A 120,847-nucleotide genomic window follows, 5' to 3' on the forward strand; every position below is an offset into this window, starting at 1 on the left:
AGGTTGGTTGAAATGCGGTTCTTTGAAAGCCCGGTAATTTCGCCCGGATCGCATTCAATCAGAATCCGTATCAAAAATACGGAAAAAAGGAAAGTAAAAAAGATTCGTGAGCGAAATGCAGAGGTAAAGATGTTAAATGTGGCGCCACGTTTTTACTTCTTGTGTTTCTGCAGTTTAGCGAAAATTGCTGTTTCGTGAAATATGTGAGAGGGTTTTTTATTTTGTTTGCAGAGAGAAAGGGAATTCCAGAGTGGATATGGGTTCTGCATGTGGATCGTTGACGAAATCGGACAGCTTCTTTATTCAACCATTTTTCTTGCGGGGAAGTTGCTCTCAGTGCGGCTTAGTAAAAAAAGAAAATCTATTTTTCTTCAGTTGACTTTTATGTAAGATGGATGACACAATAATGTAAATTGAATATAATCGGAAAAAAAGGTTCAAAACAAAGAACCTGGATTCGAACCCACAATCACGGACGAAATAGCAATTGTGGTTGCCAAGCACTACTGCTAAATAACGCACGGTGTAGTTTAATGCAGTGTAAATCCGACAGTGTAGTTTTGAATCGGGCGCGGTAGCCCAGGCCGATAAGATACTCGCCTGAAAGTACCAAAGGATGTCTAGAGGTGTCGCGAGTTCGATACCCGGTTCGTCCTCGTCAGAAAACTTTCCTGACACAGGGGTACAACAAAAACGGCGACGTGACCGCAGAAAAAATTGCTACCTCTGGGAGTCCCCAATCGTGGGGTTAGCGCACCAACGTCTCAATGAGTATAAAAAACAATCCTGCCATTCGGAATCGGCAAGGTAGGTCCCGGTCTAATTAGTTCTCGTGTACAGAAAATGACCGTGATTTGACAAAAATGATCAAATGAGTGTAATTTTGAAGAGATTCCACTCCTATAATATTTTAAGGAGTATTTTTTTTTATCAGTGAGAAATGACTATTTCTCACTGATAAAAAATACTCCGTCTGACTAAAAAAAATTACCTAAAATTTGAAGGATTATTTTCACTCCTCTCAATGAAATTTCGAGGATTAAAATTGAATTTTTTGGTGCGTGAGTCGCGCAGCTAGATACGTATTAGTGAACACTGTTCCAGTGCAGTATAAGCAAACCTGTCAGAAAATAGAGAAATAATATTCTCTCGGGGTAAAATTCCTCGCATTCCACAATAACAATAAACTGGAATATAATATAAATGCTCTACGCTATTACGCCATTTAAATAATTTCATCTTAATAGAAAAAGTTGTAATCATCCAGGGATGATTGAGCACGCTATCACACTGGAATGGGAACACGCTGAGTGTTAATATCTTCCCGTACAAGAGAGAGGTATCTCGGGAAGAAAGAAATACAGGGCGGACGAAAAGTCCGTGACGCATTTTAAAAATTTATAAAGAAAAACCTATCAATTGACATAAAAGAGTGGGATTTTTGCAGAAATAGAGTGCACGCCGCTTAATGTTAACACATCGGGACTCGAAGTTTCTGATAATAATGACCAAATTTGAAATAAACCAACCAGGGAGAAAAATTGCACGTTCGCCCAGTGGCTCTTAAGGGCTGGAGACCGCAGCTTGGGATTTCAAAACGAGTGGGGAGAGGGCTTGCGGGGCAAGTAAGAAGATGAAGTTGGCATGTTGAGGTGAAAGATTCGAATGATATAAATACACAATACATACAAAATATATACAACGACTCCACTATGACGGGAAACGAGGAAACAAAGACTTCGTCCACAGTGCCAACACCTTTTAGAGTAGAACCTTCTGCTTTAGAAGGTGTTGACAGTGCTGAGCTGTTTTTGCTTCCCTTTCTTTTTTTACAGAATATGCAATATACACACACACAGATGAAAATACACAGAGCCTCAACTGCGCCGAGAATAATCAAACAGAGCCTCCGTTCACAGTGCTGGGCATTCACATTTGAATTACTCAAATATATTATTTACATAGCATATGTTTCCCTTTTTTATATAAATAGGAATGCACATAAAACATTACTATAAATACAATACACACTGTGAGCAAATATCATTATGTACTCGTACAAATATTCATGTGGTTACAAAATTATAATCATGCTATTACAAAACATTTGTATTATTCTCCCGGTTGTTTACGACAGGGTCGATGAGTGTGTTGTTTTTAAAATAGGATGTGTGAGGACCATGGCCCCCACAAAGGAAGGGGGGCTGACAGGGCCCGGGACAGTTCTCATCATTTTTTTGCTTTTCCACGCTATAAATTAACTATAGAAAGGGCCCGTGAAAAGTCTGACAGGAGGGCCCGCAAAAGATCTCAGCCTAGAGGGGCCCCAGGATGTGGGGGCCATGGTCAGGACATTAATTCTTGCTTTCAAAAATTGCTCTTACACAGCTGTCCTTGATTCCAGATGATTGATGTATTATGGTATTGGGGCCTAAGTTGGCTCATTTAACTGGAGTCTGCTTTTATTTCAGATTCTACTTCCGAATCACTAGTAGTTTGTTCACTGCTTCCAGTTATTATCAAAACAGTTTCTTTATTATTCACCAGATAGTCCAAGACTTGTTCTAGTTTCCTCGTTGCAGATCTTTGTAAAATAATTTTCCGTTTCCATAAGACTTCTCGTCCGTTTGGTGGTGCTTCTAAATTGTATCCCTTTGTGTACTCGCACTGTGTCGCACAGTGTTGATGTTTTGTGGCCTCTTTTCCGAATTTATCCGCCATTTCATTCCCTTCAATGCCTACATGAGCTTTCACTCAACGTATTGTAGTCTTCCTGTTGTCGATCAGTATTTTTCTGATTACGCAGTGGTGGTCGGCTGAAGTTGGTTACCTGTGGTTCCCAAGTTCGAGGCGCAAATGTGAGCCGATCTCCCCCATTGAAAAGTCTCGCCCCAGACAGCAACAGGCCTACAACGAAACAATTATCCAATCATTACACTCCACTCATAGGTATAAAAAACTGATGGCAGATGCCAGCACATAACAAACACTACACAGAAACAAACTTCACGTCAGGTTTCACTACACGGACACGCACATTCCCACATGCACCAATTCGTTAGAGGTTCCGCAGAGGAATATGGACGAAGTACATGTTGGTTTAGCAGTAGTATTATTTTTCTAATTACGTTACAATTATTCATTCATTGCACTTCACTCACTACGAGTTGAAAAAACTCAGTTTAAAAAATTGATTGCAGATGGCAGCATTACGCATAACAATCATTACACAGAAACAAACTTCACGGAAGGTTCATTATACGTACACACACATTCCAACATGCACCAATTCGTTAGAAGTTCCGCAGAGGAATATGGACGAGGTGCATGTCTGGTTTAGTATTTAGTAGTGGCAGTAGTAGTATCTTTCTAATATCGTGCACTAAGTCTATGAGGGGATTCGACGTCCCGTATTGCTAGTATACTAGACATGCTGTCGGTCTTTATAGTTGATTTTTGTGCAAATTTTTTTGCATAAGTGACTGCCATCCAGATTGCGTATAACTCTGCTTGGAATACAGTGTTGTTATAAATCGGCAGTTCCATTTGTGCGTTAGTTCAACCATGTAGATACTGATGCAGGCTGCTCCTACACCATCCACAGTCTTGGAACTATCAGTGAAAATAATTCGATTTGTTGATTCTTCTCTGCATTGTCAAATTGTAGGTAGGCCGCATCGCGCGTGTCACTCCTGTGTATAAGCCGCACCGGTAAAATGAGAGAGAGCCGAAAACTCGCTCATCTGTACACGCTATAAGTAATATGGCAAACACTGGCTATTTAGTCGCTATTCTTTTTCACTATAAATTGAATTCCGTTTTACATTAACATATTCATTGTTAAGACGACCGGTGCTGAAACTTGAAAGTTAAATTAAAGATTCCCCGTCCTTAGATTTATTACTCAGACGCGTTTAGTATTAATTTTACTTGATTCTCGATACATGAGAAACTCTCAGCGTTGAAAAAAGTAATTCGGTTAATCATCTAAAATACTTGGAAGCCGCCGCAATTACTTGGATAAACACTTCAGATGATATTTCGTACATTTATAGGATAGACATAGAAAAATTCTTTAAAAAATGCTCAATATATGATAATAACTGAATTTATGCCCGTGTCTTCCATTAAAAGCTTGTCGTAATCTCTGGGAATTATGGGGAAATATGACTCAGTTGAGCTCACCTCAAAATTTAATCATTATTTTTCAAAGGCAGTGCAATTTGATTATCTCGTAAATTGAGTTACCTGCAAGGAGCTCTTGACACGTGTGATCAGAAAATAAAAATGCCCGTCAGAGTGCTCCCATTATACTCCATTAGGAAAATGACTGTAAAATAACAAATTCATCCCCAGAAGAAGAAAAGAAACTATAACGGGCCGGAATATAATCATAATATTTATTGTAGAAAACATTCGAGTATGTGCATTATTCAAAAGAGATATTCCGAAGTATTTTAATTAATTTTACGCTGCTTGTTACACGATCAATCTAGAAACTGTGCTCCTAATTTTTTCACGCTTCAATCACTCTCCTCGAAATGCGTACCCTCTTGGGAATCAGGTAAGACAACCATAAGCATTCTTTATGGGCATTGTATAACATTTATTTCACAATGTATATATACTGTTTTTGGGTTTTTGTAATTGCCTTTTTATTAGGGTTGCTGTAATTTTGAAGTATATGACATCCATGTTTGTTACGGGCAACTTTTTCTCAGCCACCTCGTTGGGCATTATGCCTGTTGTGGAGGTACGAATAGGTAGTCTTGCGTACCGTCTAGAAATGGGGGTTTCATATCCATTAAAACGCAAAGGAAGCATCATTCGTCGCCTTTTATAACAAAATTGAATTTTATGTTCAGCCCCTAAATTAAAAATTATAATATATATATATACTAAAAACAGAATAAATTCGAAAAAAGCAAATTTATTTGTACGCTACAAACGTCATTATTACATCCTGGAAGTTCAGGCAAAATGTCATAAATGTCTTTTGTTGCCTATTTTCAAACTTTTTTGCTAAAAATGCCCTTTTTAAAAATTTTCGTGCCATAAATGCGTGCCTATTTTAACATAGTTTTAAGTTTATTAGTGAATTTCAGAGGCCATAATCTGTAAAACTTAGATATTTTGAGAATTGAGAACTTCAAAAGAAATGCTCTTTTTACAATTTTCCAACTCTCAGTATTAATTATCATCAGAAAGCACGACCCCCCCTCCCCCCACCTTCCTATCCGTTAAAGACCCATTTAGATGCAAACAAGTGATCTGAAAGATTGGTGTTGTCATGCATTAACTTTGCTTTCAGATGGCATTAGAACGTGAATGAATATGTTTCACATGAAAGCAGCTCTTGTTAGAAAACCAGAGGAAAATTAGAAATTTTTGTTTCTCCACGTGCTTCACATAATGTCTCGCTCAGACATTGGACTGCTTATAGTGGACCGATGATTGCCCTTAGACATTATGAATTAACGTTATGACTCACACAAGGCGAGGTAGGAGCAGATAGGGCTCTGTGCCCCCCCCATGTTGTTTTGACCTTGTTTTGCGCACCATAAATGCACTGCAAACAGCCCTGGCTATTTATTAAACATACATATGCAGTTTTCGATTAAATTGACCAGAGTCGCCCTCAGGGGGTGTGTGACAGATGCGGCCACACAGGGCCCACGCTTGAAGGAGTCTCGCATATGTGGTAATATAGAAGTTAAATTTCCTTACAGAAATACAAGATGGCCTTTTGTTTCAACTATAGCAATGATAACGATTATTTCAAATAATGCAACAAATAAACCAGAATTATGCGCAACTCGAGGAAGCCCCACAAATCATTTGAATGCACCTGGAATTGGCCTAACCCTGAGAGTCTACTAACATTTTATTCTGTGCTCCAGATCAATCTAACTTGGATAATAATGCAGTTATTATAAAGTATAATTAAAACAATAGACGGATTAAATGGAACCAAGTTTTTAAGCTAGTTTTTGGACCCGAATATCTTTGCTTTTAGTTACTTTTCTTCCTTCCATAAATACTTTTTTTAGCACCTTTTTAGGCATTTTTAGTACCTAAACGTCCGGGCTCTAGTCATTATATATATATACAGTCGAATCCCGTTTTAACGAATACCGTTATAGCGATAAAATCTCGTTTTAACGAACACTTTTCTAATATCCCTAGATAAGTTTACATTATATGCAAAGACCTGGAACTCCTTCATAACGAAATTTCGTTTTAACGAAGGGATTTCTCCGGTCTCTTGGAGTTCGTTATAACGCGATTCGACTATGTATATATTATTTCTACAGCTTTGACCCGACGATGTTTTGTGCAGATGAATAAAAAAATATATATATATGGAAAGTAATACAGAGGAAGCACCGCTGACAGCATCATACATTGGGGTAAACAGGAAATTTTCAGTCAAGCAGACTTTCAAAACTGGTTAAAATTTTTTCGCAACACATAGCGCTGCAAAATCTTGAAGAAACTCAAATACGATGTTTTCTGAATGTCGACCATCTGCAGCAACAACATGACGTAGTCTTGGAACAAAATTCGTGAAATTCCTGAGGAAACTTCGTGCAAATTTCTCAGTCAGTTGGCCTCATATTTAGCAGAGATATACTGTTTCAGAGTTCCGTAGATGTCTGTGGAATGTAGCAGTATCGCCTGCAACGTCATCCTGTTGACGAGTTTCGCAACAAACTTTTAAATTCAGTCCGAATTCTATCCAGGCATATCTCGGCTGAGACGTTTGCATGAGTTTCGGCGAATTTTGTTCTGACATGCTGTTCCTGCAAATGGTAGATGTTTAAAAGTATCGTATATAAATTTTTTTCAGACTGCAGCGCTATCTCTTACCGAACTTTGCAACTGATGTTGAAATTCTGTCTGGTAAGGGTTTACTTTTTTCCCAAGCACAAAAGTGCAACAAACAGAAGGCCTATGCAGTGTTTGCCATGAACGTTATTCAGATTACCTAGCAAATTTGCCACATTTTGAAACACAGCATCCTATTTCTTCTCATTTTGGCCTAGAACCTTCCTGATTGGCTCATAAATACTGCATAGTGATTGGATATGGGGCATAGAAATCGCCAATTCTGAGCCCGATCATTTCTTTTCCGCGCAACGATGATACAGGCAGGGATTTTTTTTCCCTGAATATTCAATTCTGAGGGAAAATGGACTACTTACTGACGTCACAAGCAGACTGCGGAGGGCTCGCTGAGCAAACGATGCATTTCTATCGCTTCCTATTTTTTAAAAAAATAAATAAATTTGAAATTGTTATTTTTGGACACGTATTTATTATTGTGCGGAGGTGGGCCACCCACCGCACTGATCTGTAAATGTGCTGCGAGCTGAATATATCATCATGGTCTATAGGTTATCATATTTATATAAAATATTTTTCATTCACACAACACCATAAATGTCGCCAATCATCCTCTCTGACCTACTTCATATTCAATATCGAAAAGAGAAAAACAATTCCGATTATTACGTCAATTGCATAATGTTTCGGTGAAAACAATGGGTTTTTTTAAACTTTGAGATGATAATCTAATATAACAATTTTGTTTTTAGTCATCGCATAAAAATAAGAGAATAGCTATTATAATAACCAAAACAAGTTTCTATAAGAATAACACCCTGTCACAAAATGTCGCATACATGCAATTTTTCGATCACGTTGCCAAAAAACAAAACCGAAATTAATGCTTTCGGAAAAATCTGCCAAAAACACATGTTATTTTGGAAATCTTTCCATCGAACAGAAAAAAATACAGACATTTTTTTAGTGCCAAATTATATTCTGCGTAATTTTCGTTTTCACGGTGGGAAATGAGATGTGCGTGGGAAGTGGCAACTAAATTATGGAGTGATTGTAAACACACTTGAAATAAAATTAACCTTGTTTTTGCATGGGTTCACTTTCTCTGTATCGGAGAAGAATAACCGCCTTCAATTAAATGACACGCCAATTAAAATAATATTTCGAGAGAGTCTCTTCGACCTTAACAATGCTTCAATTAGCCGTCCGAGAAATAACGCTAAACTATCGATTCTACCGCTAGAGGGCCTCAAATTACCCCGGCTGCGAAGAATTATTTTATCGTTATAAAAGATTGAAAATCCATTATAGTTACTTAATGGTAGTTCGTCAAACTAATAATATAATAATAATAATAAAAAAACCTATATTGCAAGATGACTTTTGCACGTTTCGAACTAAAATACGATGAGAGCAATCGAAAAACTATAAGAAATTTGGCAGCTATTGGAGAATTTGCTATTATTAAACCTGCCGCATTATAAATTATATTATAATATTTATATTAATAATTTATATTATTATTAAACCTGAAATATAGTAGATATACAGTCGAGTTTCTTATAATTAGAGAACAGATTATATGCATATGCAATTGCGTATTTTAGCACTTTTTAGTAGTTAGTGCATATATAAATGAATAAAATCACTAAAATTTTAAAATGATTGCACATTTTTAGCATTTTTCTATTAATCACATTGTGGTTTTCAAGATTATTTGTAACTTTTTATTCCGTGAATGTCATCAAATGTCTCATTTTTAGATAAAATAGAAAATATTTCACTATTATTGTTAATTTTAGGGCATGTTTTTAGACACTTTTAAATGCACGTTTTCTTCGTTTCTTTGCGCATATTTTTTAATCTTCAACGCATATTTTTCTTTTGTGTTAACAGAAAACTTCGGTGCTTTCAATGGAGATTTTTTTTTCCTTCTCATTTTTGCGTATATTTTTAATTTTTATGAAAACTTCAGTATTTTAAAATCATGTATACATTTTTTTTCACTTCACGTACATTTTTTCAGTATGCTTTACATGCCCTTTGACATATTGATGATTTTTTACGGCATATTTTTCATTTTATGCATGTTTCGATGTTTTTGAATGGATATGTTCACAATTTTCATGAATTTTTTTTTCTTCATCTTTTGGCACTTGCAAATGCATATATTTTTTTTTTCATTTTTGCGTATACTTTTCATTTTTAGTGCCATACTTTGGCATATGATGGATCTGTTTTAATTTTTCCCACATATTTTTTATTACATGGTATATCTCGGCATTTTTCAGTGCCTATGTCATAGCTGCCAAGTCTCCCGAATTTTCCGGGAATCTCCCGAATTTTAGGTTCATCCCTCGACCTCCCGAAAAGTTCCTAAATCTCCCGAATTTTTACGAAAATCACAAAAAAAATCCCTAATTGTCCCTAAAAGTTCTGTACTTCATTTAAAGAAGTCCCCGCTTATGAAAACAATCCCTAAGGAATTTCTTGTGGGGCATGAAGCCTCTTTTTTTCTCCTTTCGAAATGACGTCAAACGTCGTAAATGGGGAAATTCCCTATTTTACAAACCCTCTGATTTTTGAATTTTCTTTCATCAAACGTTCCAGAAAAGAGCCGACTATTCCTTTTTTGTACAAGTTGTGTTACGGATATAAACATCGGTCATGGAAAGACTGCCATCATCACTCATGTGAAATGAAAAAAAAAAAAAAAACATCAAGCAAGTGTCACAAAACGTCAGTGTTCTTCAAAAATTGACGCTTTTTTTTCCCCCTTTATCTTCCGATGATTTTGGGGTCATTCGTGCAGAATGTTTGTTCACAGCGTTTCTAATTGAACACAATATTTATTTTTTTAGATCACCATTTTGATGTTTGGTCTTCAATTTCACTTGTTTCTGCGTAGGGATTTTATTCCCTATTCTTTAACTTTTATGTGCTGGAAATCCCTATTTTATTTGGAAAAATCTCTTGTATACATGAGGGAGTGGTTTTAGCATAAAATACGGGTTCGCGCGAAAATCTCCCGAATTTTCATTTTCAAAAGTTGGCAGCTATGCTATGTCAGCGTTTGTTTAGTGTATATTTGAGCTTTTTTTAGTGCATATTTTTCCACTTTTAGTACATATTTTTCCACTTTTAGTACATATTTTTCCACTTTTAGTACATATTTTGTCACTTTTTAGTGCATATTTTGCCAGTTTTTAAGTGCATATAATCGGGTCCACTTATAACATACCCCACCCCTTGGGGATTCGAAAAGTATATGTTATAACTGACGTGTATGTTATAAGCAAGGTATTGAAATTAATCTATTTAGCAATGGTATATATATGTATAAAGTTAATTATTATTAAGGGAGCCCTTGGGATCGGCATTTATATGCTCCATACATATTTTTTTAAGGGGTAAGGGGGTGTACGCGACGCTGTTTCTATTACGTACTCTAATGGGAACGCAAGTCTCCTACACATTTCAAGGATAAACTTCACCCTATACATGTGTAGGATTGAATAAGCTGCCTACACATTTCTAATTCTGATCATATCTAGGAATGAACATCTACCCTTCATTCTTAGAGAGACGCATGATTCCTATGCATTTTAAACGGATATGCACACATTATACATATTTCTTCTGGTGTGCATGTCTTCACGAATGTGTAGAAATGTACCAGATATCTACGCATTTAGATTTGTTAGCAAGCCTCCTATGTATTTATAGGTAATCCACGCCATTTTCGTATGGTTAGGGTACATTAGGCTTGCCTCCGTCACGCGTTTCTAAGGGTACACAAAGCCTCCTACGCATTTCCAAGAAGTAACGAAAGAATGGCGCTCCCTTTGTCACATGATCGTAAATTTACATAATATACCGTATGCATCTACATATAAACTCACAAAATCACGGAACTCACGCACACACACACAGGCAAACGCACAGTAGATATGTATATATTTGATAGATATGCATGTATGTGATTACATACGATTTTCGAGGACATGTGGTCGATGTGATTTTCTTGCAAACCCGTTTTACACGGCTATGACAAATATCCATTCCACAATATTTCCTCTCGAAGAAACGAAATACGATATAAATACTTTTATTACAAGTTCCGGGAAAGAAATACGAATTTTCAGAATTTCTCTGTATTCAATTTTTTTGAGTGATATCCATAGTATTTCATATGATTTTGACTCATTTATGGGTTATACGTGAAGAGAAATGAATGGCAGAGAGAATGCTACTTTCTGTATTTATTAGTATTTGGGAGAAATATTTCCGAGGAAAAATGAACGATATATATTCGCCTTGAATGTGGATGGAATGTTGCTGACACAATGACGGCGTTCCTTGAAATGTTTTCCTGGAATATAGCGAAAAGTTTCGAAAATATGAAATGAAAACTGTTTTCCACAATGACTAGAAGAAATATGGACTTGAGAAAAAATGTATTATCTATAATAAAAGTGTCTTGGCCCAAGAAAATCTGGCATGATATCTGTGTGTCCAGGACTTCACATTGAAACAGATATTATAGGGAATTATTATTCCTACTATTAGGCTCCCAGGGTGACTATGCAGAGTTCCTGCCGGTGTGCAGTTGAATATTCTAAAGCCTACTTCTCGTCAACTTTTGCCGCTCTGGCACCTGCAAAAATGTGGCATATGTCTGAATACGGTCATTCTTCTACCAGTGTTCTTCAACCTGTTTACCGATGGTAAAACAGTTTCAAAATTTTGTGGATCGACGAAAATGACAGGAAAAAAATTGCGGACTGGCAAAAATAAATACGGAAAAATAATTTGTGACCGCAAAAATGAATACGTAAATAGGAGAGAAAAAATAATTTTCGGGCCGAAAAAATTAATAAATAGGAGTTAGGAATAATAGGTGGGCAATAAGAAGGTGTGTGTGTGTACCCTTTGAAGATTGTGCTACCTCAAGAGGGGTCTCTAACTTTTTCCGAGTACTGAGCACCGTTTATGATCAGCTATGGAAGAAGAGTCCATATGTCAACTGACAAATACCTAAAATTAGTGTAATCCTTAAATGAAATGTTTAATTTTCAGTGACGATCTAACCTCACCAGTTCGAAATCAAGCATTTTTCGAGTGAGAACCCTGGAGTACTCACGAGCAACAGGGTAGAGATGCCGGGTCGAAATCAGTGATTTTGCATTTTTTCTTGACCGTTGCACATTGAATGGGAGTTTAGACAATTGGAAATATTTTTTTTTTGGAGTTTGCAGGTTCAGAAGTGATTAAATGATGCAAAGATTTTCTACCAAACGCGTAAGAATAAGAACCCACTCCCATCGGCACACTTCCCATCGGATTATGCTGTATTAGCCTGAAATTCGTCACAATTGGATAAATGAGAATTTACTGGAAAATGAGAAACTGACTATTTTATTTTACATCGTGTTCACAACCAAGTCTGATTAAGATTCTTGGGTGATCTCTTTGGTGATCTGATCAGATTATTTTTGTGTCATGATGGAAAAGCTAATTTCTTACGATATCAGAATCGTAGAATGTTTAGTCATGCATTGAAAGAATGTTCATGTCTAGGCTGTTATTTTTTCAACCGGATTTTTATTTACATTTTATATTTTTTGCTTTAAAAAAATTGTCATTAATGTTTGAAACATTGTTTTAATTCTCGTGGGGTTTCCTCGAAACTGTATTTGAACGGAAACTATAAATTATTTTAAACTAATTAACAGAGCCCCATGGTAATCAATAATTTTACAGCAAGAGTGGATCGGTCCTGATATCACTATTGTTTCCTAGTTTGAAAAGTTGGACATCCGTTCCGGTTTGAAGGGCTTAGAAATAATTCAGCCAAATTTAATTTTGTCCAAGCCCTTCAAACCATAACGAAAGCGGCTGTCCAAGCTCTTGAAACGAAAACGGCTTTCAACTTAGAGACCGAGACTCTTGTTGCAAAGGATTGGTTACCGTGGGGCTCGGTTTCTTGGACAAAATTAAAACTGGCTGAACTATTTTTTCCAAGAAACCGAGCCCCACGGTAACCAATCATTTGCAACAAGAGTGCAACAGTCCCGGCATCTAAGTTGAAAGGCTTGGACAGCCGCTTTCGTTCTAGTTGGAAGGGCTTGGACAGCCGCTTTCGTTCCACTTTGAAGGGCATGGACAGCCAATTCCATTCGGGTGATCGCTTTCGTTCTGGTTTGACCAGCCGCTTTCTTTACTGTTAACTTTTACCTGCACCGCCACGTAAATCAATATACGTGCCTGGGCGGAAAATGCTTTCGTTCTTGCGGGGCAGGGGTGCCACTTTCGTTGTGGCACCTTGAAAGTGACGGGCATTCACTTCAATATGTACTTCGTTCGAGCAAGTCTGACATCTACAACTAGAGTCGCTAAGCGCTATTTCATACGCTTTTGCACTCCTTTCTATTGACACTCCGCCCCATATCTAGTTTCGAAGTTCGTATCACCATCTATTCAGATTCTTGTCTCTCCCCCACCCCTCCCCCATTTTAGCTGCCGAGAAGCCGTTCAGACGGATCTTTTTGACACGGATTCCGGTCTATCATAACCCAATTCGGTTTGTAGGTGTCCTCTTAGTGATCTGGTCAGATTGTCTTTTACGATAGAAAATAATTTCTTAGAACGCTAGAATCTTGAAATATTTAGTCATGCATTAAAAGAACACTGAAAAAGTTCGTCTAGGTTTCTATGCTTATTTTTTTTTGCTTAAAAAAGTAATGCATTGTTCAAATTCTCGTAGGGTTGCCAGAAACTGCATTTGAATGAACGAGAATTACTTTAATCATTTTCACGAGTGACAGAGCCCCACGGTAACCAATGAGTTGCCGCAAGAACGGAGCAGTCTCCGACTGACTACTGTTTCCTGGCTTGAAATGCTTAGACAGCTGCTTTCGTCACTGCACCAGAGTTCTCGTTCGAAGGGCCGCTTTCCGCCTAGTTTGCAGAAATCCGGCAGCCTTTTTCATTAGCATTTTCGTTCTTGTTTGAAGGGCTCGGCCAGCTATTCGATTACCTACACAGCCACTAAAGCCCGTATGCGTACCTGGCGGAAGCAACAACTGTTCTTGTTTGCGGGGCAGGAGTGCAACTTTCGTTGTGGTTCGCGGAGGTGGCAGACACAATCCGACCATTGGAAGTGATGGGCTTACACTTGAAGTACGCACTTCGTTATAGCAAGGCTATCGACAATTTCGGGTCGCTCAGTGGTATTCCATGCGCACTCTTAACACTCCTTTCAATTGCCACTCCGCCCCTTACTAGTTTCGAAGTTCGTATCAACATCTATTCGGGTTGTCTGTCTCTCCTCCACCACCCCCTTTTTAGTTGACGAGATTCCGGTCTTTTTCCTTCAGATGCATTTTCATTTTCATACCGATTCCGGACTTTTTCCGAAGTTCCTCATGGCCCTTCTATTATGAACATCTCGTGATAGATGGGATACGGTTCCCGTGGTCCTTGTAATATGTATCTCACGATAGATAGGGTATGGCCCTTCTAATTTAAACACCTCGCGATGGAGTATGGCTCCCGTGGTCCTTCTAATGTATACATCTCGTAATAAATAGAATATGGTTCCCGTGGTCTTTCTAATATGTACATCTCGCGATACAGTAAGGTTCACGTGGTCCTTCTGCTATGAACAGCTCACGATAGAGTTTGATTTCCGTGGTCCTTCTAATATGTAAATCTCGCGATAAAATTGCCCGTAGTCCCATTATGAATACCCCGCGATAGATAGAGAATGGTTCCCGTGGTACTTATAATGTATACATTTCGTGATAAATAGAATATGGTTCCCGTGGTCCTTCTTGTACGTACATCTCGTGATAGAGTATGGTTCCTGCTATGAACAGTTCGCGATAGAGTTTGGTTTCCGTGGCCATTCTAATATGTAGGAGCCGTAGAATACGGTTCCTGTGGTTCTTTTGTTATGAACATCTCGCGATATAGTTTTTTCCGTGGTCCCACTAATATTTGGATCTCTGTATAAAAAGTGAGTTCCCGTGGTCCTTCTGCTATAAAAATCTCGCGATAGATAGAGTATGGTTCACGTGGTCCTTCTAATATGTACATCTCTTGATAAATAGGATAGGATTCACGTGGTCGTTCTACTGTGCATATCTCGCGATAAATAGAGTTTTGTTTCCGTGGTCTTCTCGATAGAGTAAGGTTCACGTGGTCCCTCTAATATATGGATCTTTCGATAGAGTATGATTCCCATGTTCTTTCGGCTATGAACATCTCCCAATAGATAGGATATGGTTCCCGTGGCCCTTCTAATATGTATATCTCGTGATGGTATGGCCCTTCTGATTTATAAACTTCGTGATAGAGTATGGTCCTTGTGGCCCTTCTGCTATGAACTTCTCGCGATAGTTTACGGTTCCTGTGGTCCTTCTGCTATGAACATCTCGCGATAGATAACGTTTGTGGTTCGTGGTCATTCTATTATGTAAATCTCGCGATAAAGTTTCCTGTAGTCCTATTATGAACATCTCGCGATAAAGTTTCCTGTAGTCCTATTATGAACATCTCGCGATAGAGTATGGTTCCCGTGGTCTTTCTGCTGCAAACAACTCGCAATAGTGTTTGGTTTCAGTGGTCTTTCTGCTATGCAAATCTCGTAGTAGGGGGGGGGGCAACGTTTTACCAAGTGTTTAACGGCTGACTAAGCAATTCGAAACAAGTACCAGAAAAATATCGTTGTAGAGGGATTTATCGTTATATCGGGTATCGACGTATCGAGGTTTCACTGTAGTTACAGACAAAGCTCGTTAATGGATCACTCTTAGGAGAGCAAAATTATGACCGACCCGTATATCGAATGACCTCCCTTTGATAAACGGGGTGTGTGTGTGTGTGAGCCATACCTTGCTACTTCCTTCTCCCCAATGATGTGCACATGACCAACTTTTCGTCATTCAAATATGTTCGGTCTGGGAAGTTTATAATTCAAGTTAAATTACAATTATTCAAGTTTAATCATTAATCATTGATCATTTTTGTCGCACCACGGCCATTTTCTGTACACGAGGGCTAATTAGTCCGGGACCTATAATGTATTGCTGATTCCGAACGGCAGGCTTGTTTTTTATCGAGAGGTTGGTGCGCTAATCCCTGTTGTCATCCAGAAATATAAAATCTGCCTTACAATTTCAGCGCTCACAGCGAACAATTTCTAGAGTTTTAAGTTCTACAAGTAACATCAAATTCATGAAAATCAAGAAAGAACCCTCCATTAACTTTGAAACACAAACAGGATCATTTGACTCTCGCAAAGCGCACGAAGAAAGTGGTAGCTTCTCCCTTGTGCGATCAGAAGAACTGGAGGAACTCTGTGGGGGATGGAATGGGGTCTCAGAGGATGTCTGCAGTAGAGGGTACAGGTGAAAAACTGGGTTTAGCGTTTCCTGGGCCGCCAGGTAGTACAAGGGCCCGAACCCTGTCTAGCCAACGGGGAGGCTGCCCTATCAACTGGTGTATAATCCCGCTCGTCCTGTATTTCCAGGTGGCACCTGGGTGGGGTAATGCTCGACGATGCGGGGGGCTCTCCCGAGGCCACTATTGCATGAAGGAATCTGGGGTCAGCTCTAGGAAATCTCCCTCTGAGGAAACCCAGGGATACTGGTCGCACAATCTCTCTACAAACTGACCATGAATTTGGAAAATAAGGAAAAAAGAGAAAAAAACGCTGGATGCCAATCCCCAAAGCATCTAACCCCTGCACCAGGAGGAGAGGTGGAAGCGAGAGTGAAAACGAGAGCCGAAGCACGTGCGGAAGCATCAGCGGAAGCACGTGTGGAAACACCCGTGGAAGCACAAGCGGAAGCCAGGAACCCTGCTCTAGAGGGAAATCAACTTCTCTCGGCCAACGAGAAGAAGAAAACCAAAAAGAAACGCCAAAGAGAAAGGCGTAACCTGGAGAAAGCTCTGGCAAATGTGACCTTGGCAGAGGATGATGCAAGGAATGAGAAGGCCATCACGCCTGGACCCTCAGGAATTGCATCGGGCACTGCCGAGGCCTCACAGACAAAAGGGGCCATTCCTCGCAAGCGTGGAAGAGTCCCTGGCGACACGCCAGAATCAAATTTCAAGAAGCCTTGCAAGGACTCTTCCTACAGCAAGGCTACAAAGAAAGGCATCACCCTCAGGGTCCAGGCTAAGGATCCAGAAAGGAAACTGACTCCAGCTGATGTGTCCCACATTACCAACTCGGTGGAGGACCAGATTCTGGAGGACACTGGGGGTATTTACCCTCACGTTGATCGAACCATCTTTGGGGAGGAAGGTCTTCGCATTATATGCAGAGACCAGACCACCCTGGGGTGGTTGAAAACAGTAATCAACGGTTTACCACCTCCACCAAACGTTGATGGTCATACCGGGTACCTTGCCCTAGGACCTGGTGATAGACCACCAATGAAAAAATTCTTTGTCTGGATTCCTGGAGATAGGGATCCTAACAAATCCCTTAAACTGCTCAGTAAATGCAATGAAGACCTGGTGTCTGGCCAACTTCACCTGCGAGCTGTCATCCCGGGAAATGGGGGTAATACCTTGGTGATCGGGGTGGAGCAAGCGATGGTGGAGTGGCTTTCCACTAGATCTTTCACTGTGCATTGTGGCTTGAGTGCTGTCACATTCAGGGAGCCATCTCGACAGCACAGGCCAACAATTTCTACTCAACGGCCTGAGAAGCCAACACCTCCCCAGGCAGAAGAACGGTCAGCACCCGCTGATGAAACGGGGTCTACATCCAGACCCTTAGATGCAAATAAGGACAATGACCCAGAGATGGAAATGGAAGTGGCGTTCGACCTGGAGTATAACACCGGGTCCGACTCTGATCTATCCTAGGACATCTCTGCAACCTCCTCGGTTAAACCTATACACCGAGTGGTATTATTTTACCCACTGGTAAGTAATTTTGTAACATACCTTGCCAATGTTATTTAGGCAGATAAATTTACAACATAGCAAGGCTGCATCCTACAACCTTGCAGCTTCTTTTCGCAACCATAATCATTTTGTAGCTCTGATTCAAGAACCATGGGTCAGAAACGGGATGATTATGGGCCGTCTACCCAACTCCCAACTCTTCGTTAAGAAAGGAACGGGGTTTCATCCAAGAGCATGTGTATACCTTGCCAAAAGTATCCATGCCTGGGCACTGCCACAATTCACATCAGAAGACGTTGTTGCAGTTCTGATTAAGGGCAAGGGACTAAACAAGAATCGCCTTATTATGATCTGCTCAGTCTATATGGCCTATGATCTCAAAATTCCGCAAATGTTCTGTGAACTGGTGGAATACTGCGAACATCACAATATAAGTATGATATTTGGATGTGATGCCAATGCTCACCACACAGCGTGGGGCAGCTCAGACATAAATCAAAGAGGAGAAACATTACTGGAGCTCCTCATGAAAACCAATCTGGTTTGGGCTAACCAGGGGCACACACCGACTTTCCGTACATGTAATCGGGAAGAAGTTATTGATCTGACCCTGGTCTCAATAGATATTGCAAACACGATCAAGAGATGGAGGGTCAGTGATGAACCCTCCTTATCTGATCATATGTTCATAAACTTCTACTACGAAGCAACATTTACTCCCACTTTTTTTCGGAATTTTAAGAACACAAACTGGGATCTTTTTAATAGAAACCTGGAAAGCCAGCTCAACACTCTCGCCAACCCCTGTGACGAGATCTTAACAGTAGATGACTTGGATCACCATGCTGCCATTCTGACAGAGGTGATCAGGAACTCAGCGAATCAGGCGTGTCCACTCAAGCCTGACAAATCTAAGGTCTACTCAAAAAATTGGTGGACTAAAGATCTTGAACTCCTCCGTAAAGAAACGAGGAAGGCACACAGGAAGGCTGTTAGGACTAAACTTGAATCAAATTGGACTTACTATAAGGAAGTCCAACGAAAGTTCAAGAAAGAAATCAGAAAAGTGAAAAATAGTTCTTGGAAGAAGTTCTGTACAGAGATGAATTCACTGTCAGAAACTGCCAAGGTTACCAAATTGATCAAAAACAATTCCTATGATAAAATTAATGTTATAGAACGACCAGATGGTAACTATACTGCCAGCCCAGTGGAGACGCTGGAATGTCTTCTGGACTATCACCTAGGTGGACCAACGGAACCAGACTGTGGTGTACAGGCTACGCCCATCCTGGAACCAGTAGACACCTCAATAGCCAACATGATAGTTGAATATGACAAATGTACCGAAGCCTTGAGGGGATTTTCTCCCTTCAAGTCACCAGGCACAGATGGAATATATCCTATCTTTTTACAAAAAGGATGGAAAGTTATAGGCATTGAGCTGATTCGCCTCTTCAAAGCCAGCCTAGTTTTGGGATATATACCAAAAGTATGGAAGAGCTCCAGAGGTGTCTTCCTACCAAAACCAGGAAAAGACACCTATTATAAATCATCATCCTTCAGAATGATTACATTATCTTCTTTCCAGTTAAAGTTACTGGAAAAACTGATACTCTGGCATCTTCAAGAGATTCCTCTCTTAATGGGTAAGATTAATGTGAACCAGCATGGTTTTAATACAGGGTTTTCCACTGACTCTGCTCTTCATCAACTGATTTGGAGAATTGAAAACACAATTATCAATGGACAATTTGCTGTTGGTATTTTTCTGGACATCGTTGGAGCCTTTGACAACGTTACTTTTGACTCTGTATGTAAGGCACTAATAGATTTTAACATTCCACCTATGTTAACTAGATGGATTGATCATATGCTCAGGAACCGAACAATCACTGCTCATGTTCTTGATGCCCAAGCTGAAAGAGCTATCAGAAGAGGATGTCCGCAAGGAGGAATCCTTTCTCCCTTTCTATGGAACATGGTCTTCAGCTCCCTGATCTCTGATCTAATGAAAGGACCAGGGTATACACAGGCATATGCAGACGACTTAGTCGTGCTCATTCAAGGGCATGATTTATCCACAATGAGGATTCTTGCTCAACAAATTTTAAACTCTGTCAGCAGATGGGGTGACAAACACCAACTAACATTTTCCACGGAAAAAACCAGAATTGTGATTTTCACATGGAACAGAAAATGGGAAATTGGAAACTTAACCCTCAAGGGACAAGAATTAACCATATGTGACAGAGTGAAATACCTTGGATGTCACTTGGATTCTAAGCTCTCCTGGAAATCCCATATTCATGAACGAGCTAAACGGGCCACTAATATACTTATGCTGTGCAAAAGAATTATTGGTAAAGCCTGGGGTTTAAACCCTAAAACCACTCAGTGGATTTATACTGCCATAGCACGCCCAATGCTGAGCTATGGTTGTGTGGTATGGCACCAGGTGTTATCAAAGACCTCTTATGAAACTGTCTTGCAAAAAGTGCAAAGACTAGCTTGCATTCTTATCACGGGAGCCTTACCCAGCTCTCCCTCCATCGCCCTTGAAACTACTCTTAAGATACCACCTCTGAGATGGTACCTACAAGGAGAAGCGTTTAAAACTATGTATAGGATGGAAAGAAATGGTACATGGTGCAATCGACCATATATGGGATACAAACCTTCTTTCAAGAATCATCTTGACAGCTGTCTACTGGGAAAAGCGGAGATACCCTCTCTACTAATGCCAAAAGACTCCTGTTCCAAAACAAAAAATTTTACTAAATGCTTCACTATCCACATACTCAGGAGAAATGAAGTTGCCCACATAATTGATAGCATCTCAACAGGAGTTATTGAATGTTACACCGATGGCTCTAGGATTACTGATACTGGGGCTGGAGCAATTTTCCGCATCTTTGGAGTGGATCACGACTACCATAAGATACATTTGTATCTAGGCAAAACGTCGACGGTCTTTCAAGCTGAAGTATTAGCAATAGCCATACTGGCTGAAAGTCTGATTACCAAAGGGTATCATGGAAAACAAATTGTTATCTTCTCTGACAGCCAAGCAGCACTATTGGCTCTTGACAACTTCCTCAAGTTTCAACTGTGTGTAAAATACTGCACTGACATGCTGAATAACTTGGCCGCATTGAGCAACAACATCAACCTTTACTGGGTTCCTGGTCACGTAAATTTCCAGGGAAATGAACTCGCAGACCAGATAGCCAAAGAGGCAGCGAACATGAAGCTATCTGGTCCTGAACCTTTCTATCCTGTTTCGATGTCAACCATCAAAGGAGATGTCAAACAATGGATAGAAGACAAACACATGCGGCAATGGAACTCAAGGCAGGACTGCAGACAGGCCAAGCTGGCCTTGGGAACCCATCCGAATATTGCCAAAAAACTTATCTCATTGAACAGGAAACAAATTCGACAGGTTATACAGATCATCACTGGTCATGCTAACCTAGCGAAACACCTACACAACTGTAGTTATACAGATTCACCTATTTGTCCTGCGTGTGGAGAAGAAGACGAAACTCCGCTCCACTATGTGGGACGATGTCCCGCCTTCTCCATCCCGAGAAGGAACTACTTCGGTGATCATCAGGTGACTCTAAGTGAAGTTGTGAATGCTCCCAGCATTTACAACTTGGTAAATTTTCTAAATTACACTAAACACCTAAATTCATGGTGAGTTTCAATTCTGCTTTAACTTGAACTTTCATGCATTACTATTTAATAACCTCATGTTGAGTTCTCAGCCATATCCCTGAGACCTTCTCTGCTCCTTTTCTAAAAGGGCACCGCAGACAGGAGCAGCCTCAATTTCTCTGACATGGCTTTACTGGTTGCGGTTCTCCTTAATGTCCCATACAGAGACCCAATACAATGTGGTAATAGACACCATAACTCTCGTCCCCGGAGCAGTCACCAAACTCTGGGTATTTCCACAGAATAATATCTTTCTTCATTCTTACATGACCTACAACCCATGTTGAACCACTTGGTGCTAGAGCAATGGGCAAAATTTGCCTAAGCTCTTCCCCTATGGGACGCCAAATGATGATGATGATGATGATGATGATGGTCCTTGTGGCCCTTCTGCTATGAACTTCTCGCGATAGTTTACGGTTCCTGTGGTCCTTCTGCTATGAACATCTCGCGATAGATAACGTTTGTGGTTCGTGGTCATTCTATTATGTAAATCTCGCGATAAAGTTTCCTGTAGTCCTATTATGAACATCTCGCGATAAAGTTTCCTGTAGTCCTATTATGAACATCTCGCGATAGAGTATGGTTCCCGTGGTCTTTCTGCTGCAAACAACTCGCAATAGTGTTTGGTTTCAGTGGTCTTTCTGCTATGCAAATCTCGTAGTAGGGGGGGGGGCAACGTTTTACCAAGTGTTTAACGGCTGACTAAGCAATTCGAAACAAGTACCAGAAAAATATCGTTGTAGAGGGATTTATCGTTATATCGGGTATCGACGTATCGAGGTTTCACTGTAGTTACAGACAAAGCTCGTTAATGGATCACTCTTAGGAGAGCAAAATTATGACCGACCCGTATATCGAATGACCTCCCTTTGATAAACGGGGTGTGTGTGTGTGTGAGCCATACCTTGCTACTTCCTTCTCCCCAATGATGTGCACATGACCAACTTTTCGTCATTCAAATATGTTCGGTCTGGGAAGTTTATAATTCAAGTTAAATTACAATTATTCAAGTTTAATCATTAATCATTGATCATTTTTGTCGCACCACGGCCATTTTCTGTACACGAGGGCTAATTAGTCCGGGACCTATAATGTATTGCTGATTCCGAACGGCAGGCTTGTTTTTTATCGAGAGGTTGGTGCGCTAATCCCTGTTGTCATCCAGAAATATAAAATCTGCCTTACAATTTCAGCGCTCACAGCGAACAATTTCTAGAGTTTTAAGTTCTACAAGTAACATCAAATTCATGAAAATCAAGAAAGAACCCTCCATTAACTTTGAAACACAAACAGGATCATTTGACTCTCGCAAAGCGCACCATGCCTTGAAATTATCAGTGGAATTCTGTTCTGTTCTCCGATGGAAAAAGAACCAATCTTGATGGTCCAAATGGTTTCCATTCATATTGGCATGTTTTGAGGTCTATAACGCTGCAATTAATGAGCCGTCAAATGGGTGGGGTTCAGTGATGGTTTGGGGAGCATTTTCTGCCCAAAGAAAGGCTGATGTGGTTTTTCTACTCTCGATGAATTCAAAAAGGTAAGTAGAACTTTTGCAACTTGGTATGTATAAAGAAGTTCTTCGTGGTGAATATTGCGTACTCCAAAAATATAATGCGCCAAATTCATGTGCCAGGTCACACACAGCAGTGGTTAAGCAAGAAAACATCAATGTTCTTTGATGACCGGCTCATTCCCTTGACCTCAACCCAATGGAAAACTTGTGGGGCATCATTTGCAGATAAATATACGCGGGTAGGAAGCAACTTTCTTCCATCAACAGTTCTGGGCGGGAGCGGTCATCAATCAATCAATCCATCGAACATCTAAAAGACGCCATATCACAGGACTGGAATGCTGTCTCTCGTAACACTCTCATTGATTTGGTTGAATCCGTGCCAAATTTGATTTTTGCTTTGATTAGCAACAGAAGTGGTTGTACGAAATACTAATTGTGATTTCGGTAAATTTATATATAATTCGTTTGAATTTTATTTTACTTTTCCCTCAAAAATCAATAGGTGTCTTATAATTCTGTCCATACTACATTTTCTGTTTTTCCCATAAAATAACGTGAAAAATGTTTCTTAAATTTCCAATATTTGGTATAAAGTTATTTTTTGCCGTCATAAAAGAGCTTGAAATTTTTGTTACTTTTTACTTTGCTCTTTCTTGTGATTTCACTAAAATTTAAGAATATCTTATAATTATGTCTCGCACTGTAGACGTAACTTCGATTATAACTGTTATGTAAATAAAACAAGGCCTGGTAAAAAGGAATTACAAAAAAAAAAAGCTTTTATAAAAGAATTTAAAAAGAAAAATCTATATTTTCGTCCAAAATGACGTTTTCAACGTAAATACCTTTCAACGTATACCTCAAGATATCGAGACCATACAATAAAACCGTATTAAACCGAAAAAGCTTTTCACCTTAAAGTAAAATGTTTCGATACGAGAAATAAAATCAACAAAAATACGACTTCTTACAACGCCAAAACGTCTTAAGCGGGGGGAATCGACTGCAATATTCAAACAGCAAATTCAAAAGACGTTAAGTATACCAGAAATTTGAATACCCAGTGACGCAAAGCATGACGTCTTTGTATGTTTATTCTTTTTTTCTCTAGTATTTATTGTTATCTTGAATCTCTTACCTGATTCTATTCACTGGAATCTCACTCATGATTATCTGTGTACTTCTTTTTTATTCCGTTCAAAATCTTTACAATCGTATGTATCTTTGAGATTAGGACGTAGGTGGTAATGTAAACCGAGTCAGAATACGGTATATGCTCCCCCTGATTAATATTTTACAAGGATACCAGAACTGACGTCATTATTCCTTGTAAAATATATAAAAAATTATTTTCCGAGCGAAATTGTTCATTCGAGATTTCAATGCACATGAGAATCACGTAGATGTAATTAAAATGAGTAGGGCTACACTTTATAGCATTGAAACAAAATTTCTGAATTTTTTTTTAAAATTATAATACTTTCTTATTGCCATATGAAAACAAAATTGTGAAATCTATGGAAGATTGTACTTGGATGATGCGTGTCTTCATCTGTGGGAACTCCGTGGCAGCGGTTTAAAAGATGTAGGGGGGGGGGGTTCCTGACTGATTAAATTGATTCTAGGATGAAAACCAATCCTGTCTGAATTTTTATGCTTTTAATGTGTCTCTTATATTTTAACATGGGGGAAAAACTTCACTCTAATAGGAATATCATTAGAAACACTATTTACCCATTGTTTTTTTTTTAGATTTTTTGCACATGTTCTTGATTGTATGCGCTATACTATGAAAGTATAAAGACTCATATATTTCACATGTCTCTAGTACACTTCATTTTTTGTAAATTTTCAACAAAAAAACAATAGATTGTGCGCATGATAAAATACCATGACATCAATATAAGTGAATAAAAATCAATTCAGAATAATGGAAACTGTTCAGTTCATGAAATGAAGCAGGAGTTTAAACTTTTGCTTCATATCATGAACTGAACATTTTCTTTATATATACTTGAACTGATTTTTACTCAATTACATCGATGTCGTGGCATTTTATCATGAGCGCAATCTGTTGCTTTCAATGCATTTTTTGAAAATTTACAAAAAATTAAGTATCAGAGAAGTGAAATTTTACACTAGCGCATATAATCAAGAACATGGATAAAAAATCAGAAATGAACCAGTGGCTAAATAGTATTTTTAATGATATTTCTATTAGAGCAATTTTTCCACCATGTTGAAAGGTATGAGACCCCTTTACCACTTTACAATCAAAGGTCGTAATATTACGTCCAAACGACAGTGGAATGAATTCAAACAAGTTCACTCTGTTTTCTTTCCTCTCTCCTAATCATGCCGAAGCTTTGTTGCAACCTTACAATTGTATTTTCCTTTTGGTTCTTTGTATACCCTGATAGGTTACACATCACTCACTTAACTTCTGAAATATAGATGGCGGCACTGAAAAATCAAGCACAATACTACATACGCACTCAGAATGTAAGGTACACACACAGTTACACTTCCGGCATAACTAAGTAATAAAGCGCCCATAGATGGTGATAGACCTGAGTTGTGCTCGGTTTGAAAGAAAGATCAAGTTTCACGAGTTATCTCGGGATTGCCGCTGAAAGGGTTAAGATATCGACCTCACTCTTCTTTTACCGACGAACTTTTTTGATCGGCCGATATCCGCGAAAGACGGATTTCGCAGCATACACAAATGCGTACAAAAAATAAGTTGATATAATATGGCAAATTTGCTATATTATATATCAATATGCCAAATCCTAAATTCCATCAGGGTCTCTTCACTAGTTAGTTTTTAAATTACCGGAGAAAAGTCAAGCAAAATAATTTCAAGTGCCGTACATGTGAACAATGGAGACAGGCGACCTTCATGGGGAGAGGGCCCTTTCTGCCGACGTTTTCTGTTAACTTCTCTCTACATTCCCAGATTATTTTAGTCATCTGCAAAATAATTATGGATCACTTGAGTGATGCACAGCACAGTTCCAGAGCATTTAACCCACCCACGATAAATTTTAAGAGCACTTGAGAGACCAGGATACATTTCCAGATCATCTAAAGGATCAGCGAGTCATTTAGAGATAACTGAAGTGGCTCCATAGAGGACTTATCAATAGGAAGAACGTCAGTTACGGCACACACAAACTAGCGAAATGTTTTTCTCGTTTTTTTCACGGATTCAACAGAAATAAAGCTTCATTAAAAAGGATACTAACCCGAGTACAACATAATTCCGGCAAGCCTTACATAAAACCGACACTTATTATTTATTATTCTCTTAATGATTGCCTTCAACCTGAAATCATGTGTCGTAATGTAAAAATTCATTTACTTTTCTTATGGGTCTTACAGGGAAAACAAAAACAATTACCGCGTGTTCTTGAAGGGGGTAAACTGCTTTTCCGGAAAACGTCTGGGGAAGAGATAAATGAAGTAAAATCCACGAAAACATCCGTATTGTTTTTCCGGAATCCCCCCCCCCTCCCCGTCAGTGATTCTGGTAAATGACCCCGGACAGGCATTTAAACTGAATCCGCGATAATCCCAAGAACTATCAAAAGTCCGCGAGAATTTTCCGTTCACTCTCATCTTCTCTCAACTCATCGGTTCCCGATACCCCCCCCCCCTCTTCTCATCTTCTCAATCGTTTCCATGGGAACCGGCGGAGGTCCACATCTGGGAAATCCTCTTCACAAAAAACACGCACCTTTATAATCTGGAAAGGCACTTATTACTGGGAAAGCACGCGCGGAGTGATACAAGAAATCGTGTGGCTACTTACTTACTTACTTACACACTCATATATATAAGCACAGTATATACGGAGCACGTTATCAAATTCGAGATAGTTTTGCGTCCGTCAACACGTGAATCCAGGAGACAGAGAGTGAATCGCGTCCTCATCCATATCCGACTTGTAATAGGGGGAAAAAAATTTTTTTTTACAAATTGTTGAAAAATTTTAAAAAAAAATTGAATTTTTTAAAAAAATTTATGTGCTATGGGATTTGTGTCTGGAACTCAAGGATAGCGAGGAACCTAATTTCATTAAGGTAATGATTTATTTTATTTTTTTACTATTTTACATTCGGAATTATTTGAAATAAATTTCCTGATCAGTTTTCATGAATTTTAATATAACCTAGCAATTTCATACTTTCATTTATCGATATCTATTAATTACGAGGGAGAGTTTTCAATCATTCATGTTATCATTATATACTTGATTGCAATGGAAAATAAATAACATTTATATCATATAAATTAAAGATTAGAATTTATGTTTATAAGCATTTTTCTCATCGCATACGCAACTGCGTTACATAAAGTTGAAAATTAATTTCTAATATTTGAAATACGCTCTTTTCTTCTAATATTTATATTTAACTATTTTCATCAAATGTTTGAAATAAACTTTTTTGTCTCATATTTGAAATAAATCTTTTCTTCAAATATATTTGAAATTACCTTTTTCTTCTTCTAACGCTGGACATAAATTTTACTTCTAATGTTAGAAATAATTGATTTTCTTCTCAATACACTGAAAATATTTTTGTACCTTTAAATAATTTTGTTCCTCTAATGTTGGTAATAAATTTCCCCTTTCGATATTGAATAATCACTTTTTTCATCAATGTGGGAAATAAGTTTTTTTATTCCAATGTTGGATACATAAATTATCTGTAAATTATCCATAAAAATGAATTATTTCTTAAAATGTTTATAATAACTTCCTTAAAACCGCATCTTTTTTCGTCTATGTTAAAAATAAATTAGTACGCGCAACGATAAGCACAAAAAATTTCCATCAAGTTTAAAATAGAAAAATCTCTCAATATTAGATGTTGAAGAATGAGGTAAGAATTACTTTTTTGGATGATTTGTAGTGAATTTTTAAAGATTTAATTTAATTCAATATTCATCAATTTTTATAACGTCGGATTATTTTAATTTCATTCGTATTATCAATATATATTTTATGCTAAATTTTTTATAAGTATTTGGATTTAAAATGATGAATGTTTTTCCTCAACGTATACATAAATGCGTAGTACTGCATAAATTTGAAATGTAATTCCCAATATTTGAAATAAATTTTTCATTGAAGTTTTTGAAATTAAATTTTTTGGCTCTAATTTTCGAATAATTTTTCTTTTGTAATACTGGAAATATTTTTTTTAATATTACCATAGCATTCATTTTTTAAAAAATTCGAATTGCTTTTTTACTTTTAGTATTGAAAATAAGGGTTATAATTAATGTTGAAAAGAAACTAAATTTCTTTAAAACGAAAGAGAAATAAATTTCTTTTTCATATATTAAAAATAATTTTTTTAGGAGTGTTGGAAATAGTTCTTTCTCTTCCAAATATTCGAAAAATGAATTCATCAATGTTGAATTAATTTTTTTTCTTTCAATGCCAGAAATAATGCTTTTCGGTGTTGAATGAGTAACTTTCAACAACGAAAAATAAATGAAACAAATGTTTCCATCTATGTTGAAAATAAATTATTTCGTTCAATGATAGTATAAAATTTTTCATCAATATCGAAAATAATATTTTCTTCCCAATAGTGGAAATAAATATCTATCTTGAAAATCAAACTTTTGGAAATAATTTTCTCAATTAGATAAATAATTGTTTTCGTCTTTTCGTCTAACTTGAATATAAATTATTACGTTCAGTGTTAAATATAAAATTTTTAATCAATACTGGAAATAATTTTTTTCCCAATGTTGGGAAGAATTTTTTTTTTAATTTAAAAATAAAATTGATCACATATCGAAAGGAAATATTTATTACAATATTTAAAATAGTTCTTCCATCATTTATACCCGTTAATACACATATATTTAAGATGCAATCAATTTTCCGGGTTCCATTTTGCAGCTCCATAAACTTACGTTATCATGATTTCCATATAGATGACAAAATGATATGAATGTTGACAGTAGACATTATAAAAACATTTAAAAAATTCTTAAATTATCATATTTATGAGAAAATATTCTGAGACATTGTAATATTAATTTAGGTAATACATAGTCATTGCCGCTGTAATTTTCGAGCCTATTTTATGCGAACTAAATTTTCTCATGATTTTATAGATTTTTAAAAAAATAAATTTATATTACATTGGCATACTTTATTTATTACAATCTCAATTTACTACGGTAGTTTACACATAAATTATCTCTTTTTTTCTGTATTAATTTCGTTTCCTTGATTCTCGTTAATGTACCCTTATGAAGATAATCGTTTATTCAAAGGCTATAAAAAGTGAATTCCTTTACAATTTTAATAATTTTTAACATAATTCAAGTGTTTCTACACTTTATGGAAGAGTGCCTCTAGGCTGGAGACGTTTGCGAATCCCCAAAAAAGTAATTTTCGCGGGCCTTATAATAGTATTATAAAATATTTTTATATTACCACACCCATAAACATATATCACTTCGAAATCCACCAATTTACGAGTTATGATTTTTTTTACAAAAATAATTATTGTGCGTATACTGTGTGATATCCTCCAATATAAACCAAACGTTTATGATACGTTTCGGTCGTTTGTTATTACGCATGAAATATCTTTCCATTGATTTTCTTCTAACCAATTTTCGTATCCGATTTAATGATAACGTTTTTTTTTTCATTTATATCTTATTTTCAAATCTCATCCAGAAAAATCCAATTTCTTTACTCCCTTCAATATCTAAAGGAATGTTGTTTTCCCCGTTGAAATATTTTCTCGTGAAATGAATGGAGACAATTGCGCCCTGCAGCGGAGTAAACAAATAAGAAAGCGAGTAAAAAAAAAAATGCAGTGGAACCTCTCCTAACGGACAATCCCCGTTAGCGGACAACTCCCGTTGACGGACACTTTTCTGATCCCCCGGTCCCTTGAAATATGGGCTTTAATGTACTCCCCGTTAGCGGACAGTAAAATCAGGCAAACTCAAATTTTTTTTTCGGAACTCTAATTTGTGCATTTATGTTCATAAATCGAGAACTTATCATCTTCAACGGGTGATTATATATGCAATCTCTTATTAGTGAACATAATAATACATCAATCAATTACATGATCAACAGGACGTAGCCGCCTGGCAGTCGAGTGGTTAGGGAGCTAGCCTCTCGCTGTGCAGGTCTGGGTTCGGGCATGAATGTCTGCTAACAAATTCCCTGGACGGATCATGCTGATCCCTTGGGAATACGTGAGGATCACGTTATAAAAAAAATTAACTATGCTCCAGGATTCTGAATGGTAATATTGGTTTTGGAAAGTAATTTTTATACTATCATTGAACGAAATAATTCATTTTCAACATTAATTATAAACCTTATTTTCAATGCTAAAAGAAAAAAAACAATTCGAAATTTAAAAATTTAAAAATTTTTCTACACTTATCACATGTTGATAAGTGGGGAAAAAGCCAACATAACTGATAGTGTTGTTATAAATGCTTTTATCTTCTTCACACTTTTATTCAATATAATTTTTATTGCAAAATATACGTAGTGCACGTATCATGTACGGGTAAAAATAATTAATTGGTGTAGTGAAGAGAAGAAAGGTGTTACAAATTTTTCCATATTTATCAGACTTTATTTGGGAATTATGCATAATCGCCGGTAAAAGTGATAAATGTAGTGAAATTTAATCAAACTTTCTTCATCGAGACGACTGATGATTATGCATAACCACCGGAGTATAACATTCACATGCAGTAACACATAGGAACCAACTGCCAAACGTCGTATAAATATGAAAGTCGTATAAGCGAGGTTCTGCTGTGAATATCGTACCTCCCCAATAGCAGACATTCCCCGTTAGCGAAGAAAAGTTTTGGTTTCATGGGTGTCCGTTATCAAGAGGTTCTATTACTACTATTACACCATAGTTATTCATCGTGATCCTCTTTAAGCCATTTTGCTAAAGAAAACAGCAGGTTCAAAATATAAAACATACACGTATTCAAAGCAAACATCCACTTCTCTGCCAATTGGAAAGTTAGAGGGCAGTAGTATTTAAATGCATACACGACACAAGGCATGTTTGGGGTGAAATATTATTTTTTAGACGGTATAGGGTGGCTAGATTCCAGGTTGTTTACTATTTTTCGCCCTGTCCCGAAAAGGGTTTTGTTTGACGTCTGTTTGTCCCGATTTTTGCTTGCGCAATGGAATAGAGTTATTTTCAATATTTTTTCCAATTTAACTTTTTTAGCTACGTTTCATACTATGTTAGGAATTTGTTATTTCACTGTTATATTTTTGCCATGTTAATATATTGCTGATAGCTCTTATTGATATGGCAGCGAGTGGCATACAGAAATATGAATTCAGTTTTAAAGGAATTGTGGCCAGATTGCTTCACAGGAAGAGATTTCAAGAACTTTGAAACATGATATTATAGATGGTACAGTAGAATCTCTTGTAATGGACGACCCCTCTTTTTACGGACGAATTTTTTTGTCCCGCTGGTGTCCACAAAAGAGAGGTTATACTGTGTTAAAGAAACTAGACATAGCCCTTTTGCTCCCATATGGGATATATCTCGTAAAGGTTGGGATTGTCTATTTCACGGAAAAGCGTTTTCAGTGTTAATGTAATGATTTCAATCGGTTTTACGTTATGAAATTGAGCACAAAGCACTGCTGTGAAAGTTCACATTAAAAATATTCGAAGTCCTTGGAACGAGAATTAATGAATTTTACATTTGATTCTTACGGGGGGGGGAACTATTTTGATTTCTGAACAATTCAGTTTACAAACGGACTTCCAGAACGAATTGCACGTAGTAAGGTCGTAAACCGAGGGTCAACTGCTCATAGAAGCATAGATATGACACTAAACGTACTGAAGTCCCCCCACAGTAATTTATTAGTGTATAATGTAACACGCATCTCTCTCACCCTTCATGGCATAAGTGCTTCAATCACATACATACGGGACGTCTGACAGTCATGGCTCCCATATTGACATTTTACACGTTTTTGCGTCTCTGTGTAGAAGTATTGCGATAATATTTTCGTAATACATTGATGGTTTGCAATTTTACACTGCAATCCTCACCAAATGAGAGTTTTGAAAATGTCCTAATTTTGTCCCAGTTATTATTCATGGATGTCCCGGATTTTAAGAACGATTTCCGGGATTTATCCCGGTTATGCAGGCACGTGATCTGGCCACCCTAGGATGGTAGTTACTTGCTAGAGGCTTCAAGGAGAAATAGCGACGAATTAGAAATAGAAACGATGCACTCATAGAAAAATATGTTTTTTATAATAAGCAGGGCCTTTGATGAAATTTGTATTTTTCTGGGTCTTTTTCCACTGTTTAGGGTATTTTTTGTTTTAGTTTTGGAGAACTTTTTTGGCATTTTCAGGATATTTTCTTCACTTTTAAGTTTTTTTTGGTAATCAAAAGGATTGCAAAAAAAAATTATATGGCTATTGATTGCATTGAAAACATATGCTTGAATTTCTTGGAAAATAAAACATACAAATGGATTTTTTTTACATTCCCAGCCATAGGCGTGAGCAGGGTATTTTTAAGGGGGGAGGGGTTTGTTTTTAACTGCTTAAACCCCCCCCCCAGTAAGCCAGTCAAGGGCCACAGATCTAGCAACACGGCCCCTCTAGCTAGATTTTTCCCGTGCCTCTCAATAGTGAATTTCTTGTTAAAATACAAAAAAAAAAAAAATGATAAGAATCGTCTCAGGCACCCGGACCGGAGCCCTGCCAGACTCCCAATTTTGTGGGAGCCATAACGCCAGTGTTCCTAACCGATTCATGAATTTTCACTCTTTTAATAGAAAAATTGTTATTTTTGATGAAATCTAATGTTGAGAAAAATTCTGTGGTGTTTGGTCAGAACATGACATCTCGATCTGAAAGAAAGTCTCGCTAATTATAACTAATTAGAAGTGGGGGAAAATGCGCAAATACGGCTAAACAACATGCTGATGTATAATATTTTCATTTGTATTTGTGCGTATGCTTCATTTTTGATTTTAAATGGCAATGGAAATTCTCATATCTCAAAAATGTGATTTTGGAGTTGTCATATGTTCTGGCCAAACACCACAGAATTTATACATGATTTGGATGCTGTCAAATTTTCCTCTTTCGAACATGACCGGTTATGGTATTTTTTTTCAAGAAATTTATTATTTTGATGACATTTTTTTTTAATTTAAGGTCATTTTTTTAAATTTTTTTTCCAATTTTTCGCATAATTTTTCAAGTTTTCAGGGCATTTCTTAGTGATTTCCTTAAGATTTTTTAAGGCAACAACATCCGGGCCCTGGCAATAAGACAGGAATGCAGAAATAAGATACATTAAAAACATTTATAATGCTTCAGTGAATGATTCGAAGGAATTAAATTAATATAATGAAACTGTGTGTGTGTGTGTGTGTGAGACGAATGAAAACAATATTTCCAAATTAGGCTTAAAATTTAAAAAAAAAATTATACATTCGGTTTATTTCAAAATAACGATGATGAATAAAAATCTTACGCTGAAGAGAAGTTTCTCGATCCCTTAACGATCATGGACGCGACATATAGCCCAAACGCAAATGAAAGAAATTCTCATTCCTGTTCTCCCTGTTTCTTTCAGCTCTCTTCTCATCGTCACGGAGCTTGGTTGTAACTCTGTGAACGGATGTCCCCCCCCCAACCCCCATTTACCATACTCCTGTTTAGTGACTTCCCCCCACATATAATGTAGCTTCCTACCATATATTTATTTGGGGGGGGGAGAGATAGAGAGTGAGAACGGAAAGGAAATATACTGCCACTCATCTTTTTCCTCCCAACCCTTCCTATTTCTGTCATGCAAACTAAGAAACCAGTTGTATCGCCGATACTTCAAATACAGATCACTCCAATTTGTTGCCAAAAGCCTGTATAAAGGGATTAAATGAGTTTGGAAGAAAACGGATCTGATTTTTTTTTTCTTCAAACAAGTAGGAAAGTTAAGCCTAACATAAGTAACTGAATGAAATGTTGCAAGTTTAGCCTGAACATGAAGTAATTAGACATGATCGCTAGCCGCACGTGAAAGAGTTAAGAAAACACAAATGGAACATGCAGGTTGTTGAGTGCAAGGAAAAATATTGAGCTTTACACAAGGTGTGAAGTCATACCTTTATACGATGTTTTAGATCTTGGTCAAGGATGCGTTACCACTGTGGTGGCCGAGTGGTCACGAGGACCCCGGGTTAAAAGTTCGTTTTCTGTGGTTCCCAACTTCAAGGCACGAATTCGAGCCGATCTCCCCGTTAAAAAAAAAAGTCTCGCCAAAGAGAGCAACAGGCCTACAACGTTACAATTATTCATTCATTACACTTCACTCACTGTGAGTTGAGAAAAAACTCATAGTTTAAAAAAATTGATGGCAGCACTACATATAACACGCATTACACAGAAGCAAGCTTCAGTTCAGGCACAGGACACATACACTGACATTTCCCAGCATGACCCAGGTCTTCTTTGAAAACCTGCTAAAACTTGTTCATTGAGACTGAGCGGTTAGCCATGATGTAGTTAGGAAGAGGAAGGTTAAGGATACTTGGTGTATATCGTCTATATATATATATAATGCTTTATTCAACCATCAAAAATGTGCCATTTTCAAACCAAAATTTTCACCAAAAAGTTTGATGTATTCCATCAAAAATGAGCCTTTTTGAATTTTTTTCGATAAATTGTTGTATAGCCATTTAGGGCACATTGATAAATTTTAGGACATATTTTTCTCTTTATACATACTTCGGTATTTTTAAATGCATATTTTCACAATTTTTCCATGAATTTCTTTTCATTTTTTGACACCTGCAAATGCATATTTTTCTTTCATTTTTGCGTATACTTTTCATTTTTAGTGCCATACTTTAGCATTTAATATTAGATGGATTTGTTTAAATTTTTCGCACTTTTATTTTATTTCATGGTATATCTCAGCATTTTTCATTGCATACTTCAGCGTTTTTCAGAGCATATGTCAGCGTTTGTTTAGTGTATCTTTGAGCTTTTTTTAGTTTTATATTTCAACCTTCGCTGCAAATTTTGCCATTTTTTAAGTGTATATATAATTCGGGCTCTACTGTTCACTAATGTTATTCTTTTTTCTTGGAAGTGTTGGTTGAATATTATGGCATAAAAACAATGGAAAATAGTATCATTTCTGTAGTTTATAAAAAGAAAAACTGTTAAATTGATTATTATTATTATTGTTTATCTCTGTGTACTGTACTTGGATACATTGCTATGAATCTGGAGGTTATTCATTATGGCCCATGGAAGGATTATTCCTTTGGGCCAAATATAGTGTTTGTTTTTACAACTGTCTTTTTGTCTTGTTCCGTTTTGTGTTCTTTTGTCTGGCCTTGCCTAATAAATATAAAAATTATAAATACACTGGGATACGTTTTCTAATTGAAAGTATGTTTCTATCACCAACGGTTCAAATTATAAAGAGTGTATACTTTACACCCTGTATATCAAAGAGACGAATCAATTAGAATGAGTCTAGTTCAAGAAACTTGATAACCAAGATCCACAGTTGTTGATAGAAGTCTGGACAGTCAAGGCATCCGACTACGTTGAAAACGTCATTTTGGAAGAAAATATCGATTTTTTCGTTTTTTATGAAAGCCCTATTCTTTGTAATTCCAAAACAGGCCTTGTTTTGTTCGTAGGATGCTAGAATCGAAGTTACGTCTACTTTAGCGTTGCATTTTCACATACAAATAATACGCGGATGAAAATTTTAAACGCGTATAACGAAGAATATTTTTGATATTTCACTGCGTTTCAAACATGATTTCTTGAAATATATTCATTGTGTGTTTACGAAATTTCAATATGATATTCTTCTATATATTGCCGAGGTGAATTGAAATCTAAGGTATATCGTATATATTCGTCTAATTACAGTGTTTTATAGACAACATGTAGAATGCAATTTCCAAAAATTCAGACGCACGGATTTGAGTGTAACTTATGAGCATATCATATAATACAAAGGTTTTTCACAGCTGGCTGATGCGAAGATATATTTTGATGATATATATGCGAAGAAAATTCAATTTCCCTGGGGGAATCGAACCCACGTCCTTTCACTTTCCGGGTGAACGCACTAGACCACAGAGGCAACGAATATACTCACCAGATGGCAATACAAATGCTAATATTTCATTCACTTTTCAGCTTCTCTTTCCATTGAAATATATTTTTTTGCATGAAGTTTTTTTAATGTTTGGCAATTCTGATGTTTGTGAAGCTTCAAATGGTTGGTTGTCTCTGTGTGAGTAACGAAATTGCATTTAAGAAATTGCGTGGTCAATATGCTGATGTCAATGATGTGCGGGGAATGAGGTAAAAAATTGCCAAAAAAATTATCGAGAGATATTCAGCCAATGATATGTACCAGGGGATGGTCAACAGTTGGCCCCCGGGACGCATGTAGGCAATGTGTTAGAAGAAGTTAGAATAATCAGCAATACCCACCAAATATGGTTGATCAGTTTTTCCAAAAGATGTAAATTCAGTATATAGACTTTGTGTAATATTTATTTTGTAATTTTAATTTGGTATCTCTGCAATAATTATGTACTTTCATGTTTAAACGCTTTTTATATTGTCAGAATTCCATACATTTGCAAACAAAGAACCATTTTAGTTATTACCAATAGTGTATTTTGTGGTTTAAACAGGAACTCCCCCCCACCCCCGATGCGGCCACCCCTCTTTTACGGCCGGATTTTTTTGTCCGGCGAGTGTCCGCAAAAGAGCGGTTTTACTAGCACCTCGAGGAAACACTAATCACTCTACTCCATACTGAACCTTGCAGAATCTCCCGCTTCGATACACTGTTCAATATTTCCTTTCGAATGAACTAATTCAATATCTAATTAAGGGAACTAATAGCCTTGTGATGCAGCAGCAGGTGACACCTTTGTGACAGTTTTGGAAGCCAGCCATCTTTATCAGGAAATGAAGCAATTGATATTGATGGGTATGTGAAATGGGATTTCATTTCGGTACAGTTGGAATGACTCCGTCCATTTATGGATGATTCTCAATGGAGAATATGACGCGGGAAAGTTATGTCATCAGCGTAATTGGTGTGATGTTGTCCATCAGAAAGGAGCGAATGCTGGACATGATCTGAGAACGTACTTGATTATAATGACATACGTGTTGTGTCATCTATTCGTTATCAACAATTACGTGTTGTTATGTACAGCTTCACATTCAGTTCTCTGATACACGTTTACTTAAACTTCAATATATTCTGTACTATCTTTGTACCACCAATCTCTGATTTATGAAAAGGGTCTGTTTCGAGGATTTTACGTAAGTCTAAATCTCCCCAATAATACTGTATAAGAGAAACATAAATGTATGAGAGAGGTCTGATTAAGACATTTTGCTAAATATATTCATCACTTGTAAGTCGAAAATTGGTGAGTTGGGAGAAGCGGTTGTTCAAAATTAGTTACAAATTTTGAAACAGATAACCCTAAAAACTTGAAGTATGATATTTTCAAAATACATTAAAACCTTAACGGACATCCCTCAGATGCGGCTACCCCCCTCTTTTACGGTCAAATAATAATTTCCCCTTGTTTAAAAAACGCATGCATTTCAAATCCCTGATTAGAAGTTACCCCTCTTTTACGGGCGAATTTTTTTGTAACGTGGATGTCTGCAAAAGAGAGGTTTTATGGTGTCCGCAATTTGCATCAACTACACATGGTACACTTTCAGAACAAAATTTCACAGAAACCCGCACAATTGTCTCGGGTGGGATTTTGAAAATAACGTACGGTATTCAAGTTTCTCAGACTATTTGACCGCATATGCACCTCGTAAACATTCCTCTGGGGTGATTCGAGATTTTAAGGCTGCAGCGCCATCAGTTGGAAAACTTCGAAAAACTTTGTTAAGAAATTAATTCCGAGATTCAGATTGAATTCAATTTCAGGCCATCCCGGTTGAGCCGTTTATACGGGTGTCCTGTGAATTTTGTTCAGACACCAAATCAATGTTGATAAAAAAAAATACCGTATTTTTATTATACAGACTTCAGCGTCACCTGCTGCAAAAAATTTGTAGCTAATTTTGAAATTCTGTCTGAATGAATTTTTTTAAAGCACAATACAGTAGGAAATAAATTTCTAACGCTTCCGTTTTTATATAATTCATTTTTGAAACTTGCCCATCAATTTTGGGACATTCTGTACTTAATGATAACTGAATTTGTGGTGCTGACACATTGAGAGAACGCTGCGAAATGCTGTTAATTTCGAATAAGCTGATGAAATTTGATGTGGATTGCAATTTTAAACCTGTTTCTTTTCTTTTACAGCTGAAATCAAAGATGGATTAAGTTCCTTTGCAAGTTTCACATCGCTAGTGGGAACTAAGACTTGCATCAGACCCAAGATTTTCTGAAACATATCTGCGAAAAGTGTGTATCGAGATCACTGATAAGAAAAGAGACAGTTTACTCTGAACATATTTCACACACACACACACAGACTTCTGGGATTTGCAGCCACCAATCTCGATGTGAACAAGACTTGAGTGGGTGCTGGACTTTTCCCTGATGCAATCCAAAACCGAAGCATTTATGTGAATTTGGTGCTCTCACTTTGACAGAGTTTGAATTAAAACCCTGCTGAGAGACGTCACAGTGATTATGGTATTTGACATGACACAGGCATCAGCGGATAAGGCTTTCAGCAACTGTCGAATAGTCGCCAAGAGTGTGCCTGATCTGACTCTGAACGCTTTCGCTAATGTGGAGCTTCCAGGGCGGATGGGGCAAAGTCCCCGGGAGACGCCGACTCCGAGCCCCGCCAAAATCCGCAGCATGCGGAGCACCAGGATGTCCAGGCACCGTAGATCCCGCAACAGCAGCCGCGGATCCAGCATGGAAGCCCTGGGATATCGTTTCCCGAGTCGGACTGACACGCCGATGTCCATGGAAGAACCGTACGCGGCGGTGGCGGCAGCTGCACCGTACAGGCGGAGGGTGTACACGATGCCCAGCAGTAGCAGAGCCACCGTCGTGGACCCGAACGCAGAATGTTATCGCATAAGGAGCTTCAGCGTGACGTCCAGAGGCGGAGTCGTCAACCTCGGCGACCTGATGTGCTTCAGGTCCAGATCGGACGTCAACGTCACATCGGAGGGATCCGTCGTATCCGAAATGGACTTCAGGGACAGGACTTCGTCGACTGGTTCGACGAGCCGGTCAACTGCCCAGCGCTACAAAGTGCTCATCATCGGCGAAGAGAACGTCGGGAAATCTTCGATCATCGCCCAGTTCATGACATCCGAGTATCTGACAGTGAGGAATGCTTACTGTTCTGACAACCAAGGTAAAAGTTCAGTTTCAAATTTTGTGTTGTCATATCCAACAAATCATTCATTAGACAAGGGGTGCACAACTCTGCACCAGCGGGCTAAATGCGACCTGCCACGAAGTTACCTGCAGCCCGTGAAAAATGTTCAGGTAGAAAAAGTATAAAAACACACAACACGATAAACGTCACCAAATTTTTTTTCAAATGCAAGTAGAGTTGCCAATTACTGCTAAAACAATTTCAAAAGCAAGTAGCCACCTCCAAAAAATTGTCGAAAGCAAGTAAAATTACCAATTAAAGCCAAAACACTCTACTTATAGAAGTTTCTGGCCAGCAGGCTGAAAAGGGGTTGTGCAACCCCCCCCCCCCATTAGAGACTAAATACATTAAAGTCTTCAATAATGGGTAAGTTAATAGAAGGAAAACACAATAGGAATCAGCTATACTTGTAAATGGGTAGTAATAATGGGTAATAAATGGGTTTATAAGATTTTCAAACTTCCTAGAATACTCAAAACTTTCAGACCGCCGGTGTCACCAGTGCATACTGCCAGTTTACCGCACACCAGCTCCAGTCATATCGCTTTGAAGCAATTTACTACCTACTGAGTTGGGTCAGAAGTCGTTCTCTCTAGAGAAAGTCATAATGTGCTTCTGTCCTCGTCTGAGAGAACTTCCAGCGAGAGCCTGTTGAGACGTCATCTATCGGCGGTCGCTTGGGGTTTGAGAGGGGAAGAACTTGTCACGTCCTTCTCCGGGATCCAACCCGCGGACCTGACGGTAGCCTTCATGGTGTTAGACGAGCAAATTAACACTGCGCCATTCGCACCACCAGGTCATACTGGGGTATCTAGAATTATGAAATAGTGTCTAGATTCACAAGAGCTTACTTAATGTAATGTACATTAGTGTCTTATAACATACGGGCTAACGGGTTCGGAAATGGCTGGTTCATTGGCTTGATTCCGGGGTCCTTTTCTTTCATTAATTATCGATTTCAATTGGTTCTGAGATAAATTTCTTTTACCTATTTTGGGAAAAGTTTTTGATGAATTATTTCTATTATCAATTAATCGTGAATGATTTTGAAATTGCTTTTATTTTGGTAATTCTGGGGAATTATTTCTTTCAATATATTTATGGAAATTATTTCCAAACATAATTTTGAAATTATTTCTGAATTATTTTATCCATGTATATGCAAAGTTTGGCGACGATGGATCTAAAATTGTAGATTTGTAGGGAACATACACACACACAAACACAGAAAATCAATTTTATATACAGTATATACTAGATTGAATACACTGTGTGAACATCCCCAAAACACTCTATAATCACATATTAAGCTGAAATTGAAATTGAAAAATAATGATAAAATGTTTAATTTATCTGAAAATAACGAGCACAATATTCGTGCCATAAAAACGCGTGGGAGCTAGTTAAAACGTATAGAAAATTTTCAAACATCTACATTAAAATTACGAGTAAAATTGCTTTTTTTGCCTCTCACATATTAAACTGTCACAAAAATAACGAATGATCAAGTTCAAGCCACGATGAGTGACAAATTGAAATCGGGGGAAGAGCTGCGAAGAAGACATGCCAATACAAGGAAAATGCAAATAAAGCTGTTTTTGCAACGTGAAAATTACTAATTTATTATTATCATTACTGCGGGGGGTAGTTTATCCATGATTTCAGGACGAGGCTTCTTTGCTTTTTCTTACTTGTTGCTATTTAATATGCATGACTTGAATATGACTTTTCCATGAATAATTAACGCAACATGCCGAAATGTTTTTTGGTGATTTTTTTGTTTCTTTTTAAGAAGATACGTTTAGGAGTACTAAGAAGAAAAACATTATTTTCCAGTTGAAAATTCGTATATATTCCATTCGTATGTTTTTTCATTATCATAAGAAGATAGGATTTTGTAGGATTTTAGTGGCAAATATAGGATCTATATTTGCCACTTTTAACATTAAATTGTTTCATTCTTAACAAAAACGTCATGGTATTTTTATAGCCAGCTTTATGGATACTTTCGTATATCATGTTGTTGTTACGGAATAAAACAATAAAAAGTTTTTCAAATGTGATTCAAGTTGCACGGTCGGGGCTTCCCATGATTTCCTATGAAAAAAATAACCCGTCTTTAAGTAATATTTAATATTTTTTTTATTTACTTTAAGCCATACATGCATAACCTATGACCCGCGGGCCAAACGTGACACTCGGAGCCATCTAATGTGGCCCGCGACCTCAAACCTGATTTTGTAAAAGTGAACCAAGCAGCACACCACTAGATCCTTAAGTGACCGGAGGCACATTCTCAGACCACTTAAGTGATCTGCGGCTCATTTACAGACCACTTAAGAGATATAGAACAGCGCCCCAGTTCACTTGAGTGGCTCGTGACACATTCTTACTTCACTTAAGTGACCCGCGCCACATTTACAGAACACTTAAGTGACCCGCGCCACATTTACAGAACACTTAAGTGACCCGCGCCACATTTACAGAACACTTAAGTGACCTGGGGCACACTTCCAGCTCACTTGAGGGGTTGCGGCGCATTTAAACATCACTCAAGTCATCTAAAGTCGGGTATTCCTAGGAGCAGGTTTCTACAGCATTTGCAGCGTAAAAACGCTGATTGGTAAAAAAAACCTGAATTTCAGATTTTTAACCAATCTGTACATAACTGGCTGTACATTTTCACGCTGCACACATTGCAGAAATTCTACTCCTAGAAAAACCCGGCGTAGGGTACTGTTTCAGATCACTTATGTGGCCCACGACACGTTTTCAAACCAATGAAGTGGCCCGCATTTTTCAAAAAATTGAGCCCAATTGTTTTAGTCTCTTTGTTATTTTTCTTTCTAGAGTCTAATATATATTAACACGGTCAAAAGATGAACAGAAAGTTTCCTTAAAAATATTATTCAACCAATTATTTATTTGAAATTTTTTCTGCTATCTTTGGCTGTACAATTTGTCCCATAGATTCGTAAACAGTTTAAAAATTCATAAAAATTGGAGGAATTGCTACATTTCAATGCAGTTTGTGAAACTGAAACTGAAAACCATAATTGGTGATACCGGGGTTCCAATGGGTAGCAATAGCCCATCAAATCCCTTCATCATTACTCTGCCAATTCAGTAGCAATAGTGCGCCTTTCCATGACATTTTGTATTCATTAAGAGGGCGAATCCATGGATTCACATGGATCTGACACCCAAGAGGATTCGTTTGCCAGGAATAACTTTAATCATACATAGGCCTGACCCATGGATTTGAACTTCCCGGGGGGGGGGGGGGGAGGTGCATGTAATGTACGAGTGCAAAAATATAAATGCGATTAAACTGAGAATAAATGCGATTAAATTATGAGAATAAATGCGATTAAATTATGAGAATAAATGCGATTAAATTATGAGAATAAATGCGATTAAATTATGAGAATAAATGCGATTAAATTATGAGAATAAATGCGATTAAATTATGAGAATAAATGCGATTAAATTATGAGAATAAATGCGATTAAATTATGAGAATAAATGCGATTGAATTATGAGAATAAATGCGATTAAATTACGAGAATAAATGCGATTAAATTACGAGAATAAATGCGATTAAATTATGAGAATAAATGCGATTAAATTATGAGAATAAATGCGATTAAATTATGAGAATAAATGCGATTAAATGTGTGTAGATGCGACTAAATGTGCGATATTTTATTTACACGTACCGCAAAACCGCATTCAAATACACATCCCCTTCAACTATTATGAATTTTTATTCCATTCACAAATTTATAGGACACCCTGTATATGCTATGCCACCCAATATAATGTGTTTCTCATATCTCTTTTTTTTATATTCTTCTTTTTTATTTTTCTAACATGAAGAGATAAAAATTCATTATAAACAACTTAAATGCATAGTAAAATAGCTTGACGTAAATGTAATTGAATAAAACATTAATTAAAAATATATAATAAAGAAAACTGCTTAGTTCATAGAACGAGACAAAAGATTGAGATTTCATTGACTCAATATTTATTAAAATTAAATTAAAAATTCGAATTTTTAAGTAGTTATGAATTCGTTTCATATATTTTGCCTGATTTTATAAACTGAACAGTGTCTTCTTTAGTTTGAATGCAAATTAAATAAGTATCAGAGATGTGTAGAAAATTGCATTTCCAGAGCGCAACTCATAAAATCAAAAATGTATTTAAAAAAATTGAAATAAATCAATGGTTAAATAATTTGTTTTAAATATTTCTACTAGAGCACAGTTTTTGATGCTCTTGACCATATTACATAGCTGCCAAGTCTCCCGGATTTTCCGGGAGGTTCTCGAATTTCTACCGAACTCCCGAAAAATTCTTTTATCTCCCGAATTTCGTCCGTGATCGTAACAAATCCCTATGTTTAGGGAAAAAAATTTCCCCAAGAATTTACCCGAAAAACAAAAACGAAACAAAAACAAAAGCCTGCTGCTTCATAAGCGTTGCGAATATTGTCGTTATTTCGCCAAATCACAAAAAAATGTTACATTTTCGGGGGAAAAACATAAAATTCGCCAATCAGCAAGCGTCAATCCATCCTTTCGAAATCCAAAATTGGCCCGATCGCGTGTATCTGTTTATCCATGTCCCGTTTCGGGCCCAATGGAGATTGTTTTGACTTGCGAGATTAGATTTTTGAGAGGTAATTTAACCAACCGAAGGACTTTAACCTACTGATGGCCATAATTGGCGATGTCTTGCGCAGTGTCAAGGTTTTTGCAAAGGGAAAATATCCCTAAAATTTCTCTTTTACTACTGAAAAATCCCTAAAATGTTTTAAAAGATCCCTTTTACATTTATTTTTCTATGGAATTTGGATGCGCGCGAAAATCTCCTGAATTCTCTTTCTCCAAAGTTGGCAACTATGATATTAAATGACATGTGATTTCTTAAACTTTGTGGATACGTTAGTTAAAACTTACTTGAACGTTATGATGTTATGGGCATCTTTTTCTCAGCCACCTTGTTGGGCATTTTGCCTGTTGTGGCGTTGTATTTGTATTTCAGATCTTAATTTTTAAAATTACTTTGTTTTAACAATATGTAGCTTTTCCAAAATCATCAAAATTGTACCCATATTTTATGTCATAAAATTTTTAAAAATAATTTTAATAAGAAATGGTATCATTCATCAAGTATATAACTTTACAGTGTCGAGAAAGATAACAAAGATTATAAAAGATTTTAACACAAGAGAATCAACATAAGAATTAACACAAACGATTTTTCGAGACATTTGAACGAGTAATAATTGAGAAAACGTTCCTTATTTGAGAAAAAACATACAGCATTTTAATGGAAAACGTTATCATTGTTAATTCTTACAAGCACTTTAATATAAAGTGCTTGTAAGTAAAATAAGTGCTTTTAATATAAATACATCAAAAATATTTTTTTGTTTAGGCAAAACAATAATCCGATAGAAGTTGGACATCAAAAATGAAACTATTTAAAAATTGAAAAAAATTAAAAATTCGTGATTTGCATACGGTATTTCAAAGTATAATTGTGCGTGCGAATGGAAAGGTGACAAGGATTAATAAAAAAAAATCTATTCAATTATAAGAATAATTGAATTTTATGAATAATCAATAATTGAATTTTATGATCAATAATTAATTTAAAATATTAAAAATATAAATTATATATACTATTTGATTTATGTATTCTCTTAAATCAATTGCCCTAAACACCAACGTAATTCTGGTTCACAAAAAACTATTACAAACATCGGAAAAGTTACATAAAGAGGGTGTAAATCACGTTACGAAACTACATAAACCAAAAAATCAAATTACGAAAGAAATATTCTTCCAAAATCTCCATAAGAAAAGAAATTTAACGTAAAAAATTGCCATAAAAGAAAGGAAAAGTTCTAAGAATATGATTTTTTTTGTCCACGAGAGAGAGAGAGAGAAAATATTTTATGAATTGTTTACTCTCTGGGTCCGTATAAACCAACATCAAGGGCTGTTGTTTTCCCACGGATAGTTCTCACAGGGCAAGAGAAAACTTTCATCCACGAAATTATTCAGAATAAGCTGTAAAAGAAAAATTTGACTTCCAGCAACTTTCATAAATTTCCCATCAAGAGGGAAAAGAAAAGGGTAGAAATCCTTTGTGGATTCAACTCATCATTTACAATACAAAGGCCCGGCTAAGAAGACAGTTTATTGCTTCTTATCCAATGGACGGTTCTTCTTCAGTGAATCATCAGTTTCTGTGTATCCTCGAGAGAAACATCGAAAAAATCATTGCGAATATATTTCTTGCCATAATATAAAAAAAATACCTTTTTCTTTTGATTATTTCCCTACATAACGAATAGAAATGTCTCTTTAGATACTTGGATGCATAATTTTTCTCAAATGTATCCCTGTTGAAACTGCTCTTCTTTGAAGTACGGATCCGAGAAATGATGGAGTGAAATAAATGTAACAAAAGCTTTTTAATTGAAGCGAAAATTCCAGAAAATATAATGCTTTGAAATAAAAAAAAAGTCCTGTCTATAATATTGACTATTTCGTATGTGTCAAGGACGCATCAACCATTTTCAGTTTCGATATTTTACTTTACTTATCTGTGACAATGTCGATACTCGGCCATTCTTAATGCCACGTGGATTTGAGAAAGATGTGAAAGTATATTTGAAACTTTCTGATAAGTCACTTTTGAATTATATGTCTCTCTGCTCCGTAACAAAAAGTGTTTTCCGTTATCTTCAGTCGCAGCGCTGGTAATCCTTGATACTTTCTGTTCCTCTTCTTCTATTAATTATTTATTTCTGATGCATTTGGAGATCATTTTTCTTGATCCTTTCCACTCTTTTTCCGCGTAGAAGACGCCGTTTCTACTATTTGTGCCTTATGGAAAAAGATTTAAAGATTTTCGAAAAACTTTAAAAGGCGAGACGTTTTTTTGCTTTCTAGAAACAGCAGCAGTAATAACCGTCAAAATGTCTGTATTTCCACCAGTGAAATCACCAGCATAATCCTCACAATAATGTGCGTGGATACGACATGGATGTAGGCGACATGGTAGATAATGTTCCCATTTTTTTGTCGGTAAAGTGATTATAAAAGCTAGTTTGGCGACTGCGCATCAACTCTTTCTCGTTTGGCGTTCTCTCAGCGCTATTTTAGGATCTTATAGAATGGGTTTCTCAAACTGGGAACGCGCTGTGGAAATTATTCAATTAAAAAACCGATTTGATCCAAGCCCGCGTACCAGCAACTCGAGCGCTGTAGCCCAGGTCGATAAGATAGACCGTATATCATAGATGGATTCGACAGTGTAATTTGGAAGTGCAATTTCAATTCTCGCCAAAATTTTAAGGGATATTTTTGTGAAAAAGAAGGACAATTTTTTATTAGTGAGAAATGGCTCTATTAATTTTGACGCTCTACGATTTTGACTTCTCATACTTTCCTATGGGAAAAATCTCCTTCCTTTAAGGAACATTTTAAAATTTTCTATTCACTACAGATACTCAGTTGTTTTCTCTCAAATGCTATGGATATTTTTATACAATTTAAAGCGAGAATTTAGGATTTTAATTGTTGGTTATGTTTTTTCTTTAATTTTAATTTTAACAACATGCAACCTTTTCAAAAATCACCAAAATTTATCCATATTTTGTGCCATAAATTTTTTTTACATAATTTTAGTAAAAAAATCTCTCATGTTAACGTAAGTAACACCGTAGTGTTGAGAGATATGCGAAGTTTCAAGACATTTGAATGAGTGATATTCGAAAAAGTGTTCCTTATCTAACAAAAAACTAAGTTTTGAGAAAAGAGCATTTTAGCGGAAAACAGTAGTATATATAATGTCTGCCAGCAGTTTATATTAAAATATTTCTAGTTCAGATAGGACAAAAACTTGAACACAGTTAAACGCAAAAAATTTCATAGTATTTGAAAATTGAAAACTTTGGAAAGGTGTTTGTTGGAAAATTTGCATGCACCAACCCCCCAGCACCTTATTAAAATTGCTTTTAAGGATTAACATTCCGATTTCAGTTTGAGTATACATGTCAAAATTGTCTTTGCTGGGTGCTCCTTTTCGTCTTATAATGATGGGTATTGATAATGCTCGCGACTCGAAAGTAATTGAAGACCTCTGTGATAGTAGCTTGCGATAATCCATGGATGCAGCTGCGATAGATCGAGACCATTATAGTTTCCCAATCTGATGAATGACAAAGTCTTGCGCCTAGTGTAAATGTCAAGCGCAATAAATGACATTCCAGCCATTGTAGAAGAGGATGGAATGACCGATTCTTACTCTCACCTTTAGAAAACGCCAATTCGAGCCGCATGCATATCGAATTGATCACCAAGAAAAATAGTCCTGACCTTCTGATCCTGTGATGGTTATAAATCCACGTCCATGGGTAATAAGTTTGTCTATCACTCATTCATGAAAGAATCCGTCAAACCACTCAGAAATGCGTGGGTAATCCCCACTATATATTTCACGTAAATCGTTCGTGCAATTTTATTTCCGAAAGAAACTCAGAGTATATTTGGAATATTTTTCATGCTCAGGAAATGTTAAGAGATATTTGTAATTATCAAGGCATGTGCAACAGAATTAGAGTGGTCATTAGTTTCTTAATTATGAATATCCATGAATAAAATCCATCAGTATTATTGAATTATCTTCGATTAAACACACGTCATGCCTCCTGCGCAATGATTCACTTTTCAGTTGCAATTATTCCGAGTTTCTGAATTTCTCTGTGCACCACACTGTAACGTTGCATGGCATCCCAAATCATCTCTATAAAGGGGGGGGGGGGTGAGGGTTGAGATCTTTCAACTTTGGTGGCCAAGATATCTGACGTTATTAGGAGAACTGTTCCACGGAGTTGATCGGTCGACGCTGGTCACGTCCTTTTTACACTTTGTGTTTTTACAACCACACATTGACGAAAATGAGATTTTTTGCCGAAAAGTTAGCTTTATCTCCTCGCTGCACAGTTAAAATAGTAACCAGGCTCAGTACACGGAATTCTGAAAATTTCTTCTATCTAAAAAAATGTTGTGCCCTCTCTAATGAGCCGTGTTGCAAAACCAAGTTGCAGGTCACTCGTATATATTTTTCCAGCATGGCTCGGGTCTTCTTCGACCACGTGCTTATATCTCTTAGTTGATAAAGAGCGGTTGGTCATGACGTGTTCAGGAGATCACTCATATACACCTGATATTTTCAAAGCTGAAACTGCTCAACGACCTTCCATTTCCGATAACACTTTAGGCACCCACTGGCTGATTCAAATGACGTTGCAATGTTTTTTTCATACACCATACCGAGGCTTTATATAGGAGAGCTGACTCTTCTGTCAAATTGATCCCCAGTTTCTTGCATTGGTATTCATGGCATTTTCATGAAATCTATAGAACGTAGTTTTCATGATTCTATTCCTTTGATTGGTTAATTTCATAGACGAAATCAGGCTGGGACATTTATCATTGGCGACAAAATCACTTCACAATCTCTCGTAATAAGTAATTTATAATCTCTGCGAAAATACTGGTTATTTCCCGCTAAGGCCATAAGAAACAGAACAAGCCAAGCAGCCAGCTCCGGTAACGTGCGTTTCGACCTATCAGAGAACATATATACAGTGGAACTTCGGTTAACGAGTGGCTTGGTTAACGAGCAATTCGCATAAGGAGCAAAAATTTTGAACAAATTTTGACTCGGTTAACGAGCGATGGTTTGCATTACGAGCAAAAATTTTGCGCTTTTTTACATTTATTTTCACATTATCACAACTGAGCTGATGGTTTTTTGCTTTCGCCCGCACACGTGTTATGGAGTTTTATTCTTCCCTATGGTCTCCGGTAAGCGTGGGGGTGCATTTGTGGTGTAGTAGTAGGTAGGGCCTCCAAAAAATGGCTCGGGGATCCATGATGTTCTTAAGCCAGCCACCTCGTTGGGCAGTTTGCCTGTTGTGGCGTTGTATTTGTATTTGTATAAAACTGTGGACTGATTGCTAAAACTGTGGACTGATTGCATTGTTTAACCTAATTTTGAGGGGGACTAGCTCACGAACAAGAGTCACTACTTGTCGAAGAGATTGCGTGCTTGGGGAAGACCATGGACTGAAGGTGCCTGAGAATGACATTCAAGAACTAGTGGTAAAACATTTGTAGAAGTTGACGGCAGAGGAAGTGATGGACCGACCTCTTTTGCACGCACCAGCAAGGGTTCACGGACGGTATCTAGTTTGAGGAAGAGAGAAGTAAAGAGGAGTCCCCTCTCATAAAGTGAGATTATAAACATGTGTAGAATGTCAGAATCTGTGCAAAGCTCTGTAGAAAAGAACCACCCAAATAAAGGTGTAGCAGTGTGCAAGCAATAAATCTGTCCAACGAGAACACTGCAATTTCCCATTTTCCAGAAATCCTAAAACAAAGAGGCAAAAGCAAGTGTTCTTTTCGAAAGTCACGTAAAAAGATTAAGTTAGCAAACAACAGTGATTCTGTAAATCGTCCTAAACGATAATCCTTCTCTCTTTCTCTCGTCGTTTTGAGTAAGTTAATTGTAAACATTATCGTATTGTACGTTTATTTATGACGTTATTTATATTGTGCATGTTTAATTGCATTATGTATAATTATTATTGTGTTTAATTACTGATTGAATGCCGTTTCTATTAGTCATTTTTATGTGAATGAATAATTGTGGAACGAATTATCCGAGTTTCCATTATTTCCTATTGGGAAATTTGATTCGAATAACGAGCACGTTGGCAGAACGAATTAAGCTCGTTAACCGAAGTTCCACTGCAATAGTTTGGCTGTCCATTTGAATAGTAGTTTTCAGAAAATTCATGATCATTTGTCATCATTTATGCCACACCAATGACGTATTTAAACACACGAGAGCTGATTAGACATGACCAACTGTTCATAGCCAGTTCAGAGGACGGCTCCTCTTCTCCATCTTTCGCAGAAAAATTTCGCCAACCACTCGGTTAGGGGAATTCCCAATAGCCAAATGCCTCGTTTTGGCGCCGACTTTCGTCCACAAGTGCAAATAACCAAGCGAGGTCTTTCAAAAAATGAGGTAAAATAATTAATTCAATTAATAGTTTTGAAATTCAAGCTAGAAAAAAATGTGCATTAAAGCAAATTGCGCCACTTAAACTCTTGGAAAGTCACTCTATAAACTACATGAATTTTCACGTCCACGTAAAGTCTCAATCAACAACATGGAAGAGCTGTTATTGTCATTAGTTTCAAAACTCTATTCGGGTGTTTTTCGTTCAAAAAATACTCCTGTAACAAGTTCCAATAATAATTAGGCATATTCTCATTATAACGGGAGAGAAAACGTAACCATTTTTAATTCCTGAGTAAATTTTTAATGAGATTCGTTTGAAAGGAAAACAACGTAACCGTTTTAATTACAGTTTCCACGAGAATCGTTCGTGGTTGCCATTGTCGTGCATTGAGTGGTATCAAATATGTAAATAAGCTCAAAGGCATGTTTATTATTATTATGTATTTCGGAAAATTTCTCCAACACGGGAAAGCGGCAGATGTTGTCGTTCCGCAATGAAATATGTCTCTTATACCGAAAATGAATGCATATTTCCAATTAAAATATTAATTTCTTCTTTCACGTAAATGTCAATTCCTCCATCAGGTGTTTTTTACTGTACTTTTTCTTAAAATTTCTGTTACAAATTTCTACATTTCTATTGCTTTTGCTGAAATCTCGTTTTTCCTTCAACTTGACGCGAGGTTTTCATTTTCATGAAAATGATTCTCGAACAATTTTTTTTTTGTCAAGTACAAGGCTCTGAATAGAATAAATTATTGAATACACGTTGAATTGATAACGATTATTACGATCAATTTTTTTTACGACGTACCAGCTGTGAGTACAGGATAGTTATTAATTTTGTAGCTGTTATATCTAGTTTCAATTCTGGACAGGTTCTTTTTGATCGAATTGCTTCATTTTGTTTATGGCGACTTCTTGGACATCGTACAATTTCGTATACAGTCATCTTTAGACAGTCTCGTAGACCAAACTCGTTAGTTTATACTAGTTTCTAGCCACGATTCGACTAATTGGGAATTGTTTGTTGAAGACTTCCTTTTGGTTCGGAGTGAATTTTGGCATCCATGTTTATCTGCAGATTGTAGGAAGGCCATCTGCGTCCGTTTATCGCATGTTTACTTACGGGCTGCACAAGGTACGGATCGGACCATTATTGGTCATGGTACCAACATGAGGGTTGCGGTCAGGTATATGCGGTGGATTTCTGGGGGGAAGAATGTAGAGAACAGGTTTTTTCTTAACGAACCTGGAGCGACCACCGACAGATAGCGCCTTCATTTCTAGCCCAACTTCATCGATAGTAAATTGCCGCATTTGATGTCTAACTACGAGTGAAGTGCAATGATTGAATTATTGTACCGCTGTAGGCTTGTTGCTGTCTGTGGCGAGACTTTTTAAAGGGAAAACAGAGTAACCTGCTCCATTTTCGCTTCCGACTTCGGAAGTTGGACAACAGCTCGTCTTGAATTGGTGAGTTGCGTGTGTTATGTCTATACAGCAGGTGCTGCCATCTAACTAATAATTTTATCAATCAATGAAAATCTCCGAAGAGAAACCGAAAACTATTCTCGGTTATGGGATTTATAACTGCGATTTATTTATCTCCATCATCATTTTTCTATCATAAATTTTATACTTGCTCACTGGCGATGGGTATAATATGACACCTGATCATGTACATATATATCTTGTTCAAGTTTAATAAATGATTAGGTTCCCCGTAGGTTCGCACTCGGTGTGCTTACATCACCGAGTGCGACAGAGCCTGGGGGTCGTTATCACTATCATCTAACTAATCATCTAAAATGTATTCACTGTTTGTGTATAAAATAAATGTGTAGTCAATTTATTGCTGCAGGTTAGCGGGAATTAACATCCGCTGATTTGCATGGCTAATCGCCCAATCCTGTCGGTGGAAAACAGACTTAAAGTAGTCCGAAATAATAAATTAAATTATACTATAGAGGCTATAATTCTTATGAACTCTTTATTGTACTAGGAAAAAGGTTCTTTTGAGGAAAAATTGCGAATAAAAATTACTTTTAATCTTAGAGAAGATAGATAGAGCTTTTACACACACACACAAGATTATCTCAGATATTCAGCCGATAGTTCGTACTTGGACCGAAGTAAAAACTTCCAATATAATTGTTCCTTTTATGGTTAAATAGTATTAATTTGTAATCTGACTGCACCGGTGATGGCAAGAAATAAATAGATGACAGCACACGAACACATAACATGCCTACTACTACAGCAAATGCCAACTCTGGCCATATCGTTATATTACAATTGACAGTCATTAATGAGATGGGTTGCATATGACTGTGCTGTCTATCGGTGGTCTCCTCAAGCTCATTAGGGGAAAATATCTTATCTATATATCCTCCCTCGGGTTTGAACCTAGGACTGTGACAGCGTCTTATCATCATCCCACTCAGGCGCTACATAAAACATGCCTGACTCTAACAAACATGCATCGTCAGGTGCCAAAAATAGAAAAAATGCAGGTGCAACCATTTCTGCGGGATTTTACTAGCAGTAAATTCTAGTAGCAAATAGCTTTTCTATATGGCGATTAACGGGTGATGGTAAATACTAGTACTACAGTTACTACTCGTCATTTCTTTTAGTAATTTAAGAAATTTGAATGGGTTGTGACCATAATTTTTCATTTGTATTTTATTTCTTGATTTCACTCTTAGCAATATGAATTAATAAAACAAACTGTACCTTTTTTTCAGACGAAAGTGACGAAAGCAACATCGTGTCAATATTACTTGACGGTGAAGAAGCCGAATTAGAATGTGCAGAGATCAAAGATTCAGAGGTAATACCAATTATAATGTAGAGGGTGATTTTTGATTCCATTTTTAATTGGTTTGATTTATTTTAGAAATATATGACATCCATATTTTTTACAGGCATCTTTTTCCTCGGCCGCCTCGTTGGGCGTTTTGCCTGTTGTGGCCTTGTATTTGTATTACTTAATTACCTTTGCCGCATTTTACTGGCGAACCGCTGATCTTAAAAGCATACTTCCAGTTAGAAAAAGTATCCAAATAACGTGTAGAACCAGCACCCCCTAGACATAGAAGGCCTCCTCACGGTTTGCCATAAACGTCATTCAGACTACCTATCAAGTTTGCCACATTTTCAAACACTGCATCCTATTTCGTTTCTTCTTATTTTGGCGTAGGATCTTTCTAATTGGCTCGCAAATATCGCATAGTGATTGGATGTGGGGCATAAAAATCGCCAATTCTGAGCCCGATCATTCCTTTTCCTCACAAGGATGATACCGGCATGCGAGCAGTGGAGTTTGTTTCCATGAATATTGTAAGGGAAAGTGGACTACTTACTGATGTCTACAAGCAGACTGCGGAGAATTCAAACACTTCATTCATGTTGCAAGGGGTTGTATATGTATTGAAATATAAAAATAATCGTTTTATATAACCACCCTGTCCAACCCAATTAAAAAGTTGTCTCTCCTGAGGCAAAAAAAAAAAAAGTTTTTTTCTAAGTGACAGTATATTCACCGAGATACTTGATTTCAAAAATCGAAGAAAATTTGAGTGACAACAGCAAAAAATAACGGACAACGCTTCTTTCCCTTATTTATGCTGTTCTATTTCTCGATTCCCCGATTCAATCTTCTCCGATTTTTGAATTCTATAATATCTTTGCACATAAAACATGGAATTTTTTTTTGGCCTCACGAGAGACAGGAATTGTATAAAACGTCAATGTTTTTACTTGTTATGTGCAGGCCCTATACGATCCCTCAAAAAATTGCATCATTTAAAGAAACCGCATGTCATTGGGAAAACTTTTCGTAGTTGAAAGTACACGTCTAAAGCCCTGCGGACAAACAGTTTGAATCATCCTGTATGGTAAGTGCTGTTTCATTCTTTAAAGTCGCGCATGCCGCCTTGGCTCAGTGGACGTGGTCACGGAGCTGATTTGTGACATCACGGCCCCGATACTTATTTCAACAGACGGTATCAGCATACAAAATGTGCTGTATTGATGTGGCTTATCTTAAATTTTAGTTGCTTAATTTACTGTTTCAAGTGAGAGATTTCTCGTTATACTGTAGTTGTAGTGTCACTGGTATGTGCGTGAGGTATTTTTAATGACCTATTTATGATCTATAAGCTAAGAAATGGATTAAATCCAAGAAATAGTCGGCGTGCCTTTCGATATACATAGTTATAATACCTTTCGATATTAGCATTTAAAATAATAACTTCAAACATTGCATATTAGGATTTTTTTTATATTTGCTTCCCACATTTCTATGTTGCAGTTGTATTGGTAATAACGGTACTCTGCTTCGATATCTCTTTGAGATGTGAAGCTGAGTGTGTCCAGCCTTTCAATGTATTTTTAATAACGGAGTCCAAGGCTTCTGAAGCCTACACCTAAATAGAGTGAAAACAAAAATATAATAAAAAAAAAAGTATTAGAAGTTATAGAAGTATTAGAAGATTATTAAGAAGTATTAGAAGATTATTAAGAAGTATTAGAAAGTATTAGAAGTATTAGAAGAACATTATAGTTGAAAAAGTTAATAAAGTTGAATAATATTCAAAATATAATTGAAATTATCTGTCTCGAATTGACTGTAGCATTGACTGAATTGACATTTGTCTGAATTGACACTGTCTGAATTGACATTTTGACGTAGCCTGTCAAAATGAGCATTGGCAAGCTCCTTGATATAGTCCAAGATTAGTGGTAAGTCAAGATCTTGACTTACCACTAATCTTGGACTATATCAAGGAGCTTGCCAATGCTCATTTTGACAGGCTACGATCTTCTGAACACCCGCATCTTAGAGAAATTGTCTATTATGACCCTAGAATACCCACAGTACACTCTAGGCCAATGGACTTGCTGAGCGTGGATTTGGTGACGAATTGATGTAATTTGCAGAACATTTTCATGATTTTGATTTTTTTTTTTTCAAAACAATTTATCAATCTAATATCAGTTTTGTTTGATATTGCGGATGCTGTGATTGCAATTCAGAGGCATTTATATGTGTGTGTGTGTGTTTTTTTTTTGTTTTTTTTTTTCGCAATTAATTTTTCTCATTTATTCATAAATTGAGCTTGCATAAAATGGTGCATTGGGTTCGTGTCGTGTTGAAACTGATGTTATTGCAATACAGAGATGGTATGTGTCATGTCTTCATTATAACTTTTTCTTTGACGTTCTTGATTATGGTTATATGACTGATGACGGTTCAACAGTACCTCAAACATCTCTGGTTAGTGTCTCTCGATTATGTAAATATTTATAATGTTGGGGTTTTTGGGTAGCATATCATCAGCTGCTTCCCTTAAGGCATTTCCCCCTTGTTCTTCGATTGTGTTGTGTTTTATCTCGATGAGCATTCATTTCGCGAAGATTTGTAAACAATACTCTCCTGGCTCATTCATTCTCTACACACACACATACACTACATACCTTACACACATGCACAAACTTGTCTTTTTCCTTCTCATACCACCCCTGGTGATCTGTAAGTCGCCAGACAGCCTGCAAAGGCTGGGCAGCGACGGAAACGTTCAATTCTGGTCTGGTCTGGTGTCTCGAATTGACTTTCAATCAATCAACCCAATAAAAAGTCAACTGACATTACGTGATTCAGCTGAAACAGATCCAAGGAAAATAAGTTACCTCATAGGCAAATGCGAAATTTCTCATTTTAAATGTTTAAGTGGTTGAACGAAGCAAGCCAATAAATATACAGATACTAATGACAATAATCGAAGAGATGATTTTGTAATAGCCTTTTCATGAGAAAATGTGCAGGACAGCGATGCAAACTATCGAAATTAACAAGGTAGCAAAGCGGACGCACTCGGTTCAGCAGGGGAATGACGTCATGCGTACCGTCAGCTACTTCACCAAACATCACCTCTGGCTATATCGCTATATTGCAATTTACTACCATTAATGAATTGGGTTGGAAATGAAGGTGCTATAAACTAGTCAGGGAATATAGCTTATCTATATTTTCCCCCCGGGGTTTGAACTTACGACCGTGACGGTCCTAGGTTCTCTTCCAACATTCTCTATGGTAGGCGAGCATCTTATCACCACGCCACTCGAGCGCAGCGTGACGTCCGCTGGTGCCCACTCCAGCGTCTCCTCATGAGATAGTCCTTCTCATAGGGTCCTGCAGTAACCGGTCTCTTAGTACAGGGTCTGCAAAAAGTTCGTAGAAACTTTAAAAATTTATAAAAGCCGGAAAAATAACCGAATCCAAAAACGGTTTGCAGGGTTAGCATCGCTAGGCCACGGGAATTTTTGTAAGACAGGAAAGAAAAATAACTCAAAACAGCCGATAGGTAGCACTGACCTACACAAGTCAAAGAAAAGATACGCAAATAACGAACAGAATGCCTCCAAATCGTTTATTACAGCCACATGACCACCACCATCACAGTGGATAACACATTGCAGGTGAGTCACAAATCCAGCAACGACACAGTGCAGCAGGTCCACATACACGGTTTACAACGGTGAACTAACTGATTGTGCATTAGGCGCGCTAGTTCTTATAACCGTCTCATTTGCACATTATCCACCGTAGTCGCTCATACCAGCGCCACCTATCGGCTGTTTTTTAAGTTTTTTCTGTATAAAAAATATACGAACTAACCCTGAAACCATTTTTTATTTAGGTTTTTTCCGGTTTTTATTCATTTTTAAAGTTTCTACGGACTTTTTGCCCACCCTGTAGCAGAAAAAGCATTACATCTTGCATGTTTATTGGGAAGAAATTATTTCAACGCAAAACGCTCAACGTCCACAGTCATATCTCGAAGAAAAAAAAAACATTTCCTTTCATGGATTTAGTTACGAATGGATTTTAATAATTGCCTTAAATTAATTACCTGGATTTTTCATTTCCATTCAAATTTTGACTTCTTTTGATTAGTTTAATCTCTCTTATTTCAAGAATACTCAGGTTATTGAAAAATGTTTGTCGTGCATTTAAATGCTGTTTCATATTGCTCAAACGCATAATGTTTCAAGTCGCTACGGACATCACGAGGTTCCCATGCAACGAAAAGTTTCACCGTCTTTTCCGATTTCGTTGTAAGCGGGTCCGGCTGTATAATATTACCTGCATAAAATCGGTTCCTGAGGGGAACTCAATTCGAATCGGGCTTTGAAAAAAAAAGAAGAGAGACTTCCTCATCCGACTGATGGACAAAATGCGCACCAGCATCTCCCATGTAACAACAGTTGAATAAAACTGTCATAAAATACAGAGTCGCGGAATCTCCCCAATGTTTCAAACCCATGTATATCTATCTCAATAGTCTTTTATACCTTGTATCTGTCTCTTTCCATCTCCTTCCAGAAGCTGAACGGCGATCAATCCCAACTACCGAAACGTGAAATTCAAATTCGTAAAAGAAATTCCGGCTGTTGTTGTCCCGAAATTTCCTCTCTCGAATACGCCTTTTTTTATTCCGTTTCTTCAAAAATTTTTTTCATTGGACAGTAGCATCTCGCAAACGTAAATGAGCTTTGATCGAATGCATGAATTATGCAACGCACGTGCTTCGCGCAACCAATAAAGTACGCTTCGATTGGTACTTCTTTTTTGCAAAGTCTTCCTACACGTAAACAACAGATCCTGTGAATTTTCTCCTGGTAGGAGCATTACTGTTACGTTCTTTTTTCCGGGAAATATATACAGATACAAATATTTCAGTAGCAAAAATAATAAGGATTTCGGCAGATACGGATATTGTAGAATGTCTTCATCTCAAGAGATGATTTGATCGAAAATAAATCCTATTTTTTTCTTCAATTTGGGACTCCGTGTGCTAGGATTTCTATGAATTTTCATATATTTTTATGATTTTGCGTATTTCGATGATTGAATTGAATTTCGAACAATAGGTCAAATTGAGCCAAAACACATGAGAAATTGAAAATGAGATAAAATTTGTTCTTGTTATGTCAGGAAAGCATCTATTAAAAACACAGTGATGGGTGAAACGTAAAAACCATGGCCGAAACTATAGTTTGTCATAAAAACCAATGGCTTTTGTGAATTTAAAAATGCGAGATACGTCACTATGGTTATATGGAATGCCTCGAAGTGAAAGATGACTATGACCAAAAGCGGTCGTGAAATGATGACGATGATGTCTACAACTAAGAACATGAGCAATGGTCAATGAACTTTAGCAATGTGGGCACTCGGGTCCATTCTTTCGTAATAGAAAGTATTATTGTAAGAGGCGACTGTGTCCTCTATACCAGCGGTTCTCGACCTTTTTTGACTCGCGGAGCCCTTTTCAGTATATAATTTCTATGGCGGAGCCCTGTTTGACTCGAGGAGCCCTTTTTCGTACATAATTTTTATGGCAGAACCTTGTAGGCCTCTCTTATTTACTTATCTATCAAATTTACTGATTAGTTTTATTTTCCTCGAGTCGCCGCGGAGCCGCTGGGAGTTGCACACGGAGCCCCAAGGGCTCCGCGGAGCACCGGTTGAGAACCGCTGCTCTATACGCAACCGGGTGAACAGAACTTATTCTTTGTGATTGGTTCTGCAGCTCGAACGCCAATGAGCCAGGAAGTTCAGGCATTACACCATAAATGTGTGCCTTTTCCTGCCTATTTTCAAACTTTGTGATAAAAAAAGCCTCTTTGATATTTGGCGGTGCCCATAGGCGGTGATAGGCTTAAAAATCTGGGGGAGGAGGCACGATGACGATGTTAATTCATATATATATATATATACATTAGATCAGATGACTCCACCTTTGAAGCTGAGGGAAGGGGGGGGGGCAACCGCCCATGTAAATGCCTATTTCAACACAGTTTTAAGTTTATTAGTGAATTTTCGAAGCCATTGTCTGTAAAACTTGATTATTTTGGATATTGGGAACAAAAAAATTGGACTTCTTCATGTTTTCCAACTCTCAGTACTAATTGCTAACATTTTATTTAAGGCTTGAAATCAATTTAACTTGGATAACAATGCAGTAATTAAAACTGCAATTAAAACAGTAGACAGACTAAGCGCAACCAACTTTTCAGAGTTAGATTTTGGACCATTAATACCTTAGTTTTTAATTATTTTTTTCCTCCTTCCATAAATTATAAATGTCCTTTTTTAATGCCTATTTTAGGCATTTTTAGTGCCTTTTTGCCTACCTACTTCGACCATTTTTAGTGGCTAAACTTCTGCGCTCTACCAATAACTAATTGTGGGCCTGATTGCATGTAATTTATTATTAGTTTGATTGCTCCAATGATCCTGCCAGCGTTGGTGCATCACTTCTCGTAAGATCCAAAAGTTGTCAACGGCAGGTACCAAAATGCTATTGTCGATGTTAGATTCTGTTCGAGTTGCAGTTTTACATGATATGTAAGGATCGTATCGAAGGTCTACTACTTCTGCCTGCTCTCTGCGGAGAGTTTTCGTTTAAACGGAAGTCCTGCTCACATTCGTGCATGGAATTTTACCGCAGGTTCAAGCCTGGATTCCCACGATAAGAAAGAAAACACTACTAATTTACAGTGCAGCAACTCCGGTCATATCACCATAGAAAAATTTACTGCCTATCAAGTCGGCCGCTGTGGTGGTCGAGTGGTTATAGTGACGGACTCGCGATGCGAGGATCCGGGTTCGAACCCCACAGTGGTGGTTGGCTGAAGTTGGTTTTCTGTGGTTCCCAACTTCAAGGCGCGAATGTGAGCCGATCTCCCCGTTAAAAAGTCTCGCCACTGAGAGCAACAGGCCTACAACGTTACAAATATTCAATCATTACACTTCACTCACAATTTGAAGTATAGATGGCAGCACTGAAATATCATACACAACACTAGCTACACACTCAGACTGTTAGGTGTACACACTCACTTTATTCCAGACTCTGCCACGAAGCTGGGCTGGAAGAGATCTCGGCAACGGGATAAGTCCGGTGGCAGAGACCCTGGCGTTCATTCATTCATTGCCTATCAAGTCGGGTTGGAAATGAAGGTGCTATCTATCGGTGGTCGCCTCAAGCGAGTTAGGGAGATTGTTGTTATCCCTGTTTTTCCTCAGGATCGAAACTCGCGAACCTGACGGCAACCTTCATGGGTGGAACATGAGCATCTTACTACTGTGGCGCCACTCAAGGACAGAGAGAAGGCACTCTTACTACTACTAAACCACACATGCGACTAATCCACATTCCTCTGTGGCATTTTTCTAACGAATTGGTACATCTTGGAATGTGCGTGCACGCGTTGTGTATCTATCTAACGTGAAGCTTGTTACTGTGTAATGATTAATATGTGTAGTGCTGCCATCTGCCATCAATTTTTCTAACCAAAGAGTGAAGTGCAATGATTGAATAATTGTACCGGTTGTAGGCCTGAAAGAGAGCGAAGGTGTGGCGATGCTGTCGGCAAGAGTGTGTAGGTGTTGGTTTCGAATAGCATAAATCTGCCAACACCTCGTTATGTGCGCGCGCCTTTTCTTAGCCTCTCTTCCGCTGTTTGGGAGAGAAGGCTTTGGTTTCTTGCAGAGTAGAGATGTCTTTTGACTGTGTGTCCGTGTATTATTATTTCGTATATATGTGTTAACGTGCCGTGTGTTTCTTCTAATTAATAAACCGTATATTTAACCGTATCTAGAATTGAACAGTCTTAGTGGAGTCAAATAAAATTTAACTATGGATAAATAGCTACTTCAATTTAAATGTCATTATCACCTCCGGCAACTACATATGGTGTCCACAAACTGGTGACTCAGGACTATCGGATTCGTTACAACGAATCATGAATACCTCTCTGCAACGTGGATTTTAATTTCAGTTTCGTGGTGAGTGAATATTTCTCTCTTTCGTAGGACTATTGCCGTCTTCATTCTTTCGCTATGGCAAATCCGCAAGCAACTGCTAGTCAGACTGAACTTTCCCTTTCGGGAACCGAAGTCTCACGTGTTTCATTCCGTGCGCCTCCATTTTGGGAAGCCGACGTTGATTTATGGTTCCTTCAAGTGGAATCCCAGTTTATCACGGCAGGCATTACCGCGGATAAGACGAAGTTTCATTCGGTGATTTCCGTTCTCGACACAAAAATCTTGTCTTACGTGAGTGATTTAGTACGTAATCCTCCCTCACACGATTTATATGAGACTCTAAAGAAACGTATTCTTTCCCGATTTGCTCAATCTGAAACTGCTCGCTTGAAATCTCTTTTTCATGAGTGCGAGCTAGGCGACAAAAAACCGTCCCAGCTACTTTGTGAGATGCGAAACTTGTCGAATAACACAATCAGTGATGATGTTTTGAGCACATTATGGCAGCAAAGATTACCCGTCAGTGTTCAACAAATTTTGTCGATTTGTCGGGATCCTCTTGACTCTTTAGCTCAGATAGCTGATCGCATATTAGAAGCTTCGAGTTTCAACGCTGTCGTTTCTCAGGTGTCTCAACCTCCTCTGCCTTCTTCAGAGTTGCATGAGCTTAAAAAAGAAATTACATCGCTCGCTACACGAGTCGAAGAGCTCTCTCGTTCTCGAAACCAATACAGAGGTCGGTCGCGAAACAATTCGAAAACTCGTGAGCGGAAAAAATCTTCAGATCGCTCCGATCGACGCAAATTGTGCTGGTATCATGCTCGATATGGTGAAAAAGCACATCGTTGCATTTCACCTTGCCAACACTCGGAAAACTAGTGGGCAATCCTGTTACAGCGGCGGCCGGAGATTGCCACTTTCAAAGTCGCTTATTCATTTGTGATAGAAAATCGAAAATTCGTTTTCTTGTTGACAGTGGTGCAGCTGTGAGCTGTTTTCCTAAATCACTTGCCAAAGTTTCCAAGCCTGACGACCTTTCGTTATATGCGGCTAATGGCACTAAAATTCACACATATGGAACTAAGCATTTTGAACTTGATCTCGGACTGAGGAGAATATTCTCATTCAATTTCTTAGTGGCCGACGTCACAAGTCCTATTTTGGGTGCCGATTTCTTGGAGAGATTCGGTTTACTTGTTGATGTCAAGAATCGCCGGTTGGTTGATAATTTGACAACTCTATACTCTCTTGGTGTCGTTACCACTGGTCCTTCTCTCGGTCTAACTACAGTTTCTGGTGCCACTACATACCATAAAATTTTGACCAAGTTCCCAAATCTCACTGGTTCGGTCTTAAATTCTCAACCCAAACCACATGCCATTATCCACTTCATCGAAACATCAGGGCCTCCCGTCTTCGCAAAGGCTAGACGTCTTTCTCCTGAAAAATTTTTTGCCGTCAAGAAAGAATTTAACTTGCTTTTGAAGCAAGGCATCATTCGTCCTAGCAAAAGCCCTTGGGCTAGTCCTATCCACCTAGTCCCAAAAAAGACAGGTGGTTGGCGCATATGTGGTGATTTTCGTCGGTTGAATGCCGTAACTACTCCTGATCGTTATCCTATTCCCAATATTCAAGACTTTTCTTTCGGTCTGGCTGGAAAAAGAATATTTTCTAAACTCGATCTTGTAAAAGCATACCACCAGATTCCTGTGAAAGAAAGTGATATTCCCAAGACGGCTGTGATTACACCGCACGGTCTCTTTGAGTATGTTTTCATGACCTTTGGGCTCAGGAACGCCGCACAAACATTTCAACGATTCGTTGACAGCATCCTCTCGGATCTCGACTTCTGCTATGTTTACTTAGACGACATTCTTGTTGCGTCAGCTGATGAGAAGTCGCATGAACAAGATCTCGATGTGTTGTTCAAGAGACTAAGCGAATACGGTTTAGTTCTCAATCCTGACAAATGCCAATTTGGACTCAAAGAAATTCAGTTTTTAGGTCATCTTGTGTCAGAAAAGGGCATTTCCCCGTTGCCGGATCGTGTTACCGCACTTTTGGACTATCCATTGCCCAACACAATCGATGAGCTGCGACGTTTTCTGGCACTAATAAATTTTTATCATCGTTTCATGAAAAACGCTGCCTCTACGCAAGCATGTTTACATGATCTAGTTAAAGGCAAACAAAAACGGGATAAAACAAAAATCGTCTGGTCTGAGGAAGCAAAATCTGCATTCGAGTCATGCAAGGAAATGATTTCCAATGCTGCTCTATTGGCTCATCCTATTTCAAGTGCGCATCTCCTTCTAGCTGTCGACGCGTCTGATTTCGCGATTGGCGGAGTTTTGAATCAAGCAGTTAATGATCAAACTCAGCCATTAGCATTCTTCTCGCGTAAGCTAACTTCAGCTGAACGCAGATACAGTGCGTACGATCGAGAATTGCTAGCGATATATTCAGCAATTAAATATTTTCGACATATGCTGGAGGGATCTGACTTCGAAATTCTCACAGACCACAAACCATTGGTCTATGCATTTTCCCAAAAAAGTGAAAAATGTTCACCTAGGCAGATTCGTCATCTAGAATTCATTAGTCAATTTTCAACCCGTATCAAGCACATTTCAGGCGATCGAAATGCAGTAGCCGATGCATTTTCAAGAATATCGGAAATTGAAATACCTCCTAGTATCGATTTCGCCGAGATGGCTCGCGCTCAGGATGAGGAAGAATTGCGATTACTTCGTGAAATGGACTCAGGTCTCGAGTTAAAACCAATGACTTTCGGTTCTCCTGAAGTCACTCTACAGTGTGATGTTTCCACTGGTTCAATTAGACCTTACGTACCGTCAACGTTTCGCCGCGCTATTTTTGATGCAGTGCACAACCTCTCCCACCCTGGTGCCAAAGCTACTACTGAAATGGTTCGCAGACGATTCATCTGGAAATTTTTAGAAAGGGACTGCAAAGAGTGGTGCAAAACTTGCATCCATTGCCAGCGATCCAAAGTTGGTCGTCACACACATTCTCCTATTGGTGCATTCGGATTACCTTCCGCAAGGTTCTCGCATGTCCATATTGACATCGTGGGTCCACTTCCACCAAGTAAAGGAAATCGCTACGTTGTGACTTGCAGTGACCGATTCACCAGATGGCCGGAAGCTATTCCTGTACCCGATCAGACTGCTGAAACTGTGGCATTCGCTTTCCTGTCGAATTGGATCTCCCGTTTTGGCGTTCCAGAACGCATTACTACGGACAGGGGTTCTCAGTTTGAATCTGAACTCTTCCGATCTCTTGCGAAGTTGCTGGGTGTGGACAGGGTGCGTACTACCGCTTACCACCCACAAAGCAATGGAGCCATCGAGAGATTCCACAGGGACTTGAAAGCTGCCATCATGTGTCACGCCACTGAAAGATGGGTTGACGTTCTTCCTACCATTCTACTCGGGATACGCTCAAGTTTCAAACCTGATTTTGGTGCTACGCCGGCGGACATGGTCTACGGAACATCTCTGAGGTTACCAGGAGACTTCTTCAAAGATTCCGGTAAGCACACCTCAAAATCTGATTATGTCACGAACTTGCGTATGACTATGTCAAAGCTTCGTCCTTCGCCTTTGTCCAATCATTCCTCAAAAAACATTTTTGTGCACAAGGACTTGGCCAGATCCACACACGTTTTTGTGAGGGTTGACACTGTAAGGCGTTCGCTACAGCAGCCTTACCAAGGACCTTATGAAGTTTTGAATAGGACTGATAAATTTTTTACTTTGCGTATCAATAATGAATCTAAGTGTATTTCTATTGATCGTTTAAAACCTGCATTTTTGTTTAATTCTCTCGAATGCAAAGAATCTAATGTTCGCAAATCATCTATATGTAATGCCCCAGCCTCGCCACAGGGCTTCGTCACGAGGTCCGGACGGAAAGTCCGTTTTGTAACACCTTATCAAGCTTAACGTCCTTCGGACTCGTGGGGGAGTACTGTGGCGATGCTGTCGGCAAGAGTGTGTAGGTGTTGGTTTCGAATAGCATAAATCTGCCAACACCTCGTTATGTGCGCGCGCCTTTTCTTAGCCTCTCTTCCGCTGTTTGGGAGAGAAGGCTTTGGTTTCTTGCAGAGTAGAGATGTCTTTTGACTGTGTGTCCGTGTATTATTATTTCGTATATATGTGTTAACGTGCCGTGTGTTTCTTCTAATTAATAAACCGTATATTTAACCGTATCTAGAATTGAACAGTCTTAGTGGAGTCAAATAAAATTTAACTATGGATAAATAGCTACTTCAATTTAAATGTCATTATCACCTCCGGCAACTACATATGGTGTCCACAAAGGCACTGCTGAATGAGTGGAAAAAATACAGTATAACATAAAAAAGGAGAAGGATGGTGTGTGTTTTTGATAATGGAAAGAAACCAACTCCACTCATCTTTTTTCCTCTTTATTCCTAAATATTAACAAAGATGCAGTTTCGGGGATACATCGATGATACTTGAACATTGACCAATATTTTTTTGTCAACAACCCTCCACGTTCTTGGGTAAAGAAACTATTCTCACGATGCTTTTCCTATGGATAAATATACTTTTAAATTAAACTCACTGTACCATGAATAAGATTACCATTGCTTACCAAGAAAAAGAAAAAGAAGCCATTTGGTAAGTCAAAAGCAACGATACAACATGATCACGCTAACCTTACCGACTCGATAACTAAATAAATCCCTTATGTACCGACAAGTCCTTATTTTTGCAATAGAGAATCCCATTAAGAAAATACACACGCATATGGTAAACAAAGACAGACCAATAGCATATCTTATTCCTCAACATGTTTGAATAAGTCCATATTCATGTATTTCAAAACTTCTAACGCATTAGTGTCATTATTGAACGAGTTAAATTACAATAGGACTCGGATGTAATAGGATACAATAAGAGCAGACTTGCACAATGGGATCGAAGGGAAATAAATACATTAGAAGGATGGTAAACATATAAAAGAAATGAAATGTGCTTCCGTGTTATTTGTTCGGAGAAATAGGGCAATCGGACAAATACTGGTCTGTTGCCATCTTCCATAATATAATCCTCGGAGAGGTTTCATTGATACCCATTGTGTACACATTTTTTTCTCTACCTTTTCTCGGCTATATTATCACATTATCTGACAATCTGCCTATGCGTTTTCTTTTTGCTCAGTGTCACAATTCCGTCAGAAAATCCTCAGGAGCTGGCAAGTTGCCGGATCGCTCGCAGAATGAATTAAAACTTGAAGACTTTGTTGCAAATAATTTATTGGAAATTTGCCGAAAACGTGAGCTTCATTCTAGTTGTTCAACCCGAAAATTACTAATTGCATAAAAATACATTGATTTACTTGGAACAGTCAAGTGTCCAAAATTAATATGATTTGCCTTTGTCTTAATTGGAAATTTGTCTTCTTCAACCCCTGTTTGACCAGCCATTGAAGCAATTAAAAGTTATTCAAGAAATTCCGAATGAATGTTAAGGGTATAAAGTCGAATTAAATATTTAAAGTACTCGCTAAAACTTTTATAGGACTTGGTTTTCGTCGATAATCCGCCTGAAAACAATCGGCGAAATCCGGAGCCGACGGAAACCAAGGCAATAATTCTGTGGTGTTTGGTCAGAACATGATATCTCGAAAAAAATCGCTTTTTGATCTAAAAGTAAATCTTGCTAATTATAACTAATTAGAAGCGAGATAAATGCACAAATACGTGCGTACAGCTAAACAACATGCTGGTGTATGATATTTTCATTTGTATTTGTGTGTATGCTTTATTTTTGATTTTTAAATGACAATGAAAATGCTTATATCTCAAAAATGTGATTTTGGAGTTGTCATGTTCGGAACAAACACCACAGAATTTCCATATGGATCAACGGGAATCCAATTAAAATTCGTTCATTCTAGACACTTCAAAATAATTACTGCCAAAAACACATTTTATAGAAAGCTAGGTATAATACCCGGCGATGCCCGAGTTTTCCTCAATGAGGTTTTTTGGATCACGTGGTATCTCCCTCTTTCAGTAGCATACAAACCGTGTCTAAGTTAACCAATATGGCGACTTCCAGTGCGACTCATGAAAGAGACAAATCTAGATTTAAAGAAACGTAGAAATGAATATTTCTCCTTTTTCCTTTTTCAAGGGGCACTAGGTATTTCGATTCCCCCCCCCCCCCCGAACTTGCAAGTTATCCATCTGCCTATTTCTGCTTCCAAAAATGCTTAATTAAAGCTGTGGAATTTCTTCGATGTACTTTCTAAATAAAAATACAACGGCACAACAGGCAAAATTTCCAACGAAGTAGCTGAAACGGGCTTTTTACGGGCCCATAATTAATTTTAAAACAACCTGAACTATATCAATTTGTGCAGTTGAATATTAAAAGAGAATACGAAGACATTATTTTTCATGCTCGAGAAGATACGAATAAAAAGTTGAAATTAATGTTACTGCATGGATATCCAACTCAAAAAAAGGTCCAGCGAATTACTTCATATTTAATTTTCTGGGCTTCGTATCTCTAAGCGAACTCGATATTTCAAAAATCGAGAAATTCAATACAATTTTTAAAACTATTGATGTGGCGGAAACCCCCCCTCCCCCCCCCGCCACTAAATTTTGGCATTTCTACAGTAAAATCCACAATTTTAACACTGATTATTTCTATGGGGGATCATCCTTTGCCTGATCCTCAGTGATGTTGATTATGATTCGGAGCTCTCATTACTGGGAGGTAAAAACGTGGTAAAAACCATTGTAAAAGCATATATGTCATACGTCTGAAACGCATTACTAGGGAACCAACATAAGCAAAGTAAACGTACTGAAAGTGATTGTTGACTCTCAAAAATCATTGTTGCCCCACAGTTTTTTTTGCCCATTTTGGTCATTTGTCCAGCTCTGACGAACTTTTAAAGTAGCCTATCGTTCAAGTCGGGTCCTATTTGATATGTATGCAAAATTTGGTTACGATCGATCTAAAATTGTAGATTTGTATAGAGCAGTGATTCCCAACGTGGGCGTTAACGCCCCCTTGGGAGCGATGGAAAGTTCCAGGGGGCGGTAAAAGCTGCTGGTGTAGCATAGTATCCTATGGGTTAGATTGCGTTGGGGGCGAATTTCTGAAGAAAGGGGCGATGGGCCAAAAAAGGTTGGGAAACTATGGTATAGAGAAAGGACAGCAAAAAAACTAACGGACAACCCAATCATTTATATTGTATTTTCTTAATTTTCATCCGATTTTTGAATTCAAAAAATATCTTAGCGAATATTCCACTTAGAAACATGGATTTTTTTTCCCTGTTGGGCGCTGGAGATACAGGGCAACAGCTTTCTAATTGGAAGTTAAATAACAGGGAGAACACATAAAAATTTACATTTTTTTTATTCCGTTGCACACTGTATTTTCACTCTCAATACTACTTTACCACGAGGAAAATGCTGGCGCCATCTATCGGTTGTAGACCGCAGGCTCGGTAGGTTAAAAACTTGCTTCGGATGTTCTCCGCCCAGATTCGAACTCGTGGACAGTAACATTCACAGTGGTAAACTAACATCGTACCACTGCTCCACTCGGGCACCACTCTCAATTCAGTTTAGGGTAACTTTTCGACGCTTTTTGAGCAATTTTTTAAATTGAGAACTACCTGTACGATGGACGGTTGATTAAAGTCCGCATTAGTACTTACAGGCCTGTATATTGGTCATATTGAGCTACTCGTGAGAATAAAATTCTGAATGAAATCGGGGGGCCCCCAGCCGGTAACAGTTCGGAGAATCCACGAAACAACCTCTGAGCGTTTTCCTAGTGACACATTCCTCTAGTCTAATGAACTCTTTCCCAAACATATTAAGGATCCACGATCAGCAGCCGCAGCAGTCTGTGACCTTTTAATATATTCTGGGGGATTTCGCAAACAGACACCTCAAGGACATTTCCTTTTTACAACCTCACAGAAATTCATAATGAAGGCGGGGGAGTCTTCAAGATCCTTGGTATGAGCTTGTGTTGCTCTCCGAATAATTTTGTCGTCGCGCAATTCGCGATCGAGCGTTGACTGGAGATTTTAGTTTTCTTCGTTCCAGATATTCTAAAAGACGGAATTTCATCTTCTTTAACGATGTCTTCTTTAACGATGTCTTTTTATATGTCTTAAGAGTCTTCAAATCTCTTCCAAATCGAAAATTATTGTTTCTCTGAATTAAAGTACCCGACTACGTCTAAAACGTCATTTTAGAAGAAAATACCGATTATTTTTTAATGAAAGCCCTATTTTTTTGGGATTCCAAAACAGACCTTATTTTGCTTATATGACGCTCGGAACCGAAGTTACGTCCACTTCAGTTTTGCGTTTGTACATACAAGTAATCTTTATACAAAACTGATTTTCTGTCTGTGTTTGTATGTTCTGTATAAAATCTACAATTTTAGATCTATCGTCGCCAAATTTTGCATATATACCAAACGGGACTCAACTTGAACGATAGGCTACTTTAAAAGTTTGTCAGAGATGGGAAAATTCCCGAAATGGGCAAAAACACTGTCGTGCAACAATGGTTTCTAGGCCTCAACAATCACTTTCGTAATGTTTACGTTCGTTATCGTGGTTCCCTAGCAATGCGTTTCAGACATGTGTAAATGCCTTTACAATGGTTTGTCACTTCTTTAATGCTGTCAGTACAGTCGAATCCCGTTTTCACGAATACCGTTATAACGAAAATCTTGTTTTAACGAATTTCTAATCACCCAGTAAGTTTGCATAGAAACAATGTAAAGACCTGGAATTCCTTTCGTTTTAACGAAGTAAATTCTCCGATATCTTGGAGTTCGTTATAACGGGATTCGACTGTATTATGTTTAATATTTTATTCCGTTTTAATGGTTTGCCACATTATCAATCCTCTCACAGAAATTGAAGAAAACCCGGGCAGCGCCGGGTATTATAGCTAGTCTTATATATAAGTGTGAAAGTCTTTGTCTGTATGTATATGTTTGTTCTTTATACAAACACACAATTTTAGATCGACCATCCCCCCTAATTTTGCACATATGCTAAACAGGACCGGGATTGAACCGTAGGCTACTTTAAAAGTTCGTCAGAGCAGGGCAAATGCCCGAAATGGGCAAAAAAACTGTCGGAAAACAATGGTTTCTAGGCCTCAACAATCACTTTCGTAATGTTTACTTTGGTTACCGTGGTTCCCTAGCAATGCGTTTCAGACATGCAATGGTTGTCACTTCTACGATGCCGCCAGTATTATAGCTCATTCCTTTATCCGTTTCGTCACTTTCTCAATCTTCCCAGAAATTGAAGAAAACCCGGGCAGCGCCGGGTATTTTTGCTTACAACCCGCAAGGGTAAAAGGCTTATATCCCTGGAGGGACAGAGCCTGGGCCGTGACTGGTTTGTCGGGTATTTTTGCTAGTCCGTCAATAAAAACTTTAAATGTGTTTTTAGTCGAAAAATGATATTTTTGACATTTTACTTGAGTTTGTGACATGATTTCTCAAAATCTATACATTGTATCATTACGGGATTTTAATATGATATTTTGCTATATATATATATATCGTTGAGGTTATGAACCGAAATCTAAGGTCTATCGCATGTTTTTCGAATTGCAGGGTTTTAAAGACGAAATGTAGGGTGGAATTTCAGAAAATTCACACGTACACTAACATATTTGGCTGTGACTTAAGATTATCTCATGCAATCTTCTAAATTTTGGTTCGTGACCTGCAACATCACTAGCTGAATGTACTGTGAAAATCACAGAACATTTCATTAACGGAATTTTTTGCAATTGTGTTTCGAATATTACGCAAACTTTTCCCAAAATTTGAGATTATATAATCAAATGTGTATCAAAAGTGGTACCAAAATTTGTTGCCACTATTCCGAGACCCTTTCTATCAAAAAATGCTGTCGAAGTTCACTCCTGTACCATTTCATACAGAAGTGCTCTCGAAGGTAGTCGGATACCTTAAGTCGAATTTGCGTATGCGACAGAAAATTTATGCGCTATTCTAATTATGCTCGTCGAAAATGAAGCCACACATATTATTGTGTCCATATACATTTTATATACAGGGTGATTCCATAATTCTCTCCTTGCCGCATTTTACAGACGGATCCTTCATCTTAGAAGCATTCTTCTAGTTAGAAGTTAGAAGCATCCACATAACATTCAGAACTGTTACGTCATTTATTTTTCAAGGGGTAGTTTCATTATTAAAATATAAAAATTAACTATTAATACGTGCAGACCTGTCCTCAAAAACCTATCTGGAAAGTTGTTGCTCTGTTTCTCCTGAGAACAACAACAACAAAAAATCCACTTTTCCAAGTACAATATGAGCCTAGATATAAAAAATCTTGAAAACGTTGGGAAAGAACAGTATAGTGAAAGAAGCGTTGTCCCCCCCGTTAGTTTATGCGGTTATTTCTCAGGAATTTGAATTCAGAATCAGAGAGAGAGAGAGAAAGAATTTGAATTCAAATTCTCTCTCTCTCTCTTTCTCTGATTCTGAATTCAAATATCTCAGCGAATACTGCACTTAGAAACGGGGAATTTTTTGTCGGTCTCGGGAGAAATAGGGAAACAACTTTCTAATTGGGTGTTTGAGTAGAAGATGTCAGCATTAAAAAATTAATTTCTATATCTTAACAACTATATACGACAACCCTGTGCAAAAACATGACGTAACTGAGTTCTAACAGAATACGTTATAACAGAAACTTTTTCTAACTGGAAGTATATGCCTCTAGGATCAACGGTTCACCAGTAAAATGCAGCAAGGGGCGAGGGGGAATAATGGTGATTATGGTGGTGTCTCGACGAAATGAAATCAGACCTCCAGTCTATAAAAAAAAAAATTTCAGAAAATTTATAACGGAAAAACCCCCACCTCAGAGCGTTCTCCCAGTGACACATTCCTCTAATGAACTCTTTCCTGAATATATTCCATTCCACGATCCCCGTAGCGGTGTTTCTGACCTTTTAATATATTCTTGGATTTCGCAAGCAGACACCTCAAGGACATTTTCCCACGACTTCGCAGAAAATTTACAATGACGGTGGGAGTCTCGGAAAGCCTTTCTGGAGGTTTAAGTTTGCATTGCTCCAAATAATTTCGGCCCCCCCCCCCCCCCGATGCAATTTACCATCTAGAGAGAGATTTCAGTTATTTTTATTCCGGATATTCTAAAGACGGAATTTCAATCTTTTTCCTCCAACGTCTTTTATACTTCTAAGAGTGCCCAATCCTTTTCCAGGAATGGGTATTAAGCTGAATGCGGAAAGGAAGTTGGGTGTATATATACAAAAAAAACCCATTAATCCCCCCCCTGGAGCTGTATTTCCCAACACTTTAGCTCATCCGAGAAGTTATTCTTGTCGACGCCAAGAGACCGACCAATAAAAATTTCCAGATCAACCCTCTCAGAGTCTCGAGGACGATGGGGTAACAGCTATTAGATGGGCACACGTTAGTTTTGGCTAAGAAATATGTTTATATGTGTTTGCACATCGTTGACCTTGGCGAGAACTATAAGTCATCGGCGTAATATGCGTATATTTAACAAGTTATACACCGAGTGCTTTTTTGTTGAGGTGACATTCAGTATTTGCTTCCAGCCGATGGTTTCCGAATGCTGCTGACGTCCGCAAGGGAGGAAAAATCGACATCCATCTGAGATTGGTTCGATAGAGGTTCGACACGGTGATCGTGGCTGTTTTTCCTCGTCCGTGTAATGTTTGTTATCTGATAGTTTTTTTTTTTGCACCGCGAGGGATTGTTATGGGTCTCTTTCTTCATCAAGGATCTGGGTCACCGATATTTGTTGAGTTGGCAGCCTAATTACATGATGGTGATTGTGATGGTGTCTGTAAATCAAGCTTATGTCGTGTCCGCGAGATATTAGCCGTGGTAGGCGATATATTAGATAAAGCTGTTGATGTAAAGAGAAGAAAAGAAAGTGGATTTTTTACGTGTGTGATGTGATAACATATAAGTAACTTAGTTCATAAAAAGTCTAGTTGATGATTTCATCAATGCCATTTTTTTAGACTACGGTATCGTTGTGATGTCTTCAAGTCGTAGTTAGTTCTAAGGGACCATTCAAGTATTAAGTAAGCAGATTTTCAGCCATTTTTGACCTCCCCCCCTCCCGTCAGCAAAATTTAGTCAGCAGCTTAGAATATTTCATATCTTCAAAAAGGGGTGGTTGATGACATAAACAACGTTCAAACCCCCTCCCTTGTCATCAAAAGTCAGCAGATCCGAAACCTCCTCCATCCCCTCGATGCTGCCGTAATACTTGAATGACCCCCCTAACGTAGTTCTTCTTAATGTCAGTAATTTGTTCCAAGACCGAAGAGAGTCGTCACACACACACACACAGTTGAGGTAAAATTTCCCACTGTTATTTTATTAAAATAACAAAGCAATTATAAGACTTATGTGGAAGCTTATGACCATAATCTATTGTATTCAACGACGAAGTCACCGATTCTCACCAAAGAAGCTACCAACAGTGGGAAATATTAACAATTAATGCCCTTAAATAGACAAATTACTTTTTGGGTAGGAAATAAAGGCATACTGTGACATCTGCGGTGAAACAAAGTGAATTTCACGGGGGAAAGGAAAAGAAGCTTAACATGTCAAATATGTGATAAGAATGTCTGTTCATTAGCAATAAAAAACTATATTCATGTATGATTTCAATAAAGGTTACGAATTCAAGTAAGCTTCGTTGAAAATGCAGGAAAGATTGGATTGCGTTACGTAAAATACGGGCCATATTATTATTTTTATCACGAGGGAAACATTTTCCCTTTCGAAAACGCGACGTCAAAAGCGTTCGAGCTTAGCTCAAAGCGCGTCTAATTGGAAAAAAAAATATATGTATATTTAATTACCTTTATAGGAAGAGATGTAAATGCGGACTGACGTAAGTCGGGATAATGTTTTATTAATTTTATGCTATTCTCTAGTATATTTTCATTCCGAATTGAAGTAATATATACAGTTTGCTGTCATCGAAATATATAAGATTGCATTTTCGTTTGAGACCACAAAGGGATAAAAATGGCACCACGTAATTTGAGTGAATTTTTCTTGGAAAAGCTGGGATCGTCAACACTCATTGCGCTGGATGACATCATTGCGTGGAACATAAATTGCACAAGTCGACTGCGATTCGAATATGGTGAGATTTTAATAGAAAAGCATCGAGAATGTAAATGCAGGGTGTTTCAAAATTCGCGCACATCATATAGTTTATGAACGTGTTTCTTTTTCCAGATGAATATGAACTATTTTACAGGAAATACCGGATTAAACTTATGAATTGGAACATTATCTTTAATAAAAGTTGAAGAAAACTCTTAGAATTTTCAATTAACGATGAAAATGTTGGTCTTTTGCCCAGACACATACGCACATTATTTTTTTTACCAAATTTCTCGAGACTTTACGAAGTGTACGAGAATTAATGCCTGCTATTGCATATTAGTGATGTTAGAATTGAGTTCATCAATCGCACGTAGATCATTTCAGCATGACAAATTTTTTAAGATAGCCCGAGAAATTTTGGTATTTTTCCATTACGAACCCTCATATTCATACATTGCCCTTACATGATAAAAAAAATATGTTGGTGCGCTAATATATATCGCACCGTCGGATTTCGGAGGCCTACTTTTTTCGATTCTCCACTGTTTAAATTGAAATTTTAAATTTAATTAACACACAAAGACAAATACAGAACACACAAACACATATTGCATTCCGATATTAACCCAAGGAATCATACAATCCGTTCAGGGTTCATTAATGCATAACACTTGGCAGCAGACCAACCAAGGATGCCAAAGTATACGCCACCAGGCATATTAACCATTTAAGCGTTTTTTTAAACATTTCCGGATCCGCATTATAACTGCGACATTTTGAATTTCGAAACCTTCACAAATTGCCACCTATTTTCAAGAAGAATTATTTTTCCCTTCGATTTTTTTTTTGTGTGGCAAGCTGATAACTGTTTTCCCCTCCTCCAACACGGGAATTTATTTCGCCCATCGCTTTTATCTCCCCTCACTATGATACAAAAACACCTGCCATGAGGTGTGTGGCTTTCTAGGAAACAAAATATATATATATACATTTTTTGGAAGAAAAACCTTTTTGCACTATTTTTACACTAAGCGTCGATTTCTTTGCAGTGCTGAAAGAAAGGAGGAAAACACACACAGTCCCCTATTCTCGCCCCTTCTATTATCTAACCTTAAATATGAGCTGACTCCACCCACTGCCAGTTGATTGGTTGAAGTGAGGGGAGGAATGGAAAACATGTTTTTACAAGATTCATCGAAAGACTGGTTATTTGTGGAGATGAAGATTACAAGGAAGAAAATTCATCACTGCCCCCACGGTGACTCGAACCCCGGTCTCTCGCTTGCCGGACGAGTGTTCTAATCCTCGGACGAGGTTGAAGTATTCTATCTGCTTCCATAGCTTAGATGGCAGAGCACTCGTCCGGCAAGCGAGAGACAGGAGTTCGAGTCCCCGTGGGGGCAGTGATGAATTTTCTTCCTTGTAATCTTCATCTCCACAAATAACCCAGTCTTTCGATGAATCTTGTATTGACAAGTGGAGAGGACGTTTCTATATGCAAAACATGTTTTACAGTAAAACAACTCCAACGCATTTTTAGAAGCCGAAATATTACGGGGTGGCTGAAACAAAGCAGATCAAGTTCGACGAGATGCCTCGGAATTGCCGTTGATAGGGTTAAAGTGCCGACTATCTCTGCTTTCTGAGCACAGTGTACATATGCGTTCAAGTGATGCAATTCATTAGCTCGTTATAAATCCAATCTCACAATTTCTCGACTTACTGTTATAGGTTTCCGTATAAGCGAAAAAATAATCTGTTTTTCTTTGTTTGGAACAGCTTACGGAAGAATTGTTCTGCAACGGCGACGCTTACATTGTCAGCTACTCCGTCACAGATCGCAACAGTTTCGTGTGTGCCACCCATTGCTTGACTGCCATGAAAAATATGTCCAACAAGCAACCACCAAAGAAGAAACCACTCGGTCCTGGTCTGTCGTCAAAGGTCGTCATTCTCGTCGGAAATAAATCCGACCTCGCAAGGAAACGAACCGTCAGCACCGAAGGTACGTACAGCTCTAAAAAAATCTAATAAAATATATATGAATATTTCCGCCATTTTTCATTACTCATGCACTCGTGTTATTGCGTCGAGCCTCCTCGAAGAACTATTCATTTTCTCTTTTAATTTTTAAGCGTTTTCTGCCCGCGGGACGTAAATTTCTGGTTTATTTATTTCCATATCGTAGAGAATTTATTTTTTTTAGTGAATTTCCAGTTATGGGAACTATTTGCAGATATTTTCAAGTACGGATGGATAAGTTTTCCTGTAGGTACATACAGAGTGGGTATTATCGACCGCTCAATAATTATACACGTGATTCCTTGTGGAAAAATTGTATAGAAAAGTGTTTTTCGTTTTAGGATCAGGAGAATATTTTGGGAGTTATAATGCTTTCAACTTTTGTGACGTGTCAACACCCAAACGAACGTAAATTTTCTCCCCGGAAGAGGGTTGCTGCTTCTTGAAAATGAACTGAAATATTAAATCCCATTTTACAAGCCAAGTTCGGCTTTCTTCTTTTACGATTGGTGATTTTTCTCTGGCGTACTGTGATGTTATAGCCTTGTTATTACGTGCTAGCTTCGTCCGATAAAATGACAAATTTATCATCTATCAGGTTTGTAAAATATTAGAGATGAGATCTTTTTGAGAAATTGTTTAACCAAAATGAACACTTTTTGCCCAAATGTGTTAATTTGCTCTCCTTCACTATAAAGTGAAACGTTTAGAAATCAGGTGCACACAGTGCAGTCTCTGCATTTCTCTCAATTGAGGTCTTCAAAAACTTTCATAAGAACGAGGTCGCTCGTTTCTATAAATTGAGTTTTTCAAATTTTTTTACAGCTTGTGTACGCTGATTTTCGTATGGATAACGAAGAGTGGCATCATCCTTGGATAAGGCACCATCTAGCGGCAGCGTCAGATATTTTGAGCTCTGGACTGAGTTAGGTCATTGACCGTCCATGTACGGTCCTGTTCAGCGCAAATGACCTCTAACGAAAGACCAATACCGAACCCAGAAAAGACGATTAAGCTTAATTTTTTTTTATTTTTTGTCCTTACATAAGGACTAATAAAAGGCTTAAGAGCTGAGGAGAAAGATCTTAGTGACGAGTTATTCTTGCAGAGAATTAACGTCTTAAGGCCTATATTAATTTCTTCTCTTGTTTAGATAGGTCCAAAAAGTTAGTTTCGGTTCACAAGGCTGGTACAAAGAATAAATATAGTCCTCAGATAAGCTCTAAAAAGGGGCTTAAGAACTATATTCTCAACCGGAAAATGGTGTAAGTGTTCTTTTCACACATTCGAAAGATGATGCAACTGCTCAAGGACCACGTCACTCTCTACTATTCATACAAAGGTTTTGCAACAGCTGGCTGATGCGAAGATGAATTCACACAGGAAAGAGATTATTCAGCTTCCCTGGCGAGGAATCGAATCCACATCCTCTGACTTGACACAGGATGATGCGCCCTATACCACCAGACTACAAAAGCATCGAATCTCGATCTTTCCTTAGAGCTCTTGTGTGCTGAACAGGACCATGCATAGACGGTCGGGGACCTAACTCAGTCCAGAGTTCAAAATTGCTGACACTGCCACCAGATGGTGCCTTATCCAAGGATGATGTCACTCTCTGTTATCCATACGAAGGTCAACGCGCAAGAGCTCTAAGGGAAGATTGAGGAGATTCGTTTCCTTTGCAGTCTAGGGCACTCACACGGCAAGTGAGAGAAACGTGGGTTCGATTCCCTGCCAAGGGCTGTTGAATTTCCTTTTTTTCTTTCCTGAATTCATCTTCGCATCAGCCAACTGTTTAAAAACGTTCGGATACAAGTCTGTATTCCCATGCATTTCCCCCCTCTCCCATATCTTGAACATTGATTAAGTTCGATTAATCAAATATCAGTTTAGCAAGGCAGATTATATATTCAAGATTGCGTTGGAAGACAATCACACGCATGTCCACAAAACTAACAACTTCCTCATCTTCTCTATTTCAGAAGGAAGGCATCTCGCCAACAAATACGACATCAAATTCGTCGAGACGTCAGTCGTCATCCATCACAACATCGACGAGCTTCTCGTTGGGACCCTGAGCCAAGTCCGGTTGAAAGCCCGCCAGGCCGCGGCACTTTCGACTAGCCCATCCCTGCGATTCGCTACGAAGGCGAAAGGTTTCGTCAATCGAATACTCGAGAAATGCGAGATCAGGTTCCGGTCATGCGAAAACCTGCATTTGTGAGAAATGAGAATCAAAGAATATGGATTTTATCCATGTGTGCGATATAATATCATCTCATCGATCCTATCTTATACATTCTTATCTTATTACCATACACGATATATGCATGCTTTCCTTTCAAATTTTGCTTACGCTTTCAATGAATGAACGCAATGTGTTTTCTGCCAGCGCTTTTACCTCAAGAAATACTAATGTCTCTTTGCAGGGCCGTAGCCAGAAATTCCTCTCAGGCGGAGGGAGAGGGGGATAATCTGGAATTTGTGTGAAAGTAAGCTTGATCACGTGATTTCAAAAACACGAAGGGCGTTCAAAAAGTTTTTAGGTACAAAAATTATATTTCGAGGAAAGTTGACATTACATTTTTGTGTAATGCAGTAAACACTTTTACAGAGGCAAAACATCTCTAATTGCGTGGATCTTATTAATTAACGTATTTTAAATATTAATAGTTACATACTTGTGATGTCGCCTGGTAATCGTAAAGTAGTTACTCGTGTACAGGCTTCGGCCAACATTATTGTATAAATAAATAGTTTTATACAGCCTTTATAGTTCTAAATACCAACACCCAACATCGTATGTAAGGGAAGTTACGGGGGTTAAAATGTTGGCGGTCCTTTAAAGGTGCCGTCAGTAATGAAAGCGTTTAACCACTCCTCAAACGCACCTATACATTTCCTCATTTGCTCAAATCATGTTTTGAAGGACCGTCACCATTGGTCCGCTACGTCATCGGTACGTCATTTCACTAGAAGCAAGGTCAGCAGAACAAGCAATATGAGGCAAAATTTCATCAGGTGTTTGCTTTTAAAAGTTTTTCTTTAATGCAGTATGAGCTGCTGTATCGCTGAAAATTTTGTGTAATGTACACTTAGTATACAGTCGCCTTCGTGCCCCGGGGGATTTGGGGGACACACTCATACCTCCTGTACAACTCAATCGGTAGTAAATTGTCTATGCCGATAGATCGGAGTTGTACTCGGTTTGAATGAATGAATGTATCGCTGAAAATTCAGACACAACACTAGATATGCACTCTAGGTACACACACACTTACACACTACCGGCGCAACTTACTAGGTAGTAAATTGCCCATACATGACGATAGACCTGAGTTGTGCGAACACCAGCTAAAACAAACTCTGCTTCAACTGGTGTTGGTTGTTTTGGAAGAAGACAGAAAGAAGGAAGATATATCGCGACTATCGATTTGATATGAGTAAGCTGGGCAATATAACAACATGGATGACTGTGATCAGCTGATTCAGTGATTCGAAATTTTATACGCCAAAATTATCGACAGTCATCCTCGATTCGTTGGCGATAACTGGATTCTTATGGGATGGACGCCATCATCTTATAATTCTATCAATAATTTCGATTGCCCATTGGCGTTGATTGTTCACATATTTTATCTGTTATATGATTTCAGAAAGACGATCGGTTTTTTTTTTGTGCAACTTATTCTTTGTTGGCTTCGAATATGTTCAGTTTTTTTACTTCCGGATACACCCATCCTTCGGGAACGCTTCGATATCTCTCCGAGATGGGAAGCCGTTCTTCAAAGGTCAAAGTATGATCTGCTGTATTGTCATACGTCCAAAACCTTTTGAACGCCCTGCGTATATAAATAATTTCCTGACACTTCGGAGGAGACCGGACCTCCCTAGATTCCCCTTCTCCTGGCTACGGTCTTGTGTCTCTATATATGAACTATATAATATTGCCGAATTTCTCTCTGTGAAATGTGAATTATGTGTTTTCCAACGCCGTTTCAAAATGGCCGCCATGCCAATATCACAATGCTGTACGTGTCTTACGACAATAAAATCACAAAAACAGTCGACTCTCATTATAACCAGCTCCGTCGTTCCAAGGAAAATTAACGTTATATTGGGAGGTCGATGCATCGAAACTTTAAAAAAATTCGGCTTCTTATGAGAATTTCACATTGGTTGGAATGAATAATTATAACAATTATGTGATAATTTCATTTTAAAAAATTGAAATTGTAATAATTCGTTGCATGCACGTACTAATGTACCAAATTCCCCAGTAACAAAGGTCAAGCTCAAACACATTAAAGGACGGATTTCACTCATTTCTTCTTTTAAAAAAAAATCGGGACATATAATTAGTGTGGACGTCGTATTGGACAGAATGGTCTTTTCAGGTCGTTATATCGGATAACAAAATCGCATAAGATTAACAGAAAAACATGCCAAACTAATCCTACCGGTCGTTACAAATGGAACGGTCGCACTAACGCATGGTCGGTATAACGAGCGTCGACTGTCTCTATCGCCGAGTAGAGAAGTGGAAAAAGTATTGCGAGTTTTACATGGGAGTAAAGATTTAAGAATCAAGGTGAAGGTGGATGAAAATGCAATTCTGATGGAGAGGTAGAATTAAGTATACAAAGCAATGCGCGATGCACTCGTCGGTAATTAGTTCCGAAAGACACGAGCTAACAAAGCCCCTCGGTGGCATGGGAAGTGGATACGTTGCATTGTATTGTCCTCATGAAATATTGGGCGTCTTAAGTCAAGTACACCAAGCTCAGAAGTTCCGGCTCCGCGTTTTTCAATTCTGTCATACCACCAAATATACCTTTTCATCTGTCTCAGTGAATCAACTCGAATTCATTTTATTTCCTCGCCGCTATACCTCAGAAAAATTGTTTCCAAAACGCGAATACAATAAAACTTCTCGTTTGCGGACACCGGTGGGACACGTGAAAGTCGTCCGTAAAATGAGGGGTAACCATTAATCAGTGGTTTGGAATGCATACTTTTATTATATTCGAGGGGAAAAACTATAATTCGTCCGTGAAAGAGGGATGACCGCATCTGAGGTGTGTTCGTTAAGAGGGGGTTTTTAATGTAGTTCTTACAAATCGAAATATAATGATATAACTTTTCTTATAAAATAATATGAGAAAAATGAGATATAAAATAAATATTTATATTATGAAATGGAAAAATTATATGCATTTCTACTAATAAAAAACTAAATTTTCTGAAAATCATAAATATTTTAAGGAAATTTCGAAGTAATTGCAGGAAATAGAAATGAAAATGCATTTAATGTTTAATCGGAATTATATAATTGGTAAATTCAGAAATTTATTTTTCCACTGTAAATAAATATGCATTAATTTATTATCATTAAATTAATATTCGTGCACTCGAAAACAAAAGATTGAAGTATTTTTTGGGGAAAAAAATATGAATATTTTAAGCATATCATTCATAATAATTAATCATTATTTATCAGAAAGACCTATGAAATTTTATTTCAATTTGCCGATAGTCATTATTTTTATGATTGGTAGAAAATATACGTTTTAATGAACGAATAGTTATTCATCAATTTTCAATGGTGAAAGTTCTCATTTAGTTTCAGTAAAAGTCGTGTTCACATAAATAATACGCCGTGGAAATTCAGTATTTAAGTAACTAATATTTGTCATGAATGCTGACATTATTTGTCTCTTTTTATCCATTACGCAATTCACGGAAAAGAATTTCTCTTCTTTAAAAATAATTATCTGGAAGTAATTAAGAATCCAGTCCATACTACAGAAAAAAAAATATTCCTCTCAAATGTCGCTATTATAATACAGTGCATTTTTCTGTACAACGCTAAAAAACATTATCTAATATTCATGGAAAATTCGTGCCATTCATAATTATAATCAACTAATTGCGGGTAAGTTGGAATTTTTAATTCTGGCCATTTCGGAAATAGTTTCACTGTTTTATTCAAATGAATTTGAGAAGATGCATTTTTTTGCAATATTTTTGAAATTTATTGTGTTGATGACTTTCTGAATTATTTGAAAATTTCTTCTTTTTTTTTTTGTCTCATTGAATTTAATGGAAACAATGTATTTAAAAAACGATCGAATGGAATCGGAGAAACATGAGACGATTACAAAATATCAAAATTAAAATATTTCCTTAATTAGGACTAGCAGGGTTATGTACTAATTAAGTCATTTTTCTATTTCAAGTGCTTGTTAATATGAATTTGACTGTAAAATATCTTTAATGTGAGATATTGAATATTTTAAAAGAAATTAAGAAAAATCAGTTTCAAATTCCATTCAAACTAATTGGACTAATACCTGGATCAAACGGAGTTTAATGTTCTTTTTTAGCATCTCTGACGATGTCAAACCGAATTATTTGTGATTAAATTAAGCATTTTAATACACCGAAATGACATTTTTTCCTACCTCGAGCTCACCAAAAAATTGTTTCTAATGGCTTTAGCAAAATTAAAAATAACAGTTTATTAATGAAGTATTTTTAATTATTTTAATCGATTCAATTCGATTGATTAACTACTTCACCAAACACCAACTCTGGCCGTATCACTATATTGCAATTTACTGCCATTAGTGAGATGGGTTGGAAGTGAAGGCGTTGTCTATCGGTGGTCGCCTCGAGTTCGTTAGGGGAAAATATCTTATCTATATCCTCCCTTGGGTTCGAACCCGGGACCCCGATAACAATCTTCACGATGGTAGACGAGCATCTTACCGCCATGCCACTCGGGCACCGATTGATTAACTATCAATATTCAGAAAAAAATTTTCAAAATAATATGCAATTTCAAAATTTTGAGGAAAAGTTTCAGTACGGCTGCAGAAAAGACCCCACAATATTAGAAAATTACTTTTACCATTCTCACTGACTCTTAATTTTAAAGATACGTGGCAGCAACTACCCGATCCACATATCATAGTAACTTTGTACTGGTTGATTATCGGGACGGACAACAGTCAGAGGACTTCGAATTATGAGATTTAGCGTGCTTTCGATGACTGCGGCTACCGTTTCTTAAGCATCAAAGCCAGGGAGTGCACGACCCCAGACCCAAGAGCCAAATCAGGCCAGCCAAGGGGTTCCATATGACCCGTGACCTCGATACAGACACACGAAATCGGGATTCAGAGTTGATATCACCAATTATTATTAAAAGAAGCCAAAAGTAATCAAATTTGCTATTTATCTCTAAAAAAAAAGTCAGAAGTAAGCAAAGTTTGCAATTATCGTTAAGATCACTGAAAAACTCACTAATGGCGGGAAAAGAAGCGCTGCTGCAAATCATAAAAGATCAAAATGCATTTCTCGGAAACAAATGGCAATATGGCAAATATATATCTGCAAAAATCACCACAATATAATTTATAAGTAATAAAAATTATCTTTGATTTCAGTGCAGAAAAAAAAAACGAACGTAGAGAAAAGATGGAGGTTCTCGTTGCCTTTGTAGTCCAGGGCGCACACCCGGTAAGTGAGAGGAACGTGGGTTCGATTCCCCGCTAGGGCAGTTGAATTTTCTCCTATTCCTAAATTCATATCTGCATCAGCCAGCTGTTGAGAAAACGTCCGTATGGATAGCGGAGGGTGATGACGTCATTCTTGGATAAGTGAGCATTAGTTGAAAATACGGGGCATTTAAAAAAAATAGCCAGGATAAGTACGGACATGTTTTTCTCGTGTAAAATGGCCACTCCATTTTTTCCCCAGTTTCTGGCCCGTTAGTAGGAACAATATCCCAAATCTTGCCCGAGGAGCGGGCAGGTTCAGCTCGCCCCAACGTAAGTCTTGGCTGGTTCTTCATCGCCAATTAGCGGCCATCCCGGTAATCGACCGTACAAACCCGACTTCCCGGCCGCAATCGCCTCCGAACGCAACTTATAAAAATGAAATTCCCCAAAGAGGACTATAGCCAGAGATTGTGCACAGTACTCTCTTACTCAGCTGTAAAAGCTTTAATGCACGCCAATTCCATATCCAGTGCTCATAAGAAAGCCCACAAGAGCCACTATGTGTAAATATGTGTATATCTTCATTTGAGGTTCAATTTCAAAACGAATGTACATATAGTTCAATATCAAGTATAAGATTCGAGTTTTTAGAGACAGGATATTAATATACTGGTATGAGCTTCTCAAAAAAAAATTTCTAATTAACATGTAAGGGGGGGAAAAAACCTCAATTTCTCGCGGGAACTCGATGGTTATATCAAAGAAATTAATTTATTCGTACTGAGGGAACTGAAAATTAGAAGAAGAAAAGTCTATGGTATTTTTGTACTATTTTTTTAATTAGTAAACATGTAAATTTGCTTATTACTTGAGTGATTAATTTACATTAGAAGAATCAAGTTGTCAAAATTACTATTAAAAATATGGATTGTATTTCAAGTTAAGTTTTTCTGTTTGTGGTATATTTTGTATTAGCCTGGAATGTATTGTACAGTTTAATAACGAGCCTCATGAGCTTAAATTAATGCATTGGAATGTGTTATACGTTTTATTCATCCTCCCTGTTGATATAATCGATTACATTAACGAATTTAGAAATGTTATAAATTGGAAAAAAAAATAATAATTTGTATTCTCAGGAATATGTATTCAAGGATTATTTCTGGGTTGATGTAATTGTCAAATAGTACAGTATATTCAGGTATTTCTAGAACTGAATTCGATCAAAGAGCTGTGATTAACCTCTTCCCTGATTCGTTATTTTCCTAGGTTAGTGGAGGAGAGATTCGTTGTGACGCTCGTGTGATTGGTGTTTAATGGGGCATGGGCGCTCCCTATGTGGTTTCTATGGGGGGGGGGGGCGGGATATGGCAGTGGTTCATAATTTGTAGAAGTACCTAGCTGATCATTTAGAGGTACGGGAGAAGCATACGGTAATGGTGGAACCAAGGAGTGAAATAATAGAAATAGTTTGATACATCTTTAATGTATGAAAGGGTTTTACGCAAGCTTTCTACGCATTTCTACGAGCATGCATGCATAGCTACGACTCATTTCTAGAAGAGACGGGAGTCTTCTAAGCGCATAAGAGGGTATGCACGCTTCCGCCGTGTTTCTATGAGTAAGCAAGCCTTTTACGTATTTTGAGGGGTTGAGCAAACCTTTTAAGCAGTTCTGGGGGGCGGGTTAGCAAGTTTATACGCATGTACACACGTAAACCTATTGCTTCCTTCTATGCATTTCTAGTAGAGAGTACGCACACACGCATACACACACTACTCATTTTTGGGAGACAGGTATACTGCGCATTTTAGGGGGGGGGGGATATGCACGTTTCCTACGTATTACTACTGGACGTTGACAAGCCGGTCTTATACATTTCTAGGACGGGTAAGCAAGCTTCCTACACATTTCAAAGAGTATGCCTATTTACCTCTACTTATTTCTAAAGCGACGCAAGTCTCCTACGCATTTCAAGTCAGGGCATATACGTATTTTACGCATTTCAAGGGGAATGTTAGCCCCGAACGCATATCTAGGAGGTAAACAAGCTACCTTCGCGTTTTTAGTGATAAGGAATTCTAGGACAAGAATTCTAGGACTAGAATTCTAGGACACTCCCACGCATTCGTGGACGATATGTTTAGTATTCGTTAGTTTAGTTTAGATAACGCTTTTCTATGGGTGAAATATACATCGTAGCCTCCAAGGGCACTTGAAGCATGATTGGTTGGAACCACTGGTCTATGGCAAAAGAGTCGGGCAATTTCGTGCCCTTAATCAAAGTGCATTTCGTGCACTGAAATTATTTTCGGGCATTTTACCAAAATGAGAATAATTAATGTTTTACATGATGAAGAGTGTGTGTGTGTGACTGCCACAAAAGGGCATTCAGTTACACTAATCACTGTTTTTCATTTCCTGAATGTGAGCAAATAATGCCGAAAAATCGCACTTTCGTTTTGACGTCATCCCAATTTGTTGCCAAAAAATTCTTCAGGGAAGGGGTTAATAAGAAAACAAAACCACACATAATTCTCGGCATGTCATGTGTATTTTAAGAAACGTTCTGGGGAATGAATGAATCATTCCGAAAAGTACCAAACATAATTGGTCTGGCGTTTTTCTGTCGAAACTAACATTATAGTACCGTATCAGAAGAATGCCATAAAAATCATCGGTCATAAAATGTACACATGCTTCTTTCATGTCTCTAAATTTGATCGAAATGTTCTAACATGTATCCTCTGGAATATTTATAATGGAATTTTTTTTTTGTTCTTCGCAATGTGTGGACGTGTTTCTTCAACGACAAGTTGTCTATCCATGGTGCTTCTTCATGTGATTGTGGTATTTTGTGATGCGTATCGATGTGTATGTAACTGATATTAGCTCTTAAGATTATAAATAAACACGTGTTGTTTCATGGACCAAGATCTTTTTTGTGCTCTAGAATGCTCCAGGTCAGTGTTCTGCAACATTTTTACACTTGCGGACCGGGAGAATATAATTGAGAAATCTCGAGGAGGTAGGCAGAAATATATGTAGGAGAAACAATTTCAGTGCCAGCAAAACATTTATAAATAGGAGAGATAATTTACGGACTCAAGAAAAAAGAATGTATAACCGCTAGTAGACAATTCTGTTCTGTCCTTTGTATTTGTTGAAATAAATTTAGGACCGGTTATAATAAATAAGTGAGAGAAATAATTTGCAGACCGGCAAAACACAAATGAGAGAGAGAATTTACGGGCTCGGAAAAAATACATAAATAGAAGAAATAATTTGAGGACCAGCAAAAAATGTATATATATATATTTATGGACCAGAAAAAAAATTCATAAACAGGAGAAATAATTTGAAGACAAACATATAAAAACAACGTACAGTGAAACCCCTCAGATGCCGTCACCCCTGTTTTACGGCCAAATAAAAATATCCCGGCAAAAATCCTATTTAAATAATGATACGGTTTAGGAGACCACTTTCATTATTCGTTGCATTGGACCAAATCCCCAGTGTGGACACTAATAGTTGAATTTTTGGTTCAAATTATGCTCACTAGATGGCAGCAAAGTTTAAATATTGGATCAACTTATTTATGTTTGGCTACTCTTGAATGAAATTGTGGCTGGTAGTTTTTTATGTGTGTTAATGTTTGGCACCTGTGATTAGGGCCGTCTTAGGCCCCTTTCACACGGAGCGGATGCGGATGCGGAAGCGGGTCCGCATACCCTTTCACACGAGCACTGAAGATGCGGGTGTTTCGCCCGCATCTTTAGGTTGAAATTCGTGCATAAAAACTATTTTTTCGCAATTTTTGTAACTGTTTTTCTCCTTCACCCCTAATTCAGTGCCCATATGCAGCCTAGAGGTATTCTTTGGTGGTTTAATCTAGAGCCACATAGAATATGGGAATAAAGATGTCTTAATTCCGATCCTCACAAGTAGTCGATGGGAGAAAATGTCTTCAAATATTTTCAAAACATTTTGAAAAAAAAAATCCGTCTTTCCGGAAAAATATGAAAGAAAAATTTCAAAAACATCCAATGTTCGAAAAATCAAATCCAAAAACATCCGAAACTAATATGTTCCTAAAAAAAAAATTCAGGAGATATCAAAGAATTTGCAAGTAGAAAAAAAGGGGAGGGGTGGGGACGTTCAAAATGTCTGTGCTTAGAAATATTCACATCACAATTCTGTCTTAGGCCGGGATTACAGTATAAAAGTTTTATAAAAGTTAGTTTATAAAACTTGAAAAATGCAACCGATAGGCCGATTAGTTAAGTTCGCTCGAATGTAACAGATGTGTTTATTGGTTACATTTTTCAAGTTTTATAGTGTAATACCAGCCTTAGGCCGGGATTACACTATAAAAGTTTTGTAAAAGCTCTTTGATAAAACGTGAAAAATTCAACCAATATTATCTTATTGGTTGAATTTTTTGAATACAAAATGTGTGTGTGTGTGTGTGTGTGCACCTATATTTACGCCTATTGGTTGAATTTTTCAACTTTCATAAAAGTTCTTTTATAAAACTTTATAGTATAATCCCGGCCGGATTACACTATAAAAATTTTATAACAATTATTTCAAAAAAAGCAACTAATAAATTTATCGGTTGCATTAGAGCAAATGCAACCGATAAATTTATTAGTTGCTTTTTTCAAGTTTTATAAAATAACTTTCATAAACCTTTTATGGTGAAATCCCATCCTTAGATTAGTCATTTCTGAAATATAAAATTTCATTTTTTAAGTTTATAGACTGAATATCGAGTAAAATATACTTGTAGGTATGGGGGGGAACCACCAAAAATATTCAAGTGCTAGGGTCTTCAAACGTCTTAATCCGGCCCTGAGTGTGAACACCGTACGTGGATAACATTGTTTAATAAAAGAATTTTTTTTTAAGTTTGAAAAAATTAAAAGATTAAAAATTTAAAAAAATAAAAAATATTTAAAATAATATTTCAAATATTTATAATTTTTTAAATAATTTTAAAAATTTAAAAAGAAAAAAATTAATATTTTTAAATTAAATTTAAAAGTTATTAAACTATTTAGTCAATTAAATATTCGTAATGAACAGAACGGCTTATAATTTTGGTCCCGTCAGTGGCCCTTGTTGGCAGGTTTTATTGTATAAAATTGTGAAATATGGACAAAAGGCAGTTAAAGTTGCTATATCTCCATTTCAGAAGGAAACAAAGGGATAGACGTATGTGGGTACATCGTATTTGATGAACAGGGACCATCATATGGTGTTTTTAAGGGTATTTATGGCAAATAATTAAAAAAATTCCGTGCAAAATCACCTTCAAAAAATAGCCAAAGATGCGGACGAATTCGCTCCGCATCCGCATCGTCTGAATAGCTCCGAATAAACCTATTGTCAAAACTTCTATGTGCGGATGCGGAGCCCGCACTTAGGTTTCGACACATGCGGACGACGTCCGGACCCGCATGAACATTTCCTAGGTGCGGAGATTTTTCGGCTCGTCTGAAAGGCGCAGTATATCCCAATTGTTAAAACTTCTTCCGGACCCGCATCCGCATCCGCTCCGTGTGAAAGGGCCCTTAAGAGCATCATGGGCACACACACACGTTCACACACGTTAGGTACGTCGGATAAAGTGCAGCGTTATCTTGTGGTTAAAATTAGAACTAAGTTCTTCCCAAATAAAATGTACGTGTTTTTCGCTCGTAATTTATGTTTATTATGTATCGAAATATATTTTTCTAAAAATTTAATTCGCTAATTTTGAATTACGTTGTATATTGTAAAAGAAAAATTCCAATTAATTAAAAATTTACTTAAATTTATTAATATAAAATTTTTTCTAAAAAAGTTAACCAACATTAATGTTGTAGACATATTTAAACTTATTGTGGTGCTGTGATCGCAGTTGCCTATTAGTCGTGGAAACTGCGGAATAATTCATTATAAAGATTAGACGTTTATTTCATGAACTCCGTAAGTGCAGAATTTCTAATTTTGAGATAATCTAGAAAAACATTCTAATTTACTAAAAGCAGGTATCTTTTTACTGAATGGGTTCTAAACATAAAATGGGAACTTGATATATTTATTAAAGTTCGGGGAGGGGGTTAAAAAATATTCCAGTCTCTGCAGTTATGATGGTTCTGCAATAAAATAAATTTACAGTTTCACCATTTTTATGATATTAATAAATTCAGTAATAGTAAAAATCAAGAAAGCTGGCATTTTAATAACATTGAATTTTATTTTGGCGAGTTGTAGACATTCTGTGGAAATAAAATAATCATATGTAGTATCATTCATTACTCTGCATAGTCGGAATCTCCTGTTATTTCAACTTCAGTTGTCGGCCAACTCAAAATCATGTTGTAGAACTCAACATAGTCAGTGGTGTATTCAGCAAGCTTTTGCAGATTATTATTATTATTTAATTTTTTTTTTTTTTTTTTGGTGATTAGGGATTTTCCAGCAGGGTAAGCTTTTGTAATAGTTGGCGGTTCAAGAGGGCGAGTGTCGTCTTTCTCCAAATGAATATCGTTGTGGTCAAGCGTGAACGTCTGAGCTTTCACTTTTCCCACGGTAAACCGTGGCTGAAGAGAAAGTGTTCGTACGTAGATATTTTAAATGGGATTCTTTTCTCCTTTCCAATGATCCTTCCTGACGTTCCGTCAGAGTTGACGGTTTCTTTGTATGAGCATAGCCACTACTTTTCAAAGGTACTCATTTTCTATGTTTTTGCTTTCTACACATTGAGTAGAAATTACTTCAAATTTCACTCGGAACTTCTTTGGTGCCAAATTTGAAACACTTGGCGGAACATTTACACTTGATTTTGTCAGGAGGAGTTTCTTGAGTGGTTGTCTAACCTTTGTAAGTGGCATATTTTTTGCCCTAAATTCGTGATTCGTATACTAAGTATATTACGTTTATAAGTGCCTGGATGCCTTTTCTCCAGAGTTTCCACGTCTGATTGCGATTCACTAGACACTTTTTTCAAACTTGAAAACAAAGAACAGAAATAATCACTACAACCCTCAAAACAAGCTTTCAAAACACAGAATAATCTGAAAAGACCATTTTAACCCCTTTTAGGTCCCATAAAACCCGATAAAACTGCTACTTCTTACAAGTTTTTAGAGCAGAAATTCCGTAAGTGATGTCGTTTGTGGGGTTTAACTCTGGTCTATCGCCATGGTCAATTTACTATCGATTGAGTAGTGCCGATAGTGAGTTTATGTCTAACAGGAGGTGTGTGCAGTGTGAGCTGCCATACATATCTCAAGTTGTGAATGCTTTTTCACGCGGGGAATGGCTTGAAGTCGGAGACTGCTGGAAACCCACTTCAGCTGGTCACCCACTGTAGTGGCAGTGGGATTCGAACCCAGGTCCTCGCGATAAGAGTCCGTCAGATACCCAAGGTCAATAAGATACTTGCTTCAAGTACCAAATGATGTTTAGAGGTGTCATGATTTTGATACCGATTCGTCCTTGTGAGAAGCGTTCCTGACGCGGAAGTGCGACAACATGACCACGGAAAATAATTGCTACCACAGGGAGTCCTACACAGGGGAATCAACGCATCAAGCTCTCGGTGGGAAAAAAAAACTAAATTTCGGACGCTGCCGTTTTGAATCGGCAATGAATTGTATGTCCCTGTCTAATTGGCCCTCGTGTGCAAAAACACAACCGTGGTGCTACCGAAATTATCAAAATGGTCAATGGTTTTTCATGACAGTTTAGCGCCGACGATTCAGCGCAATGATTGTGTTTTTTAAATAACAATGTCCTTTCCACATTTTCCAGACTAAGGACTGACCGAAAATAGCACTGCTCTAATTTAATTTCTGTTAACTTCTCTTTCTGCAGAGCCAATATTAATTAAATCCAAACATTGGGATGATGGACTTCAATAGCGCTACTGAACGAATTCTGCCAGCTCTCAATATTATTATTGGTTTTTGCAAAGCCGTCAATAGTACCGTCGAATTGATTCCATAGCTCTATAGCAAATTTTGGACCACTCCTACGAATTCCCGATGTTGGCCTTGCAATCCAGGTGTCTTCGAAATAGTTTACAATATTATGTAGATCTTCCTTATTGTATCTGTAGTATCCTTAGGGAAAATGACAGACAGATGGCAGCATGAACATGAAACAAGCGCAACTCTGCAACACAGATACGTTAGGGCCCACACACATTCCGGCATGTGCCGATTCGTTAGAAGTTCCGAAGAGGAACGCGTACGAGATGCATGTACGTTTAAGTAGTAGTAGTAGTATCCTTTGGAAACGCTTCTACTTATATCTTCGATACATTTTTGATGACGACGACATTCGTTTCAGAAGATTCTATAACCACACTATATTTTCATCATTACTTATCATTTCAAAGCAGGTTTCTACAGCGCGTGCAGCGTGAAAACGCCGATTGGTCAAAAAACCTGAATATCAGGATTTAAACCAATCGGCATTTTCACGCTGCACGTGGTGACGAAATTCTACTCCTAGGAAAACCCGGTTTAAGTATGGAAAAGGCGGGGAAGGAATTACGAAGGTTATTTACGAAACACAATCACTTCATTGAATTGTCGGCACTGAATTATCGTAGATTCAACGAAACCTACCAGGACAGGGAAATAGTAGTAACTAGGATCTTATATGTTGGTTTAGCTGAGGGGGGGGGGGGGGCATAGGAATTTATTTTTTTCTGGAAAGGGCTCGACGAGGAAAATGGGTTTGGGAAACTTCGTACCAGATAGACTTCTTGAACCTTTTGCTCACGAGCACTAGGGTGCTCCATGGAACAACTGAGAGCGCTCGATGACAGAAGACATTAAACGGCTATTTGTCTAAGTAGTGCATGCAAACTAATTTTCTAAATATTGTAAACTGTGAATACACATCGAAGCCTGCTCCAGTGTACTTGAGAACTATATACGTGCACAGGCATAACATACCCCGACAGGCATACTATACCTTACCGCACACCAACTCTGGACATATCACTATACGCAATTTACGACTACTACTAAACCAGACATACACCTAGTCCGTATTCATCTGCGGAACTTCTAATGCATTGGTACATGTTGAAATTTGCGGGTCCGTGTTGTGAATCTAACGTAAAGTTTGCTTCTGTGTAATGCTTGTTATATGTAGATCTATCATCAGCTTTTCCAACTATGAGTGAAGCGTAATGATTTCATCGTTGCGTAGGCCTGTTGCTCTCTGCGGCGAGACATTCTAACGGGGAGATCTGTACGCAATTTCTTACTGTTAACGAGTTGGGTAGTAAATGAATGCGCCATCTATCGGTGATCACCTCAAGCTCGTTAGGAAAAATATGTCTGATCTTCTGCGGGACGTGACGGCAATCTTCATGGATGAAGATTTACGTATTACCACCACGTCACTCGGGCGCATTCGCAGGCATACTGGAACACGTGAAGAGGCACCCACAGTATTTCATCATGCAGCTATATTCATTTGATTTTTTTATGGCATTGAAAGTGTGGAAAAACGTAATTTCTCTACCATTCACAATCCATTCTCAATTTAGCATCAGAATTCTGTAAGGTCTGTATTACCCGGGATTTTTCTCTTATCCGAGGTTCACATAAGCTCGTACTGTACTTATTTTTCCAACTTGCACATCAATCATGAAATCGCAGGAGAGCATTAATTTAGTGAATTCAGATGCTACACAAAGAGATATAATACACCCATAGGTCATATTCAAGATAATTTACCGTCTGAAAAACGATATAAAACACAAAAATTCCTTCTCCAGAAAATTCTCCAGGAATTTCTCAATCATCGTAAAAGGGTCGATAAATCTCGGATGTCTACGAGTTTATTTACAAACGAATACAAAATTTTCTGTACATGAAAAAAAAAAGGAGCATTTCAATTCAATTGAATTCTCGATTTTGTATTTCTTTCAGCATTCGTTCGGATGAAATTTCGCAATTTTTCGAGACACATTTCCTTCCTTTCTCTCTTTCTATAGAGTAAGTCAAGGGAAATTAGTCAAATTGGAAAATATTTGAATCATTAAAATACTTTCATTCTTGGAATGGAAAAGAAAAATTAATGCTCTCTGTGATCAGGAAGAATCAATAATTCAAATTAAATTTGTTTCCATACGAGAGGGGAGAAAATTGGTCGATCATCTAATCGATTAAAGCCATTTCTGACATCTCGGAGGGGATATTGGATATTCATTAAAGTCAGATGATGGATGAATTGAACTTAATTGATACGAATTTTCTAAATTTGAAAACTTTGATTAAGTGAAGTAAATTCTTTTTTCAGTCAATACATGGCTGGAAAAAGAAATTAATTCAACCACATTCTTATGAAAATAATTTTTTAGCCGAGTAATAGTGTGCTGTTGAATCCTGACCAATTTTGGAGCGCCGCTGTGGTGGCCGAGTGATTATAGTGACGGACTCGCATCGCAAGGAACCGAAATCACCCATGACCCTCCCGTGCTCTGTACCCCTAGGGCAGTGGTCGGCAAACTCATTAGAGCTAAACTCACAGAGCCAAATAACAACAGTACAACGATTGAAATTTCTTTTGAGAGCCAAATTTTTTAAACTTAAACTGTGTAGCTAGGTACATTGTCATTAACTTAATTAGGGTACCCCCTAAGCTGGGCTTTGTCGTCAGCAAATTTCTTGCCATTTTTGATCCTCCCCCCCCCCCTTGTCAGCAAAATTTCGTCAGCACTGCCCCCTACCTCCTAACGCATATTGGTGGGATAAACCTACACGGGAAGGGGAGGGACATAGGGGGGGGGGGGGGCTCGTGCGCCTCCCCCCCCCCCCCCAGACGGAAAAAAAAATTATTTTTTTAATGCAAATTTTTTTAAATTAAAATTTTGAAAGAAAATACCTTTATATGTTATTATAATCGATTTCTGTTAATTTCAATGCTATTTGAAGGATAACAACTCAAAATTTATCTTTAATAAATTCATTGTGACCCACCCTTTAAGCCATATATGGTATAACCTTAACCCGTGGACCAGATGTGGCCCTGAAGGTTATCTTATGTGGCTTGCCCCTCAAACCTAATTTTGTAAAAATGAACTAAGCGACACATTTACAAATCGCTTAAATGGCCAGAGGCATAATTCCAGAGCATTTAAGAGGCCCGTGCCGTGGCACATTTTCAGATCACTGAAGTAGGCCTCAAAGATCACTTTCACATTCAAAGATCACCTAAGTAATCCGCGACACAGTTCCGAAACACTTATCCGTGGCACATTTAGGGATTCCTTGATTGACATGTGGCACAGTGTTAGAGCACTTAAGCGGCCCCCAGTACGGTTCACATCACTCAAGTTACCCGCGGAACATTCCCAGATTATTTAAGTGATTTGTGGCATATAATTACGGATCACTTGAGTGATACGTGCCACAGTTCCAAAGCACTTAAGCGGCTCGGACACATTTCCAGAGCACTTGAAGGATCCGTGAAACATTTAGAGATCACCAAAGTGGCTCTGTAGGGGACTTATCAATAGGGAAAATGTTAGTTCAGGTGCCCAATCACTATCGAAAGTAGTTTTTCCGATTTTGGCGCACCGAATAAGATGGCATTAAAAATATTTCATATCTTTATAAAGGGTGGTTGATAACGTAAGCATCATCCAAACCCCCCCCCCTTCATCAAAAGCCAGCAAATCGGAACCCCCCCCCCCCATCGATGCTGACGTAATACTCGTATGACCCCCTGAGAAAAACAACGAATTTTTGAGTACTAAGGTAGCCGCTCGAAATTACGGCAATAAGAACTACTTGGGGACTCTGGACCAGATTAAGTTCAAAGTGATCGTCACAGGCTTGAGAATGCAACGTATTTGAAACTTTCCATCAAAGAACCGGCTGATAAAGATTGCAGTTCGTTAGTAATGTCTGAAAACATTTCCTTCAATTTTATTGTAAATATAGAAACAAAATTTACATTTTCGCAGCCATTGCTGACTGAGTGAGTGACTCTTTCTCACTGCTACGAGTTTGCTCATAGGAGGTTGGTATTTTTCCTAATTGTTAGATATAGTTTGCCACGACATACATAGGAAATATCTTCCCCTTTCGGGGTTTCGTGAACACAAAACATTTCTAAAAATTCTTCAGTGGTATTCATATTAGACCGTATAAACAGTCAATTGGGTGCGTCCATGAACACCCGAAATTTCGTCGAGCACTAATGAAAAAGCAATGTGCATTTGAGGGTTATTATACAGTAAAACCTCCCATAATGGGTCACCTCTGAAAAACGGCCACATTTTCTTGGAACAGAGCGCTTCCTATTGAATAAACATTAAGGTTAACCTCCGAACACCGATTTCCGGATAAGGGCCACTTTTGTAAATTAAAATGAAAGAAAAATTATGCATTTTATCACATAAGAAAAACAACCCTAAAGATTTGCTCTGAAGGAATTTTTCCTTCTTTGAGCTCCTGTGAACATAAAATAACTATGGGTTCTTTCCTACGCCAGTGGTTTCCAAAATGTTGTCCGCGGACCCCAGTAGATGCTTACGGGTGCGCTAGACGAGTTTCGAAAGGAACAAAGTAGAAATTAGGGTTAGAATCTGGCTAGTGGTTATGTCATAGACCAAAGAGTCAGGTAAGCACTAATTGAAAATACTGCCCTAGATAACAACAACAAATAGCTGATTTGCTGTTGTTATGAATGCTGATGTGAAATGTTGCAGCTTTCAGCAAGTTTCTTTACGAAACGTCACCCCCCCCCCCTCCCACACACACCATTCTTCACCATTTGTTGTACATGAAATGTATATTCGTCTTCTTCGTTTGCCATGTGAGGACGGCCGGGGATTTCCCTTTACACAGACAACCCGTGTCTCGGAATTGTTTATACCAATGCTCTGAGCGGTAGGAAGTTCAACACCAGGGTATTGTCGACGAAAAACACGATGAACAGTTGCTACGGACTCACAGTTTGCGAAGCTTAGAACACAAAACGATTTCTGTTGTGCGTCGTTGCAATCGCCATCTTGACAAACACAGAAGTGGCGGCCGGAGGAAGAGCGTTAGCGCTACCTGTCGGCAACTGCGTGAAAGTCGAGATTTCCCTCTTTCTACCTATACACTATTCGATCAAAACAGATTAAAAGCTTAATAGTTATGATTTGTTTTAATCGGATTTACAAATGCTTTTTGAAATACCCTGTACTATATACGTAAGAAGTATTACTTATTTTCCTCCCCCTCTTCTCCATCATGAAAGTACGGACAACAGCTTACGCTGCAGCGACAAAAATTATACCCTGTTAATTTTTTTGTTTGGATAATTCTGTTGACAGTTAGTGTATATCCGTATGTGATGTTCATGGTGTAGAAGCGTATGTGTTTCATTTTTTAATTTGTATTTCATCAGTTCTTGTAAATTCGGAACTTTAATAAACGTGTATAATTCATTTCATTTAACTATTAATTTTTTTCGTCAATCATCGAAGCCGATAGCCATTGATCGAATCACCAAAAGCTCCTTCTGGAATAATTTATAATTATCTGTTGGTTTCCAATTACTTAATGGAAAGGTGACTTTTCGTAAAGTGTGATACCAGCAATTTCTCTTCACTACAGTCTTTTATCATCAATTTCCAGATGTAATTGCTGACAGGGAAATGGGAAAAAAAACGGCTGTTTACATATAACAGTAAATTGATACTGATGGACACGGATATGAAAATGGATAGTGTTACAGAGACACACAGAAAATGATTCACACTGAGTGGACACGAAGGATTGGGATGAAGAATTCGCAAAGATTAATCAAATCTGGGTCTTGTGCATGATTCTACTACGCGTTATGTGCGATACGTACACCCAATCGATTCAGCTTCATGCTCAATTATTTTATAGCATAAAATGTGATGACTGAAATGCGTTGCATCATGAGCTATAGCCAGTTCCAACCAAAATAGGGGACGTCTGTATTCTTCAATTGCGAGAAGTTCTTTGGTGAAACTCTTATCAATTATGTGCCAACAATGTCTTGAGCACACGAAACTAATCCAGAATCTTCTAAAAGTGTTGGTCTCATCGCCTCCCTCGCTAGGACAACCCATAGTATCCCATGGTTCTATTTGTGGTCTCTGAGAGCTTAAAAGGTCTCGCCACAGAGAGCAACAATCCTACAACCGTACAATTACTCACTCATTGCACTTCAATCATAGTTAGAAAAATTGATGGCAGATGACAACACTATAAAATGCATTACAGAGAAACAAACTTCAGGTTCATAACACGTACGTGCACATTCCAACGTGTACCAATTTGATAAAAGTTCCTCAGAGGAATATGGATGAAGTGCATGTGTGGTGTAGTAGGTTTTATGACCATATTCGGCCATTGCATTGCTTACCAAGAGGCAATATTGTCCACTTTGGGAAGCACTGCTCCGTTCTATCACCATTACTTAAATGGAACTTAGTTAATTCGAATTTTGGATAATTTGAATACTTACGAATTCCCCTTGATTTTTCTATCCAATTCAATGTTAAAAGTTCAATGTTAAGTAGGAGTTGGAGGGAAAAAATCATGATTTTTGTATCAGCGAATTTAGTTGGGAAAAATTCTACAAGAAGTCAGACTTTGCTTTTCTCGATCAATTTTTTAAACGAAAAAAATTTTAAAGACGAATAAAAGTTTGAAAATTCAGTTTTTTTCTACTTTTTTTAAATAATTGAATGTCCATTTTAACATTTTTGAGCTGGAAGTGCATCGAGATTATGTACCACTTAATGCCGTTTATGCTTTTCAACCTATAGATCCAAGTGTATCATTTAAAAATCTGAATCTTTTTGACGTCATTAAGAGTATGGAAAGTTCCGGAAAGTTCAGATTGTGTAATACGTTAATTAAAGTGTATTTTGCAATTGATAAATATTGACATAAATATTAATTATAAATCCTGCAACTGCAACCATTCGTTTGGATAAAGGAAAAGCAAAGGAAAAAATGAGTTCGACAGGATGATACGATCTCACGATAGCTCTTCACCGTTGTTTTAGAAGTATTCAGAAAACTGGATTGGGATAAAAAAGGAATTAAAATAAATGGGGAATTTCTCAACCATTTCCGTTTTGCCGACGACATCGCTATTATTAGCGGTAATCCAGACGAACTAGAAGAAATGATACAAGAACTGGCGAAGACAAGTATTTCAAGTGGGTTTGGAAATGAATCTGCGAAAGACTAAAGTTATGTTCCACTTCTTTGAGTTGAAGAAGACGCAGAAATAGAAGTAGAAAGCTATGTATACCTGGGGCAAGAAATTGCATGGACAACGGAATCATTAATGAAATGAACGGAAGAATCAGGATCAGATGGAGTGCTTCTGGCAAAAACAGTGTAATTATGAAGATTCGCATGCCATTATGCCTGAAAGGAAAAGTTTTTAACCACAGTGTGTTACCAGCACTGACTTATGGAGCTGAAACATGGACACTCACAAGCAAAACGATACAAAGGCTACAGACAACACAAAGGAGCATGGAAATATGTATGCTAGGCATCACAAGGAGAGACAGAAAACGAATCACTTGGATAAGGTACAACAGAAAGGTATATGATGTCATGGAAAGAAGCAAACGTTTGAAATAGAAATGGGCTGGACATATTGCACGAAGACAGGACAACAGATGGGCCACAGTTATCCTGGATTGGTACACCGCATGGTGTTAAACGTCCGAGAAGGCGTCCCCATGCAAGATGGATCGACGAGATCAGAAAAGTGGCTGGATTCAACTGGATGGCTAAAGCATCAGACAGCGTAAAATCAAAAAATTTAGAGAAGCTCTTCATCCATCAGTGGATTGAGAACCCATGTGGATGTTAAATTGCAATTTGTAGTAATTTTTACGGATCCGGGATAGATCAATTGTATAGTTTGAACTTTTAACCAAGTTTGACTGTATGTGCCACATATTTTTAACAGAAACTTACACACTTCTTTTATAGTCATTTAAAGAGAGAAAATTAAACAGTAAATGAAAATCAAATGAAATAATTTTTTATTCATCAACAAGTGAAACAGTTACACAGAGAGAATTTTAATTCAACCGAATAAAATAATTCCCTAGGATTTTAATTTCACGTGCTCCGAAATCCATGCCGGAAATCTGAAGAAACTGGATAATTCGATGGTCGGATTTCTGAATGTCAGCTTTTATAAACTTCCTGATGTAGTATTTTATTCAATGTTATTCGTAATCCTTTTTTTTTCCTTCCATAACACGAATATTTTTCTTATTGGTGTGAAAATATTTGTGTTTTACAAATGAAATTCCCGCGGGGATCGTTTGACCGTGTCGTATTTGCACCGGAAATATCACATAAATGTCTTAGGTCGTGCAAGTTTCTTAAAGGAAAAACAGATTCTGAAATTTATGGGTTTTTCTGATTAGCACATTTATTTTGAGTTAATTACTATACGCAGGCTAAAATATTAATTTCAGCCTGAAAAGTAATCGCACACATGAGAAATGCATATTATAGAACGGTTTTTTACATTTTCTTGTTCGTAATTTACGGTAAGAATCACCCAGCCGGCAAAACATTCGACCTCAAGTATCCGATGTTATAATCTTTGAAATTTGTAGTTCATTAGTAAATATTTCTCGTGAATTAGGATCTCAAAACTGTCTTTTATGCCGGGATTACAGTATAAAAGTTTGATAAAAGTCTTTTCGCAAAACTTGAAAAATCCAACCAATAAGGTTATTGGTTACATTCTAGAAAATGCGACCGGTGACCTTATTAATTGCATTTTCCAAGTTTCATAAAAATACTTTTACCAAACTTTTATAGTGTTATCCCGGCCTTAAGAGCAAAACTTTTATTTACTACACATTTTGTCATTTATGTACCATCATGACAGAAGCATCGGAAAGCTAAAATATTGCGGATATTTAAATATTAGAATAATTCTGCAATGATTATCAAACAGTTAATTAATCAATCAACAATTAAAAAAAGGACGAAAATCTGTTGAACTTATCAAACTTTTCTATGACGGAACCTAAAATAACAATATCACCGAAATCAAGTCGATGCGATATTCGAGAATCGAAGATATCTTACTGCCATAAAATAGTATATTTACTGCTCATAATTTGAATGCGAGAATTTTGTCTGCCGTTTCGTGCTCTTAGGGTTATTACAGCGGCTTACAGATACAATTTGCCGTTGCTAGTTGGTGCGAAGTACCGAGCACTGCGCTCTCGTCTTCTTCGTCTTGGTTTCTCTACTTAGGTAGAGATATTGATCAGTCAATGGCAAAATGGTTGCTTAAAAACAACCATCGGTAATTTTTTTAAAATTATATATAGATAATATTCTCTCTAATACAAAACAATATCAATATACACCCCATCAAATTAAATCTCGTAAATATGTTAAAATGTACTTATAAAAAAAATTGATACGTACAGAGTGTCACATGAATTTGTAAATGATTCGTTTAAATTTAGTTAATGAAAATTATTAAAAATAGTTAATAAATAGTTTAAAAATTTATAAAATTTACAAAAATTGGTGTATTTAAATGCGGTTTGCAAAAAAAGTTGTTTTAAGAGAGAAAAAATTAGTTCAAACTTTTGTCGATAGAGGCCGCTGCACGATAACAAAGCAGAAACGATCGGATCTGAACCTTTCTTGAATCTCTTCCGTGTCCGAAAGATTCCAAAAGCATCAGTCAGCGATTCGTGGCTGAAGAAAAAACAACTTCACCAATAGTGCTTCAACCACTTTTGTCAACATCAACAATGGAAACCTTATTCTAAGCGCCAGGAAAATTCAGAAATGAGCGGTTAAAATCTAGGCCTAAACTACTAGGTATTTTATAATGCTCTGATTTGCATATTTCCAGTAATATGCGTACATGCAATACTCTCTATCGACGGAAACTCGAACTAAATTACTTTTTCCAGCGACAAAAAAAAATTCATTCGTTCGTGGGAGAAGAGCTTTTTTTTCGAAACCGCATTCACACACACACAAATTTACCAATTCCTTCAATGTTTATGAACTTTTAAACTATTTAATGAATGTATGGATTATCTTGTACCAATAAAAAAAATCAAGGCATACTCATAAAAATTGAAGGAAATCAATTTCAAAACCTCACGAAACGCCTCTAATACAGGGCGCGCAAAAAGTCCATAGAAACATTTTAAAAATTCAAAAAACCAGAAATATAACCGAAATAAAAAACGGTTAGCATCGCTAGGTAAACGGGAATTTTTTTTTTTGACAGCGAAAAAAAATTACAACTCAAAAAACAGCCAATAGGTGGCGCTGACGTACACAAGTCAAAGAAAAGATACGCAAATAACGAACAGAATGCCTCCAAATCGTTTATCACAGCAGTATGTGTTCCAGATGACGACCACCACCCCCACAGGTGATAAACCATTCCAGGTGAGTCACAAATTCACCAACGGCAGAGTGCAGCAGGTCCACATACACGGTTTACAACGGTGAACTGATTGTGGATTAGGAGCGCAAGTTCTTATAACCCGTCGCATTTACATATTTCCACCAAAGTCGCTCGTACCAGCACCACCTATCAGCAGTTTTTGAGCTTTTTTTCCTGTCTCCAAAAAATTCCCGTGACCTCGCGATGCTAACCCTGCAAAAACCGTTTTTTATTTCAGTTATTTTTCTAGTTTTTTATTCATTTTTCAAGTTTCTACGTACTTTTTGCCCACCCTGTATATTTACCAAAGAAATAAATACAACGAATATAAACTAACGCATTTCAAAGGAAAAACAAAAAAAGGAATGAGAAAAATCCTCATTCATTTTTATTACCGGAAATAAGGACAAAGGATATAAGGAAAACGGTATAAGTCATAGTCGGGATCAATATAAGGTTGTATCCGCTTGAGGACGGATGCGAATAGGAAACGCTCCAGTTGTCCATATATTCCTCATCTTCACCAAAAAAACACGGGAAGACAGCTTTATGACAAAGACGTAAATATATATATACGAGTGTGTACAGTGTAATAGAGGGGCCCCTGTACTGTCGTATCGAAAATTCTTGACGATGACAATAATCCCGGTTGCACTTTGATACATATTTTTTTCCTCCCAACATCTATAAGGTCATCGTAACAGAAACGGAAACCTCCGATTCATGAGACGTATACACATATATATGACAGAGGAAAAAAATGTCTGCAGTCGTTTGAACTGACAGCGTATTTATTCCCTTGAGGCTCGGGTTGTTTTGTTCCGCCGCAAATATCTCAGAAAGAACGAAAACACACACACATATCCATGAATTATGCCTCGTTTGTTGGCTTAATACGTTCTTCCGAGATAAATCCGCGTTCCGGTGCGAGTAAGCTCCGGCGTTCTTCTGATCTCGAGTATTTTTCGGGCTTCGATTGCTTGTTAGTTCATAACCTTTTCACCAGTATTCATTGATTTCTGCGTTCTCGACAGTATTTTTGACGTACGGGCGGGCGTCAAACACTGAAATTGAGGCATCTGTCATTATCACTTTAAAAATATGGAAGCGGGATGGTAGCAGCAAGGTAACATGGAACACTAATAACTCTGACAACATAAATATGTTAGTATCACGTACACACAAAATCCTTTCCAAGATGAAGCGATTCGTTATAAATTTCCCAGATGAATGTTTACGGTTTTGTTGTAGTACTTTTGACGTGAATACACCTTACAAATCCACACTCCTGGCTGAAATGGTTGTATTTCCGAAAAGTTGGGCACAAAGAAAACACTTCAGACATTATTCATAGTACGTAGAGCTGGAGTTCTTAACATTTTCTGCTCCACAGATTTTTTTTGTACCAATAAGGTGAACAATGTTTGGGGAAGGAAAGCAATACACCCCTCAACAATGTATATGTGTCCAATACAGTACAAGTAAACCTGTCAGAAAATAAAGAAGTAATTAACGACTTCGCACTCAGATAATGAAGGAGTGAAAGAGCTCACATGCGTGGATTAAGAATCGGATCTATCGGAAGGAGTGTCCTTATCGCACGCTGTCGCATTGAAGAACTATTGCCATTATATTTTGGATACTACACTGGGATACTACACTCTTTGGATAGAGTCCACAAAACTCTTTACAAAATAAGACACAGCATATAACAATTAAAACCGAAGGAGCTTATCATCTTCTCATACATCACGCGAACCCTATGAAATCTCTCCATGAACCTTCAGAGGATTCATGATTCCCCTCATGAGGAATCCCTGATGGAGTATCCGAAAAATAATCGCAATAGTTCTCTAATGCGACAGCGCGCGATAAGGACACGATTCCCGATAGACCCGATTCCTTATAAAATGGGACTCGGGCTCTTAATCCACGCACGTGAGCTCCTTCACTCCTTCATTATCTGAGTGCGAAATCGTTAATTACTTCTCTATTTTCTGACAGGTTTGTTGTACTGTATTGGACACATATACATTGTTGAGGTATGTATTGCTTTCCTGCCCCAATCGCTGTTCTGTCGGTGATTGTGGGTTCGAAAATTCAGCTTCTCTGTTTGAGAACCAGACATTTTTTTTTTCTCGATTACAGTCAACTCTCGGTTTACGAACAACGAAAGATAACTCGGTTTACGAACTAGTCCTGGTTTACGAACACACACATCGGGAAAATCTCGAGGGAAGGGTGTTTCAGAAGTCTGTGGTCACGTAGCTATATTTATTTATTTATTTATTTTTTGAGATAATAAGAGTTGATTGAAGAATTTGATTTCATCTGAGTAGTATTCCCGACCGCGAATACGATTCCTATTATCCATGAATTCGTAAGTCGCATTTTGAAGGGAACTTTTGCTCAAAGATTTTTCACAATCATTTTTAATTTAGCAATAAAAAAAATCACTCAAAAAATTCAAAATCTTTCTCAATGATCTCTCAAAACATTATTTTAATATTTTGCATTGAACGTTGCAAATTGCGTATTGCATTTGCTATCATTGCATAACTTAGCACAGCAAACATTTTACAGAACTATGAGTTTAGCTTTGGGGATATTGTGGCCAAATTGTGAATGGTCAAAATAGATTTTGAGGGCTCCGACACTGGGATTATTGATGATATTCATGAAACCAGAAATAGACTTGGCGTCGTTTTCATTTCGTGTATTTCATACCATGGATATTTTTTTTTTCAGTAACTTATTATTTTGATGATTTTCATTGGTTTCACGTTATGCACAGGAGCTGCTGCAAAAATTTACACTATAAGGGGTGCCAGGAACGGATTATTTCATTTTACATTGGTTCTTATGAGAGAAATTGTTTTTATTTTACGAACATTTCTTCTTACGAACGAACTTCAGGAACGAATTAAGTTCGTAAACCGAGGGCTGAATATATATTCAATTTGCAAGTCTGAGTGTGATTGCCATCTGTATTTCACAAGTCAAGTGAAAAAGGGAATTTTTTTTTTACTCATCCGCACTGAGAGAAGCTTTTCTCTAGCTATTCCCGTGCCCTAAGGGTTAAATAAGTATGGAGTTCCTTCAATGTTCTTTCCACTGAAGAAATTGTTCTAGCGCCGTTATATCGTGTTTATCACTCCGTATAAAAAGAGCTTTATAACATTTGCTTAATAGCGAAAGTGCGATTCGCTCCTATTTCGGCAAAGATACACAAGGGAGCACTGAATGATAGCCATGGGCTGTAAATAGCGTTCTGCAGTCAACTGTGGGAGTATCTTCTTTATTATGTTAGAGACGCACATACTATTATTAGACGCATAATTTTTTTCCTCTTGTCAATTGTGTGTGCCAATAACTTCTTTATTCCGATTATCTCACTCGGCATGTTATTGCGTCTTTTATTGGTGTTTGATTACAAGGAAATTATTGGCTGTTCTCTCTTGTTCTTCTTGCGGGGTGTGTCCGGTCCTTCAATGTTCAATGGCTGTTCTCTCTCGTTGACGCATGTTTTAGTGAAGGTGTTGGGAATCGATGAAATGGGTGGTTATTTCGAGCAAGAGAGAGAGAGAGAGAGAGAGAACCAACACTTCCTACAAAAAAAACCTTATACAGAAAATGATTATGGAAACTGTTCTGTATTATGGAAACTTCTTCTGCATAATGAAGTACAAATACTATTTACGTCTAAATTTGCTGCAGCGTTGATGACGCAGCTCACTTCCCCCTTCAATGTAGTGGTGTTATTATTATCGCAATTCTAAATTTCTTGTAAAAAATTCTAAAATAATCTAAATAAAATTTCTCACACTGGCCGATTCAAAAAAATATTTAATCAGTTTAACATATTGTTCCGGATAATGCCTCTCGCAAGCTCTCGAGATGGCAAAGCACGAAAGCAGCTTGAAAGACAACATAGATTTGATTTTACGGAACAGCCATGTACACGTATTCACAAGCAGCGATTTGAATTCATTGGTGTGACTCACTTCTAATGTGCATTCTGTATGCTTTACCGAGTCAAGAAAGCATTTCTGACCCTGCATTGCTATGTGATTCCTAGAAGAGGCCGACCAAAAACTCAAAATATTTTCATTAACAAGAATTGAAATACATACAGTAAAACCTCGATAAGCCGTCACCTCACGTTATCGAAAAATTATGACGGCTTAAGCGGAGTGACGACTTAAGCGAAGTGCGATCAGTTTTAATGTTAGTATTGTGAAAATCGTATAAATGTAAAGTCATGTAACATTTATTAACATATGAATTAAAATTTTAATATTAAGAAAATTTATAGATTGCAGAGGAAAAAAAAAATTGAAATATTTTTACCTTTTTAGAGCTTTTATTACTTAACTTATTGTGTTAAAATGTATTGGTACACTTTGACTTATACTAGTAATTTTTAATTTAGATTTATCAGAGCAACTGTTAGAATAGTTAGCTTTCCTTCACAACAGTACTGCACATCAACTTTACATACAAATAGAATTTAATTTTAGTGTTTTAATTCTTTATCAGTATTTCATGAAACAACTACAAGGTAACCATGGTGAAATTTATCAAGGTAAAATCTTTCACATACTAACTACAAGGTGATCTCGAACACAGGGTCCACTTGTAGTTACTTGTGGAAGGCCCGGGGTAGGGAAAAACACACATTAGAGAAGACCTAAACTTTGTAAAAAAAAAAAAATGTCTGGGTTTTCAACAAGGATAATTTGTTTGAATTTGGAGCCACAGATTAGTGGGAGCCCATGCAGAAATCAGGTCTTGCTCGAACAGTCCTTAATGTTTGAAAAACTTTAGTCGGCAAATGAACTTCTCTAGCGTAACTTTCGTTACTTTTGGTACATAAGGCTTTTATGGTGACTTTTAAGCATATGGCAATGCTGTTTACAAGTTATTTTTTTTAAAGGAAGTCACCGAAATTAGCGACGAGAAAACGAGGGTTTAGTAACATTGTTGTCTATGAAAGCTGGAAGGGCCTGAAGAAAAACGACGACTTGACCGGATTGACGACTTATTAGGGTGACGACTTAACGAGGTTTTACTGTATCAAATAAAACACCTTTTATATGCTATTTTAATCAATTTCTCTTAATTTAAATGCTCTTTGAAGGAAGAAATTCCTCTTGTTCCTCCCCCCAAAGGTGGATTCTGCATACATCCCTTATTCCGAGTCCTCTAAAGGTGCGAACACACATAGTCAACGCTGGTTTCCGATTCTACGAGTCAGTGCTGTAATGCAGCGTTTCTTAACCTTTATAAGCCCAAGGACCAGTAAAATATCTAAAACAATTCGACGGGCCATTTGTGTCCCGTATTACGGACATTCCTGTATTTTCAGTTATTCCGAATTATACAAATACAACGCCACAACAGACAAAATTCCCAACGAGGTGGCTGATAAAAAGATGCCCATAAAAATATGGATGTCATATGTTTCAAAAATACAGCAACCCAATTAAAAATGCAATTAACACAAATTATAACAATATATACACATGATAAAATATTATACAATGCCCATAAAGAATACTTATGGTTGTCTTATTCTAAGTATGGATAGCTTCTCGATTTACCCCAACATGTTTATCGTATTTCTTTTTAAACGTGTCAATTGTGTTACAATTTACTACCTCCGGTGGTAAGCTATTCCATTTATTAACAACCCTATAGAGAAAAATTCCCTGCGACACCATAGCCTTGCATTGTCCCTCACCAATCGATACTGGTGTCCCCTTGTAAAAGCAGTCGATTGGCGGTGTACTAAATGTTCATGGTCCATCCTATCCATCCCATTGAAAATTTTGAACACTTCGATCCTATCTCCTCGACACCTGCGTTCATCCAATGTAAACATATTCAAAAAGTGAAGTCTCTCTTCATAACTCAAGTCCTGTGTGCCAATAAGGACACGCGTAGCTCTTCTCTGCACCCCTTCAACCAAGTCCATGTCCCTCTGTAGGTATGGTCTCCAAAACCTTAGAGCATACTCCAGTCTAGGATGAACTAAGCCTCGAAAAAGCGGAAGAATGACTTTAGGAGAACGCGAAGAGACCTTTTTGAAAATGAGACCAAGCATTCTATTCGCTTTTTTGACAACCGCTGAACAATGTTCAGAAAACTTAAGTCGCTCGTCAATGAGAATTCCCAAATTGGTGACCCTAGATGCATCCGGGATAATGACACCATTCAACTCGTAAGAGAACCGCGGGTTGTTCGAACCAAAATGAGCGACCATGCACTTATCTACGCTAAACGTCATGCTCCATTCATTTGCCCATGCTGCAATCCTGTTTAAGTTGGTCTGGAGCAACTCCCTATCGCTTTCATTCCCGATTACCCCCATTAGCTTCACATCATCTGCGAATTTTCTAGTAATCCCATCGATACCCTGATCGATTTTGTCGATAAAAAGTGAAGAAAGTATGGGGCCAAGGACCCTTCCCTGAGGAACTCCACTTGTGACGTCTGTCCAACCAGAGAATTCCCCGTTCACCATAACTCGTTGCGACCTATCTCTTAACCACGATTCTATCCAATTCAGCAAGTTTCCCCCTATTCCAATCTCGTGTAAACGCTTCAAGAGTTTGCCATGTTGGACCCGATCGAATGCCTTTTGGAAATCAAGGTAAACAACGTCGACATTTTTGCTCTTACCCAAAGCCTTAGTCACGTAATCATAGAAGCAAAGGAGGTTAGTTATACGTGACTTCCCCTTCCTGAACCCATGCTGATTATCCAACAATACATTATCCTCGTCTATCCACTTCACAAACTGCCTTTTGATGATAATTTCCAAAATTTTCGAGAGGGAGCTCGTCAAACTCACTGGACGATAATTTGACACCTCTTCTCAAATCACCCTTCTTAAATATCGGAACAACGTTAGCCAGTTTCCAATCTCTTGGGACGATACCCTCAGCAACACTACTCCTGTATATCTGTGCGACTGACCCCAACAATTCATTAGCACCTTTCCTGCGAACCCTGGGATAGATATCATCTGGTCCTGGTGCTTTGCTTGCACATACATTTCTTAGAAGATTTAGGACCTCCACGTCTTCTACTTGAATATCGTTGAGGGTTTTATTACCCCATACAACACCCGTGTATCGAATATCATTATCTCCATTAAAAACCATTAATTGCTTTATACATTTGTCCAGTTCTTTCAACGATGCTTATTTAAATTTGTAATGTTTACTGAAATATAGTGAATAAACAGCGTTTTCATATATATTTATCAAGATAATTATGGCTATAAATACAAATATTCATCTTACGTATTTGTCAGGATCAACGTTTTCCGTCACTCGACCACCACAGTGGGCCAAAATTGTTAACTGTTCGGGGAAAATAAAAATTACAGTGCACAATATTAAAATATAATGCACAAAGTAGTAAAATTAATATTACAGTAGACTCTCGACTATCCTGCTTGCAACTACCTGGTCTCTGTACTATCCAGCATAGCTAAAAATTAATACATAATTTGTTCTAGTATGATGTTCCGCCATTGTGGTGGTCATAGTGACGGAATGGACCCGCCATTGACCATGACCCCCACTCTGTACCCATAGAACATATAAGCTAGTCTCCCAGAGGGTTCGGGCCATGGTGGAAGAGCGATGCGACACCCGAAGCACTAAGCACCGAAAAACCACCAGCGGGCAAGAACTCGGTTTCGAACCCCACCGTGTCGCCACAATGGTGGTCGGCTGAAGTAGGTTTTTTCGTTTCCTGTGGTTCCCAACTTCAAGACGCGAATTAGAGAGCCGATCTCCCAGTCAAAAAGTCTCACCACAAAGAGCAACAGGCCTACAACGGTACAATTATTCAATCATTGCACTTCACTCATAGTTGGGGAAACGGATGTCAGATGGCAGCAATACACATAACAAGCAACAAGGACATTCGACATGTACCAATTCGTTAGAAATTCCGCAGATGAATGTGGACGAGGTGCATGTGTGGTTTAGTAGTAGTATGATGTTTCGAGAATATGCATGTCATGTTTATATGATTTCATATAATTTCTCTCAGCTAACTTGTTTTCTTTTCTTCTAATGCAGTACGGTTTGCTACATATTACTATTATTGTTTGTAATTGGCCAGCCTGAGACTGGCACTAAAGGCACGTCAATAAACAGGTTCCGTTTGTTCAGCTGAAACACCACGATATGAAAAAGCAGTTTCAGTTGAGCTCAAAAAAAGCCATCCAAATAATTCTTGTGAAATACATTTCAAGGATTTTAAAGGCTCAAGTCTATCTAAAATGAAACGGACAAGTTGTCAATAAAATAAGACTTGACGACAGCTCTCCCAAGTGACGTGTTGAACAGTCTTCTCAGAAACGTGGTGACGTTTCGATATATAATCTGTAGTTGTCATAACTGATGTGACGTTGTATCTGCTCGAGGAGAGACGTTTGAAGAAAAATTTAATCGTTTAACCTTCCCATAAATCCTGGAAATTCAGCTTAGTGTGGGGGGAAACATGGCGATACACACCGGGTATTCCAGAAATAACAGAAAAAAAAATTGAATTCAGTAATTCGAAAATTATAGACAGTAGCATGATGCGATTTCACAAAAAAAACAAATGGTTTTTTTTAAATAACGGAAACTTTTATTGCTAAAATAGTTACATTTGTCACCGATAGGTAGCGTTGTAGTCGTTCTGAAGCTGCTGCTTGTTAGGATTTGAACAGATCCACCACTGAGGACATACTACTAATTACAATTGAAGCGCAGTTTAAAAAAGTACGATATAGACATGCTCGGAAAAGCACACAAGGGAGTATTGTGGGCTCCGTATTCCTAGCCAAAACTCTGTATTTTGGCTAGCAATAGCCTGCCGCCTAGTTTTTTCTATTAGCACTTACTCGAGGACCCATTGACTGAAATAAGGGCCCCTACGGGTTTTTTATGCTATAGCCGTTCTATATATTTTCACTCTAACTTCTGCTGTGATCTTAAATTCATAACGTACATCTTGCTTACCTCTTAACACGCTTTTGCAGCCCTTTATAAGCGTCGCCCATGAGTCAAGATCAGAGCTTCATATTTTTTTCGTCCACAATCCCTGTTGGCCCTTATTCTCTTGTTGTGGAAAGATAATAAGGTCCCTCATCCAGGGCTACCTTATATTGACTTCGATTCTGGACTGTGATAGACTTCAATAAGCTTCTTACTTGTGGGGAAGGGAGACAGTCTATATGCGGGGCATCTCAACGTCATGGGTAGCCGGACAAAACTATTTTCTGGGCCCCAAACTACTTAGCTAGAAATAAAAGCTTACATAATTACTCTCGAAAATCATAGTACAGTACGGTACAGCCTTTCTTTTGTGGACACCGGGGAAACAAAAAAAAATGCATTCATAAAAGAGGGGTGAGACTGTTAACCGGGGGTTTGTAATCCCTACTTTTATTATACAAGAGGAAATTATTATTTGGCCGTAAAAGAGGGGTGACCGCATCTGAGGGGTGTCCGTTAAGAGAGTAGTTTTATTGTACCAAATCAATCATCATGTCGCCCCATTTATGAGGTTCCGTGTGTTGAGATGGCCCTAGTTATATGGGAAGTTCTACTGAATCCTAAAAGTAGTCACAATATTTCACTTAAAAGCTTCATTTTTTCACATCAATTGCATTTTTCTCTCATAGCTCTCTCTCTCTTTGAGGTCATTAACCATCTGTCACTTCTCTTTCACTTTATTTTTCCCACGCCCCCCTACAACATCCTAGGACCACAAGGGGAACCATATAGTCCTAGGGTGAGAACCAGTGATCTAAAAAAAAACCAAGTGGCGCAGTAGTAAGATGCTTGTCTTCCACTGCGAATGTTACCGTCAAGGTCCGCGGATTCGAATCCGAGCGAAGAACATCAGGAACAAGTTCTTTATCTACCGACTTTGGGGTGACCACCGATGACCACCATTTCCCACCCAACTGCACTACTTGGAAACTTCCGTACGGCGATATATAACCGGAATTGGTGCGCAATAAAGTAGTGATCTAGAAGGACTGGGAAAGACTCTTTCGTGTGAGACCCAAGAAATTCTAATTACATTACCGAGACCGGCTGCAAAAACCTCACCGTAGTTTTCTATCATCTGTTACAAAGTATTTCCCCCCCCTCCCAAGGAAAATTTCAGAAAAAAAGATGGCAACAATTTCTCATATTCCTAAAATAAACAAACCGAATTTCACTTTCAAAATTCTTTGGTTATCCTGGTAACTTTAAATTCACACCCTCAGAAAAATTACCTCACGGAAATTTCTAAATTCTTCAATGCCACGGAGAAATTGATCCAATGAATATCTCACAATCGATTCCAACAGAAACGGGACGTCCATCGCCGTCTCCCGAGGATTCTCGTGTCGAATCAGGTGTTGGTCCTGTATCCGTTTTCCCGGATGACCCTACGCATGATTCGGACGGTCCCAATAGATGCGGTTTCGTCACAAACGAGCCAACCTGCCGTGTCTGCCTGAGGGGTGACAGCAAAGAGGACTTGTCGTCACCATGTGACTGCAAAGGTGAGCTCTTGTAATATCTTTTATCCAGTAATGCCAATACCACCGATGTCAGGGATTCTAAATACCCTACTGTATTTCTTGCTCGTGTGTCGTTGTGGAATCTGGACTCGTGTATCCTACAATTACCACTGGAGCCATAGATATTTTTATGATTAACTTCAGTGCTTATTCTATAACCCAGGATGACATGGCAGGAAAATCGACTTGGGGAAAAAAGGATAGTACGGTGTTAGTAATAGGTCTATCCTGTCTACTGTCCTACTGTACTAGGTCCTCCTACTGTCTTCCGGTATTTTTACTGTACAGAACCATTATTTGTTTTGATTTATTTTATTCCCCTAAAGCAGGAGATCTCAACATTGCAGCGTTGCACGGACCCTTTGCGCTCTAAGGTAGTGGTTCTCAATTCTCAACCTGGTGACATATGCCCCTCCCCCCTTGTGGTCCTAGGATATTCTAAGGAGCGACCACGAGTGAAAATCAGATGAAGGGGAGCCAAGAGAACTGGTGGAGGGGGGTGTGCACAGAGAGCTAAAAAGCTTTCAAGTGAAACATGTTGGAAAAAATATGACTACTTTCTCATAATCCAGTAGTAGAGCTGCCCGTAGAGCCAAGGCTATCTTAGCCTATGAAGGCATAAGCTCGGAGCTAAAAATTGGAGCTACACGATGAAAGATCAGGTACTATGATTCTTTTTTCATGTAAGCTGTTACTTCCAGCCAAGAGTATGAGGGCCCCAGAACGTTAGTTTGCCCAGAGACTGTCATGCTGAGACAGCCATGCATAAATTCCCCTCCACAAGAAGTAAGCTCACTGAACTGTAGCCCAGAGTGGATGGAAGCCCAATATGTCGGGAGTGCGATTTATTGTTACGTTCGTTAGATTGTCTAATATCTTATAAGACCTATATTTCCCATATAATTCGGCTCTTGGGAGAAATGGTTACCTCCCTTTCTCTGGGTCCGTGATTTTTCCAAGGTTCCAGAGATCGATTGAACTCATAAAATTTTTGTTCATTATAAATTTAGTTTTAACTAAATCCAGTTCAATAAGTAGAAATGGTCCTACTCCGACTCGAAGGGGGTGGGTCCTGGGTTAAACGATGGAGCGACGAGTTGAAAATATGGATCAAAGGGGGGGGCATGGGCCAAAAATGGTCGAAGACCACTGCTTAAAATGCACCGTTTGTGCCAATAAGATAAATTCCACTGAGACTCTCTTTGTGCCACAAAGGTGAAATCCGCTTTGTGCCACCAAGATGAATTCCATGGACATCCTTCGCCAAAAAAATCAAAACCGACCGACGGGCCCTTTTAGAAATTAATATTCAGTGTGGATAGCAGCAATATGGAAACAATGAGTCAACTGAGATGGATGACCATTATTTTTGACAAGATTAACGATTGATGAGATTATGACACTCTACTGTGCGTATTTTAAGGAAACAAGAATCGTCTCTCTCTCTGTAATAGGGTCATGTATAAAAATTCAGTAAATGGTCAGTGCGCTTGTCCGGTATGCAAGAGGTCCTGGGCTCGATCCCCTGTGTAAAAAACGACACTTTTTTCCAAGTTTACCTCAAATAATATCTAGATACCCTATTGCTTTAATGAGTCAGTTGTTTTCTCATCCAAGCTCATAGACTCGCTTGAAATATCTTCAGGGACCCCCTGGAAAAGAATCGTCCACTCTAGAGGGAGAATATTCAGCACCCATCTTTGCTTCTCTTTTTTTTTTTTGGAATGGCGCTGCTCCTGCTGTAAAGATATCATGGAAATTTACTAAACGAACGTTCTTATGTAATATACAGGGTGTTTCAGAAAAGGAGTCTCTGTTTATGAAATGGCATAACCTGGAAACAGTGATAGGTAGAAAGATGAAACAAGTAGTTTGGTAAATGGGCAGGTCTGGAATTCCATTTACACCGGTTTGTGAAATTAGTTATAAATTTGGCTAATAGATAGCGCCACAGAGCGCCACAGTCCTTTAAACTAATGAGTGAATTGTCTCTCCCTAACGTAATTGAAATAACAGTGCGTTGGATTCGAAATGGTCGACTTGTCTTCCAAGGACATGAAAGCCCTCGTGTACAGAAAATGACCATGTTTCGACAAAAATGACCAAATGATCCACGGACATGAAAAGGTGAAGAGGGAGAGGAGCTTAAAATCCACTTACCCACAATGTCTACTGTCTACTCTACAACGGATACTCGCAGATGAATTGTTCAAGCAGATACATCGTTTGAGGATTCTGCTGTCAACACAAATGACCTTCAAATCCTAACCTGTAGAAAGAAATCACGAAATAAAACTACTGCGACACCATCTATTAGTTAAACTTGTAATTTTCCACATCGGTGTGTTTAAAATTCCAGGCATGCCCATCAAACGCACCACTTGTTTTCAACATTTTATTTATCGCTGCATCCAAGTTATGGAATTTCAGAATTTAAGAAGTCCGTCGTCTGAAAACACCTCCGTAGTTTTCTTTTTACTTTAAGAGGGTTTTAGGGGTCATTCAAGTATTACGTCAGCACCGATGGGAAGGGGTGAGGGGGTTACCGATTTGATGACAAGGGCGGAGGGAGGTTTGGATGATGCTTACGTCATCAACCCCCTTTTATGAAGATATGAAATATTCTTAACGGAATCTTATTCGGTGCGCCAAAAACGGTAAATATCCTTTCGATAGTTATTGCGTACCTGAACTAACATTCTACCTATTGATAAGTCCCCTACAGAGCCACTTCAATGATCTCTAAATGTTTCAAGGATCCTTCAAGTGCTCTGGAACTGTTCCACGCATCACTTAAGTGATCCGTAATTTATACCACGGATCACTTAAGTAATATGTTAATGTTTCGCGGGTAATTTGAGCGATGCAGAAACCACACTGGGGGCCGCTTAAGTGCTCTAAAACTGTGCCATATGTCACTCAAGGGATCTCTAAATGTGCCACTGATCGTTTAAGTGTTCTGTAACTGTGTTAACGGTTACTTAGGTGATCTTTGAATGTGAAAGTGATCGTTGAGGCCTACTTCAGTGATCTGAAAATGTGCCACGGGCCACTTAAATGCTCTGGAATTGTGCCACTGGTCATTTTAGCGATTTGTAAATGTGCCGCTAAGTTCCTTTTTACAGGTTTGAGGGGGGGGGGGGTCAAGCCAGATCAGATAACCTTAAAGGGTGGATCGCAATGAATTTCTTAAAGAGAAATTTTGAGTTCTTACCTTTGAAATAGCATTGAAATTAACATAAATCGATTATAATGACATATATATAGGCGTTTTCTTTCGAAATTTGTTTAAAATATTTTTTGAATTAAAAACATTTTTTTTCGTCTGTGGGGGAGGCGCACGAGCCCCCCCCCCCCCGGTACGTTTCCGATCCCACCAATATGCGTTAGGAGGTATGGGGCAGTGATGACGTAATTTTGCTGACAAGGGGTGGGAGGGGGGTGAGAAATGGCTAAAAATTTGCTTACGTAATACTCGAACGGCCCCTTATTATGCGCAGAATTTTATCTTAAGCAAAGAATGAAGGCAGTACCAAAAAAATGATGTTTTCTTCTGTATAAGGTACCGTTGGATTCATCCATCAGAAGTGTTTGGAGCATTGGCTGGATACCACCCACCGGAACAGTTGCGAAATATGTGGCTACAAGTACCCAGTACGGATGTCATTCAAGGTAGGTGGTAACTCTTCGAGAAATGATACCGTTATTGGTAGATACGATAACCGTTATTGAATTGAGTGAAAGTCATTGTTTTTATATAAATCTTATGTGGTGAGAGATGACAGGCACAGACTTATCAGTATAAACAGGGAGCGTTTCAGAAATGCATGCACCCCCTCAGAGAGCACGAAGATTCATCGGAATAATTTAACAATGCAAGGCAACGTATGTGCCGGTCTTTCGTGCGTGTGTGCTTGTGTACAGAGAGGACGAGGAAAGGAAAAAACAGCGCGGAAGAGAGTACGAGATGACTGTGTATTATCACAACACATTTGAGGGGAAGGGGGCGGGGGGAATAGCACTGAGGGTGCGAAATGTGCTCAAATACACGACATATACATCTGATGTGACTGTACTTGCACCTGCGCCATCTTTAAACAAAACATTTTCTACCGCAAGCGTGGATCCAGCGGGCTGAAGGAGGCAATCGCCTTTCCAAAGAGCCAAATATTATAGGGACACAATTTGTCTCTCTTGTATAAGGGATGTACACCTACACATTATGTTGCTTCTCCGACACATTGACCTTGCTCCGCCTGCCTCTGCTCCATTTGCAGGGGTGATTTTGTCTGTCTCTGCTCTATCAACGCCATCTATAGCAGAGGGCCTCCGCGCGAAGGAAATACGGGTCAAATTCACGAAGACAGCGATTTTAGCCTTACATTGTTGTATGATTCTGATTTGAGCCGCGCACACTGCCTCACGGAAATGTCACAGCTAAAGCCGGAAGTGCGTTCAATTCGTCAAATGGCCGAGATTTTTGGGCAAAGTCCGATTTTCAGAAATAATTCGGGCTTTGGCCGCCTGCAACGTGTTATCCCCTGCGGTAGCGGTCATGTGGAACACATACTGCTGTAATAAACGATTTGGGGGCATTCTTTTCGTTATTTGCGTATATTTTCTTTGATTTGTGTACGTCAGTGCCACCTATCGGCTGTTTTTTGAATTATTTTTAATACCTTAAACCATTCCCGTGACCTAACGATGCTAACTAACGCTGCAAACCATTTTTTATTTCGGTTATTTTTCCGATTTTTATGAATTTTTAAAGTTTCTACGGACTTTTTGCCCACCCTATATATAGTAGCTGTATTATTTAGATTAGTTCCATATGACGAGAGAAGAAAAAAAAAGGAAAATGTCAGAGAAACTCCATTTGTACGTATGTTAATATAGACATATAGGTCCACCGGTCAAGTTTTCAAGAAAAGAAATGATTACTGCATCGTGACTGCAGTTTTGATGGGTCATCATAGCCTACGTGGACATACAGTAATTATCACGAAAAAACACGCCAACTTTGCGATGACCCCGAACCACGTGTTTTGCTATCAGACTTTTACCAGGGATCTCCGGCCATTTCGCGAACTGGCCGGCCAATGCCCGTAATACGAGAGTTGAATATTGACTCGGTCAATATTCAACTAAATTGTCTAGTTCACGAGCTTGCCAATTTCGGGCTTTGGCAGTAACGACTATACACTTTCAATGCATAGAAGGTATTTTTTCTCCTTTCAGGGCTTCTGGAGATATGTCCGACACTGCGCCGCACGGAACGAGGACGCCATATTGCTTGCAGTTCAGTTGCTGAGGATCCCGCTAGAGATCCTTTTGTTTTGGCTCAGCGTGAAGGGCGCCATCATCACTCGTAGGCTGAAGTGGGTTATCGCTGAAGCGATCTTCGTGTCGATCGCCTTCATTATCGGCGCCCGGTACATCATCTTCGTGCTGGCAGCTATCAGGTTCGAGCCCCCCCTTTTTTTCCTATCAAACAACCCACGTTTCTTTTATGAGTTGAATGGTGTGACTATCCCGGTTGCAAGTAGGATCACCGATTAGGGAAGTCTCTCATTCGACTTAGGTTTTCTGAACATTGTTCGGCGGTGGTCAGAAAAAAAGTGAATAGGGGCCATTCAAGTATAACGTAAGAAAATTTTTAGCCATTTTTGACCTCCCTTCCCGTCCGTCAGCAAAAATAAGCGAAACTCTAAACCCCGCCCCCCCTTGTCAGCAAAATTTCGTCATCACTGCCCCCTACCTCCTAACGCATAATTGGTGGGATCAGAAACGTTGCAAACAAAATGCAATAGAAACCATTGAATTTTTGTGACATTTTCTGTGAGGTCTATGTGATGGGTGGGGGGGGGGATTCATTTTCAAAGAAGTTTCAGTTGTACGATTTTCACCCTTAAACGACGTTTCGACGTGGCCTCTTGAACGTTGTGTAAACGTGGTTCCATTTGTGCTAATGAATCTGTAGCATGGAAGAAACTGGTGGGGGCACAGAATGCAAAGGAACAATTTAGTACTTCCGAATCTTTGCAGAAAGACCCTCATAAAAATCCTCATGTAGGTCTTGAGAGTTCTGGGAATACCAATTCCCAGGAAGTCATCTTGGCTGTTGTTTTCTGCAGGACTTGTGTGCGAGAATAGGAAGAAAGAAAGAAAGGAGCCAACACAAAGAATATTGTTTGTCTTCTACTGGTTGATTATCCAATATTTTCTCTGAATTATTTTAGAGTACCCGTTCTCAACAGAAATAAAAATAAAAAATTGCTTTAGGTGAAACAGTAACAAGAAAATTTTTCAAGCTACCAGGGTTCCGGGATTTTGGGGTTCCGTCCCTTTTGATTCCGCGGAACCCGAAAAAACTCTCATGGAACCCAAGAGTTCCGCGGAACACCCGTTGGAAAACCCTGCTGTAGGGGACTTATCAATAGGTAGAATGTTAGTTCAGGTGCCCAATAACTAGAATGGTTTTTTTTCCGTTTTTGGCGTTCCGAATAACATGCTATTAAGAATATTTCATATCTTCATAAAGGGTGGTTGATTACGTAAGCATCATCCAAACCCCCCTTCCCCTTGTCATCAAAAGTCAGCAAATCGGAAACCCCCATCGATGCTGACGTAATAGTTGAATGACCTCATAGAATGCGTGGTTTCATTTTCCAAAAAGGCCTCTTCGCGTTCTTTTAATGCCATTCTTCCGCTTTTCAGAGGCTTAGTTCGTCTTGGACTACTAAGAGCTACCGTAACACCAAACGTTGCCCCTGCTCTGTCCCTTACAGGAAGAGAAGAGAAGAGCTACCGAAGACAGACTTTATTTTGTGAATATGTTTACATTGGATGAACGCTAGGTGTCGTGGGGGATATGATTGAAGTGTTCGAAATTTTCAACGGGATGGATAGGATGGACCATGAATACGCCGTCAATCAACTGCGTTTACAGTTGCGGTGTCGCAGGAAATTTTTTTCTAATAGAGGCTGTTAATAAGTGGAATAGCTTACCCCGGGGTTAGGAAATTCTAACACAACTGACGCGTTTAAAAACAAATACGATCATGTTGGTGTAAATAGAGAAGCTATCCATGCTTAGAATAAGACAACCATAAGTATTCTATATGGGCATTGTATAATATTTTATCATGTGTGTGTATATATAGTATTTCTAGTTGCTGTAATTGTATTTTTAATTAGATTGCTGCATTTTAGGAACGTATGACATCCATATTTGTTATAAGCATCTTTTTCTCAGCCACCTCGTTGGACGTTTTGCCTGTTGTGGCCTTGTATTTGTATTTATATTTTATATCGATGAGCTATATATTATGTTACATGCATATAAAAACATATTTTTTTTTAACCTCAGCTTATTAAAAACAAGAAAACATTTAGGGTCAATATTACCATTGTACGTGGGTCATTTTGGGCTTTTGTACGTGGGTAACTTTGGCTCATTTCACTTTTTCCTATCTTAAAGGAAGCATTAAAGGAAGAGAGCTAGGGTATTTCTTGAATTTGAGCTCCTCATAAAACTTCAATTTTTGAAAGATTGATGGATGACACTTTTTTTTCTTTTTTTTTGCCGTTTGCA

At 38.0% G+C, this 120,847-nt stretch overlaps 1 protein-coding gene across 1 annotated transcript; it reads left to right on the forward strand.

Moving 5' to 3' along the window:
* Positions 1-26,921: 26,921 nt before the first annotated feature.
* On the forward strand, positions 26,922-81,842 carry LOC149069052 (uncharacterized). The gene is made up of 5 exons (XM_089251214.1): positions 26,922-27,102; positions 38,436-39,453; positions 53,349-53,434; positions 76,450-76,675; positions 78,678-81,842. Exons 2-5 carry the CDS (start codon positions 38,769-38,771, stop codon positions 78,917-78,919), a joined length of 1,239 nt encoding a protein of 412 aa, XP_089107340.1. The 5' UTR covers positions 26,922-27,102; positions 38,436-38,768; the 3' UTR covers positions 78,920-81,842.
* The last annotated feature ends 39,005 nt before the right edge of the window (positions 81,843-120,847 follow it).

This window comes from Pholcus phalangioides, unplaced genomic scaffold, assembly GCF_987345545.1.
Source record: "Pholcus phalangioides strain wild (caught in Gottingen) unplaced genomic scaffold, Ppha-v1.0 ptg000024l_1, whole genome shotgun sequence".
NCBI classification, from domain to species: Eukaryota; Metazoa; Arthropoda; class Arachnida; order Araneae; family Pholcidae; genus Pholcus; species Pholcus phalangioides.

Coding starts and splice junctions, on each gene's coding strand:
- LOC149069052 (XM_089251214.1), top strand. CDS start 38,769: ATGGTATTTGACATGACACAGGCATCAGCGGATAAGGCTTTCAGCAAC. Junction 39,454..53,348: donor TTACTGTTCTGACAACCAAG/GTAAAAGTTCAG, acceptor CCTTTTTTTCAG/ACGAAAGTGACGAAAGCAAC. Junction 76,676..78,677: donor ACGAACCGTCAGCACCGAAG/GTACGTACAGCT, acceptor TCTCTATTTCAG/AAGGAAGGCATCTCGCCAAC.